Source organism: Idiotropiscis lumnitzeri, chromosome 2, assembly GCF_059441095.1.
Source record: "Idiotropiscis lumnitzeri isolate Australia: NSW breed Sydney's pygmy pipehorse chromosome 2, RoL_Ilum_1.0, whole genome shotgun sequence".
Classification (NCBI taxonomy): domain Eukaryota; kingdom Metazoa; phylum Chordata; class Actinopteri; order Syngnathiformes; family Syngnathidae; genus Idiotropiscis; species Idiotropiscis lumnitzeri.
The window spans coordinates 11,462,300-11,592,439 of NC_142392.1; the positions used below are offsets into that span (position 1 = coordinate 11,462,300).

General features: G+C 41.8%; 6 protein-coding genes, 1 long non-coding RNA gene and 2 pseudogenes across 7 annotated transcripts in view; 4 read left to right on the forward strand and 5 right to left on the reverse strand.

Annotated features, from left to right (window-relative positions):
* The window catches only part of LOC148341686 (uncharacterized), a 6,978-nt gene extending 2,494 nt beyond the window's left edge, over positions 1 to 4,484 (forward strand). The window contains exon 2 of the mRNA XM_088287919.1: positions 3,316 to 4,484. Within this exon, the coding sequence (XP_088144045.1) occupies positions 3,316 to 4,484 (1,169 nt within the window). The remainder of the gene's footprint in view (positions 1 to 3,315) is intronic.
* A 12,602-nt stretch (positions 4,485 to 17,086) lies between these two features.
* Positions 17,087 to 21,998, reverse strand: LOC148341687 (uncharacterized). Its single transcript, XM_088287333.1, has 2 exons — positions 21,588 to 21,998; positions 17,087 to 18,611 (listed from the first exon to the last, which is right to left on the reverse strand). Exons 1-2 carry the CDS (start codon positions 21,709 to 21,711, stop codon positions 17,302 to 17,304), a joined length of 1,434 nt encoding a protein of 477 aa, XP_088143459.1. The 5' UTR covers positions 21,712 to 21,998; the 3' UTR covers positions 17,087 to 17,301.
* Positions 21,999 to 26,495: 4,497 nt separating this feature from the next.
* On the forward strand, positions 26,496 to 29,572 carry LOC148341688 (uncharacterized; annotated as a pseudogene).
* Positions 29,573 to 41,402: 11,830 nt separating this feature from the next.
* Positions 41,403 to 44,070, reverse strand: LOC148341689 (uncharacterized; the record flags this gene model as incomplete). The annotated part of the gene is made up of 1 exon (XM_088287920.1): positions 41,403 to 44,070. A coding segment is annotated over one exon (1,899 nt), but the record flags the coding sequence as incomplete, so codon positions are not given.
* Positions 44,071 to 50,836: 6,766 nt separating this feature from the next.
* On the reverse strand, positions 50,837 to 53,521 carry LOC148341690 (uncharacterized). The gene is made up of 2 exons (XM_088287922.1): positions 53,480 to 53,521; positions 50,837 to 51,571 (listed from the first exon to the last, which is right to left on the reverse strand). The coding sequence occupies exons 1-2, from the start codon at positions 53,519 to 53,521 to the stop codon at positions 50,849 to 50,851; spliced, it is 765 nt and encodes a 254-aa protein (XP_088144048.1). The 3' UTR covers positions 50,837 to 50,848.
* Positions 53,522 to 55,179: 1,658 nt separating this feature from the next.
* On the forward strand, positions 55,180 to 60,700 carry LOC148341691 (uncharacterized). The gene is made up of 2 exons (XM_088287923.1): positions 55,180 to 55,197; positions 59,490 to 60,700. The coding sequence occupies exons 1-2, from the start codon at positions 55,180 to 55,182 to the stop codon at positions 60,690 to 60,692; spliced, it is 1,221 nt and encodes a 406-aa protein (XP_088144049.1). The 3' UTR covers positions 60,693 to 60,700.
* Positions 60,701 to 63,710: 3,010 nt separating this feature from the next.
* Positions 63,711 to 64,617, reverse strand: LOC148341692 (uncharacterized). Its single transcript, XR_015842153.1, has 2 exons — positions 64,436 to 64,617; positions 63,711 to 63,923 (listed from the first exon to the last, which is right to left on the reverse strand). It is a non-coding gene; the product is annotated as an uncharacterized LOC148341692 (long non-coding RNA).
* Positions 64,618 to 71,573: 6,956 nt separating this feature from the next.
* Positions 71,574 to 115,170, forward strand: LOC148341693 (uncharacterized). Its single transcript, XM_088287924.1, has 5 exons — positions 71,574 to 71,697; positions 73,375 to 74,658; positions 84,701 to 85,035; positions 85,309 to 85,436; positions 114,987 to 115,170. Exons 1-5 carry the CDS (start codon positions 71,574 to 71,576, stop codon positions 115,168 to 115,170), a joined length of 2,055 nt encoding a protein of 684 aa, XP_088144050.1.
* An 800-nt stretch (positions 115,171 to 115,970) lies between these two features.
* Positions 115,971 to 118,436, reverse strand: LOC148341694 (uncharacterized; annotated as a pseudogene).
* Between the last annotated feature and the right edge of the window lie 11,704 nt (positions 118,437 to 130,140).

A 130,140-nucleotide genomic window follows, 5' to 3' on the forward strand; every position in this document is an offset into this window, starting at 1 on the left:
GCGCCGCACCCTATCAGTGACATCAAGGACTGTGTTATGGCGGAGGAGGCTGAGGCTCACATCAACATGGTCACAGCCGCGCTTCCTGCTACTGACGCTATGCTGTCAGTCTTGAACAAAGTGTCACAATGTATGAACAATGGATGGTCAAAAGGGAACTGCCCTCAGTTTTACCCGATGAGAGCGGAGTTGTGCATGGCGGACGGCCTCCTGCTTAGGACGGACAGGATTGTAGTTCCACAAGCTATGCCCAAGGACATGCTTCAGCGTCTTCACAAAGGACACCTGGGAGTGGAGAAATGTAAGAGAAGAGCACGAGAAGCCATCTACTGGCCGGGCATTAACAAAGACATAGAAGAAATGATTCAAAAATGCCAAGTTTGCCAAAAACATCAACACAAACAGGTCAAAGAGCCAATACTGGTAGCTGACCTTCCCACAACTCCCTGGCAGAAGGTAGGCACTGATTTGTTTCATATAAGAGAACATTATCAGGTTCCCAAGCGTGAAAAAAATCCTGAGTGACATGGCAGGTGCTAAGTACTTCAAATTAGATCCATCGCATGGATTTTGGTATTCATAAATGTGTTTGGTTTGCTTTTGTGAATAAAGATTTTACAAAAAACGTATGAGTAAATATTTATCATCTCATCAATATTTGCACAACAGAGTACTGAGTTTCGAGATCCTCACTATAATAATTCTCAAAATTATATTTCTTATCAATTTAGCTTAGTTAAGGGATATTTTATTGACAATCTAACATCACTATACAAAGACAGAAAAAAAAATTGGTGGTGGGGGGCGCGAATCTTTTTCTTCTTGGTAGGGGAGGGCGTGAAATAATTGAGAAGCACTTCTAGTATATGCAGACATTATATTCAAACAATCTTGCAGCCCGAGTGAACCGCAGCATCCGTCAGAGAATCGTAAACGTCCCACTGCTGTTGCAGCGGCGGCTTCTCGGGGCATAGGCGGAAGTGACGCGAGAGATGACTCACCAATGTGGCGTGAATTTAGTTATTTTGTTACATTTTTTTAATCAACCGAAATAAAATATTATATAAAAAATATATATTAAAATAGAACAGCCAGGTGTAAAAAACAAACACAGAAGCAAAGAAATATATTTGAAAAATACGCGCTTAATAAAGCATGACGTCATAGCAAGCGCGCAGCTTGCGAAGGGCCTCGACCACATCCACCGACCCGTCCACACCGGAACAAAAAATCCCACCGCTAAATTCTTCTGATTTAGTGTGGAACTGACTGTAATTTTCTCAAAGCATGTCCAGTGCTACTCTAAAGGACTACGACATAATTCATTAAGTTTTTGTGTCCCGATAACCTCATCTTCGCGCGTTGATGCTTTTCGGCGTAGTTAGCTTAGCTTGTTAGCTAGCTAGCCGCTAACGAAAAGAGGCACATGACTCATCGCCAAGCAGAGATCGAGTGCGGATTTTTTGGAATTATCATTTGAAAATGTGTGCAAGAACGACACCCAAGTACAAAGAGGAACTTTGTGGAATAAAAGAAGAGAACGAGCAACGTCTTCAACTGTTGGGCGAAGGTTGCAACCAGCCTCGTGTTGTGCCACACAAAGCAGGTTTGTACACGTCTTACTCTCATTTGCTTTGTTTCGAACGACTTTCTTTCATCAGAAATATGCATCACAACATTAAGTTGTTTGGGGAAATGCGTTCAAGGTTATTGCCGTTTTATTTTTAAATATTGCCTTTTACTTGTCGGTTTGCTGAACATTTGTTTATGCCAAATGAAATCAGTGCAGAAAATAAATGCCAAAGAATAACCAATAGTGGGGGTAAACTCCATGTTTTCCCAGTATAAAATTTGAACTCGTTTAACATTTTACATTTTCTGTTTTTTATATCTTGTTCAAGCAATTCCTTACGGAAGGAATTCTGCCCGACTCTAAAAAATGTGCACACTGCGGCGAAAACATCAATGGCGGTTGATCAATTTTAGTGGATAAAACACAAAATATTAAGTTTTTAAAAAAAAAAAATCAAGTACGTATTGGTCTTATTTATTTATTTATTTATTAACTTTGTACTGGCTTCGTCGGGTGAGAGTCAATGAACCTCCGGTGGCTCTGCACTGTTTTGTGCATATGTGCGTAGTTTCACCCCATCCAAACATTTAAAATACATTTAATGCATCCATCCAGGGTTGCACGGATCTCATCAGTGATCAAGCGCATGCTGCAAGGAATGCATCTGCATCTTTGGCTTACTATGGGCTTAAAAAGGGAGAACGTCACAACCCCCTTTTCTACCAACAAGGCCAGGAACATTTAGTTCCTGGTCATAAAGTTCCTGTGGCCCAGGTGGTTTGCATCTCCCCCACAACTCAAAGTTCCTGGTAATTTATCCAAATGACAATGATGTGTTACTTTGTTACTCATTACTTACACTCTATGGCTGTTATACGTCATTGCAGTTACAAAATAATTCAGTGAACTCTAATAATATTATGGTGTATCTTAGTCTAATTTGAATATGTATTGGATAAGTTTAATATAAACAGTCATTATTCAAATATGTCAACATGAAAGTCAGAGTGAAAGTGTTGTTGCTTAATGCTTATGTGAAGGGATTTTGTCTCTTCAAACATAATTTTGTTTTAAATTTGATTTAGAAACAGAAATTTTATTTAAAAAAAGGAAAAAGGGGAATGTCGGAATGTACTAGCAGGATAAATGTCATTTTGGGTAAAAAAAACCAAACAAACGTAAATCATGCAATAAATAGCGACTCTGATGCCAGGGCCCCTTTAATTCTTTTTGGTATTCAGATTATAATGGAAGCAAAAAGTACCCACGATGAAACTATCTCTAAATGCAAAATGAAATACTTGTAAACATATTTCACTTGAAGGATTTCTTTTCTATCAATGACATTATGTTGCGATGGCCCCCAGTGGCCCCCATTAATAAGTTAGGGTCCCACAACAGGTGTTCCATCAGACGCACACAATAGCCTGTGTGTGCTAACTTCAGCTCGCTTCCAGAAACGTCTGTGACTAATTCAGGAATGAAATCGGGCATCAGCCGCAACGTGCTTCCTTTTTAAATGCTCGTTTATCACTGTTGTGCTGCTAAAAGGAGGTTTACATCGTCGGACGTAATTTTGTGAAATGCCCCCATAGTCCGGTCCAAGTTGGGGTCGCACGCATTGCTCCGTATGCGGCAGGCACAAGTCAAGGTAGCACAGTAGAAACAATATAAGACAAAGTCACCGCATGAGCTTTGACTTGACCAAACCAAATGTGCGTTTGTCTTTTTGTGTCCGACAGACGTCAGTGAATACGATCTCTGTTCTGTGAAAGAGGAGCCAGACTTGACTCACATCAAAAAGGAGGAGGAAGAGGAGGAGATCAACAAGTCACCAGTGAACGGTGTCCCAATCAAGACTGAAGATGAAAACAAAGATGAGAGTGAGGACAACAGAGGGGCGGAGCCTCCAAGCAGCATCTCAAGTAGTCACGTGACAGCAGAAGGTGATGAAGACCAATGGAGACCATCACAAGTACATAATGAGGACACATTATCAGATGCTCATCACGATGATGATACTTATGATGATGATGAAGATGATGATGATGATGGGCAAGCCAAAGGTGAAAGGGCATGTCACACTGACTCATTAACTTCAAAGTTGTCTTTAAAAGGGCACACAAAAACACACACTGGAGAAAAAACATTTTCCTGCTCAATTTGTGGCAAGAGTTTCTCTCAAAAGTCGCATTTAACAAACCACACAAGAACACACAGTGGAGAAAAACTTTTTTCTTGCTCAGTTTGCAGTAAATGCTTTTCTCAAAAGTCTTATTTAGTAAGGCACACAAGAACACACACTGGAGAAAAACCTTTTTCCTGCTCAGTTTGTGGCAGAAGCTTCTTTGATAAGTCAACTTTAACAAAACATAGAAGAACACACAGTGGTGAAAAACCTTTTTCCTGCTCAGTTTGTGGCAAAAGCTTCTCTCAAAAGGCACATTTAACAATCCACACAAGAACACACACTGGAGAAAAACCTTTTTCCTGCTCAGTTTGTGGCAAGAGTTTCTCTCATAAGATAAGTTTAACAAAACACACAACAACACACAGTGGTGAAAAACCTTTTTCCTGCTCAGTTTGTGGAAAATTCTTCTCAAGAAAGACATATTTAACAGAACACACAAGAACACACAGTGGTGAAAAACCTTTTACCTGCTCAGTTTGTGGCCAAAGCTTCCTGTATAAGTCAACTTTAACAAGGCACACAAGAACACACACTGGAGAAAAACCTTTTTCCTGCTCAGTTTGTGCCAAGAGGTTCTCTCAAAAGTCGCATTTACGAAGCCACACAAGAACACACAGTGGAGAAAAGCCATTCAGTTGCAGCGTTTGTGCTAAAAAATTCTTTTCTAAAAAGGGTGCTGCGAGACACAATTGTGCTAGTGACAAAAGCAGCGATCCTTGAAGCTTAAAAAAAAGACAACAAAAAACTGAAGGAACTGACTCTTTGTGGTAAGATGTAAATGTGATTTTGAATGAAATATGATAAATTTAGTTTTGCAAAGCTCTTTTATTGACACTAAGCCAATGTGATCATTGCCAGAAGAACCTTTGTGTCTGAGTGATGATGAGTTTTTTTTGTGTGTTTACTTCAAACATGTAAATAAAGTTAATTGCCTTTGCCTGGAACAACATTTGTTAACATTATTCTTTTCAGTTGTCTTTTTAATCGTACTTAATGGAAAAGGTGTGAGAAGAAACTGCTTATGAAATCGGTACCTTCCACAGTCATCAATAAAATCACTTGTTCCACTTGCTCAACTGGCCTTCATTCCGCAGTGTGAAAAGGTGAAAATCTGAACTAGAAGTTGAACTATAAAAAGAACAAGAAAGAGAAACGCAAATCGGCTCAGTTTCTCTCAAAGGTTTTGGTATGTCAGGAGTTGGCAACTTGATGGCGACTGGAGTCAGCGCTGGTTTTCTCGGTGTGTTTGGCTGGGTCGTATATGTATGGTCCATTGAACAAAACTCAAAGTCTTCAAATATCCCCTCACATACATTTAACATTTCACTTTCTGATTAAAAGAGATAGAAAATAGGCCTGAGCATTGTTTATGGTGGGGGCAATTCTCTCGCCAGGTCAGTGACCTTCCAGGGTATGAGAGTAATTTAAGGTGGTCACTAGTAGACGGCGTATCAACGGGGAGACGCATCTGCTCTCCCTCTGGGGGACTTTTGGAGGGAAATCCCAAAGACTAGCGTGATGGGAATGCATATGCAACAAGTCAAGTCAATTTTATTTGTATCGCCCTAAATCACAGACAGTCTCAAAGGGCTTTACATAACCACAATCGACATCCACTGATCTTAACCCCCAGGAGGGCAAGGAAAAACTCAAAATCCCATTAGGGGAAAGGTGAGAAACCTTGAGAAGGGACCACAGATGGGGGAATCCCCCTTCCAGGCTGCAATGGATGCCAACTGGGCAACATTTGACACATAAGATGATGCTATACAATGTTAGATGAGATAATGTGAGAGTCAATCAAAAGAAGTGCTGCAGGAAGATGACTTCAGTGGAGTGCGTCCTCATCCAGGGCCGTAATCTCCATGGCAGCATATCCGAGGATGAGCCTTCGATCTTGTACCGGTCAGTTGGTGTAAATTCAGAACAGCCACTTCCAGGTGAATCACCATCGCCTAATTCCTGTGAGAGTATGTAAATAGTTTGTGTATTTTTAATCATGTTTTTTTATACACTATTTGTATCAATGATAATTACACACACACTCACAGACACGCACATCATTGCTTCAGCACACATGCGCACAACTGGCACACCCACACGCTTGTATAAGTTTCACTTTCCATAAGTTTCGTTTTCCTTTGAATAAAAGTCCAAAGGGTTGGGCGAAGAAGTCAGTGAGAGTGCGGGAGAGTGAACTGGCAAGACGTCTACTTCATCTCCTGGCTTCTCCTCCCATCGCGATGGGGAAAAGACAAAACCTTCCCTGGTTATTCCTCTGGTTCTCAGCATTTAATTCAGTCTAATGAAGGCGTCAGGACCCTTTTAAACCTGACATTTATTGGTGCCGAAACCCGGGAGCCACACCCGGACGGGCGATCGTCGCTGGATATTTCGGGGGCCAACGAATCTGACGTCAGCGCTTCACCATTTGAAAGCGGGCCTCTGAGCTCCGGTGCGGCCGTCTGCCCGGATGTCGGTTCCCTGTCGGACCAGGCGGATCCGGAGGAAGCCAGGTATGGTTTTTCAAATTATTTTGTACCACCATTTTAAATTTTAAAACAATTCGTAAGGGGTGATTTATGTGAGGGAGTGAAAAAGCTGAGTAAGGAAGCACGCCGGCCGTTTTGCAGTAGTTCGGTCGAAAAGAAAATAAACTGGATCGTGCTCGTCTAAGGAGTTATAGAAAAATAATTGGGCCATAACTCATTGCGCTGAAGGGAAGCTGGACTTCTCGGGAGGCTGGATCTCCCTTACGGAGAGCACGGTAGCATTGATTGGCGGTTCTGCGGTCCGTCTGATAAGGAAGAAAGGAAGAAAAAAAAACTGATCGCGTTATTCAAGGAGTTACAAATAGTATTAGGCCGTAACTCGTTTAAACAGTGTTAAACATCTCAACTGAACATTACGGATAGCGCGGTAGTATCTATTAGAACGTCCTGCGGTACGTCTAAACCGGATCGTGTTGTTTAGGGAGTTACAAAAAGAAGAAATTAGGTCGTAACTCGTTCAAACCGACAGCACGGTAGAGTCTATTAGAAGTTCCTCGGTGTCGATAAATAGAAAGAGAAAAATAATCGCACTTGGAGGAGGTCTCCTCACAATTTCACATTGAAATTTAGGGAAAAATAAGGCATTATTTTTGGTGGTTTTTATTTTGAATTTCTTTGGCAAGCAGACTGCTCATTTTGACTGTGTGTGTGTGATCTTGGAGCTGCGCAGCTGTGTGTGTGTGGAGAAAGGAAAAAAGGAAAAAAAAGGTGGGGGTTTGAGTCAGTGAGAAAGAGCGTGCGTGTGGGGGCGTGCGTGTGGGGGCGTGCGTGGGTGTGTGAGCGTGTGTGCGTGTGGGTTAGAATTCCAGCATAAGAAAGCAAATTCAGAAGTGAAAAGAATTTGCAGAGAAAGAAAGTAAGCTGAAGAGAAAAAGAAAAAGGAAAAAAAAAAACCCGCACACACAACACCAGATGTGGAATGATCATTTTGCTGTATGCAAAGTGAGTGAATGGTGTGATTGGGGATTACAAATACCATTTGGTATTTTATCTTGTATAATGCAATAAGGGTTATAAACAGGAATAGTATTTGAGAATGACAGAGAAGGTTGTTGAAGAAGGTAAAGAAGAGGGAGGGGGTTGCAACTGCCCCCTGCATCCTGAATTACCCCCCACCACCCACATTATCAGGTAACGCCACATAGAATGAGAACTAGATCAGACAGAACTGCACCGATAAGACAAAAACCCCCAATAAAAGATAGAAAAACCAAAAAAGCGCTCACCTCAATGTGCTGCGTGTATAAGTGACAGTGTGCATTTGTGGCAGAGGCTGCATTGGCCCTATAGGGCTGCACATGCATAATTATGAGCGATATTAGTTGAATTAAAGGACTTATTATGGGCAAAAGATAAAGATGGATTGTGTTGCTGTTATTACTAACATGTTATTCTTGTTTGAAGTTGTTCAGTGTTGAGAACTGTGTGTGTCGTTTTGTGGGCCCGTGTATATGTGTGTGTGTCTGTCTGAGTGTCTGTCTGTGTGTCTAAATGTCAGGGAGAGTGATCAAAGTGGTTGGAATTATGCTAAAAGGATTGATGAAGTAGAGATAAAATGGAATCAAGGATTAGTAACCAGCGAAAGGCTACTTAGGAGTGATGAGATCTTATTGAGGAAAATAATTCAAAAATATACAAAAAGAAATCAATAAAGGGGAAAATACATATATTCCGATTTGAAAATAAAATAAAATAACTTTTATGACAAGATAGGCTTAACGAAAAAGAGAGAAAAATAGCCTGAAGTGCCTTTTTCCGAAAAAAAATTGAACCCAGATGCCTAAGACTGGTTGAGAAAGATGAGCAAAGATAAGGGGAGAAGGAAAAAGACTCCAATAAAGATTAGAATAGCAGGCATCTGAATAAGATTGAGAGGTTGATCAAAAGAACAGATGAGTTTCTAAATGAAGAGGTTCTCCTAAATTTACAAAAGATATTGGCTTTTGATTAAATGATTGAGCTGAAATAACCGTATTGGTAATGGATCACCAATTACCCTTTTTATGTGACACTGGTGCATGTAGGATTGCTTGTAATAATTAATTTTAAATGATAGGGCAAGTGAGAAAGGTGTCATAGTAAGATTTGTAAGTGGAAAACTGTTTAGAGTAGCAGAATTAGTTAGAATCATGATTTGAAAGAGAGAAATAGGTGTTATGAAATTTTAATAATTGGACGAAGCTTTTGAAAGTGAACATGAGGAATCTTTGCAAAAGCATAGGTGTTTTCTTGATTTTGAAAATTTTGATTCGAGACATTGGTAGGTTTTGAGTGGTTGTGGAAAAACTACAGTGAATTTGGAAATTAGGAGCAGACTGTGGAGAGGCTCCTGTGAGGAGGAGGAAGAGACAGAGTTTAGTGATTAAAGACTGTCATTTGAATGAGAGAAGGAGGATAGAAATTAGATTTTGCTTTTTGGTGAATTGAAGAAATAAATATTTTAGATTTCATATTCCAGTTGATGATGTTTATATTAAAGTAGGCCAGAGATGCAATGAAATGCAGAAATATAAATGATACAGGAAAAATTTGGCAAGGGCTATAATTTTCATTAAAGCAGAGAAGAAATTAGAAATTGCAAATAACATTGATGTGTACTTGTCCACTTTGAAGTAGAATTAACATGTTCATTTTGTGATAAGAAATTTGTGATTATGTGAAAAAGGAAAAAGAGAATTACAGGCTTTTCAGATAAAACAACCTAATTTAAATTGGCCAACTTGTAAAATGGAAAAGAAGATTTTAAATTATGCACAAAAAGCTTGAACGTGTTGAGCAGAAGGAAGAAAAAGAGAAAACATTTAAAAAAAAGAAGGAAGCAGAGAGTCTTGTGATAAACAATAACTTTTCAGGACGAAGAGAGAAGCAACAGAGGATCACATGGCGAAAGAAAAAAACCTAACATAAAAGTGTGTGTAGAAGGACTTCTACATCAACATGCGTTTTGCTTATTAAGCCGTGATACACTGACAATTGGACTTTAATATCAGAATCAATAAGCAAGGGCGAATTTAACCAAAAGTCAAAACTTTAAAAGGACGCATTGTCAGTGATAAGCGGGAAGAAAATTAGTAATAAAACTTTGCCAGACCACTTTTGTGTAAACACTTTCCTTGGGACTTTCATGACCTCCATTAAGTCCCTGACCTTTCATAGATAAAGTTGGAGCCCAAAGTCTCTCAGGGCTGTAATTTATGCGGCAGAAAAAGAGCCCAACAGGCTTGGGGTGAGTTTAAAACAACAGTATCATGGCCATAAAATGGGTTGTGTATGTTGGAACTTGTGGAGATACACTGCAAGATTGTATTTACAAAGCATCTTAATGCACTACCAAATTATTATTATAAGCCATTTGGGCAAACAGTGACTGCAAAAAATGGCTTCATGGACTTGTGTTGCTGCAGAAACACAGGAAAGTGAATCCATTTGCATATTAGTCACAACAATTTGGATTTCGTGGCAGAGAACCACTTAAGAGTGTGATCAAGAGCTTTCACTGCTGCTTTAAGGAATGAAAAAAATGACATTCCATCACACGACATTCACATTGCACGGCGATTTAATTGTAACATTACATTAATAAGGTGCGATGCATTTAAGCCCAGCGCCATTCTTTTTCCACGCACCATTTAGAAGGCGCCACACGACTGTGGAGCCGTCCAAATTTTCACCAAACCCATGACTTGACTTTTTGACATATTTTCCTCCCGACTGGAGGAGTTAAGACGTGTAGGACTTGAAGACCAGGTGCACCTTCCAGACTGATAAGAAAGTGTCTGAGAACCAAGGTTGTAGGAAGAAATCACGCTGACTTTTATGCGATGGGAGTATTAGTAGTGCGATACCAACAGATAACTTGTAAAAGAGAGAAATTGTTAGGATAAGCAGGAAGAGCGTAGGCGGTTGTGAGCTAATTAAAATTTGGAGTTTCCCATCTTGTATGAGCTGTATGGTTACAATGTGAACTCACAGTCAAGATAAAATGTTCTTGTGTTCTGTTGATTTTGGGCGAACGGGTGCTTTAAAAATCACAAAAGATAAAAGAAAAGTTGCGCATAAAGCACGTCTAAGTAAGTATTTGTAAATAAAAAAATTTTCTGAACAGAAAATGACACGATTACGATTGAATAAAGGCTGGAGCCAAGCCATAGCCTCAGAGTCAACATAGCACAAGAGGTTTCATGAAAGCACACACACACACACACACACACACCCCCCCCCCCCCCACACACACACACACACAGTAAATCAACTTGACAAGTTGATCTCAGGCCAGGGAAAAAGGCACCACTAATTGAACATGCATATTGGGTGGACAATGATGCAAACATTGAGTGACACACGAGCAGATAGTCGTGTGTCAACAGGGGGAAGTATGATATGAAATTGTTCCCACATACAGACTTTTCAACAAAAACAAAAAAAATTTTTTGGACACTGTTATTTGTTTGGGTTGCAATATTGTTTGACTATGATTGATATGTTTTCAAAATGGATCAAGCTGTTTCCAACAACACATGCTGATGCTAAAAACGATTGGGAAAAGTGTTGTGTAATCAAATTATCCTGACATTTGGAATTTCAAGAAGTGATTTGAAGTGAAAATGATGCATTTTGTGAATGATGTTGTAACAAGTGGGACAGTTGTTAAAAATGGACTCAAAGCGTCACTGTGCATACAGTCTGCAGGACTTGTGGAACGCACTAATGGAAAAAAAAAAAAAAGAGACAATGGCCAGACTGTGTTTCAATCACAGCAATGAGGACAATGCCAGCCGAAGGAAGGACACTATCCCCTATAGACTCTCAGGTTCATCAGAACCTCCAACAAAAAACACGTTTGACCGAAAAAGATGCAAAAGACGCAAATACTGGTCAAGTGTTTTTCTGATTCACAGAGAATTCACGTCCGTGTGGGAGAACAACTCTTCTTCAAGGTGTTGGAACGACTCCGTTGGGGGGAAGTGAATGCTGAGATGGCCCTCGCCAGATGATGGCGGTGACCCCGACGCTGCAAAGGTCGCGGGGCGTGGCAGCTGGATCCACCAGTTGCAGTACAAGCTTCACCGGTTTCCAGCTAAAGGCCTAGCAACGCGAATCCCTCCCCGAGTCACAATCTTGGACCACACGCACATCAGAACCACACCACCAGCCACAGATACGAATGTTGAAGCCACAGAATAAAAAGATTAGATATGGTTTGGAAATTAATGACGTACATCAAGAAATTTTTGCCCAGATTGGAGAACATAATTGCATTTAAAGTTTTAAAAATGAAACAATTATTGATGTTATGACCACTATGAAGAATTTGAAAGACACAATATATATCGGGATAATTATGGTTTTCATTTTTTGTTGTGTGTAGTCTGTTCATGTTGCATTATTTTTATGACAAAAATGATGATTAATTGCATGTTTGTTGCCCAAAAGTAACATTACAATCTGATTGATGTTGAGTATGACAAACTCGAAATGGACAATGACGAACTCGAACTGGACACTGAAACGTAAAATGAATATGGACTTGTCGCCCAAGCCCCACACGTGCCCACACATACACCACACGCGAAGATCCGGGAGGTAAAGACGGCTGTTCTCCTCCTACAGCGAGGCAAGGGGCCTGCATCGAGTCCCCCAGAGACAAGCTCTGCGTGGAGACAGTTTTGTTATTTTTCACTTGGCACATTGAAATGTATTTTTATATGTTTTATTCCCTGATGACTCATCTTAAAGCCGTATGGACATGATTTAAATCCGACAAACAGGGGGGAAATGTGAGAGTATGTAAATAGTTTGTGTATTTTTAATCATGTTTTTTATACACTATTTGTAACAATGATAATTACACACACACACACAGCCACGCACATCAGTGCTTCAGCATACATGCGCACAACTGCCACACCCACGCGCTTGTATAAGTTTCACTTTCCATAAGTTTCGTTTTTCCTTGAATAAAGTCCAGAGGGATGGGCGAAGAAGTCAGTGAGAGTGCGGGAGAGTGAACTGGCAAGACGTCTGCTTCACTTCCTGGCTTCTCCTCCCATCGCGATGGAGAAAAGACAAAACCTTCCCTGGTTATTCCTCTGGTTCTCTGCATTTAATTCAGTCTAATGAAGGCGTCAGGACCTTTTTAAACCTGACAGTCAAACAAAGATGAGACATGCCTTTTCACTTTTTAATCTCGAGGTGGCCGGCCTGGAAAGCTCTCAGTTCCATCCACTGCCGGAAGTGCTTACACAGGCGCAAATGCCAGTCACTACAGACGATATGGTAACATCTCAAGACCTCCTTAAATGGCCGTATTTGTCAGGTATACAGGTACCGTCCATTCAAGCCAAGGTTGACCTGTTGATCCGGATCAATGCACCCAAGCTATTGGAGCCATGGGAAGTTATTAATAGTCAAGATAATGGTCCGTATGATGTCAAAACTGCGCTCGGCTGGGTGGTTAATGGCCCATTGGATGGGAATAGTAGGATGGAAGCCTCTGTCGTATCTGTGAATAGAATTGGTGTCAGCAGGCTGGAGGAGCTGCTAATGAACCAGTATAATCATGATTTCTGCGAGAAGCACATGGAAAGCCAGGAAATGTCAAGAGAAGACCAGCAGTCTCTCAATATAATGGAAACATCTGCCAAGTTACAGGATGGAAAGTATACTATAAACTTACCTTTCAAGAAGAAAGATGTCTTCTTGCCAAACAATTTTGCTGTGGCCCAACAACGGTTACAAGAACAAGTACCTGATGATCAAAGAGACCTTGATTCAGGAAGAGTTTGGGATATTCCCCATCATGGTGTCCATCATCCCAGAAAGGGAACACTGCGTGTCGTGTCTGACTGCGGTGCCACGTTTAAAGGCTTGTCCCTGAATACGGAGCTGCTGCAAGGGCCCCTTCTCACAAGCACGTTGATGGGCGTCCTCATGAGGTTTAGACAACAGCCAACAGCCTTCATGGGAGACATTCAAGCTATGTTCCATCAAGTCTGTGTGCCAGAGGAGGATCGGGACTTTCTACGTTTTTTGTGGTGGCCTAATGGAGACACAACACAACAACCAGTGCCTTACAGAATGATGGTGCATTTATTTGGAGCCATCTCATCACCAAGTTGCGCAGCTTATGCTCTGAGAAGAATGGCTCAAGACAATCAGTCTAAGTGCCTACCGGTTGTTATAGAAGCTGTTCAACAGAACTTTTATGTTGATGATTGTATGAAGAGAACAGCCACTGTCACCGAAGCTATCCAGCTGATACAGGACCTCATTGGTCTCTGTCAACAAGGAGGCTTTGCTTTGGAAAAGTGGATTTGCAACAGTCATGTTGTTTTGCAAGCCATCTCTGAAGAATGGAGAGCCAAAGAGCTGAAGATGTTGGATTTGGACCATGACAAGCTTCTTGGAGAAAGAGCGCTTGGTCTTCAGTGGTGTGTGGAGACGGATGCTTTCGTCTTTGGATCGGAAATAAAGCATCGGGCTCTGACCAGACGTGGGATGCTATCAGTCAACAGTTCTGTTTACGACCCATTGGGTTTCCTGGCGCCAGTGGCCCTTCAGGCCAAAATAATGCAACAGGAGCTGTGTAGAAGGGGCGGTAGTTGGGATGATCCATTGCCACAAGACATTTTAAAGCGATGGAGAAGGTGGTTGGAGGACTTGGGCCAGCTAGCTACATTTAAAGTTGACCGGTGTATTAGACCAGCTGGGTTTGGAGCTGTAAAGCAGGCACAATTACATCATTTTTCTGACGCCAGCGAAGGAGGCTATGGAACTGTCACATATGTTCGTTTAGTGAGTGACGAAAACCAAATTCACATCTCTTTTCTCCTAGGTAGTGATTGGTCCAGCGACACTGAGGAGTCGATGCGCGCGCCGAGCTTCCAGGGCAAACCCCGTGTCGGTGCGCGTACCGCTTTAAGAAAGTCACGTGACCACTGCCGGAATCGTGTCGACACGGCGGTCGCGCGCCAAACTGTGTTCATAAGGAAGCGCTTCTGTCAACAGGATGGACGCTCAAAACAAGCATCGAGTTATTGGCGCATTACTTTGCGTTAAATATCCACAAGATGGAAGACGTCACTGTTGATGCGCACTCAGAGGTGCAGCGCTATATGTCAGCAGGACACGTTGCACGTACGGAAGACTCGCTCTTATACTGGAAGCCCATGGAGGCAACGTTCCCTCACCTATTTATATTCGCCACACAGGCGTTGTGCACACCGGCCTCTTCAGTGTCTTGTGAGAGGATCTTCTCAAAGGCGGGGGAAATTGCCTCAAAAAAAGAAATAGACTGAATAACAAAACGCTGGAGAAACTAATTTCTTTTGAATAAAAATCTTTAATTACAATGAGTCCATTGTCATTCACAACACTTTTACTTGGGCATTCAGACAGATGTTCTCTTAATTTATCAACTGCGTCTCGAATATCAAAGATTTTTTTTATGAAATTGCGTGTATGTAAAAATAATGTGAAAGCAAATGCCTAATCAGAATTAGAAATCGCTTTGTCATTGTACTCAAGTGTGCAACGAGATTAAAGAGCTCCCCTCTCCAGTGCAATACAACAATAATTCAGTTAAATATATAAATTAGACAAGAGAATAATTAGTGCGATGGAAAGTAATAAGAAATAGGATATATAAAAACACATCACGTCGCTAATCAATGGAATTGGATAAAATTAGTTTGACAGATCAGTGTCAGATGACCCTGTCAAATGTTTCCTGCAAGTCCACCAGGTGTCAGTATTCAGCAACACAGTGTCAACACAGTGTCAATACATTGTGTCACTGTGTCGAAACGATACAGGATGCCTCATCTACCCATCACTATTGGTTAGAGTCATTGTTAATGATAGCGATTGTCAATGGTATCATGGCAACTCTCTTTGAAATGTGGCGATTGCTTATGGTATTGAGGCAAGGTGAATTGCCATGGGCTGAGTCAGTGCGAGCTATTGCTATGCTAAAAGCAGCTGAGCTAGCGCCTTGTAAGGCGGTGCGCCCAGTGTGTGTTTCAAAGACAGAAATAGCACCTTCAACAGGTGTTGCGCCCTTTGAAGCAGCGCGTCCTATACTGCGAAAATATGGTAACTTAAAAATTAAAAGTAAAAAAATTACGATTAAGAATGTGCAAGCAAGAACTCAATCTGATCGAAATGTTGTGCTTTGACAAATGTTGATAAATAATATTTTCCAGGAGGTATTTATTTCTTTGTTGTTTATTCATTCAATTCTATACTTATTTCAATATTTGAGTATTATTTTTCTTTCAATATGTAGTATATTTTGTCTTTGAAGTGTGCGTCCTTGCTGCCTTCCGGAGAGGCAGCCGAGCAAGGCTGGATTGGTGATGGAAAAGAACTGGTTCGAAAAAGATTTTATTCTCGTCACATGCTGATGTCAAAAGAAGTCTCCCCAAAAACGTGCGAGCCCCCTCTCAGACATTCCCTTCTGATGGGGAATGCCCAAATAGGACATGAATATCTAATTTTCCTTTGTTACATATGCATTCCCATCACGCTAATCTTTGGGATTTCCCTCCAAAAGCTCCCCCAGAGGGGGAGCAGATGCGTCTCCCCTTTGATACGACCAGTCTACTCGTGACCACCTTAAATGACTTCCATACCCTGGAAGGTCACTGACCTGGCGAGAGAATTGCCCCCACCATAAACAATGCTCAGGCCTATTTTCTCTCAGGGCAGTATCTGGTTACATCGGAACTTCAGAACCAAGACTGGTCACTTCTGTGAGCTCCAGTCCTTTCATAGTTTCATAAAGAGAGTTACTTCCCATATCTATATTAGGCCATTTAAAAATATACGACTTTTTTTTAATTCATTTCAATGTATATTTAAGCTTGCTTAGGTAATAATACAATATTTATTCAATTATTTTAGTATGTAAAATTCTCAACAATTTAAACCTTTTTATTTCACACTTGAATATTTCTTAACATATTTGTTCTTTTGAATTTGGATGCAATTTAAATTATTCCATCCATCCAGCCATTTTCTGCCGCTCATCCCGGGTCGGGTTATTGAATTAATTTTTTAAGTATTTTTTATAATTCAATATTTATTTCAAGATCAGGACTCTTCTCAATTAGTTCAATATTTATGAAATGTTTCTATATTTATTATTAATTGAATTAAGTCTGTATGTGGTTTCCAATTTTAAATTTTAATATTTTCCTATTTCAATATATAAATAATCCAATGTATAAAAAATATAATACAGCATGAAAAAATATATTTGGTATATTTGACAAATTTATAGTTTTTTTTCCGAAGTGAGATTCAGCTTAGCAACAAACCCCAAACGCTTGATAGAGCTCAACCTAGAAAGTGTATTTTGCCAGTCAGAAATTTATTCAGAAAGCGAAATATTAAATGTATGTGAGGGGATATTTGAAGAGTTCGAGTTTTGTTCAACGGACCATACATATACGAGCCAGCCAAACACAGCGAGAAAACCAGCGCTGACTCCAGTTGCCATCAAGTTGCCAACTCCTGACATTCCAAAACCTTTGAGAGAAACTGAGACGATTTGCGTTTCTCCTTCTGGCTCTTTTTATCGTTCAACTTCTAGTTCAGTTTTTCACCTTTTCACAGCGTAATGAAGGCCAGTTGAGCAAGTGGAACAAGTGATTTTATTGATGATTGTGGAAGGCAGCGATTTCATAAGCACCGTTTCTTCTCACACCTTTTCCATTAAGTACGATTAAAAAGACAACTGAAAAGCATAACGTTAACAAATGTTGTTCCAGGCGAAGGCAATTAATTTCATATACATGTTGGATGAAACACAAAAAAAAAATCATCACTCAAACACGTTGCTTCTTCTGGCACTGATCCCATTGGCTTAATGTCAATAAAAGAGCTTTGCAAAATTAAATTTTTCATATTTCATTCAAAATCACATTTACATCTTACCACAACGAGTCAGTTCCTTCAGTTTTTTGTTGTATTTTTTTTAAGCTTCAAGGATCGCTGCTTTTCTCACCAGCACAATTGTGACTCTCCGCACCATGTTTAGTGAAGAATTCTTTAGCACAAACGCTGCAACTGAATGGCTTGTCTCCACTGTGTGTTCTTGTGTGGCTTCGTAAATGAGACCTTCGAGAGAAACTCTTGCCACAAACTGAGCAGGAAAAAGGTTTTTCACCACTGTGTGTTCTTGTGTGGATTTGTAAATTTGACTTTGTTGAGAAGTATCTTCCACAAACTGAGCAGGAAAAAGGTTTTTCTCCACTGTGTGTTCTTGTGTGGCTTCGTAAATGAGACCTTCGAGAGAAACTCTTGCCACAAACTGAGCAGGAAAAAGGTTTTTCACCACTGTGTGTTCTTGTGTGGATTTGTAAATTTGACTTTGTTGAGAAGTATCTTCCACAAACTGAGCAGGAAAAAGGTTTTTCTCCAGTGTGTGTTCTTCCATGTTTTGTTAAATTTGACTTTTGAGAGAAACTCTTGCCACAAACTGAGCAGGAAAAAGGTTTCTCACCACTGTGTGCTGTTGTGTGTTTTGTGAAACTTGCCTTATGAAAGAAACTTTTGCCACAAACTGAGCAGGAAAAAGGTTTTTCTCCACTGTGCGTTCTTGTGTGTTCTGTTAAACTCTTCTTATGAGAGAAGCATTTTCCACAAATTGAGCAGGAAAAAGGTTTTTCTCCACTGTGTGTTCTTGTGTGTTCTGTTAAATGTGACTTTTGAGAGAAGCATTTTCCACAAATTGAGCAGGAAAATGGTTTTTCTCCACTGTGTGTTCTTGTGTGGCTGGTTAAATGCGACTTTTGAGAGAAACGCTTGCCACAAACTGAGCATGAAAAAGGCTCCTCTCCACTGTGTGTTCTTGTGTGAATTGTGAACGTTGACTTATGCAGGAAGCTTTTGCCACAAACCGAGCAAGAAAATGTTTTTTCTCCACTGTGTGTTTTTGTGTGCGGTTTTAAAGACAACTTTGAAGTTAATGAGTCAGTGTGACATGCCCTTTCACCTTTGGCTTGCCCATCAGCATCATCATCATCATCATCAGGAGAGTGTGATAATGTGTCCTCATTATGTGCTTGTGATGGCCCCCAGTGGTCTTCATCACCTTCTGTTGTCACGTGATGACTTGAGCTGCTGCTTGGAGGCTCCGCCCCTCTGTTGTCCTCACTGTCATCCTTGTTTTCATCTTCAGTCTTTATCGGGAAAACGTTCAGTGGTGACTTGTTAATCCCCTCCTCCTCCTTTTTGATGTGAGTCCAGTCTGGCTCCTCTTTCACAGAACAGAGATCATTTTGTCTGACGTCTGCAGGACACAAAAAGACAAATTTGGTTTGGTCAAGTCAAAGGTCAGGCGGCGACTTTGTCTTATATTGTTTCTACCATGCTACCTTGACTTGTGCCCGCTGCACACGGAGCAATGCGTGCGACCCCAACTTGGACCGGACCATGGGGGCATTTCACAAAATTACGTCCGACGATGTAAACCTCCTTTTAGCAGCACAACAGTGATAAACGAGCATTTAAAAAGGAAGCACGTTGCGGCTGATGCCCGATTACATTTCTGACATAGTCACAGACGTTTCTGGAAGTGAGCTGAAGTTAGCACACACAGGCTATTGTGTGCGTCTGATGGAACACCTTTTGTGGGACCTTAACATGTTGATGCAGACCACTGGGGGCCATCGCAACATCATGTCATTGATAAGAGGAATCCTTCAAGCGAAATATGTTTTCAAGTATTTCATTTTGCATTTCTAGATAGTTTCATCGTGGGTACTTTTTGCTTCCATTATAATCTGGATCCCTAAAAGAATTAAAGGGGCCCTGGAATCAGAGTCCCTATTTATTGTATGATTTACGTTTGGGTTTTTTTTTACCCAAAATGACATTTATCCTGCGAGTAAGTTCCGACATTACCCTTTTATTTTTATAAAATTTCTGTTTCTAAATAAATTTTAAAACAAAATTACGTTTGAAGAGTAAAAGTTCTAACACATAAATTAAGCAACAACGCTTTCACTCTGACTTTCATGTTGACATATTTGAATAATGACTGTATATTTTAAAGTTATCCAATATGTATTAAAGAAGATACACCATAATATTTTAAGAGGTCACTGAATTATTTTGTACCTGCAATGATGCATAACAGCCAAAGGGTGTCAGTAATGAGTAACAAAGTAACACAACACCTCTCATGATTCCGTCATCATTGTCATTTGCAAAAATCACCAGGAACTATGAGATGCAGTCGAGATGCAAACCACCTGGGCCACAGGAACTTTATTACCAGGAACTAAATGTTCCTCGGCTTGTAGTTGGAAAAGGGGGTTGTGACGCTCTCCCTTTTTAAGCCCATAGTAAACCAAAGAGCAGGTCAGTGACTTCCAGCTTGAAACAGGGATCCATGTTGCGACTCGACCACAAGTCAGATGTGGATGCAAAATGCTTGACATGTCTCCGCTCCCGTCCCGATGTTGTCCATATCGGAAGTGCTGTTTGCGGCAAATATTTTCGTACCTCTTGTCGGCTGCTTTCATGAGGCGTTTAAATCCTGTCCGCTCTATTGTAACTAGAGGAGCTCTATCTTTAGCTATGTGCTCGGCTATCGCGTCCACCTCTGAGACGTTCTCTCGTATGGTGTCGCCTCCGTTATGGGCTGTTGTTACTTGTCCAACCTTGCTCCTCACTTTGAACTTTTAGCACAAGCTCCAAGTCAACAGCATGGTTGTGTTGTGGGTGGTGAAAAAGAAAAGGTTGGACGCGCTGTTTCTGTTGCTTACGACGCACTTTGTAGTTCATGTTTTTTTGCTTAAACATCGTCTTCATGGAACCCAAAACATTTCCAAACGACAGATGTCCACTTTATTTTCGGGACAAGCGCGACAGGAACAATTTCAACTAACGTTACTTCGTCCGCAGCCGTGTCAGCCGCTTCAGGATTTGAATCGCCAGCTACGAACGCGTCTTGTTTACATTCTTGTTCAGAAGGGAGGAGTCACGTGACTACACGCGCTGTAGCCGTCTTAAAGGGGCATGAGCATCGCCGCAGACAGAAAAGACTTCTTTTTCTTTTCTTTTTTTTAGACACCGAATTTACCGACATGGGCAAAATGATGCCGGTCATTCTAATAAATTTCGGTAACTGTAAATTTTCGGTTTATCGCCCAGCCCTAACACATAGTATTTTCATGACCCACACTCTCATTCAGAACAAACAGATTCAGTCTGCTCAGGTCAAACTGATGACACCCCAGATAGCACTTCATGGACAAATACAATAAAACACATTCTCCACATAGGCCATAGAAGATACAAACATATCAAGTTGGGGGAGGACGTCACAGGGATGCTATCTCTAATCTCGTTGCACACTTGAGTACAATGACAATAAAGGGATTTCTAATTTCTAATCAAGAAGACCCAAAAATATAATCTGATCTGGGAAAACATACACCACACAATCTGTACACTGACGAGATTACAGGGGAATGAGAGACGGAGAGACTGCCGCCTGCCTGAGAGGGTCAGCCTTGGACCTGGAACGTGGGCCGGGCCGGGGGAAGGAGCAAGGACGACCGATTCAACCTACATGACCCTTGACATAAAAAGCCTCCTATAAAATGTGAGGCTGGGCTGAGATCAGCGCGCTATTTTTCGATAGTACTCGTCTTGAGTACAGTTTCTCGTCAGATGAAGACAAAGCCGCCCATATATCTGTATTTGTACTATTTCCTGAATGCCAGAAATTGAAGAAACTAAATATTGGAACTCTATTCAGTTGTTGTTGAGTCTTTATTTGACCCTATTCTTCTTGAGTACAAAAAACGATCACGCATTGGAGTAACTTTGGCATTTAAGATTCATTTACAAAATGTTTCTCATTTTCTCGGTGGCTCAACTCCAACAGTGGATATAAAAGTACACTACATCTGTCAGCATAGTTTTGAAACTTGATGACATGACAAACTTAATTTCTTTAACAACATTTAAAAACCTGAATAAGTAAAATGTTAAATAATCAGTTCAAATTTTAAACTGGGAAAAAAAACACGGAGTTGACCCCCCACTAATGGTTTTTCTTTGGCATTTATTTTCTGCACTGATTTCATTTGGCATAAACAATTGTTCAGCAAACCGGCAAGTAAAAGGCAATATTTAAAAATAAAACGGCAATAACCGTGAACGATTTCCCCCAAAAACTTAATGTTGTTATGTATATTTTTAACGATAGAAAGTCGTTCTTTCCAAAGCAAATGAGAGTAAGACGGGTACAAACCTGCTTTGTGTAGCACAACAGGAGGCTGCTTGTTAACTTCGCCCAGCATTTGAAAATGTTGCTCGTTCTCTTCTTTTATTCCACAAAGTTCCTCTTTGTACTTGGGTGTCGTTCTAGCACACATTTTCAAATGATAATTCCAAAAAATCCGCACTTGATCTCTGCTTGGCGATGAGTCATGTGCCTCTTTTCGTTAGCGGCTAGCAAGCTAACAAGCTAAGCTAACTACGCCGAAAAGCATCAACGCGCGAAGATGAGTTATCGGGACACAAAGACTTAATTAATTATGTCGTAGTCCTTTAGAGTAGCACTGGACATTCTGTGAGAAATTTACAGTCAGTTCCACACTAAATCAGAAGAATTTAGCGGTGGACGGTTTTTGTTCCGGTGTGGACGGGTCGGTGGATGTGGTCGAGGTCCTTCGGAAGCTGCGCGCTTGCTTATGACGTCATGCTTTCAGCACGTGTTTTTCAAATATATTTCTTTGCCTCTGTGTATGTTTTTACCCCTGGCTGTTATATTTCAATATATATTCTATATAATATTTTATTTCGGTTGATAAAAAAAAAATAAAAATAAAATAACGCCACATTGGCGCGTAAGATCTGACGTCACTTCCGCCTTTGCCTCGAGAAGCCGCTGCTGCTCCAGCAGTGAGACGTTTAAGTTTCTCCTCCCGAACTTGCAACAATGCTGTGTTTCACTCGGGTTGCGAGATTGTATGAATATAATGTCTGCAAATACTAGCAGTGCTTCTCAATTATTTCACGCCCGCCCCTCCCAAGAAGAAAAAGATTCGCGCCCCCCCCCACCACCAATTTTTTTTCTGTCTTTGTAGATTGATGTTAGATTGTCAATAAAATATCCCTTAACTAAGCTAAATTGCTAAGAAATATAATTTTGAGAATTATTTTTTGTGAGGATCTCGAAACTCAGTACTCTGTTGTGCAAATATTGATGAGATGATAAATATTTACTAATACGTTTTTTTTTTTAAATCTTTATTCACAGAAGCAAACCAAACACATTTATGAATACCGAAATCCATGCGATGCATCTAATTTGAAGTACTTAGCACCTGCCATGTCACTCAGGATTTTTTCACGCTTGGGAATCTGATAATGTTCTCTTATATGAAAAAAATCAGTGCCTACCTTCTGCCAGGGAGTTGTGGGAAGGTCAGCTACTAATACGTACATAATATAGAAAAGACAAAAAGAAGAGCCAGGGGGATTTTAAACAAAAATTCTTTGTAAATAACAAAAAGCAACAGCTTTAGTATTTTACGATACGTTTTTTTAAAAATAATTTTATGGTTACTATACGTTTTTTTTAATGGTTACTGTAATGTTCCGTCTTCTATCTTAAGAAGTCACGCAGGCAACGTGATGCTGCAAGCTTGTGTCTCTTAATTTACTGATTTGCATTCTCGTCTATGTGCAGACACACTTGTTCGTCTGGTAACCAAAACACACATCGGGCAATACTGCCAACTAGTGGCCAATGATATAACTGCTATCATTACATCTCCCTTTCAAACGTTAAACAATGCCTAAGCTTTTTTTTCATTCTTATTATTTTTTATTATTATTATAATAATTTTGTTTTGTTATCAATTATTTTCACTTCTTAACAATATCTATCCATTTTTTATGACAACAAGCAGCTCTACAACAATTTTAGCAACAATCACACAACATTAAACATTTTCAATCAGCCTGTCCGGTTGTCGTCTAACTCTTGTTGATCTTCGAAGAGGTTCAGTAATCCCAGAAATTGCTGGTGGTTTTGGTCTGTGCTCCTTCGATGTATCCACCTGCTTTGCAGCCTCAGCCGTATCAGAAGATTTCTTACAGTCCTCGGGAACCTTCAGAAGACTCCTCCTGTTCCTCCTCACTCTTTGTCCATGCTTTGTTTCCACAATCTAAGATCTCGGTCCGGCTTCGCTGAGGACAGTCGCTTTTCTGTCCCAACAATGAGGTCTCTCGATCCTTAGTGCTCCTCTAAAGGACGTCGACATAATTCATTAAGTCTTTGTGTCCCGATAAACTCATCTTCGCGTGTTGATACTTTTCGGTGCAGTTAGCTTAGCTTGTTAGCTTAGCTTGTAAGCTAGGTAGCCGCTAACGAAAAGAGGCACATGACTCATCGCCAAGCAGAGATCAAGGGCGGATTTTTTGGAATTATCATTTGAAAATGTGTGAAAGAACGACACCCAAGTACAAAGAGGAACTTTGTGGAATAAAAGAAGAGAACGAACAACATCTTCAACTGCTGGACGAAGTTTGCAACCAGCCTCGTGTTGTGCTACACAAAGCAGGTTTGTACCCGTTTTACTCTCATTTGCTTTGTAAAGAACGACTTTCTGTCGTTAAAAATATGCATCACAATATTAAGTTGTTTGGGGAAATGCGTTCAAGGTTATTGCCGTTTTATTTTTAATTATTGCCTTTTACTTGTCGGTTTGCTAAACATTTGTTTATGCCAAATAAAATCAGTGCAGAAAATGTATGCCAAAGAATAACCAATAGTGGGGGGTGAACTCCGTGTTTTTTCCCAGTATAAAATTTGAACTGATTATTGAACATTTTCCATTTTCTGGTTTTTATATCTTGTTCAAGCAATTCCTTCTGGAAGGAATTCTGCCTGACTCTACAAAATGTGCACACTGTGGCGAAAACATCAATGACGGTCGATCAATTTTGGTGAATAAAACACAAAATATTAAGTTTTTGTTTTTTTTAAAGTCAAGTACGTATCAGTCTTTTTCATTTATTAACTTTGTACTGGCTTCGTCGGGTGAGAGTCAATGAACCTCCGGTGGATCTGCACTGTTTTGTGCACGTGTGCATAGTTTCACTTCATCCAAACATTTAAAATGCATTGAATGCATCCATCCAGGGTTGCATGGATCTCATCAGTGAACAAGCGCATGCGGCAAGTAATGCATCTGCATCTTTGGCTTACTATGGTCTCAAAAAGGCTGAAAGTCACAACCCCCTTTTCTACCTACAAGTCCAGGAACATTTTGTTCCCGGTAATAAAGTTCCTGCGCCCCCTGGTCAGCTCCTTAATGGACCCACTCCAGTTCGCATACCAGCCTGGCATCAGTGTGGATGATGCCATCATCTACCTGCTCCACACTTCATTCTCCCACCTGGAGAAGGCGGGGGGCACGGTGAGGATCATGTTCTTTGATTTCTCAAGTGCTTTCAACACCATACAGCCCGCCTTATTGGGAGACAAGCTGGAGGAAGGGTCAGAGCAGACTCTTCCTACTCAGGAGGTTGAGGTCCTTTGGCGTTCGGGGAACACTCCTCAGGAATTTCTATGACTCGGTGGTTTCCTCAGTCATCTTCTATGGAGTGGTCTCCTGGGCAGGAGGCATCTCGGGCCGGGACAAAAAGAGACTGGACAAACTAGTGAGGAGGGCCAGCTCTGTCCTGGGCTGCTCCCTGGACTCTGTGGACTCAGTGGGGGGCAGGAGGATGACGGCAAAACTATCATCAATGCTGGACAAACCAGCCCACCTACTCAATGACACTCTGAGAACACTTTACAGCTCCTTCAGTGACAGCCTTTTACACCCTCGCTGTACCAAAGAGAGATTTCGCCGCTCCTTCCTGCCGACTGCTGTCAGACTTTTTAACAAGAACATTCGGTCAGGCCTACAAACGGGAGGGCATTAGTGCAATTGTGCAGTCCTAGGATGCAATATTAACTACTACTGTACTTTCAGCCAAGGGTGTACTTAAATATTGACCAATGATGTATTTTGTTTACCATTACAGTATTCTTATTACTGTACTTCTATCTCTGCAGTATTTCTACCATTGCAGGATGTTCACTATTACAGTACTTTTATCCTTGCAGTACTTTTATAATTGCAGTATTCCTATCATTGCGGTACTTTTACTATCACAGTACTTTTATCATTGCAGTATTTTTCTATCATTGCAGTACTTTTACTATTACAGTACTTTTACCATTGCAGTATACTTTATCCTTGCAGTACTTTTATCATTGTAATATCTTTATCATTGCAGTATTTTCAATCATTCAGTAGTTTTTATCATTACAGTGTTTTCCCCCTCTGTATAATGAACAGGCATTAGGAGTGTTTCCTTACACTAGATACGTTTATACTGTGTATATTTGCATGCTTTTTATGAATGTCTGCTGCGAATGTTATACATTAACGGCTACATTACGCCGCCGACTCTGTGTGATCTATATCTTTGCTGCTGTAACACCTCAAATTTCCCCATTGTGGGACTAATAAAGGACAACTTATCTTATCTTATCTTTGTACTTGGGTGTCGTTCTTTCACACATTTTCAAACGCCAATCTCAACAAATCCGCACTTGATCTCTGCTTAGCGATAACTCGTGTGCTTCTTTTTGTTAGACGAGAAGAATGAACGGCGTTGTCGTTTTTTAATGTCGTGCTGAATGGATTTCCTGGGTGAAAACTGCAGTCTGTTCAGCACAAAAGTGGAAAAATAGGACACGCCCCGCTGTGATATGATTAGCTGCTGGCTGTGTGGAGCACTGTCATCAATTCATGCGCCCCCCTTCGCATCGCACCACGCCCCACTATTTGAGAATCACTGTCTTAGTTAGTTAAAAAAAGAATAGCTAAATTATAGTTGACGTGTTTATGGTTGTTCTGAAGGTTCGCATGTTTATAGAATCATCCCTTTGAGTTGTGATTAAGAAGGGGATATTTTCCGAACTAATGTTAATTGTGATGGCTTTATGATATACACAGTTATATGGTTAATAATTGTGCATCGTTTGACATTCTGCTGTATTTTTAATACTGTTTGCCTTTGATTGGTGTGGCGCATGTAATGGACAATGTGCTTATTTTGTCGGTTGCGGGATGTCGATGCGCAATCCCGATTGATGACGTGAGAGAATGTGCACTTGAAGAAAGGAGATTGCGCACTTGAGAAGAAAAGGGGAGTGTGCGAGTCGCGGAAGGAGTCAGTTGGAAGGACAGTAAAAACCCGGTTATCGCGGTTAATGGGGACCGAGACCACCCGCTGTTAGGATATGTCACCAATTTTGTGTATTCATAATCATGTTTTTATGCACTATTTGTATCAGTAATAATTGCACACACACACAGACACTCACATTATTGCTTCAGCACATGCACACACAGCCACTCATTGTTTTGGCACACACACACTTGCCTAAATTAAGTTTCGTTTTCCTGAGTTTCACTTTCCATAAGTTTCGTTTTCCTCTGAATAAAAGTCCAAAGGGTTGGGCGAAGAAGTCAGTGAGAGTGCGGGAGATTGAACTGGCAAGACGTATACTTCACCTCCTGGCTTCTCCTCCCATCCGCGATGGAGAAAAGACAAAACCTTCCCTGGTCATTCCTCTGGTTCTCTGTATTTTAATTCAGTCTAAGAAGGCGTCAGGACCTTTTTAAACCTGACACCCGTGAAAACTGAAAATCCGCGAAGTAGCGGCACACCTTCAAAAATGCTTAAAAATATATATATATACAGTGGAACCTCGGTTCTCGAACGACTCTGAGGTCGAACTAATTGGAGTTCGAACAAAAAAAATAGAGAAATTGTTGCTTCGCAGTTCGAACAAACATCGGAGTTCGAACGCCCGTATGACGCGTGAGTGCGTATGCAAGGGTGGGATGCTGAGCAGCCAATTGACCAATTGTTGTCACGTGCGGACGTGCTACGTGCTGGGAAGTGTTTTAGTCCCTAATCATGCCTCCTAAGAAGGTCAGTGCAAGCAACAAAGCTGCTACTAGCGAAAAAAGAAAAGTAGTGCGTACAACTATTGCATTTGATTCGGTGTTCGAACAAATCGGTTCTCGAACAGGGTTCTGGAACAGATTATGGTCGAGAACCGAGGTTCCACTGAATATATATCTCTTTGGCTTACGATGGGCTTAAAAAGGGAGAACGTCACAACCTCCTTTTCTACCAACAAGCCCAGGAATATTTAGTTCTATCTCTTAATGCAAAAAGAAATACTTGTAAACATATTTCGCTTGAAGGATTTCTATTCTATCAATGACATTATGTTGCGATGGCCCCCAGTGGTCCCCATCAATAAGTTAGGGTCCCACAACAGGTGTTCCATCAGACGCACACAAAAGCCTGTGTGTGCTAACTTCAGCTCGCTTCCAGAAACGTCTGTGACTATGTCAGGAATGAAATCGGGCATCAGCCGCAACGTGCTTCCTTTTTAAATGCTCGTTTATCACTGTTGTGCTGCTAAAGGGAGGTTTACATCGTAGGACGTAATTTTGTGAAATGCCCCCATGGTCCGGTCCAAGTTGGGGTCCACGCATTGCTCCGTATGCGGCAGGCACAAGTCAAGGTAGCACGGTAGAAACAATATAAGACAAAGTCGCTGCATGAGGTTTGACTTGACCAAACCAAATTTGTCTTTCTGTGTCCTGCAGACGTCAGTGAAAACGATCTCCTTTATGTAAAAGAGGAGCCAGACTTGACTCACATCAAAAAGGAGGAGGAGGAGGAGGAGATCAACAAGTCACCAGTGAACATTGTCTCTATAAAGACTGAAGATGAAAACAAGGATGAGAGTGAGGACAAGAGAGGGGCGGAGCCTACAAGCATCAGCTCAAGTCATCATGTGACAACAGAAGGTGATGAAGACCACTGGGGGCCATCACAAGTACATAATGAGGACACATTATCAGACGATCATGACGATGATGATGATGATGATGATGATGATGATGATGGGCAAGCCAAAGGTGAAAGGGCATGTCACACTGACTCATTCACTTCAAAGCTGTCTTTAAAAGGGCACGTAAGAACGCACAGTGGAGAAAAACCTTTTTCCTGCTCAGTTTGTGGTAAAAGCTTCCCTCAAAATTCAAGTTTAACAATCCACACAAGAACGCACACTGGAGAAAAACCTTTTTCCTGCTCAGTTTGTGGCAAAAGTTACTCTCGAAAGTCATATTTAATAATTCACACAAGAACACACACTGGAGAAAAAACATTTTCCTGCTTGGTTTGTGGTAAAAGCTTCTCTCAAAATTCAAGTTTAACAATCCACACAAGAACGCACAGTGGAGAAAAACCTTTTTCCTGCTCAGTTTGTGGAAAATGCTTCTCTCAAAATTCAAGTTTAACAATCCACACAAGAACGCACACTGGAGAAAAACCTTTTTCCTGCTCAGTTTGTGGAAAATGCTTCTCTCAAAATTCAAGTTTAACAATCCACACAAGAACGCACACTGGAGAAAAACCTTTTTCCTGCTCAGTTTGTGGCAAAAGTTACTCTCGAAAGTCATATTTAATAATTCACACAAGAACACACACTGGAGAAAAAACATTTTCCTGCTTGGTTTGTGGTAAAAGCTTCTCTCAAAATTCAAGTTTAACAATCCACACAAGAACGCACAGTGGAGAAAAACCTTTTTCCTGCTCAGTTTGTGGAAAATGCTTCTCTCAAAATTCAAGTTTAACAATCCACACAAGAACGCACACTGGAGAAAAACCTCTTTCCTGCTCAGTTTGTGGAAAATGCTTCTCTCATAAGGCAAATTTAACAATCCACACAAGAACACACACTGGAGAAAAAACATTTTCCTGCTTGGTTTGTGGTAAAAGCTTCTCTCAAAAGTTTGATTTAACAATCCACACAACACAGTGGAGAAAAACCTTTTTCCTGCTTAGTTTGTGGCAAAAGTTTCTCTGATAAGTCAAATTTCACAAAACACACAAGAACACATAGTGGAGAAAAACATTTTTCCTGCTCAGTTTGTGCCAAGAGGTTCTCTCAAAAGTCGTATTTACGAAACCACACAAGAACACACACTGGAGACAAGCCATTCAGTTGCAGCGTTTGTGCTAAAAAATTCTCCACTAAACAATATGCGGAGAGTCACAATTGTGCTGGTGAGAAAAGCAGCAATCCTTGAAGCTTAAAAAAAAAGAAAACAAATAACTGAAGGAACTGACTCTTTGTGGTAAGATGTAAATTTTGATTTTGAATAAAATATGATATATTGAATTTTGCAAAGCTTTTTTATTGACATTAAGCCAATGTGATCTGTGCCAGAAGAAGCAATGTGTCTGAGTGATCATGATTTGTTTTGTGTGTTTACATCAAACATGTAAAGGAAATTAATTGCCTTTGCCTGTAACAACATCTGTTAATATTATACTTTTCAGCTGTCTTTTTAATCGTACCTAATGGAAAAGGTGTGAGAAGAAACTGTGCTTATGAAATCGGTGCCTTCCACAATCATCAATAAAATCACTTGTTCCACTTGCTCAACTGGCCTTCATTACGTTGTGAAAAGGTGAAAAACAGATCTAGAAGTTGAACTATAAAAAGAACAAGAAAGAGAAACGCAAATCGTCTCAGTTTCTCTCAAAGGTTTTGGTATGTCAGGAGTTGGCAACTTGATGGCGACTGGAGTCAGCGCTGGTTTTCTCGCTGTGTTTGGCTGGCTCGTATATGTATGGTCCATTGAACAAAACTCAAACTCTTCAAATATTCCCTCACATACATTTAATACAGTGAACCCCCGCTACTTTGCGGTTCACCTTTCGCGGGTTCAGTGCTTCGAGGGTCTAAAAAATATTCGGGAGCATTGTAGTTTCGCCGAGCGGCACAAGGGGGCGCTGAAGCGGTTAGACGGCCGGCGTGCGCCGAAGAGGTGAGTGGACGAAGAGGAGAGTGGCCGAAGAAGAGCAGGTTCCCCCGGACACGATTGGTGGCGACGTACACGATCGGACACCGTGCGTGAGCTGCGAAGGAGACCCGCCGGCGTGTGTGGCTGTCAAGCCGAAGATAAACAACTTCCGCCCGGGCACTCGCGCGGCGACATTTGGCTTCGTTCGGGACCGTGCGTGAGCTCCGAAGGAGACCGGCCGGCGTGCGTGGTAGTTAAGCCGAATAGGAGCACCTTCCGCCCGGGCAACGGCGGAGAGCGAGGCTGTCAGTTATGAATGAATAAATGAATAAATGAAGAATGCCACCTTTCATTTCACTGTCATGATCCGTGCCTGTCATGCCGCGTGTGTTTTTGTTTTTTCAGCTGTGTGGGCGTTCCTCCAGCGATAGTCTCGCGCCATGCCATCAGCTGCTGCGAGATGCGCTGATTACACTGGCTATATTGTGATTATAATAAATATTGTAACGTTGTATAATAAATCAGGCCAATTTGTCCATCAGCGAACGCTTTTATTATTAAGCCAAAAACGGCTGCTGTTGGCCGCAACCACGCCGATCAGAGAGAGAGCAACACAACAACAACATAACGTTCACTCCCCTGCTGCCTTCACAGCCTCCACAGAAAAGAGGAAAACACAGAACCCTTGAACTATTTACAAAGTCGCTACACTATCTTTGTATCACCACCTTTTTTCCGTGTCTGCGTTTGGAGAGTCCTCTTCAATCCTCCAGTTCTGCTGGAGGATCATAACATTCACAGGGCACACCGGACGGCGTACCAGCAGGTAAAAGTCGAAGTAATTGAATAAATACAAAAATAATGGCCGGGGAATAAAAAAATAATAAGTTTTAATATTTGTTTTTTTGTTATAACATGAATTCGCTGGTCAGCTTAATACATATTTTTTAACATTATGCTTTTCAGTTGTCTTTTTAATCGTATTTAATGGAAAAGGTGTGAGAAGAAACTGTGCTTATGAAATCGGTGCCTTCCAGTCATCAATAAAATCACTTGTTCCATTTGCTCAACTGGCTTTCATTACGCAAGCATAAGTTTAAATGTTTTACTTTTTCCGGACATTGGCTTTCTATAAATTTCTAGTCCTTACACGTCAATTGTTGTTTCGGATCCTTTTTTTCTAGCTTTTTACTGTTTGATTTCCCCATGTTTCCCTTAACTGTTCTCCAATCCCTGAACAGGTTGACAATTACTCTGTTTTAGGTAATTCCCAAGCTTCTGCTTCCCAGACAGTTGTTAGTTAAATTTCCCGTTCCAAAATGAGGTTGCAAGCCTCCATGCACATGTTACACAGCTTGAAATGATGGGCCAACTCATCTGCCGTGCAACGTATTTATTTTTCTCCAATCAGCAGCACTTCTCCCTGTCAGGGCACAATAGTAACATTCAGAAATGTTCTTGAAGCGCAGCTTCTCTTGCGTCCTCACAAATTGACTGTTCTTCTGCTACCGTCACACCAAAACCATTTCTATTACAATTTCTGACAATTCTATGACAATGGTTTTATATCTTAGACCACATAACTTGCTGTATTATGTTAGCGAGGAAAACACAATATGCACGTTTAATAACAAAGACTATAACTCAATGAAATATAATTAAATTAAAGGGTTTTAGCTGTTGCTCTTACAATACTTTTTCACATACTGAACTGGTTTAATCTACTTTACTACAGTTGTCTTAAACATTGAGAACTTCAGGATGAACATTGTATATCTTTGTGATGAAACCTAAGAATTAATAGATTTCTAAAACATTAAATGTGGGCAATGGTTTCCAGCACTGGCTAATGGGTTAGTGCTAATAGAAGCCCACAACATGCACTTTGGAGCTTAGCTTGGCAAAACACTAAGATTAATACTGGCACCTCATGACACAACCTATCCTGTTTCACATTAACTTTGGCCACAACTTCAACTTCTAAACACCTCGCAACGTCAGTTACCAAATTACACATATCATGCTGTATTGTTTCGTCTCCCGCGATCGCGTCGCACAACGTATCCGCCATTGCAAACGTACGTCGTCACGAATCATATTCAAAAACTAATTTATATACACACATCTTCTATCTAACTAGACATCTACAACACCTGCAACGTTTGTGACCATTGTCTACTCCTGCTTATCCTTTTTAGCTTATTTACAATAGATTTTACCTGTCAGGGCACAATAGTAACATTCAGAAATGTTCTTGAAGCGTAGCTTCTCTTGCGTCATCACAAATTGACTGTTCTTCTGCTACGGTAGTCAGCGTCGGCTCTGATGAGCAAGGTCCTAGGCACCCTCTGCTGGCGAAGCTAATATTGCACCCTGATAAACATACAGAGACTAAAGTCCTCATGTTCTCATTGGAAAATGACATTCAGCCCAACGACAATAAAATTTCGGGGGGGGCAACCATTTCTATGTATCCATTTATCGCATAGCGCCACACACACTTATTCATTCACACTATTTTTCCCCCTATTTTTCCTTTATTTTCCCTCTTGACTTTTATTTTTCCCTTTTTTTCTTTTTCCCCTTATCTCTCTCTTTTCCCTTATTTCTCTTCCCCTTATTTTTCCCCCTTCAAACGCGCGTGGAGGATACACCCCTGTTATCCTCTATCAGTTTTATAGACTATCTCTGTCTCTTCACGTAACATTGACTAGTATTCTTACGGTTTTACACAGTTTTAAAGACTTACTCTGTCTATTCGTAGTGGAGTCCGCCCTCCAATATCCCCACGGAATTTTGTTGAATTTGTGGCGTGAGCCGTTCTTTAATGAAGTGCGCAACAGCCAGCAACATAACAGCAGCGTAGAGAAACCGGAAGTAAACAGAGTCTTCTTCGCGATACACAAAGTCACAGCATTAAGCAACAGCACCACCCATTGACAAATTACCGTACTACAACACTCCCACTTAATTTTACAATGGTATCTCAAGGTTTTAAACAATTTTACAGAGCTGTGCTCCCTTTTTCAAAAAATGTCAAGACAGGCAAACCAAAAGCACATTTCTCTTTTACAGTGAACTTCAGGAACTCTTTTTCACATTTCTTCAGGAACTCTTTTTTCACGTTTCACACATTTTAACCAATTCAACTGTCAGACACCAACATATATTTAGACTGGAAATAGTCCAATTTCCCTTCTAAGATTTTCAAATCTTTGTTTCGTAAGTGGCTTGGTCAATATATCCGCTTTCATGTCATTTGTTGGACAATATTTGATCTCAATTTGTCCATTCTGTACACATTCACGGATGTAGTGGTATCGAATGTCAATGTGTTTAGTTCTGGAGTGGTCCACAGGATTCTTTGCAATTGCGATTGCTCCTTGGTTGTCCTCCAAAATTCTTATGGACATATCCTTCATCCCAAGATCACTCAGTAATCGTCTCAACCAAACACCTTCTTGTGCAGCTTGACTCAGTGCGACATATTCAGCTTCAGCTGTTGAAAGTGCAACTGTCGCCTGTTTCTTGCTAAGCCAGCTCACGGCTCCTCCACTTCCTAGGAATATATTGCCTGTTGTTGAGCGGCGGTCATCTTGATCACCAGCCCAATCAGCATCAGAGAATCCAATCAAAGTATCTTTGTTTGACTGCTCATACTTGAGAGAAAGGTTTGCTGTCCCTTTCAAGTATCGGAATATCCTCTTCACAGCAGTCAGATGTGCAGCGTCTGGATTTGCGTTGAACTTTGACACAGTGCTCACTGCATGAGCTATGTCTGGTCGTGTGGCCATTGCAGCATACAGCAAACTTCCTACCATTGATTGATAGATTTGTTGATTTACTGGCTTACTGACACCATCGCTTTTCCTTAATTTGACATTGGCATCAGCAGGAGTTGCTACAGGGTTTGCATTGTCCATTCCATATCTCTTGAGTATAGCCTCGATATAATGCTTCTGACTAAGAAAGACACAGTTCTTATCTTTGTCTTGGACCACAGAGATGCCCAGTATGTAGGACAACTCACCCATGTCTTTCATCTTGTAGCGCTCACCGAGGGTCGTTTTCAGCAGGTTCATGTTCTCCTTTGACTGTGTTATCAGAATGAGATCATCCACATACACAGCAAGTATCTCAAGCTCTTCTCTTGATCTAACAAACACACATGAATCAGCTGTACTCTGTTTAAATCCTATTTCCGTCATGAACTCGGTGAAGGCTTTGCTCCAGCAGCGAGGTGACTGCTTCAGTCCATAAATTCATTTTTTCAACTTACATACCAAGTGTTCTTGCCCAGGTTTGACGTATCCCTCTGGTTGCTCCATGTAGATTTCTTCTTCTAAGTGTCCATTGAGGAATGCAGTTACAACGTCCATCTGGTGTACATGTAAATTGTTTTGGATAGCAAAGGACAGTAACGTACGAATTGAGTTGAATCGTACCACTGGTGAAAAGGTTTCATAATAGTCAGTACCAAACAACTGTGAGTAACCTTTGGCGACAAGTCGACACTTGTATCGCTCCAGTTGTCCATCACTAAGATACTTGACTTTGAAAACCCATCTTGATCCGACTGCATTTCTTTCCTTTGGTAAATCCACCAGGTCCCACGTTTCATTTTCCAACAGCGACTCATATTCCAAATCAGCTGCCTCCTGCCATTCCTTTGCATTTGGACTCATCATTGCTTCTTTCATCGTGACTGGTTCCGTCACACAGCATATTTTGGCATGATGATCAACAATAACTGTATCAGCAAACTCATCATATCCATATCTCTTTGGAGCTTTTTTCAGTCGGTCACTTGTTCTAACAGGTGTATCAACAATGACCTCTTGTGTTTCACTCTCATCTTCTTCCATGCTGATTTCAGTCTCTGAGCAGGTTACTTCCACTTGTTCTTTCCAATCAAAGTTGGATTCGTTGAAGATGACATCACGACGAATCAGAATCCTTTTTCGTTCTTCATCGTACATACGGTAGCCCTTTGCATTGTTTGCATATCCCACAAAACGAAGTTTTACAGCCTTTTTGTCCAGTTTGCGTCTATCTTCGTCAGGAATATGTGCATAAGCAATACAGCCAAAAACCCTTATGTGTCTCATGTCAGGTTATATTCCATACCATCTCTTGTAGGGTGTTTCTTGCTTCAAGACAGATGTGGGCAGCCTGTTCTGAATGTAAGCTGCCGTGGCTACAGCCTCTGCCCAGTACATCTTTGGTAACTTTGCATGAGATAGCATGCTTCTAGCAGCTTCAACTAGTGTCCTATTTTTTCTTTCTGCAACACCGTTTTGCTGCGGTGAGTGAGGAACAGTCATTTCATGATGGATGCCTTGATCCTTCAAATATTCTTGAAACTCCTTTGATGTGTACTCACCACCATTGTCAGTTCTCAGTCTTGTGATATTTTGCCCACATTCATTCGAGAATGTTTTCTCAAATTCCTTAAATTTGTAAAGAACTTCATTCTTCTGTTTCATGAAGTATACCTTGCAGCATCTCGAGTAGTCATCAATGAATGTCACAAAATATTTTGCTCCACCAATAGATTCAGTCTGCATGGGACCACAGACATCACTGTGAATGAGCTGCATTCTGCGTTTGGACCGTATTCCTCCAATCGACTTGTATGGCCGTTTGGACAGTTTGCCTTCCACACATCCTTCACAGAATGGAATCTCTGTTTCTGCAGAAAAGTCCACCCCTTTTACTAGATCCTTCAGTTCCTTCAGCTTGGTGGTGTGTCCCAGGCGCTGGTGCCACAGACTAGCTGCGAGTGATGCACCGTGACAGGCGGGTGAATTTCCTTCAACATCCAGCTGATAAAGTCCATCAGCTCTTTGAGTTCCTATTCCATGGAGGATTCCATTTTTTCCACGAATGTAGCAGTGAAATTTCCTGAACTGTACTGTATTTCCCTTTTTGGTAGCAGCTCCCACTGAGAAAAGATTTCCAGATAGCTAAGGAACATACAGAACATCATACATTGTAATCCGTTTTGAATCCCTGTGTTTGAAAGTCATTTCCAAACAGACATTTCCTATTCCAAGGGCATCAACCACCCTGCCGTCACCTAGTTTTACAGTCTGTGCCTTTAAGAACTGGTGGTATTCTTGAAGTATATCTTTATGACATGTCATGTGCTTTGATGCTCCTGAATCAATCAACCATTCACCTTGTTGCGATTTGTCAGTTGAATGTACTTCTTTTGTGACAAAAGCACCTTCTGTTGCATCTTCTTCATCTTCACACATCATGCTTTTAGCTTTGTGAGTTTTCTGCTTATCTTTGCGTTTCCAGCTTGGACAATCACGCTTGATATGACCTTCTTTCCCACATTTGTAACACCTCCACTTGCTCCGTCCTTCTGCTCCCACTGCATTCGAGCTATCCTGCACAGTTGCTTGAAATTGTGTGGACATGGCTGATGCACCACCTGTTACAGCACTAGCATTAACTCGTTTTTGCTCCTCATTTATCAATGCTTGCTGAACAAACTGCAGTGTCAGATTGTCAATCTTTGTTTCTAGTGCAGTGACAATTGTGGCATAACTTGGTGGCAAGCTTCCCAAAAGTGTTACAATTTGGTCTTCCTCTTCAATTACAGCTCCTATTGCTGATAGCTGATCAGTAAGCTCCTTCATTTGTTTTGAATGCTGAGTCAAACGTTCTCCTTCCTTCATTTCACATCGGAAATATGTTTTCTTCAAAAACAGTTTATTTGCCAAGGTATCTCTCTCAAAATGGCCTTTCAGCGTAGTCCACGCCTCTTTGGGATTCTGACAACTTGTTATCAAATACAACTGGGTTGTACTCACATTCAGTGCTATCATGGAGAATGCCTTCTCACTCCGTTTAGTGAATTCAGCCTGTTCGTGGGCGTTAGCATCGGCGGCTAGCGTGTCTGTCTCTGTTAGCATGCCCCACAGTCCTTTAGCCTTTAGCAAGTGCTCCATCTGAAACTTCCACGTTGCCCAATTCTCCGGTCCGCTCAGCTTGTCAATAAACAGCTTCTCATCCATCGTGAAATCCCACGGTACTGTTTATCTCTTACAAATAATTCGAGTAAGCAGCCTTTTTAGCGCCGTTCTGGGCCCATAACCTGTTGAATTTGTGGCGTGAGCCGTTCTTTATTGAAGTGCGCAACAGCCAGCAACATAACAGCAGCGCAGAGAAACCGGAAGTAAACAGTCTTCTTCGCGATACACAAAGTCACAGCATTAAGCAACAGCACCACCCATTGACAAATTACCGTACTACAACAGTAGGTTCATCCACACCGCTATCTGCAGTACAAAGATACCATAATTAAATATTATATAGCGATATAGTTAGTTAATAGTTGCATTGTTTACCTGATGAGAGCTCTGCAATGTTATTAGAAACCTGATCAGGTGCAGCGATGGTTGTCACCCTTCTCGGTGTGATGTCCATGACCACGCGGCGTCTTGTTCTGAGCGTCTTCATTTTTAGAGTAGGTCTGGCTCTTCAGCCGGAAAAATTGGTTTGTCTGTGCAGAGCGTGACTTGGGCTTTGGCTGTATTGAGACTGGGGTCGGGATATGATAGTAGGGGATGTGCTTATTTTTGACAGAAGCGTGATTCTGGGGGGCGGGCGGTGTTGTTTATGCTTACACACACGACCACAACTTGGTGGTCGTCTGTCTGTCCAACTATAGATAAGAAATACGTGAAAACATGTCGAAGCTTGTTGCAAAGATGACTTGGGGATGTCTACAGACAAGATGATGTTCCTCCTTGAAAGGAAAAATAATTGGTAAAACGACCTTAATGATATCTTAGCTTAGCTGCTATTTCTTAACCTAAACGCATGTTGTTTCTTAGCTGTATTCTATTTTCTTAACCTAAATGTATATTGTTTCTTAACCTAACTACATACTATTTCTTAGCTGTACGCTGTTTCTTAGCAGCATGCTATTTATTATATATATATATATATATATATATATATATATATATATATATATATATATATATATATATATGCTATTTATTATATATATATATATATATATATTTATATATATATTTATACTATAATATATATCTATAATAATATATAATATTCTAATATCTAATATTTCTTTGCTTACCTGTATAAACTACAAACATGGGGGTTGCCTAGCTGTGTGCTATATTCTTAACCTAGCTGTATTCTATTTCTTAACCAGGCTGGTTGCTATTTTACTCAGCGTATGGACTACAAAAAAGGACTACAAACATGGGGGCTGCCGGCAGTAGGAAGGCTGTGACGTACAGGGAAATAGGAGGGTGCGAGGGGCGGGAGCGGTGGAGACATCACCCTTCATTTTTCTCGTCCGTAGCGGGATAAATGACGGCGTTTGACTGTCCAAATGTAGCCAACAAATACATGTCCAGACATGCAAACATGACTAGGCAGATTTTACAAAAAAGGCAAGGGGTCTGACGACCGGATGTCGACAGTTGCCTGCCACTCACTATCTTTTGAAACACCTTGAGGCTGCTGCAGGCTTGGAGGGTGTCTATGGCCGGCGTCTTGCCCGGACAACCCCCCAAGCCTGCACAATACCATGTTTAAACTTATGTCGCTGGGAATATGTCCAGACATGTTTGCAAAAAGGGCAAATATCAACCGAATAAACATATCATTCAAAGGTAATAACAACGCCTGCTCTTCTCAACTCATATTATTTCACTCGTTTAATTTAATTTTATACATCTACATTATTTAATCAGATATAGCTCATTTCATTGGATGCTTTATATACTTCAGATATTAAAATATGGATGACCTATATCCACCGAATAAACATCTTATTCAAAGGTAAAAACAACGCCTGCTCTTTTCAACTCATATTATTTCACTCGTTTAATTTAATTTTATTTATTTAAATAGAACATTGCATTGGATGCTTTATATACTTCAGATATTAAAATATGAATAACATAAGTACAGTTTGGGTTGGGGACGCACGCACGCAGGGAACACATTGTTTTTAACATAAGAAGCATACAGTTTGGGAGGGGGGCTTGGCCCACACACACACACACACACACACACACAACGTCATCACAATGACAATAAGCGTAATTCTGTAGGCGGGGCCCACTTCGACAAAAGCGTAATTCTGTAGGCGTGGTATTAAACCTTCAAGGGCAGGGAATATGTAAATATTTTTAAATAGGTGGCTGGAGATTGGATAGTTTTAACACAGGGGGCGGGGATAGCGGCCATTTTGGACAAAAGCGTAATTCTGTAGGCGGGGACAAAGAGACAAAAGCGTAATTCTGTAGGCGGGGTTATGACGTCATCAAAATTTAAAAAAGCGTAATTCTATTATCTCTGTGGGTCCTTGCTGCCTTCCGGAGAGGCAGCCGAGCAAGGCTGGATTGGTGATGGAAAAGAACTGGTTCGAAAAAGATTTTTTCTCGTCACATGCTGATATCAAAAGAAGTCTCCCCAAAATCGTGCGAGCCCCCTCTCAGACATTCCCTTCTTATAGGGAATGCCCAAATTGGATATGAATATCTAATTTTCCCTTGTTGCATATGCATTCCCATCACGCTAGTCTTTGGGATTTCCCTCCAAAAGTCCCCCAGAGGGAGAGCAGATGCGTCTCCCCTTTGATACGACCAGTCTACTCGTGACCACCTTAAATTACTTCCATACCCTGGAAGGTCACTGAGCTGGCGAGAGAATTGCCCCCACCATAAACAATGCTCAGGCCTATTTTGTCTCAGGGCAGTATCTGGTTACATCGGAACTTCAGAACCAAGACTGGTCACTTCTGTGAGCTCCAGTCCCTTCATAGTTTCATAAAGAGAATTACTTCCCATATCTATAGGCCATTTAAAAATACACGACTTTTTTTTTCATTTATTTCAATTTATATTTAAGCTTGCTTATGTAATACAATATTTATTCAATTATTTTAATATGTAAAATTATCAACAATTTAAACCTTTTTATTTCACACTTGAATATTTCTTAACATATTTGTTCTTTTGAATATGTGTGCAATTTAAATTTAAATAAATCCATCCAGCCATTTTCTGCCGCTCATCCAGGGTCGGGTTATTGAATTAATTTTTTAGTATTTTTTATAATTCAATATTTATTTCAAGATCAGGACTCTTCTCAATGAGTTCAATATTTATAAAATGTTTCTATATTTGTGATTAAATGAATTAAGTCTGTATGTGGTTTCCAATTTTACATTTTAATATTTTCCTATTTCACTATATAAATACAGTGGAACCTCGGTTCTCGACCATAATCCGTTCCTGAACCCTGTTCGAAAAGCGAATTGTTCGAACACCGAAACCATTCCTTTGCTGCTTGCACTGACTTTCTTTGGAGGCATGATTAGAGGCTAAAACACTTCGTACACCTTTATAAAACGCGAGAGCAAAACGCAGCACGTCCGCACGCGACAACAGTTGGTCACAAAGAGAGCAAGAGAGCGATCTTCACCCGTACGCCGCTCAGCATCCCACCCTCGCGTACGCACTCACGCGTCATACCGACGTTCGAACTCCGATGTTTGTTCGAACTGCGAAGCAAGAATTTCTCTATTTTTTTGTTCGGACTCCAATTTGTTTGAACTCAGAGTCGTTCGTAATCCAATGTATAAAAATATAATAAAGCATGAAAAAAAATATTTGGTATATTTGACAAAATGATAGTTTTTTTCCGAAGTGAAATTTTGCTTAGCAACAAACCGCTTGATAGACCTCAACCTAGAAAGAAGAAATGTATTCAGAAAGCGTAATATTAAATGTATGTGAGGGGATATTTGAAGAGTTTGAGTTTTGTTCAATGGACCATACATATACAAGCCAGCCAAACACAGCGAGAAAACCAGCGCTGACTCCAGTCGCCATCAAGTTGCCAACTCCTGACATACCAAAACCTTTCAGAGAAACTGAGACTATTCACGCTTCTCTTTCTTGTTATTTTTCGAGTTCAACTTCTAGTTCAGTTTTTCACCTTTTCACAGCGTAATGAAGGCCAGTTGAGCAAGTGATTTTATTGATGATTGTGGAAAGCAGCGATTTCATAAGCACCGTTTCTTCTCACACCTTTTCCATTAAGTACGATTAAAAAGACAACTGAAAAGCATAACGTTAACAAATGTTATTCCAGGCAAAGGCAATTAATTTTATTTACATGTTTGATGTTGTTAGAATAATATTTGGAGGTTATTATACATTTGCCATGACGCAACTTTATTTCAATACATGGTGCACATATCATGTTGCAAATTAGTGTAGTGGACTATGCTTGAGTGTTTACAGTCAGAGTGGAGGTACAGGAGGAAACCTTTACTGCAGAGAGGTGTCTGCAATTGGCAGGGCGGTGGCACTTCTTCAGAAGTGAGGATGAAGTAAACAACGTCGTGATGAGTCCTGATAAAGAAGTTGGCCTCAAAGTCTGAAGCAAGCAACATCGTGCTAGGTCCTGATAAGAGATGCTGACGTCAAAGTCAGCTGCGACCCACGACGGCACGCTCATGATAAACCGGACTAAACCAGCTTTTGAGAAGACGAACTGTACCACCCTTGAATGTAATCTGATTTCTCGAAGTTATAAAAGGGAATGTATGAAAAACATCGAGGAACAGAAGGGAGATGAAGTTGCCAAATAAACTTTGTTAACCTTTCTGTCTCCACTTGGGCTGCGTGTCTCTCCTTTCAGCTATGAACCCTATATGTCAAATTGGCGAACCTGACAGATGTAAACACCAAAACAAATGATCATCACTCAGACACATTGGTTCTTCTGGCACTGATCACATTGGCTAAATGTTCATAAAAAAGCTTTGCAAAATTGAATTTATCACATTTTATTCAAAATCACATTTACATCTTACCACAAAGAGTCAGTTCCATCAGTTTTTTGTTTTATTTTTTTTAAGCTTCAAGGATCGCTGCTATTCTCACCAGCACAATTGTGACTCTCAGCACCCTGTTTAGTGGAGAATTTTTTAGCACAAACGCTGCAACTGAATGGCTTGTCTCCACTGTGCGTTCTTATGTGGATTCGTAAATTTGACTTTACAGAGAAGCTTTTGCCACAAACTGAGCAGGAAAAGGGTTTTTCTCCACTGTGTGTTCTTGAGTGGATCCGTAAATGCAACTTTCGAGAGAAACTCTTGCCACAAATTGAGCAGAAAAAAGGGTTTTCTCCACTATGTGTTCTTGTGTGACTTGTTAAATGTGCCTTTTGAGAGAATCCTTTGCCACAAATTGAGCAGGAAAAAGCGTTTTCTCCACTATGTGTTCTTGTGTGCCTTGTTAAATGTGCATTTTGAGAGAATCCTTTGCCACAAACTGAGCAGGAAAAGGGTTTTTCTCCACTATGTGTTGCTGTGTGTTTTATTAAATTAAACTTTCTCGAGAAGCATTTTCCACAAACTGAGCAGGAAAACGGTTTTTCACCACTGTGTGTTCTTGTGTGATATGATAAAGTTGACTTTACAGAAAAGCTTATGCCACAAACTGAGCAGGAACATGGTTTTTCTCCACTGTGTGTTCTTGTGTGGATTGTTAAATGCAACTTTCGAGAGAAACTCTTGCCACAAATTGAGCAGGAAAAAGGGTTTTCTCCACTGAGTGTTCTTGTGTGCCTTGTTAAATGTGCATTTTGAGAGAATCCTTTGCCACAAACTGAGCAGGAAAAGGGTTTTTCTCCACTATGTGTTGTTGAGTGACTTGTTAACGTTGCATTTTGAGAGATTTTGCCACAAACTGAGCAAGAAAAAGGCTTTTCTCCACTGTGTGTTCTTGTGTGGATTGTTAAATGTGACTTTCGAGAGAAACTCTTGCCACAAACTGAGCAGGAAAGGGGTTTTTCTCCACTATGTGTTGTTGTGTGTTTTATTAAATTAAACTTTTTCGAGAAGCATTTTCCACAAACTGAGCAGGAAAAGGGTTTTTCTCCACTGTGTGTTCTTGTGTGGATTGTTAAATGCGACTTTTGAGAGAAACTCTTGCCACAAATTGAGCAAGAATAAGGCTTTTCTCCACTGTGTGTTCTTGTGTGGCTTGTTAAATTTGCCTTATGAGAGAAGCATTTTCCACAAACTGAACAGGAAAAGGGTTTTTCTCCATTGTGTGTTCTTGTGTGGATTGTTAAATGCGACTTTTGAGAGAAACTCTTGCCACAAATTGAACAAGAAAAAGGCTTTTCTCCACTGTGTGTTCTTGTGTGTTCTGTTAAATGTGACTTTTGAGAGAAACTTTTTCCGCAAACTGAGCAGGAAAAATGTTTTCCTCCACTGTGTATTGTTGTGTGTTTTATTAAATATGACTTTAAAAAAAAGCTTTTGCCACAAACTGAGCAGGAAAAAGGCTTCTCTTCGCTGTGTGTTCTTGCGTGCCTTGTTAATTGTGACTTTCGAGAGAAGCTTTTGCGACAAAATGAGCATGAAAATGTTTTTTCTCCACTGTGTGTTCTTGTGTGCCCTTTTAAAGACAGCTTTGAAGTTAATGAGTCAGTGTGACATGCCCTTTCACCTTTAGCTTGCCCATCATCATTGTCATGAGTGTCTGATAATGTGTCCTCATTATGTGCTTGTGATGGCCCCCAGTGGTCTTCATCACCTTCTGTTGTCACGTGATGACTTGAACTGCTGTTTGTAGGCTCCGCCCCTCTGTTGTCCTCACTCTCATCCTTGTTTTCAACTTCAGTCTTTATAGGGACAACGTTCAGTGGTGACTTGTTGATCTGCTCCTCCTCCTCCTCCTTTTTGATGTGAGTCAAGTCTGGCTCATCTTTCACAGAACGGAGATCGTTTTCACTGACATCTGTAGGACACAGAAAGACAAACACACATTTGGTTTGGTCAAGTCAAACCTCAGGCGGCGACTTTGTCTTATTTTCTACCGTGCTACCTTGACTTGTGCCTGCCGCATACGGAGCAATGCGTGCGACCCCGATTTGGACCGGACCATGGGGACATTTCACAAAATTACGTCCTACGATGTAAACCTCCCTTTAGCAGCACAGCTGTGATAAACGAGCATTTAAAAAGGAAGCATGTTGTGGCTGATGCCCGATTTCATTCCTGACATAGTCACAGACGTTTCTGGAATATGTATTCAAATTCAACTATGACACCATAATATTTTAAGAGTTCACTGAATTATTTTGGAACTGCAATGATGCTTAACAGCCATAGGGTGTCAGTAATGAGTAACAAAGTAACACAACATTGTCATTTGCATAAATTACCAGGAACTATGAATTGCGGGGGAGATGCAAACCACCTGGGCCACAGGAACTTTATGACCGGGAACTAAATGTTCCTGGCCTTGTTGGTAGAAAAGGGGGTTGTGACGTTCTCCCTTTTTAAGCCCATTGTAAGCCAAAGATGCAGATGCATTTCTTGCAGCATGGGCTTGTTCACCGATGAGATCCGTGCAACCCTGGGTGGATGCATTCAATGTATTTTAAATGTTTGGATGAGGTGAAACTATGCAAACGTGCACAAAACAGTGCAGGGCCACCCGAGGTTCTTTGACTCTCACCCGACCAAGACAGTACAAGGTTCATAAATAAAAAAAGACCGATACGTACATATTTTGTGTTTTATTCACTAAAATTGATCAACTGCCATTGATGTTTTCGCCGCAGTGTGCACATTGTTTAGAGTCAGGCAGAATTCTTTCCGTAAGGAATTGCTTCAACAAGATATAAAAACCAGAAAATGTAAAATGTTAAATAATCAGTTCAAATTTGATACTGGGAAAAACATTTTAGTGAGTTTACCCCCCACTAATGGTTTTTCTTTGGCATTTATTTCCTGCACTGATTTCATTTGGCATCAACAAATGTTCAGCAGACCTGCAAGTAAAAGGCAATATTTAAAAATAAAACGGCAATAACCTTGAACGCATTTCCACAAACAAATTAATGTTGTGACGCATATTCCGAACGATAGAAAGTCGTTCTTTACAAAGCAAATGAGAGTAAAACGTGTACAAACCTGCTTTGTGTAGCACAACACGAGGCTGCTCGCAACCTTCGCCCAGAAGTTGAAGATGTTGCTCGTTCTCTTCTTTTATTCCACAAAGTTCCTCTTTGTTCTTGGGTGTTGTTCTTTCACACATTTTCAAATGATAATTCCAAAAAATCCGCCCTTGATCTCTGCTTGGCGATGAGTCATGTGCCTCTTTTCGTTAGCGGCTAGCTAGCTAACAAGCTAAGCTAACTACGCCGAAAAGCATCAACGCGCGAAGATGAGGTTATCGGCACACAAAGACTTAATGAATTATGTCGTGGTACTTTAGAGTAGCACTGGACATCCTATGAGAAAATTACAGTCAGTTCCACACTAAATGAGAAGAATTTAGCGGTGGACTGTTTTTGTTCCGGTGTGGACGGGTCGGTGGATGTGGTCGAGGTCCTTCGGAAGCTGCGCGGTTGCTAATGACGTCATGCTTTAAGCACGTATTTTTCAAATATATTTCTTTGCCTCTGTGTTTGTTTTTACCCCTGGCTGTTCTATTTCAATATATATTTTATATAATATTTTAAATCGGTTGATAAAAAAAAAAACTAAATTAACGCCACATTGGCGAGTCGGCTCCTACGTCACTTCCGCCGATGCCTCGAGAAGCCGCTGCTGCAACAGCAGTGGGACGTTTACGTTTCTCCTACCGAACGAAGCAACAATGCTGTGGTTCACTCGGGCTGCAAGATTGTATGAATATGATGTCTGCATATACTAGCAGTGCCTCTCAGTTATTTCACGCCCGCCCCTTCCAAGAAGAAAAAGATTCGCTCCCCACCACCACCAATTTTTTTCTGTCTTTGTATATTGATGTTAGATTGTCAATAAAATATCCATAAACTAAGCTAAATTGATAAGAAATATAATTTTGAGAACTATTATTGTGAGGATCTCGAAACTCGGTACTCTGTTTTGCAAATATTGATGAGATGATAAATATTTACTCATAGTTTTTGGATAACTTTATTGACATTTGCAAACCAAACACAGTTATTAATACGTACATAATATAGAAAAGACAAAAAGAAGAGACAGGGGGATTTTAAACAAAAATTCTTTGTAAATAACATAAAGCAACAGCTTTAGTATGTTTACGATACGTTTTTTTAAAAAACAATTTTATGGTTACTATACGTTTTTTTTTAATGGTTACTGTAATGTTCCGTCTTCTATCTTAAGAAGTCACGCAGGTCCAGTGATGCTGCAAGCTTGTGTCTCTTTATTTATTGACTTGCATTCTCGTCTATGTGCGTACACACGAGTTCGTCTGGTGACCACACACACATCAGGCAATACTGCTAACTAGTGACTAATGATATAACGGCTATCATTACATCTCCCTTTCAAACGTTAATCAATGCCTATGCCTTTTTTTTAATAAAGCTTTTTTATTTTATAATTATTATTATAATAATTTTGTTTTGTTCGCAATTATTTTCACTTCTTTTCAATATCTACCCATTTTTTTCTGACAACAAGCAGCTCTACAACAATTTTAGCAACAATAACACAACATTAAACATTTTCAATCAGCCTGTCCGGTTGTCGTCTAACTCTTGTTGATCTTCGCAGAGGTTCAGTCATCCCAGAAGTTGCTGGTGGTTTTGGTCTGTGCTCCTTCGATGTATCCACCTGCTTTGCAGCCTCAGCCTTATCAGAAGATTTCTTACAGTTCCCGGGAACCTTCAGCAAACTCCTCCTGTTCCTCCTCACTCTTTGTCCATCCTTTGTTTCCACAATGTAAGATCTCGGTTCGGCTTCGCTGAGGACAGTCGCTTTTCTGTCCCAACAATTAGGTCCCTCAATCCTTACAGTGTCTTTCTCAGAAAGAGGTTCCAGATGTTTTGTAGCTCTGTCATATGCAATTTTCTGTTTGAGTTTGAGCATTCTCTTATTTTCAAACCAAATGTTGTTGTCATGTCCTTGTGGTATTTGTGGAAGCGTGGTGCGAAGCTTACGGCACATGAGTAGGTCAGCAGGCGAAGAAGCTCCACACTACAGAGGTGCAGCTCTGTAACTCAATAGGGCAAGGTAAGGATCAGATGCATCATCCTTGGCCTTCCTTAGCAGTCTCTTGATGATTTGCACTCCCTTCTCAGCCTGGCCATTTGCCTGTCGGTATAAAGGGCTTGAAGTGATGATGTGAGCCTCAGCCTCCTCCGCCGTAACGCAGTCCTTGATGTCACTGTTAGGGTGCGGCACTCGGGATAACGCATCAGCAAGCACAATGTATTTTTCAGGCGTGTATATTAGCTCAAAATCATAGCGCTGCAATGTCATCATCATGCGTTGAATTCTGGGCGTCATGTCATTGAGATTTTTCTTCCTAATTGAAATCAGTGGCTTATGATCAGTCTCTGCTATGAATGTGGGCAGTCCATAAACATACGTGTGAAATTTGCCAAATCCAAACACTAGACCCAGTGACTCCTTTTCGATCTGAGCAGAGCGTTTTTCAGTCTCTGACATTGACCTGGATGCATCGGCTACAGGTTGCCATGTGTCTCTCGCCTTTTGCAGCCGTACGGCACCTAGCCCATCTTTCGACGCATCCGTGGAAATTTTGGTTGGTTTTGATGGATCAAAGGAGGCAAGGACTGGCTCAGCTGTCACAGTTCTCTTTAGATCTTGCCATTCTTCGTCATGTTTTGTTGTCCACTCAAAGACTATGTTGTGATGCAGCAGCAAACTTAGGGACTTTGACTTGAAGAGAGGTTTGGAATGAACTTGCCCCGGAAGTTTATCATCCCCATTTGCTCGCAGAAGTCCTTTTTTCTCAGTTGGAACTGGCATGTCCAGTATTGCTTGCACTTTGGTTCTGCCTGGCACCACTCCATCTGCCGTGAGCTTGTCTCCCAAGAATGTCAATTCTGTAACTCCAAACAGACATTTCTCTCGTTTTAGTTTAAGTCCATTCATTTTAACTCTTTGTAGCAGTTCCTCAAGTCTTTCATTGTGTTCTTGTTCCGTGTTTCCCCAGACAACCAAATCATCAATGTACACACGGGTTCCTTCCAGACCTTCTATGATTGACTCCATAGCTCTGTGAAAGATCTCAGGCGCAGACTTTATGCCAAATGGCAGTCTCAGAAAACAGAAACGCCCAAATGGTGTGTTGAAGGTGGTGTACCTGCTGCTTTCAGTGTCCAGCTTCAGCTGCCAAAATCCATGCGATGCTTCTAATTTGCTGAAGAATTTAGCACCTGCCATGTCACTCAGGATTTCTTCACGCTTGGGAATCTGATAATGTTCTCTTTTAATGTTTTTATTCAGATCTTTGGGGTCGAGGCAAACACGTAACTCTGGGAAGTTCCTCTTTTTAACACACGTGACGGAATTTACCCAGTCGGTGGGTTCTTCCACTTTCTCTATGACTCCGATCGGTGTCATTCTGCTCAGTTCCTTTTTTAATCTCTCTTTGAGAGGGGCTGGAACTCTTCTCGGGGCATGTACTACAGGTTTAGCATCTTCCTTGAGATGTATTTTATAAGTGTAAGGTAGCGTCCCTTGTCCTTTGAAGACAGAAAAGTATTTGTTCACTATACTCTTACTACCTTCACTCTTCAACACTTTGTTGTTCTTATTGACATCCTTGCTGTTGATTTGGTAAATTCTTTTTACCAGTCCAAGCTCTTCAGACGCCTAGTCTCCAAGGATTGACTCCAGTCCACTTAGCACAATTTTGAACGTTAATTTGTGTTGTCTTCCCTTTGCTGTCACTTTTAGCCTACAACATCCCTTTGTTTTGATTGGCTGATTGTTGTAGGTTTTCAATTTCACAGCCTTGTTAGACGGTTGCGATAGCCAATCAGATCACGAGTTGGTTACAGTGAGCCTTCTCGCTGGCCTTATGCTGAGGGTGATGAACGCGTTTTGTGATTGGATACTCACTCGTGAGGGGGCAGCGCAATGCCGAATCAACACACTCGAAAGTCGTAATTGGCGGCCGTTCGAAAATCTAAAATATATTCTTGCTTTTTTTTAACCACAATGGCCGAAGGAGGGAAAAGTGTGGATTTAATTGCAGATACACTTGCAAGGACATTTTCAAGTCGGACCTTTCAAGAGAAGCTATATCGTCCAACACTCACTCAGTGGTGCGTAAGTGTGTTTCTGGATATTATTTGTCCAGCCGTGGTGTCATAAATGATGGTATTTTGATGGGGATTCATTCTAGTAGAACAAAGTAGGACTTCACTGAAGGCACCTTAAATTACTTCCATACCCTGGAAGGTCACTGACCTGGCGAGAGAATTGCCCCCACCATAAACAATGCTCAGGCCTATTTTCTCTCAGGGCAGTATCTGGTTACATCGGAACTTCAGAACCAAGACTGGTCACTTCTGTGAGCTCCAGTCCCTTCATAGTTTCATAAAGAGAGTTACTTCCCATATCTATATTAGGCCATTTAAAAAAAACATGAATTTTTTAAAAATGTATTTCAATGTATATTTAAGCTTGCTGATGTAATACTACAATATTTATTCAATTATTATAATATGCAACATTATATCAATATTAATTTAAACTTTTTCATTTCACTCTTGAATATTTCTTAACATATTTGTTCATTTGAATATGTATGCAATTTAAATTATTCCATCCATCCAGCCATTTTCTGCCGCTCATCCGGGGTCGGGTTATTGAATTAATTTAATACATAAGTATTTTTTATATTTCAATATTTATTTCAATACTGGGACTCTTCTCAATGAGTTCAATATTTATAAAATGTTTCGATATTTCTTCTTAATTGAATTAAGTCTGTATGTGGTTTCCAATTTTAATATTTCCCTATTTAATTATATAACTAATCCAAAGTATAAAAAATATAATATAGCATGAAAAAAGTATTTAGTATATTTGACAAAATTATAGTTTTTCCGAAGTGAGATTCTGTTTAGCAACAAACCCCACACACTTAATAGAGCTCAACCTAGAAAGTGATTTTAGCTCGTCAGAAATTTATTCAGAAAGCGAAATATTAAATATATCTGAGGGGATATTTGAAGAGTTTGAATTTTGTTCAATGGACCATACATATACGAACCAGCCAAACACAGTGAGAAAACCAGCGCTGACTCCAGTCGCCATCAAGTTGCCAACTCCTGACATACCAAAACCTTTGAGAGAAACTGAGACTATTCGCGTTTCTCCTTCTGGCTCTTTTTATCGTTCAACTTCTAGATCAGTTTTTCACCTTTTCACACAGCGTAATGAAGGCCAGTTGAGCAAGTGGAACAAGTGATTTTATTGATGATTGTGGAAGGCACCGATTTCATAAGCACCGTTTCTTCTCACACCTTTCCCATTAAGTACGTTTAAAAAGAAAACTGAAAAGCATAATGTTCACAAATGTTGTTCCATGCAAAGGCAATTAATTTTATTTACATGTTTGATGTAAACACACAAAAAAATCATCACACAAACACATTGATAATTCTGGCTCTGACCCCATTGGCTTAGTGCCAATAAAAGAGCTTTGCAAAATAAAATTTTTCAGATTTTATTCAAAATCTAAATTTACATCTTACCACAAAGAGTCAGTTCCTTCATTTTTTTGTTGTCTTTTTTTAAGCTTCAAGGATCGCTGCTTTTGTCACCAGCACAATTGTGTCTCGCAGCACCCTTTTTAGAAAAGAATTTTTTTGCACAAACGCTGCAACTGAATGGCTTGTCTCCACTGTGTGCTCTTGTGTGGCGTCGTAAATGCGACTTTTGAGAGAAACTCTTGCCACAAATTGAGCAGAAAAAAGGTTTTTCACCAGTGTGTGTTCTTGTGTGTTTTGTGAAACTTGCCTTATGAGAGAAGCTTTTGCCACATACTGAGCAAGAAAAAGGGTTTTCTCCAGTGTGTGTTCTTGTGTGACAAGTTAAATTTGACTTTACAGAGAAGCGTCTACCACAAACTGAGCAGGGAAAAGGGTTTTCTCCAGTGTGCTTTCTTGTGTGGCTTGTTAAACTTGACTTTTGTGAGAAGCATTTTCCACAAACTGAGCAAGAAAAAGGTTTTTCTCCACTGTGTGTTCTTGTGTGTTCTGTTAAACTTGACTTTTGAGAGAAGCATTTTCCACAAACTGAGCAAGAAAAAGGTTTTTCTCCACTGTGCGTTCTTGTGTGCCTTACTAAATGAGACTTCCGAGAGAAGCTTTTGCCACAAACTGAGCAAGAAAAAGGTTTTTCTCCACTGTGCGTTCCTGTGTGCCTTACTAAATGAGACTTCCGAGAGAAGCTTTTGCCGCAAACTGAGCAAGAAAAAGGTTTTTCTCCACTGTGCATTCTTGTGTGGATTGTTAAATCAAACTTTTGATAGAAGCTTTTGCCACATACTGAGCAGGTAAAAGATGTTTCTCCACTGTGTGTTCTTGTGTGGATTGTTAAATGAAACTTTCGAGAGAAGCTTTTGCCACAAACCGAGCAAGAAAAAGGTTTTTCACCACTGTGAGTTTTTCCGTGCCCTTTTAAAGACAGCTTTGAAGTGAATGAGTCAGTGTGACATGCCCTTTCACCTTTGGCTTGCCCATCATCATCATCATCATCATCGTCATGAGCGTCTGATAATGTGTCCTTATTATGTACTTGTGATGGCCCCCAGTGGTCTTCATCACCTTCTGTTATCACGTGATGACTTGAGCTGCTGCTTGTAGGCTCCGCCCCTTTGTTGTCGTCACTCTCATCCTTGTTTTCATCTTCAGTCTTGATAGGGAGAACGTTCACTGGTGACTTGTTGATCTCCTCCTCCTCCTTCTTTTTGATGTGAGTCAAGTCTGGCTCCTCTTTCACAGAAAGGAAATCGTTTTCACTGACGTCTGCAGGACACAATAAGACAAATTTGGTTTGGTCAAGTCAAAGCTCAGGCAACAACTTTGTCTTATTTTCTACCGTGCTACCTTGACTTGTGCCTGCCGCATACGGAGCAATGCGTGGTCCCCAACTTGGACCGGACCATGGGGGCATTTCACAAAATTACGTCCTACGATGTAAACCTCCCTTTCGCAGCACAACTGTGCTCAACGAGCATTTAAAAAGGAAGCACGTTGCAGCTGATGCCCGATTTCATTCCTGACATAGTCACAGACGTTTCTGGAATATGTATTATAATTCAACTAAGATACACCATAATATTTTAAGAGTTCACTGAATTATTTTGGAACTGCAATGATGCTTAACAGCCATAGGGTGTCAGTAATGAGTAATAAAGGAACACAAGACCTCCCACTGATACATCATCATTGACATTTGCATAAATTATCAAGAACTTTGACTTGTGGGGGAGATGCAAACCACCTGGGCCACAGGAACTTTATTACCAGGAAATAAATGTTCCTGGCCTTGTTGGTAGAAAAGGGGGTTGTGGCATACTCCCTTTTTAAGCCCATAGTAAGACAAAGATGCAGATGGATTCCTTGCAGCATGCGCTTGTTCACTGATAAGATCCGTGCAACCTTGGGTGGATGCATTCAATGTATTTTAATTGTTTGGATGAGGTGAAACTATGCACACGTGCACAGAACAGTGCAGGGCCACCCGAGGTTCATTGACCGAGCCAGTAAAAAGTTAATAAATAAATAATACCAATACGTACTTGATTTTTTTAAAAAAAACTTAATATTTTGTGTTTTATTCACTAAAATTGATCAACCGCCATTTACCTTTTCGCGGCAGTGTGCACATTTTTAGTAAGAAATTGCTTGAACAAAATATAAAAACCATAAAATGTAAAATGTTAAATAATCAGTTCAAATTTTATACTGGGAAAAACATGGAGTTCACCCCCCACTATTGGTTATTCTTTGGCAAACGTTTTCCGCACTGATTTCATTTGGCATCAACAAATGTTCAGCAACCCGGCAAGTAAAAGGCAATATTTAAAAAAAAAAAACGGCAATAACCTTGAACGATTTCCCCAAACAACTTAATGTTGTGATGCATATTTTTAAAGATAGAAAGTCGTTCTTTACAAAGCAAATGAGAGTAAAACGTGTACAAACCTGCTTCGTTTTCTTCTTTTATTCCACAAAGTTCCTCTTTGTCCTTGGGTGTCGTTCTTTCGCACATTTTCAAATAATAATTCCAAAAAATCCGCACTTGATCTCTGCTTGGCGATGAGTCATGTGCCTCATTTCGTTAGCGGCTAGCTAGCTAACAAGATAAGCTAACTACGCCGAAAAGCATCAACGCGCGAAGATGAGGTTATCGGGACACAAAGACTTGATGAATTATATCGTAGTCCTTTAGAGTAGCACTGGACATTCTGTGATAAATTTACATTCAGTTATACACTAAATCAGAAGAGTTTAGCGGTGGGTGTTTTTGTTTCGGTGTGGACGGGTCGGTGGATGTGGTCGAGGCCCTTTTTTTTTTTTTGAACAAACTTTATTGAACATTTTGAATAGACAGTACAACAGTATCACAAGTTCACTTCAGGTATTAAACTAACATATACATTTCCTACGTATCACCTTTCCCTTTTTGGGGAGACTTCTTTTGACATCAGCATGTGACAAAAATAACCAAAATGGCTGTGTCAGAGAATTTTTTTCCATCACCAATTCTGCCATGCTCAGCGACCTGTCCGGAGGGAAGCTGAGCCAGACCCACACATCAACAACAAAATATACCAAATTTTTGGCGTCACAAACAGGATTCTTGCTCCATTGATGGTCTCAAGGGTGCTGGGGCGCAGGCGTTCAACAGCCGGCCGGCTGAACTTTAGGTGAGATGCTTTTACTCACAATGGGTGTTGTGCGCCTGTGTCCAAGCGGTCGGGGCTTTTGGGGTCGTTAAAGAGAGCTTGTGCGTGTGGGTCTGCTGGCTGATTGGTCATGGAAAATGTCCCTGTGTTAGTTTCAATTATTGTTTAAACAAGAGGCCTCTATAATGATTAAGACATTAAAAGATGTCAAAGTAACCGCACTGTGAAAGAACATACGAAAATTTATTAAAAAATAAATAAATAAATGAAAAAAAATAATGATAGGAACTATGTAAATGGGGACTAGCGCGGGAGAAATGTGCAGAGGATAAAGAAAAGAAAGGTCTAGTGGTTAAAGAGATGAGAAATAAGAAGTGTAAAACTATAGCTATAGACAACATAGTCGTGAATAAGCTCAGTTTGAGCACAGACCCTGGCCATGGTGTAAATTTTAGCAGGAAAATTATGAGCTGATAACAGAAATAATGAAGAGAAGCACACTTCCACGTATCGTACTGGGCACTTTGTGGCATGGAACACAGTAAGGATCGAGGCGTACCGTTGTGTGGAGGGCCTGGGGCTGAGCCGACAGTTTCGCTGGTACGTAGCAAGAGATACGCTGTTCAGATACGTACCCTATGATTACTCGTGTTCTGGTCGGATAATTCTGTCAGGGTCTTGCCAGCGAAACGCTGGGAAGAAGGTGGCAGGACTCTCCAAACGCGGACACAGGAAAATCAGTTTAACAAAGAGTGTTTATTGATTCACAATAGTGGAAGTCCAATCATCAATTAAGGCAAATATATCTATCTTAGCATTACATCCGTCGATAAATCAGGAGAAAACACAAAGCGCTGGCGGAGAAAAGCTAACACCAGGAAGGAGATAAACGACGGAACGAAAAGCGCTTGCACCGGCAAGGAAAAGGAAAAACGATCAACATAAATAGCTTGCCAAAAGGGCAAGAGGGAAAACCAATTGGAGAAAACGAGGAACAAAAAGAGACCGAGCAATAGCTGGCAAAACGTGGAACACAGAGATCGCAAGAGCAAAAATGCATGAACATGAGAACAATCGATACCAGGGTCATGAACGTGAGCAGTGCAGGAAAATTATCCGACGCCGGGCAGTCAGTGTAGGTGGCTTAAATAGTGTGTGTAATTAGTCAGTGGATGGATGTCAGGTGCGGCGCCGGTGGGCTGGTCTCCCACTCGTGATGACGCGGGCGGAGTCGGTTGTCGGAGGAGATGCCTCTGCTCAGCTGAGAAACATAAACAAAAGTGCACATGGCAGGGAGGTGACGAAAACAACAACAAAACAGGCGTGACCGGCACGGGTCACGACAACTGGGGGAAGCAGTTAATCCAGCAGCCGACGCATGCAGCTCCCATTGCGTCTGCTCTTTCCATTTCCGCTGCTCCTAGGCCAGGTTCTGGTGACGCAGTGCCCACAGCAGGCTTGTTGTCCGCACCTGCCGGTCAACAAGGTCACGTAACAGAAGTAGGGGTGGTTATAGACATGGGTTGTGAGTGGGACGTGCTCTTGCTGTGGGGTCACTGGGTGATGAGCGGTCCAAACCGAGCCACTTCCTGAAATGTGCCATTCTGTGGTCCAGCGCCATGCCTGTCACAAAGAGCTCCTCTAGCACGGGGCGCCATCGCTACCCCCTCCTCCGACAACGCTTCTATGGCTTCCAAATGCACACTTGACGCCTCAACCCGATTGGGAACCCATTCCACGATAGGGGTGCCCGCGGAGCCTCCGCATTCAAGGACTCGCAGGTCTTGGCATTCCGTTGACGACTGATGGACAACAGTTTTTGATGGTGGAACAAGATATTCCACACTTTGCAAGCTTCTTCTGCATATCCCAGTGAGCAACAACACTGTCACGCTTGTGGGACTCTTGAGATTGGCTGAGTCACTGCCATGGACCGAACCCGCACCTGTGAAACAAACACTGGAATTCGAGTGGGACTGAATTTCCAGTTGGACTGAATTTGACTGTGCACATCCGCCGGGGGAAGCATATGTTGTCCTCCGTTCCAGTCGACTGGGCAGCTCTGAGACCAGGGTGGTGCTTCAGCACCCATTACGAATTCCTCTGTTATGGAACATTTTCCGAATTTCTCGGCACTGTGGTAGACAATGAATGGGCCACTCTGAAGCGAAAGCTCTGTTTCCGTCTCTGCCAGAGGGGTCGTGGACCCGGGGTCTCACTGACGTTGTGCTCTGCTCCACCGCGTCTCCAATTTGTTTTTGCTATATCTGCGCCTTCCCCATTTGACAGAGTTAATGCCGGCACAGCTTGGGGGCGAAGGAGGGCATTCTGGCGATGATGGCTGGGATGAGGACTGCACCAGTCTTGGTGCCCTCCACATCCTGGAATGGACTCTTTCCTGTGGAAAATGGATTTCATTGGCCTCTCTGGTGCTCAATATTTGTGTGGAGTGTGTCTGCTTGTTGTATTTCAGGTGAAGTGTAGATGGAGTTGGATGCAGACTGGAATCTCACTTGGAGCAAGCGACGAGGAGGACTCCTATGAGGGTCATAAGATGTGGACGTGATCATCTGAAACAATACTGTTAGCAAGAGCTCGTCGGTGACGAGGGCTTGGCAGCTCTCGAGTGACACGATGTCATCGGATTCTCTTGCTGGAGCGTGGCCTCAACTATGTTTTTGCATATCATTTGACTCGTATTTGTATTTTGTGTGTTTGTTTCTTGTCCTATCATGCCTTTATCACGCTGTGGATTTATTCTGTTCTGTAACGGTGTTCCATCATCCTACTTGCCTTGTGGAAGCAGGTTCACGAGAAAAGTTCAGCGAAGCTTTGATTCCTCCATATGGACTAAACTGGAAAGTGTTACTGCCGGTTTGCTTAAAGATCTAACATTGCGGGGGGAACTCCTTCGTGACCGAGGTGGTTGATTTGGGATTTTTTGGAATTATTGCTGGATTTATGTGTGGTCCTGCAGGAGGTGTGAGTGACACCAGGGAGCAATTTGGCCATACACTTAGTTTTCCTAGTTAAACTACCCTTATGTAGCATGCCTTGAACATGATTTAGGTTTTAGTCAATTAGGTTTCCCAAATTTTAGGCAATGGATTCATATAAAAGGTTGGAATGGGATTTTTGGTGACATGCTGGTGTCGTTTTTGCTTTATCAGGACAAGATTGCCTCGAGGGGGGGGAAATATGTAGTGTATTTTTTTATTCACTCTTATGAACATTTTAGTAATTCTCTTTAACTATGAGGGGATTGGAGACTAAAGAAGTGACCAGTTTTGGTTTTGAAATTCCAATGTGAATGAGATAGTGTCCAGGAGGACAAAAGGCTTGACCAGCTCTAGGTGTGGAGCACTCGAGGTGATAGAAGCAGTCAAGATGGCACCGGAAGGCCACTTCAAAGAGCAACCACATCTGCTCTCGCCGTAGGGAGCTTTGGGGGAAAAATCAAAGACTAGTACAATGAGAATGCATATGCAACAAGGTAAAGTTAGACATTCATGTCCAGTTTGGCCATTCCCGATAAGAAGGAAAGTGAGGGGACACCCTTTCCCTTTTCTCTTTTTTGGGGAGACTTCTTTTGACATCAGCATGTGACGAGAATAAAATCTCTTTCAAACCAAAATGGCTGTGTCAGAGAGGTTCTTACCATCACCAATTCTGTCATGCCCAGCGACCTGTGCGGAGGGAAGCTGAGCCAGACCCACACATCAACCACACAGGTTAATAGAAGGTCACAAAAACATGGACTTCTTAAACAGGAAAACGTGAGTTCAGTGGTAACAGGGTTGTGTCTATGCTGGCAGTTTAGCAGGAAGTCACGAAAACAGATGCACGTCTTGAACCGTGTTTGACAGGAAACCGTTTAGCTCGCATTTAACAGAAGTGTGACCCAAACATTGTGTTGTAAGCTGAAACCGTTCGAACAACAGGAAGCGTGTGGACGGGTGTGATAAAGTCAGTGTTCATGTTTTTCCATTCTTTATGGGTTGTCATATACAAATTTGCTTTGCTGTGCTTCAATAAAACGCCGCACAGGAGCGGGAAAGCTTTTCTCTTTGCCGGACTGCTCCTCGCAAGTGACAAAGACAATCTTGGTTGGGTGATTTATTTGTGCAGGCGTGTCTCGTTTTTGAAAACTTCTTTGACAAATCTTGTTCCTTCTGGAATGATTCAATCTGACTCTAAAAACTGTACACACTGGGGCAAAATGATCAATGGCGGTTGATGAATTTTCGTGGATATAACACAAAGGATTACGTTTTTTAAAAAATCAAGTACGTGTTGGTCTTATTTATGAAAATTTTACTGGCTCGGTCAATGAACCTCGGGTGGCCCTGCACAGTTTTGTGCACATGTGCATAGTTTCACCTCATCCAAACATTTAAAATACATTTAATGCATCCATCCAGGGTTGCACGGATCTCATCAGTGAACAAGCGCATGCTGCAAGGAATGCATCTGCATCTTTGGCTTACTATGGGTTTAAAAAGGGAGAATGTCACAACCCCCTGTTCTACCAGGGCCCCTTTAATTCTTTCAGGTATCCAAATTATAATGGAACCAAAAAGTACCCACGATGAAACTACAGTGGAACCTCGGTTCTCGACCATAATCCGTTCCAGAACCCTGTTCGAAAAGCGAATTGTTCGAACACCGAAACCATTCCTTTGCTGCTTGCACTGACTTTCTTTGGAGGCATGATTAGGGGCTAAAACACTTCGTACACCTATATAAAACGCGAGAGCAAAACGCAGCACGTCCGCACGCGACAACAGTTGGTCACGAAGAGAGAGAGAGAGCGATCTACACCCGTACGCCGTTCAGCATCCCACCCTCGCGTGCGCACTCACGCGTCGTACCGGCGTTCGAACTCCGAGGTTTGTTCGAACTGCGAAGCAAGAATTTCTCTTTTTTTTGTTGGACCTCAGAGTCGTTCGAGAACCGAGGTTCCACTGTATCTCTGAATGCAAAATGAAAAACTTGAAGGATTCCTATTCTATCAATGACATTATGTTGCGATGGCCCCCAGTGGCCCCCATCAATAAGTTAGGGTCCCACAACAGGTGTTCCATCAGACGCACACAATAGCCTGTGTGTGCTAACTTCAGCTCGCTTCCAGAAACGTCTGTGACGATGTCCGGAATGAAATTGGGCATCAGCCGCAACGTGCTTCCTTTTTAAATGCGCGTTTATCACCGTTGTGCTGCGAAAGGGAGGTTTACATCGTAGGACGGAATTTTGTGAAGTGTCCCCATGGTCTGGTCCAAGTTGGGGTCGCATGCATTGCTCCGTGTGCGGCAGGCACAAGGCAAGGTAGTACGGTAGAAACAATATTAGACAAAGTCACCGCTTGAGGTTTGACTTGACCAAACCAAATTTGTCTATTTGTGTCCTACAGACGTCAGTGAAAACGATCTCCGTTCTGTGAAAGAGGAGCCAGACTTGACTCACATCAAAAAGGAGGAGGAGGAGGAGGAGATCAACAAGTCACCAGTGAACGTTCTCCCTATAAAGACTGAAGATGAAAACAAGGATGTGAGTGAGGACAACAGAGGGGCGGAGCCTACAAGCAGCAGCTCAAGTCATCACGTGACAACAGAAGGTGATGAAGACCACTGGGGGCCATCACAAGCCCATAATGAGGACACATTATCAGACGCTCATGACGATGATGATGATGATGACGATGATGGGCAAGCCATAGGTGAAAGGGCACGTCACACTGACTCATTAACTTCAAAGTTGTCTTTAAAACCGCACACAAGAACACACAGTGGAGAAAAAACATTTTCATGCTCATTTTGTCGCAAAAGCTTCTCACAAAAGGCACAATTTATAAGGCACACAAGAACACACAGTGGAGAGAAGCCTTTTTCATGCTCGGTTTGTGGCAAAAGCTTTTCTTTAAAGTCATATTTAATAAAACACACAACAATACACAGTGGAGAAAAACATTTTTCCTGCTCAGTTTGCGGAAAAAGTTTCTCTCAAAAGTCACATTTAACAGAACACACAAGAACACACAGTGGAGAGAAGCCTTTTTCCTGCTCAGTTTGTGGCAAAAGCTTTTCTTTTAAGTCATATTTAAGAAAACACACAACAATACACAGTGGAGAAAACCCTTTTTCCTGCTCAGTTTGTGGAAAACACTTCTCCATAAACTCAAGTTTAACAGAACACTCAAGAACACACAGTGGAGAAAAACCTTTTTTCTGCTCAATTTGTAGGAAAAGTTTCTCTCAAAAGTCACGATTAACAGAACATACAAGAACACACAGTGGTGAAAAACCTTTTTCCTGCTCAATTTGTGGAAAGAATTTCTATCGTAAGTCGCATTTAATAAAACACACAACCATCCATAGTGGAGAAAAACCTTTTTCTTGCTCAGTTTGTGGCAAAATCTTCTCTCAAAAGTCTAATTTAACAATCCACACAAGAAAACACAGTGGAGAAAAACCTTTTTCTTGCTCAGTTTGTGGCAAAAGCTTCTCTCAAAAGTCTAATTTAACAATCCACTTAAGAACACACAGTGGAGAAAAGCCTTTTTCCTGCTCAGTTTGTGGAAAGAGTTTCTATCGTAAGTCGCTTTTAACGAACCACACAAGAACACACAGTGGAGAAAAGCCATTCAGTTGCAGCGTTTGTGCTAAAAAATTCTTCACTAAACAGGGTGCTGAGAGTCACAATTGTGCTGGTGAGAATTGCAGCAATCCTTGAAGCTTAAAAAAAAAAAAAAAAAAAAAAACGGAAGGAATTGACTCTTTGTGGTAAGATGTAAATGTGATTTTGAATAAAATATGATAAATTTAATTTTGAAAAGCTTTTTTTATTGACATTAAGCCAATGTGATCAGTGCCAGAATAACCATTGTCTCTGAGTGATGATGAGTTGTTTTGTTTTTATATCAAACATTATCAATGAAATTAATTACCTTTTCCTGGAACAACATTTGTTAACGTTATGCTTTTCAGTTGTCTTTTTAATCGTACTTAATGGAAAAGGTGTGAGAAGAAACTGTGCTTATGAAATCGTTGCCTTCCACAATCATCAATAAAATCACTTGTTCCACTTGCTCAACTGGCCTTCATTACGCTGTGTGAAAAGGTGAAAAACTGAACAAGAAGTTGAACTCTAAAAAGAACCAGAAAGAGAAACGCAAATCGTCTCAGTTTCTCTCAAAGGTTTTGGAATGTCAGGAGTTGGCAACTTGATGGCGACTGGAGTCAGCGTTTATTTGTCACCACGGAGGAGATGATCCGCATCACGCAGTTCATTGCTGCTGCTGTCTTAATTGAACCCCGGAGGTTACCTGCCAGCATCCCTGAATTTCACCGGCGGATCTTCAGCTATCCCACGTCTGACCCCAGATTGTTGTGGAATTTTCAGCAGTTAGGGAAGATCAATGAGATAGTCTGGAAAATAAATTGTCTTTTGGGTCAGTCTGCTGAGTGATCTCAATGGGTGCGTGGGAAGATACTGATGCACACAGGAAGATGAAGATTTATTTGACAGGAACTGTGTAATCTTAAAACAAAAATATATTTTTTCTGCGTTGAGCCCACTTATCAGTCAAGGTCGTGTTGTTTTGGCTTCACAAAGAATCCTCTCGTACAAGAAGCGAAAGGCACTTTCTTCAAAAGCAAGTGGCCACAATAAATAACAAAAACCTTACTTGCAAAATAATTGTCCATAATATTAAGATTGAACAAAATAGTGACACAAATATTGAAAAAGTAAACAATGTCACGATTAAACATTGAATACTAAATTATTACTAAAACAGTTCAATGAATCTTGAAATAAATAATGAATCACCGTAGTTTAATGAATACTGAAACGAATAATGAAATATTTAAGTTAGTTAAGTTATAAACACTGAAATCATTTTTTAAGACTCTAACATTTAGAGAATAAAACAGTGATGTATTTTAATTTAAAATTCGCAACCACGTCGCTGGCGACAAACCCTGTAAAAAGGCAAATATGTTGACATAAAGTTTCACTTTATCATGTCAACTGTTAATAATAGAGAAATACATTTGGAATACTGTCCAACCAACAACATGGTGTCAGATGTGAAAACAAAACCAGCAACAAAAGTAAAATTCAATACATCTCTCAAGTTCATATTTGGGAACTAAAATGTTTGTTCATGTGCATACGGTTCAAATCGCACGTTTTTCCAATGTTTAGAAGAAGATAACGATGATTTGCATCGCAAATGGTGACATCTGTCTGTGAGTTGGTGACAGTGCTCCACAAAGCCAGCTCTCTCTCTCTCTTGTAGTTCCGTAGCCGATTCGGCCTTAGAATCCATGAGGTTTCGAATAGAGGAAATCAAAATACGCGTTGACGGGCTGCGTCCCAGATTTCACGAGCACTGTTGTGGGGTAGCTTAAAGATGATCCGCTGACCCCCTGGTGCTTTTTTCCCTTGAATCCGTCCGCTCAGACTTAGGTTCTCGACTTCACCTTTCCTAATTGAATGGCCAAGGAACTTTGTCTGTCTGTTTTGGATTACCCGGATGAGCTCACGATTTCGTCCGACCCGTTGTAAGACTGACTCGTTGGTTTCATGAGTGGTGTATGACACACGTAGCATTCGACGGTACATCCACATTTCAGCAGCTTCTAGATTCTTTGTTGTCTTGGCGTTTAATGTCCAAGACTCGCACCCGTAGAGCAGGATTGACCAGATGAAACATCGTAGAAGTCGGTTCTTAAGATCAAGTGTGAGTTTGCGGTCTGTGAACAAGCTTCTCATTCGGTTGAAACCGTCCTTCGCCAGCGAAATTCTACGTCTAATTTCTTTTTCACAACGGCCATCATGGTTGATGACGGAGCCTAAGTAGTTGAAGCTTCGCACCTGTTCGATCTCTGAGGCCTGACATTGGAGTCTGCAAATGGGCTCTGGTTCACTCTTGGAGATGGTCATGCACTTGGTCTTTTTCTCGTTGGTTTCGAGTCCAAAACGTAGGCTTTCCTCACGTAGTGCGTCAAGGAGCTTCTGGAGCCCCTCTTCCGAATCTGCCATGAGGACGGTGTCGTCAGCGTAACGTATGTTGTTAAGCCTTCGACCACCACACAGAATCCCTATACGTATATACAGTGTATATTCGCATAGGTTTGCTTTTTCTGAATGTCTGCTGCTGTTATACATTAACGGCTACATTACGCCGCCGCCTCTGTGTGATCTATACCTTTGCTGCTGTAACACTGCAAATTTCCCCATTGTGGGAATATGAAAGGACATCTTTATCTTTATCTTTAAAAACCTTGTGTTGGTGCTTCTTAAATAATTTTCCACACGAGTAAGATTGAACAAAATGGTGAAACAAAAATTTTAAAAGTAAATTTTGTAACAATTAAACATTGAATACTAAATTATTCCTAAAACAGTTCACTAAATCTTATAATTAATAGTGAATTATTGTAGTTTAATGAATACTAAAACGAATAATGAAACAAAGTACTTAAATACCGAAATCATTTTCGAACACAATAACAGTTAAGTCATAGAACAGTGACATATTTTAATTTAAAATTCGCAATCACAACCTGGTGAAAAACCCTGTAAAAAGGCAAATATGTTGACATAAAGTATCACTTTATCATGTCAACTGTTAATAAAAGTGTTGGAGAGCCTAGGGGGTGGACTGTATAGGTGATTTGGTTCAATGGGGGTATGCTCTTTTCACCCCTGGGTGTCGGTCAGAACACAAGGATGAGTCCAAGATGTAGGTTGGCAGCTTTAATAGTGTATCTTCACATAACATGTAACAGCACAGGCAACAGGCGGACAAAACATAGGCACAGATGGGAATGAGGTGATGGGCTCAGGCATGCAGGATGCATGTGAGCTTGTGGCAGTGAGCTCATGAAGCAATGAGCGGGTGGCAGACAGTGAGCACGAGTGTGCCAAGCAGTGGTCACGTGTATGTGTGTGGTTCTGTAACAAAAGAAACATCACATAAATATATAGCTCAACTCAACAAACAGCAGCTATAAACTGTATTTGCATGCGCAATTACATAAGCTCAAATGAAATATCAACTGCATCAAACAGTTGCCAACTACGGCCGTGGACGGCGCACAATGGCGGCGGCCATAGGGATTGCGTACTACCTAGGTTATAGCAGACGTACTACCTAGGTTGCAGCAGACCTGACGCACCTAGGTGTATAAACTATATAAAACTATACAAAGGAGCGCGCTTTAGTGGAGTACAACCTCCTTGTATATAACTAGCACACCGCGGGGAACATTTAGGCATTCACACACCGAGCGAAAGGCACATATTCAATGACGCGGCGAACTTCAAAGGCAGCTCGGCGACGGCGCATGGCAAGAAACATGGCGGCGGCGCACAACGACATACAGACTAGACGGGAGTAGACATGACGATGCACAGCGGCGCGATGAATGAACGCTGTAAACAAATAAATACACCGATGTACTCACTTGCGGTCAGGAACGCACACAGACACTGAGGCATCGAACACGTCACATACTAGTGGTGGTCGGCTGACAATTGCTGCGCTACAGGCATTTGCCAGTAACCTGTATGCGGGCGCTTCTCGTGAGAGCTCGGCACCGACGCGACTCCAGTCATTCAACAAGCACACAAACAATGACGACACTCAACTTCGGAACCTTTCTAACAAAAAGGGAAATGCATTTGGAATACTATCCAACCAACAACATGGTGTCAGATATATAAACAAAACCAGCAACAAAAGTAAAATTCAATACATCTCTCAAGTTCATATTTGGGAACAAAAATGTTTGTTCATGTGCATCTTAGGTTTTTCTCTATGTTTAGAAGAAGATAACAATGATTTGCATCGCAAATGGCGACATCTGTCGGTGAATTGGTGACAGTGCGCCACACAGCCAGCAGCCAATCATATCACAGCGGGGTGTGTCCTGTTCTTCCGCTCTCGTGACGAACAGGAAATCCTTTCTGTGCGACTTTGAAGAACGTCGCTCTTTCATTCGTCTCGTCAAACAAAGAGAAGCACACGAGTTATCGCCAAGCAAAGATCAAGTGCGGATTTTTTGGAATTATCATTTGAAAATGTGTGCAAGAACGACACCCAAGTACAAAGAGGAACTTTGGGGAATAAAAGAAGAGAACGAGCAACATCTTCAACTGCTGGACGAAGTTTGCAACCAGCCTCGTGTTGTGCCACTCAAAGCAGGTTTGTACACGTTTTACTCTCATTTGCTTTGTCAAGAACGACTTTCTATCGTTAGAAATGTGCATCACAACATTAAGTTGTTTGGGGAAATCGTTCAAGGTTATTGGCGTTTTATTTTTTAATCTTGCCTTTTATTTGCAGGTCTGCTGAACATTTGTTGATGCCAAATAAAATCAGTGCAGGAAATAAATGCCAAAGAAAAAACAATAGTGGGGGGTGAACTCCATGTTTTTTCCAGTATAAAATTTGAACTGATTATTTAACATTTTACATTTTCTGGTTTTTATATCTTGTTAAAGCAATTCCTTACGGAAGGAATTCTGCCTGACTCTAAAAAATGTGCACACTGCGGCAAAAACATCAATGGCGGATGATCAATTTTAGTGGATAAAACACAAAATATTAAGTTATTTTAAAAAATCAAGTACGTATTGGTCTTATTTATTTATTAACTTTGTACTGCCTCGGTCAATGAACCTCGTGTGGCCCTGCACTGTTTTGTGCACGTGTGCGTAGTTTCACCCCATCCAAACATTTAAAATACATTAAATGCATCCATCCAAGGTTGCACGGATCTCATCAGTGAACAAGCCCATGCTGCAAGAAATGCATCTGCATCTTTGGCTTACTGTGGTGTTAGAATAATATTAAGAGGTTATTATACATTTGCCGTGATGCAGCTTATTTTAATATGTAGTGCATAAAACATGTTGCAGTTTAATAGAGTGAACTATGCTTGAGTGTTTACAGTTTGAGTGTGGCAGGGCGGTGGCACTTCTTCAGAAGTGCCGATGAAGTAAACAACACCGTGATGAGCCCTGATAAGAAGAAGTTGGCCCCAAAGTCTGACGCAAACAGCATCGTGCTGGGTCCTGATAGAAGATGTTGACGACAAAGTCCGCTGCGACCCATGGCGGCACGCCAATGATAAACCGGACGAAACCAGCTTTTGAGAAGACGAACTGTACCACCCTTGAGTGTAATCTGATTTCTTAAAGTGTAATCTGATTTCCCGATGTTATAAAAGGGAATGTGTGAAAAGCATCGGGGAACAGAGGGGAGATAAAGTTGTCAAATAAACTTTGTTAACCTTTCTGTAGCCACTTGGGCTGCATCTCTCTCTCCTTCCAGCTATGAACCCTATATGTCAAATTGGCGAACCTGACATATGGGCTTAAAAAGGGAGACCGCCACAACCCCCTTTTCGACCAACAAGCCCAGGAACATTTAAAGATAAAGATGAAGATGTCCTTTATTAGTCCCACAATGGGGAAATTTGAAGTGTTACAGCAGCAAAGATATAGATCACACAGAGTCGGCGGCGTAATGTAGCCGTTAATGTATAACATTAGCAGCAGACATTCATAAAAAGCATGCAAATATACACAGTATAAACGTATCTAAGTGTAAGGAAACACTCCTAATGTTTGTCCATTATACGGAGGGGGAAACGCTGTAATGATAAAAACTACTGAATGATTGAAAATACTGCAATCATAAAAATATTGCAATGATAAAAGTACTGTAATGGTAAGAGTACTGAAATGATAGAAAAGTACTGCATGATAGAAAATACTGCAATGGTAAAAGTACTGTAATCGTAAAAGTACTGCAACAATAGAAAAATACTGCAATGATAAAAGTACTGCAATGATAAAAGTACTGTAATAGTGAACATCCTGCAGTGGTAGAAATACTACAGTGATAGAAGTATTGTAATAAGAATACTGTAATGGTAAACAAAATACATCATTGGTCAATATTTAAGTACACCCTTGGCTGAAAGTACAGTAGTAGTTAATATTGCATCCAAGGACTGCACAATTGCACTAATGCCCTCCCGTTTGTAGGCCTGACCCAATGTTCTTGTTAAAAAGTCTGACAGCAGTTGGCAGGAAGGAGCGGCGAAATCTCTCTTTGGTACAGCGAGGGTGTAAAAGTCTGTCACTGAAGGAGCTGTAAAGTGTTCTCAGAGTGTCATTGAATGGGTGGGCTGGTTTGTCCAGCATTGATGACAGTTTTGCCGTCATCCTTCTGCCCCCCACTGAGTCCACAGAGTCCAGGGAGCAGCCCAGGACAGAGCTGGCCCTCCTCACCAGTTTGTCCAGTCTCTTTTTGTCTCGGCCCGAGATGCCTCCTGCCCAGGAGACCACTCCATAGAAGATGACTGATGAAACCACCGAGTCATAGAAGTTCCTGAGGAGTGTTCCCCGAACGCCAAAGGACCTCAGCCGCCTGAGTAGGAAGAGTCTGCTCTGACCCTTCATATAGAGAGCGTCTGTGTTGTCGCTCCAGTCCAGTTTATTGTTCAGATGAACACCCAGGTACTTGTAAGTTGAGACCCTCTCAACGTCTGTTCCCTGGATATTCACTGGTGCAGGTGGAGAGTGCCGACGCTTGCGGAAATCCACCACCAGCTCTTTGGATTTCCCAGCGTTGATTTGGAGGCGGTTCTGCTGACACCAGTCCACGAACCCCTGCGTAACCCCTCTGTACTCCCGATCGTCATCGTCAGTGATGAGGCCGACAATCGCAGAGACATCAGAGAACTTCTGCAGGTGACAGGTTGTGGAATTGTATTTGTAGTCCGAGGTGTAGAGGGTGAACAGGAAGGGAGCCAGCACAGTTCCCTGCGGCGCTCCCGTGCTGCAGAGGAGCACGTCAGACACACAGTCCTGTGTTCTCACGTACTGTGGCCGGTTTGTGAGGTAGTTGTGAATCCATGTGATGAGGTGGTGGGCCACTCCCGCCTGCTCCAGCTTGTCTCCCAATAAGGCGGGCTGGATGGTGTTGAAAGCACTTGAGAAATCAAAGAACATGATCCTCACCGTGCCCCCCGCCTTCTCCAGGTGGAAGAGTGAAGTGTGGAGCAGGTAGATGATGGCATCATCCACACTGATGCCAGGCTGGTATGCAAACTGGAGTGGGTCCATTGAGGAGCTGACCAGGGGGCGCAGATGGACGAGGACCAGTCTCTCCAGGGTCTTCATCAGATGAGACGTCAGGGCCACTGGTCTGAAGTTGTTGAGCTCCTTCGGATGGGGTGTCTTTGGAACCAGAACCAGGCAGGATGTTTTCCACAGCTGGGGGACTCTGCCCAGCTTCAAGCTCAGGTTGAACATGTGCTGGACGATTCCACACAGCTGGTCTCCGCAGGATTTGAGGAGCTGGGAGCTGATCCCATCTGGGCCTGCCGCCTTCCTCGCCTTCATCTTCCTCAGCTGGTTCTTCACCTGAGATGTTGTGAGGAACAAGGCTGAGCAGGAGGAAGTGGTGGTTGTCTGATGAGGCTGGGAACTGGAGCCTGTGGAGAGAGAGAGGGGCGAGAGAGGGGGAGAGAGGGTCTTGTTCGCAGTGGCAGGAGGGGTGGGTGGGGGCTGCATCAGGGAAGCCTGAGCGGGGTCAGACATTTGATCAAACCTATTGAAAAATAGGTTCAACTCATTTGCCCACTGAAGCCCCCCCCCCTTCTGGGTCTTACCTGCTTGTCCGTGGCCTGAGATGGTCTTCAGGCCCCTCCAGACATCCCTGGCATTGTTCCGCTGCAGTTGTTCTTCCATCCGCATCCTGTAGGACTTTTTCCCCTCACGGATCCTCCTTCTCAGCTGACGCTGCACTCTCTTCAGCTCGTCCTTGTCGCCTGAAACAAAAGCCCTCTTTTTCTCCTTCAGGACAGCTTTAATGTCCGGTGTGATCCAGGGTTTGTTGTTGGAGAAACATCTTACAGTCCTGGTGGGAATGGTGTTCTCCATGCAGAAGTTAATATAGTCTGTAACTGTGTCTGTTAGACCATTAATGTCCTCACCGTGAGCTTCGCTGAATACCTCCCACACAGTTGTGTTGAAACAGTCCTTCAAGGCCTCCTCGGCTTCTCTGGACCATCGCTGAACTGTGCGTGTCACAGCTGGCTGCCTGCGGACGAGAGGTTTGTACACAGGCAGGAGAGCAACCAAGTTGTGGTCAGCTTTGCCCAGCGGGGGGAGGGGCAGTGACGTGTACGCCTCCTTGGTGTTGGCATAGAAGAGGTCCAATATTTTATTGTCTCTGGTTTGGCATGTTACATATTGTGTGAATGAAGGCAGAGAGGAGGAAGGAGAAGCATGATTGAAGTCCCCAGAGATAAGGAACAAGGCATTTGGGTGCTGTGTTTGTAGCCTGCTCACAGCTGCATTCAGTACATCACAGGCTGTCTCACCGTTAGCAGAGGGAGGCACGTACGCCGCCACCGCGATCACATGACTGAACTCTCGCGGTAAATAGACCGGACGCATGCTAACAGCTATCATCTCAATGTCCCGACTGCAAAGTTGATCCTTAACAGTTATATGCCCAGGGTTACACCATCTATCATTAACAAACACAGCCAGCCCTCCCCCTTTTCTCTTACCGCTCTCCAGTGTCCTGTCCGCGCGTAGTATTTGAAAGCCGTCCAATTCCACGACGGCGTCCGGCGTTAGCTCTGTTAGCCACGACTCCGTGAACACCAGCAAGCTAGCCTCCCGGACAATCCTCTCGTGCCGGGTTAGCGCTGTTAGCTCGTCCATTTTGTTGGGGAGGGATCGAACATTCCCCATAATAACGGACGGGAGGACGGGGTGATATCGTCTCCTCCTTGCCTGGCGTTTAGCCCCCGCACGACATCCCCGTCTCTTCCTCCTCAGCTCGCGGGGAATATCGGGTCTCGCTCCGGGAGCCCACGCGGGGTTAGCACGGAGTGCTAACAGCTGATCTCTTGTGTACACGATCGATCCGTAGCTCCGAGTTTCGTCTCCGGACACGATCGCGCAAAAAACAGCCCCCAACAGTAGTAAAACCACCGCAAGTTGGATGTCCATTGCTGAGGTGAGGTAAAAATAAAATAAAAAGGGTAAAGGGAAAAAACACACGAAAAAGGCTCAATAGTGAGCCACGCTGCTGTAAACAGGCAGCCACTCGCGCGGCGCCGGAACCGCTTTACGCTTTACACCTGCCATCTACCACGAGTGCACAAATAATAAAAGTTTGAAAACCGTTTTCCCTAGATTCGGCATTCCAAGTGAGATAGTGAGTGACAATGGTCCCCAGTTTACAAGTGCTGAATTCCAGCAGTTCTCTAAACAGCTCGGCTTCTAACACTACACGTCCAGCCCTCATCATCCAATAGGAAATGGACATGCAGAAAGAGCAGTGCAGACAGCTAAGAGGATCCTGAAGCAGGAGGACCCTGTCATGGCTCTCATGTGTCATCGAGCTACTCCCTGTTCCACGACAGGCTACAGCCCAGCTGAGCTGTGGATGGGGAGAAAAAATAGAACGACACTTCCAACGCTGGAGGAGAACCTCAAACCTAAGTGGCCCAGCAGGGCAGATGTGGAGGAGACAGATAAGAAGGAAAAGGCTAAACAGACTCACTACTTCAACCGTCGCCATGGAGCCAGAACTTTGCCTTCTTTACGTCCAGGTGACCAAGTGTTTTCCAAATTGGATCACGAGAAGTCATGGTGTTTGCCAGCTGCGGTTTCATGAGAGAGTACAACACCTAGGTCCTTCATCATCCGGACGCCACAAGGAGCAGAACTGAGGCGGAACCGCCGTCACCTCAAACCTGGGCCAGTTCCCCAGTCAGTCCCAGCGGCATCCAAAGACTACAAGCCGACGGACGTCCATCCTGTCAACACCGGCAGAGACGACACCGGTTCTGTATGCCGGAGCGAGTCGACATCCTCGACTTCCCCACCTACTCAGGTGGTGACCCGTTCTGGGCGGGTGTGCAAACCAGTCGACAGGCTTGACCTGTGAGAATGAGACTCATGGTCTTTGGGGAGAAAAGGAAAAGGAAAAAAAATGGGAAAAATGGAAAAAGAAAAAAATTCTCATGCTGTTGGGATTTGTTTGATTGATGCATATTTCAGGTTAACTTGATTTCTGAGAGGCATCTTTACTTTTTTGCATTTTGCAGCCCAGTTGGGGAAAATGTGTGCTTGTTTGATGTTATTGAAAATAACACAAAAGAGGGGAGATGTCATGTAATGGTGCTAAATTTGTCTTTGCGACTGTGTTGCACCTTTACGGTAACTGAGTGTCACAATTGTCTCGCAGGGGTCTCGCGAGATTGTTCATGCAAGTGGGGAGTTGTTGGAGTGGTCTCGCGATTAAAACGTGTTACAAGACAAGAGCCTCGTTGCCATCATTTACAATGACAGTGCTCCACGCAGCCAGGAGCCAATCATATCACAGCGGGGTGTGTCCTATTCTTCCGCATGAGTGCGGAGCAGACTGCGGTTTTCTCGAAGGAAATCCTTTCAATGCAACTTTGAAAAACGACGCCATCTTTCATTCGTCTCGTCGAACAAAGAGAAGCACACGAGTTATCCCCAAGCAGAGATCAAGTGCGGATTTGTTGGGATTGGCGTTTGAAAATGTGTGAAAAAACGACACCCAAGTACAAAGAGGAACTTTGTGGAATAAAAGAAGAGAACGAGCAACATCTTCAACTGCTGGACGAAGTTAACAACCAGCCTCGTGTTGTGCTACACAAAGCAGGTTTGTACACGTTTTACTCTCATTTGCTTTGTAAAGAACGACTTTCTATCGTTAAAAATATGCATCACAATATTAGGTTGTTTGGGGAAATCGTTCAAGGTTATTGCCGTTTTATTTTTTAATAATGGGGGGGGGGCTAGCAGAGAGAGGGTGCACAGAGCTGAAGGAAGCAGGACGGCTCTCTGTCTCACTCTCCCGGTCGACCGGTAAAAATGAACAACAATGCCTGCTTTTTCCCTGCGGTCAGTCACCTTTATCTGGTGCAGTAAGCTATTTCAGTCAGCAGCAAATTAAGCTCTCCCAAAGGCCTCAGGGCATTTCAACCTGACACCTCATGTTTCAAAACGATGCTTACAGGTTAATAAAAGGTCACAAAAACATGGACCTCTTAAACAGGAAAACGTGAGTTCAGTGGTAACAGAAGTGTCTATGCTGGCAGATTAACAAGAAGCCACAAAAACAGATGCACGTCTTGAACTGTGTTTGACAGGAAACCGTTTAGTTTGCATTTAACAGAAGTGTGACCCAAACATGTCTTGTAAGCTGAAACCGATCGAACAACAGGAAGAGTGTGGACGGGTGTGATAAAGTCAAAGTGTTCATGTTTTTCCATTCTTTATGAGTTTGCATATTCAAATTACTTTGCTGTGCTTCAATAAAACGCCGCACAGGAGCGGGAACGCTTTTCTCTTTGGCGGACTGCTCCTCGCAAGTGACAAAGACAATCTTGGCTGGGTGATTCATTTGTGCAGGCTTGTCTCGTTTTTGCAAAAACTCTGTCTGACATATCTTGTTCAAGCAATTCCTTACGGAAGGAATTCTGCCTGACTCTAAAAAATGTGCACACTGGGGCAAAAACATCAATGGGGGTTGATCAATTTTTGTGAAAAAAAAACAAAATATGAAGTTTTTAAAAAAAAATCAAGTCCGTATTGGTCTTATTTATTTATGAACGTTGTACTGGCTTGGTCGGGCGAGAATCAAAGAACCTCGGGTGGCCCTGCACTGTTTTGTGCACGTGTGCATCGTTTCACCTCATCCAAACATTTAAAATACATTGAATGCATCCATCCAGGGTTGCTTGGATCTCATCATTGAACAAGCACATGCTGCAAGGAATGCATCTGCATCTTTGGCTTACGCTGAAATTAAAAAGGGAGAACGTCAGACCCCCCTTTTCTACCAACAAGCCCAGGAGCATTTAGTTATATCTCTTAATGCAAAATGAAATACTTGTAAACATATTTTACTTGAAGGATTTCTATTCTATCAGTGACATTATGTCGCGATGGCCCCCAGTGGTCTGCATCAATAAGTTAGGGTCCCACAACAGGTGTTCCATCACACCCACACAATAGCCTGTGTGTGCTAACTTCAGCTCGCTTCCAGAAACGTCTGTGACTATGTCAGGAATGAAATCGGGCATCAGCCGCAACGTGCTTCCTTTTTAGATGCTCGTTTATCACTGTTGTGCTGCTAGAAAATGGAGGTTTACATCGTAGGACGTAATTTTGTGAAATGCCCCCATGGTCTGGTCCAAATCGGGGTCGCACACATTGCTCCGTGTGCGGCAGGAACAAGTCAAGGTAGCACAGTGGAAACATTATAAGACAAAGTCGCCGCATGGGCTTTGACTTGACCAAACAAAATGTGGATTTGTCTTTTTGTGTCCTGCAGACGCCAGTGAAAACGATCTCCGTTCTGTGAAAGAGGAGCCAGACTTGACTCACATCAAAAAGGAGGAGGAGGAGATCAACAAGTCACCAGTGAACATTCTCCCTATAAAGACTGAAGATAAAAAAAAGGATGAGAATGAGGACAAAAGAGGGGCGGAGCCTAGAAGCAGCAGCTCAAGTCATCACGTGACGACAGAAGTTGATGAAGACCACTGGGGGCCATCACAAGTACATAATGAGGACACATTATCAGACGCTCATGACGATGATGATGATGATGATGGGCAAGCCAAAGGTGAAAGGGCATGTCACACTGACTCATTATCTTCAAAGTTGTCTTTAAAAGGGCACAGAAAAACACACAGTGGTGAAAAACCTTTTTCTTGCTCAGTTTGTGGGAAATGCTTCTCTCGAAAGTTTGATTTAACAATCCACACAAGAATGCACAGTGGAGAAAAACCTTTTTCTTGCTCAGTATGTGACAAAAGCTTCTCTCAAAAGTTTCATTTAACAATCCACACAAGAACGCACAGTGTAGAAAAACCATTTTCTTGCTCAGTTTGTGGCAAAAGCTTCTCTCAAAAGTTTCATTTAACAATCCACACAAGAATGCACAGTGGAGAAAAACCTTTTTCTTGCTCAGTATGTGACAAAAGCTTCTCTCGAAAGTCTTATTTAGTAAGGCACACAAGAACGCACAGTGGAGAAAAACCTTTTTCTTGCTCAGTGTGTGCCAAAAGCTTCTCTCAAAAGTTTCATTTAACAATCCACACAAGAATGCACAGTGGAGAAAAACCTTTTTCTTGCTCAGTTTGTGGCAAGAGTTTCTCTCAAAAGTCGCATTTAACAACCCACACAAGAACACACAGTGGAGAAAAACCCTTTTCCTGCTTAGTTTGTGGAAAATGCTTCTCTCAAAAGGCAAGGTTAATAGCACACACAAGAACACACAGTGGTGAAAAACCTTTTTCCTGCTCAGTTTGTGGTAGACGCTTCTCCGCAAAGTCAAATTTAACTTGTCACACAAAAACACACACTGGAGAAAAACCTTTTTCTTGCTCAGTTTGTGGTAAAAGCTTCTCTCAAAATTCAAGTTTAACATATCACACAAGAACGCACAGTGGAGAAAAACCTTTTTCCTGCTCATTTTGTGCCAGGAGTTTCTCTCTAAAGTCGCATTTACGAAACCACACAAGAACACACAATGGAGAAAAGCCATTTAGTTGCAGCGTTTGCGCAAAAAAATTCTTCACTAAACGTCGCGCTGAGAGACACGATTGTGCTGGTGAAAATTGCAGCGATCCTTGAAGCTTAAAAAAAGACAACAAAAAACTGAAGGAACTGACTCTTTGTGGTAAGATGTAAATGTGATTTTGAATAAAATATGCTTTTTTATTGACATTTAGCCAATGTGATCAGTGTCAGAAGAACCATTGTGTCTGAGTGATGATGATTTTTTTTGTGTGTTTACATCAAACATTTAAATGAAATTAATTGTCTTCGCCTGGAACAACATTTGTTAATATTATACTTTTCAGTTGTCTTTTTAATCGTACTTAATGGAAAAGGTGTGAGAAGAAACGGTGCTTATGAAATCGGTGCCTTCCACAATCATCAATAAAATCACTTGTTCCACTTGCTCAACTGGCCTTCATTACGCTGTGTGAAAAGGTGAAAAACTGATCGAGAAGTTGAACGATAAAAAGAGCCAGAAGGAGAAACGCGAATAGTCTCAGTTTCTCTCAAAGGTTTTGATTTGTCAGGAGTTGGCAACTTGATGGCGACTGGAGTCAGCGCTGGTTTTCTCGCTGTGTTTGGCTGGTTCGTATATGTATGGTCCATTGAACAAAACTCAAACTCTTCAAATATCCCCTCACATACATTTAATATTTCACTTTCTGAATAAATTTCTGACTGTCCAAATACACTTTCTAGGTTGAGCTCTATCAAGCGTTTGGGGTTTGTTGCTAAGCAGAATCTCACTTTGGAAAAACTCATTTTGTCAAATCTACCAAATATTTTTTTTCATGCTATATTATATTTTTTATACATTGAATTATTTATATCATGAAATAGGGAAATATTAAAATTGGCACCCACTTACAGACCTAATTTAATTAATAAGAAATATGGAAACATTTTATGAATATTGAACACATTGAGAAGAGTTAATTTTGAAATAAATATTGAAATATAAAAAATACTTAAGTATTAAATGAATTCAACAACCCGACCCCGGATGAGCGGCCGGAAATGCCTGGAGGGATGGAATAATTTAAATTGCATACACATTCAAATGAACAAATATGTTAAGAAATAATCAAGAGTGAAATAAAATGGTTTAAATTAATATTGATATAATTTCACATATTAAAATAATTGAATAAATATTGTAGTATTACATCAGCAAGCTTAAATATACATTGAAATATATTTTTTTTAAAAAGTAGTGTATTTTTAAATGGCCTAATTTAGATATGGGAAGTAATTCTCTTTATGAAACTATGAAGGGACTGGAGCTCACAGAAGTGACCAGTCTTGGTTCTGAAGTTCCGATGTAACCAGATACTGCCCTGAGAGAAAATAGGCCTGAGCATTGTTTATGGTGGGGGCAATTCTCTCGCCAGGTCAGTGACCTTCCAGGGTATGGAAGTAATTTAAGGTGGTCACGAGTAGACTGGTCGTATCAACGGGGAGACGCATCTGCTCTCCCTCTGGGGGACTTTTGGAGGGAAATCCCGAAGACGAGCGGGATGGGAATGCATATGTAACAAAGGAAAATTAGATATTCATGTCCTATTTGGGCATTCCTTGTAAGAAGGTAATGTCTGAGAGGGGGCTCGCACGTGTGCGGAGCGCACACGCACACGTTTTTGGGGAGACTTCTTTTGACATCAGCATGTGATGAGAATCAAATCTTTCTTCTTTCTTTCGTTCTTTTCCATCACCAATCCAGCCTTGCTCGGCTGCCTCTCCGGAAGGCAGCAAGGACCCACACTTCAAAGACAAAATATACTACATATTGAAAGAAAAACAATACTCAAATATTGAAATAAGTATAGAATTGAATGAATAAACAACAAAGAAATAAATACCTCCTGGAAAATATCATTATTTTCAACATTTGTCAACATTTTTCTTTCTTGCACATTCTTAAACAATCGTAATTTTTTTTTTTTTACTTTTACTTTTTAAGTTACTTCAGTGCATTTCACACCTGTGCCTTCAGTGAAGTCCTACTTTGTCCTACTTGAATAAATACCCATCAAAATACCATCATTTATGACACCACGGCTGGACAAATAATATCCAGAAACACACTTACGCACCACTGAGTGAGTGTTGGACGATATAGCTTCTCTTGAAAGGTCCGACTTGAAAATGTCCTTGCATGTGTATCTGCAATTAGATCCATGCTTTTGCCTCCTTTGGCCATTGTGGTTTAAAAAAAGCAAGAATATATTTTAGATTTTCGAACGGCCGCCAATTACAACTTTTGAGTGTGTTGATTCAGCATAGCGCCGCCCCCTCACGAATGAGTATCCAATCACAAAACGCGTTCATCACCCTCAGCATAAGGCCAGCGAGAAGGCTCACTGTAACCAACTTGTGATCTAACAAATATGAAAGCTCATTGACTTTGACAGAAGAGATGCTCGCACAATTGCATCTTAAGGCCTCGGAACGCATAATGCGCGCTCCTCGTATTGTGAAACCTGCCCGGCAACACGAGCTAGCGGAATTCCGATTGGATTCAAAACCCTCACCTAAAAATACAGCGCTCAGCTATAATATGACATCAATGCAACGATTATGATTTTTTTTTTTTTATTGATTATGTTTGGCCAGCAGAGAAGGCCTTGAAGGCCCACCACTGAGTTACTGGATGGCCTAAATGAAACTTTACTTTCATCAATAGAGTGAAAGTTATGCTTTAATGTAGGCGTAATGTATTTAATAGTGAAGGATTGTATTACGATTACTGCCATTATTTTAAACACTTATGGGACAGAAGGTTAATTATTTAATTTAGCAGGTTCATATTTACTGAATATGTTCAACATTGATTAAACAAAAAGCATTTATCAAATGAAAGTAGAAGTACAGTGCATAGATAAGATTGACTGGGATTGTAGTCATGGCGTTTACTGATGCATTCATATGCTAAATTTATATGACTTTGTTTAATTGTAAGACCACAAACTTGCACACATAGTATTTTCATGACCCACACTCTCATTCAGAACATACAGATTCAGTCTGCTCAAGTCAAACTGATGACAAACCAGATAGCACTTCATGGACAAATACGACAAAACACATTCTCCACATAGGCCATAGAAGATACAAACATATCAAGTTGGACCGGGGAGGACGTCACAGGGACGCGATCAAGAACACCCAAAAACATAATTTGATCTGGGAAAACATACACCACACAATCTGAACACTGACAAGATTACAGGGGAATGTGAGCAGGAGAGACGGAGAGACTGCCTGAGAAGGTCAGCCTTGGACGTGGAACGTGGACCGGGGGAGGGAGCAAGGACGACCGATTCAACCTACATGACCCTTGACAAAGAAAACCTCCTATAATATGTGAGGCTGGGCTGAGATCAGCGCAACATTTTTCGATTGGGCCCGTCCTAGTACAGTTTCTCGTCAGATTAAGAAAAAGCAGCCCAGATATTATTTCCTGAACTCCAGAAATCGAAGAAACTAAAATATCGCAACCCTAATCAGCTGTTGTTGAGTCTTTATTTGACCCTTTTCAAAAAACGAACACGCATTGGAGTAAGTTTGACTTTTAAGATTCATTTACTAAATGTTTCTCATTTTCTCGGTGGCTCAACTCCAACAGTTTTGGTGACCCCGACGTGATTTTCTCAAGGAGGGAGTCCTTGCGGCTTGTTCTTCACACTCTACAATATTCCAGGCATGGACAATCAGAACAAAGGTAGGGGAGAGCCTGTTTATTCAAAGTCTCCTGATTTGTTATACAGTGGAACCTCGGTTCTCGAACGACTCTGAGGTCGAACTAATCGGAGTTCGAACAAAAAAATAGAGAAATTCTTGCTTCGCAGTTCGAACAAACCTCGGAGTTCGAACGCCGGTATGAGTGCGTATGCGAGGGTGGGATGCTGAGCGGCGTACGGGTGTAGATCGCTCTCTTGCTCTCTTCGTGACCAACTGTTGTCGCGTGCGGACGTGCTGCGTTTTGCTCTCGCGTTTTATATAGGTGTACGAAGTGTTTTAGGCCCTAATCATGCCTCCAAAGAAAGTCAGTGCAAGCAGAAAAGGAATGGTTTCGGTGTTCGAACAATTCGCTTTTCGAACAGGGTTCAGGAACGGATTATAGTCGAGAACCGAGGTTCCACTGTATTGTAGAGTGGAAAGATGTGGCCGATTATTAGACCGTTAAATTTTGTTCGTGTTTCTGGATATATTGTTTCTGGACTTCAGGAATGGTTGCATGCTTTGTATAGAATGTAGATTGCGCATGGATTACTCGTAATATTGGAAGCGTACGCAGGTGAAATAAGGAGGGGGCTCCTGTTGTCGGCCGGCAACAGAAATTAGCACCCGGAGTCAAAAAGGGGGACTCCTGCTCCGGCAGTCGAAGAAGGGGATGCACAGCTGATTAGCAGAACGTGTGCACGGCGATCCCAATAAAGTGACGCTCAGTATAGTTAGTATAGTATAGTATATAAGTGGACTGAGGCTGGGAAAGATTGGATCTTTCGGACCGCCATTATCTGTCGCTGCAGAGGCATACACGGTGGAGGGAAGTGCACAGCTGATGAGCTGATGGTCGCACTGCAACCGCAGTCACGGTATACGTGGTTGACCGAGGCGTGGAGCGTTCCGGTTGCTGGAATATAGAATAGATTTCAAGGTTTTCAAATATTGTTGGCAGTTTCTTGCTTTCGGGGTGTTCCAATGTGGTTCACTTGCTCAGTTCTGTGTTTGTGCTGTTGTCTGTGTGTTAATTGTGACGTTGTTGTGTAATTGTCTAACTGCCTATACGTTGTGTGTGTCCCGTGGCAATTTGTGGCCCTTGCTGTGCTGTGTTCTACTGGGTTGTTGTGTCTCATGTTTATAATTCCCGGGTCTATGTCTTATGATGCTCAATTGGTTTAATGTTAGGGTGTGTAGGAGAAAGTAGAGTGTTAATGTCTGGTGAGTGATGATAAAAAGGAGAGAGTGGGGTTTGCGTCCCACACTCACAACAAAACATGCTTAAAGTAACGTGTGGTGCATACAATATATCGTGTGAAAGTTCAAGCGATCGTGTGAGTGAATGCAACCCTGAAGCAGAACAGGGGGAAACATAACGGTGATAAAATAAAACTGCCTGATTGGTTGGAGTGAATAAATAATGAAGTTGTGGATATTTTGGTAGTCCAGAGAGGAGAATCCAAAACACGGAAAAATCTGTGATAGGATGGACCTTTCTCCGATGAGAGTTCCACACTGCTTGAGTCGTAGTTGATTAAAAATGGGGAAATGGTGGGAGTGTAAAATTATGATTGGTATAAACATTTCAGGGGATGATTTGCAATTAAATTAGGATTGGCGATGAAATTACTTGAGATAAAAAGTATATGAAACCGAAACACAAAGGCTTCATTGAGCATGTGTCTTGCGGACGTACAAAATGTGACCATTGGAAACTCTGAGTTGATTAGGAAATTGAAAGAAAAAAGTCAAAGCAAGCAGGGTGAAGAGTGTGGGGAAAGTGGTGGGAGCAGTTGGATGAGCAGGGGGAGTTGCAGATATGAGGTTGGAAAGATGGGGGTCGAGTGGCCGATGGACGGTAGCTGTTTGTGAGGGTTGGAGATGGGGAGGCGTGGCTGGGGTGCGGACAATATATATAAGATATATAATCATACGCAATACCGACAAAGTGCCACGAAAGACGCTGGTGGAAAAACTGACACCAGGGGAATAACGACGGGAACGAAAAAGGCTTGCAAAAGGCAAGGAACAAAATGAACAAAAATCGCTTACCGCAGAAGGGCAAGGAAAACCAATTGAGCTCAACCGAGAAGATCAATAAATGAAAACGGAAACACAAACAATGAACGGGAACAAGGTACACGGAATGCAATAACAAGGTGTCTAGAATTCACAACTTGGGACATGAGCATGAGCAAGAGGAATATTCAGACGCTGAGTAGTCAGCGTGGAGTGTTTAAATAGTGCAGTAATCAATGACTTGACGAGTGACAGGTGCGTGGCTGGTGGGCGCATCTTTCCAGCCATGACGACATGAACAGGAACAAGCGCTGGAAGGAAACGCCCCCACTCCAGCTGGGCAAACACAAAACAAAAACATGACAGGACAACTTTTAAGGGACAAGACAGCATTCCAGAAATACCAGAATGCTAACATCCGCATCTATGAGCTGTTTGACGTCACAGGTGCAGGATCGTCAGCTACGTCCAGGAGGAACAGGAGAAACGATTTCACGGAGACTGAATGGGAAAATCCACAAACGCACAGTGGTAAACTTTGGCATACGCTGGCTAAATTGAGGCAAAATTAAGGTTCTGCCAGCACAAATCTCAGTGTAATAAAGGCGGACGCGCCGAGGGAGGGGTCTCTGTGTGGAATTGGAAAGTATCTTTTTGGTGAATGAAAGTGTGACAGAAAAAGTGTTTGTATGTCTAAGTGGTTTGAGTGAATGTTTAAGGGACGGGCCTCAGGAAAGAAACCTGATTGAGGGCACCGGCAAGCCCTAACAGCACGTAGGATGCAATGGGCGGACAGGCCTGATCAACCTGAATCCCTATTGCACTCCCAAGTACTGATTTTCAAATTGTTATTGGAGACAGATTGGACTAATCAAATTCAAGCATCAAGTGAATGATGTCAGGAACTGTCCTTACTTGAGGCCGAGGCCAGACCTACAGAGCAGCATGATGTTGCTGTGTCTTTCAGGTGGGGAGCGGAGGAGACAGGCCTGGTCTATGTGGCCAGGGCGAGACGTGAATGGAGTGAGACTTCCGGCAGTGACCCGTCCAATAATGTCGTCATTCCGCAGCTGTTCCAGTTGGCCGTCCTCAGGGCGTGTCCTTCTGGTTACGGACATCATGTGAAACAGTCCATCAATGAAAAAATGCTAATCAGTCTCAGGAGAACACATTTTTTTTTTACATCATTTTGCACGACATCAGAAAAGGAAAATGTGGGATTGGATTAAGGAGTGTTACTAAAAATTGTTGTACTTGCATGTTTAGGAGGCCAAGAGAGATAAAAAAAAGGGGGGGGGGCAGCTAATGCATGCAGCTCCCTTTGCACCTGCGCCTTCCGCTTCTGCTGCTCCTAGGCAAGGTTCGGGTGACGCGGCACCACAGCAGACTGGCTGTCCGTACCCGGCCGGTCAACGAGGTCGGGATTGCGGTCACAGAGGTAGGGGTGGTTATAGACGGGGGTTGTGAGTGGTGTGTGCTCTTGCACTGGGTGATGAACTGTCCATACCGAGCCACTTTCTGGAATGTGCCATCCTCTGGTCCGGTGCCATTCCTGTCGCCCAGAGCTCAACCAGCGCAGGGGGCGCCACCGTTACCCACTCCCAACGCACTCTTCACACCAACCCGCTGGTACCCCATTCCATGACAGGGGGCCGCGGAGCATATGTGGTGCTCTCTTCCATTCCACTGGCTGAACTGAAACATCTGAGGGCAGCTCTGAAACCTGGTTCTCCATCCTCCCGCGGTGGGTATGCCCAGTTCCTGATCCAACCTCCACCCATTCACCAATTGACCCAGTACCTTGTACACTGTACATATGATCGCACACATGATTTGGTTTATCAAAATGCATTCATCCAAATTTAGTCAGGAGTTCATCTTGCATTAGGATTATATGTGTGTTATGTCTACCGGCGTTGCCTCGCATGCGTGCCTTGTCCCTGAGCAGCAGAAATGGTATGAATTGTTTACTTTCGCTGAGCCACAAATCACATTGACTATTGATGCGCGTCTTCATACTAAAGATCTAGGCCCCATGGTAAAGCGGTGTGTAGAGGCGGTTGGCTGGGTTCAGATGTCTATTACGAATGTTGAATACGCTGCGTCACTAACAGGGTATCATACTTCAGCACCCACTACAAATTCTTCGGTTTTGGGAACGTGACTTAATTTCAAAATTTCACGAAACGGGTCACTCGGGAGAGGTAGCTTTGTGTGCGTCTCTGCCGGATGGGTTGTGGACACGGGGCCCGACTGATTTTGGGCTCTGCTCCACAGCTCCCCCAATTGTTTTACTGTCTCTACACCCTCGCCCAGTTGACAGAATCAGAGTTGGCACAGCCTGGAGGTGGAGGGAGGCATTCGGGAGACAATAGGAGGTGAAGACTGCAGCGGTTCTTGGAGCTGTCTACGTCTTGGAGAGCACCTATTCTTCCCGTAAAAAATGGTTTAATTTGGTATCTGCGTAATTCTAGTTTGGGATTTTTATTTATTTATTTATTTTTTTTAATCATAAATGGTTACTATTTCATTTGGTTTGCTTTGAAGATTTGCCAAAAAACGGTCAAAATTGGAGCATTAGCTCAGGGCTTAATTTATAATCTCTAAACAGTTAGATATTTGAACTCGGTGAACTACATTTTCTTTAATTCAGGAATAATTTGCCCATCTTGCAAAGCCAAATTCTAACATTGTGCCATATTAGCTGGATATCATTCGGACATTATTGCGAACCAACACTGCTGGATTGTGGTGATTATCGGCACAACGAAATGTATACGTTGGAAAATTGTTTCTCGGGGCAATGCCTGTGAGGATGCCACTGTCTAGATCAGGGGTGCTCATTAAGTCGATCGCGATCTACCGGTCGATTGCGGAGGTGGTACTGGTCGATCGCGGCGTGACAATAAAAAAATATCATCCTAGCATCAATGCCGTCACTTGATTAATATACAAGGCAGCCATTCAGATGACAACTGAATGTTGCCATTCTGTTGACCAATCAAATCAAACAACGGCTCTAAGTGCAGCAGAACTTACAATGTCAGCCTATCATCCATCCCCGTTACTTGATTGACATACAGGACAACCAGTCAGATAACAACTGAATTTTGACCTTTAGGTCACCGCTCATGCGTAAACAACGACGCAAAGTGCTAAGCTAGTCGGCGAATTGTGTCAGATTTTAAGCCCTCGCTAAAGTTTATGGTCACTAAAATGAGTGAAGGAGCTGGACCAAGTAAAAAGGCAAAAGCATATCAATTCCATACAGAATGGGAGGTGGACTTTTTTTTCACAATGTCATTTTCGAAGTGCGTTTGCCTCATATGCCATTCTATCATCGCAGTACCAAAGAAGGGAAATGTGGAGCGGCATTTTCGGACTGTTCAAGAAAGATACGAAAACGACTTCCCGCCGAAAAGCGAGCTAAGAAAGAGAAAGGTGAATGAACTAAAATCCCAGTTGACAAGACAGCAGTCATTTTTTACACAACATACTTCAAAAGCGAAGGCGGCCACCGAAGCATCGTTCCGGGTGTGTCACGCCATTGTTAAAAGCAAGAAGTCCTTCCAAGACGGAGAGATGGTAAAAGAGGCATTCGTTGAAGCAGCTGACTCATTGTTCTGACTCATTGTTCCGGGACTTTAAAAATAAGGCAGAGATATTATCTTCAATCAAAGCTCTGCAGTTGTCAAGACATACAGTTACACGTCGCTGTGATGCCATGGCCGAGGATTTAACCCAGCAAATGTGGACGGACATCAGAAATTGTGAATTTTTCTCACTGCAGTTGGACGAATCTACGGATGTGAGTGACACAGCCCAGATGTGCGTTTTCATTCGCATGGTGTGAAGTGATATCACTGCAAAAGAGGAGCTATGAACAGTACTTCCCATGAAAGAACAGACGCGAGGAGAGGACATATTTCAGACGTTTAAAAACTTTATCGAGAAAACTGAGCTCCCAATGTACAAATTGGTGTCTATCACCTCAGATGGAGCACCTGCAATGGTTGGGCGTGTGAATGGATTTATTGCCAAGTGCAGGCAGGATGATGCGTTCCCAGACTTCTTGAATTACCATTGCATTATCCACCAACAAGCGCTATGCGCTAAAATGCTTAACATGAAAGAGATCATGGATGTGGCAACGAAGATCGCATGTTCTATTCGAGCCAGATCTCTTCAAAGACGGTTATTCCGTGCACATCTGGAGAAGGCTGACTGCGACCACTCTGAGTTGTTGCTACATACTGACGTGAGATGGCTTAGTCGTGGGAAATTCCTCAAAAGATTTCGAGAGCTCTGTCCGGAGATTAAGGAGTTTTTCCGTGTATCTGGACATGCAGAATACAAGCAGCTAAATGACGGCCAGTGGCTGTTAGACTTGGCATTTTTAACCGATCTGACAAACTTGTTGAATGACCTTAATCTTGAGCTGCAAGGAAAAGACAAAACAGTGACCAATATGATCAGCTCAGTTCACGCTTTCAAACGAAAGATGCAACATTTCTCCACAAAGCTGCAGCACCATGATTTGGCAAATTTCCAGAACCTGGCGTCAGAGTTGGAGACGCAAGGGAAGGCCTGTGAGCAACTTGACAGTGCACGCTACACGGAGCAGATCACCGGTTGTCTGTCAGAATTTAACAAACGCTTTCAAGACTTTTCTTTGCTCGAGCCAGTCGCTACATTCATGTGCTATCCTTTTCAGGAAGATGTTGAGGTTGATTCACTCGCATCAAACATTGCATCACTGTTTCACATGAACTCTTCTGGAGTGGAAAATGAGATTTTGACTCTACAAACCGACATTGAACTGAAGTCGAGAGCTCATGGACAGTTCTGGAACTTACTCACGGAGGAAAAGTACCCTAACATGAGGAAATGTGCTATCTCTTTGACTGCATTATTCGGCTCCACTTATTTATGTGAGTCAGCCTTTTCTTACATGAAGATCATTAAGTCCAAATACCGTTCCACCATGACTGATGAACATTTGGAAGTGTGTTTGAGGCTGGCTATCAGCAGCTACTGTCCGGACTATGCATCCCTGGCTGATTCAATTCAGTGCAAGTCATCAAAGTAAACTCAGTTAATTTAAAAAAATGTTAATAGCTAATTATGTGTGTCTTGCAATATTGGCTCATTTGGTTATGTAAGGTACATCAACATACATTGTACGTACAAATAATCCTTAATACATTTGAAAATAAATCGATGTTTTGCATTTTTGTAGTGGGTAGATCATTTTGACTCGGTCATTTTGAAAGTAGCTCGCATGCTGAAAAAGTGTGAGCACCCCTGGTCTAGATTATATTCAAAGAAAGCTTTTACAACAGTCTGGGAATTGAAATAGATATAGATATAAAATTTGGTGGGTCTACGTTAATTACAATATCTTATTCAAGTGACTGATACAAGCTTCACAAACAAGTTAAAAAAGGTGATTGAGTGCAATTAATGACGGTAGTGTTGCGATTATTTAGTTAAGAAATTTAATTGCGGGACGGCACTAATTAATTTGTTACTTTTTGTTGGCTCATATAACTTTGATTGGGATCAACCCCACTAGAGGGTGGGGTTGACAGGGGGGGGTCATAGTATATTTCTTGCCGCATGCATTTTTTGTGGCCACAGGTTGCGTTTTCATTTTCATGGTAAAATATTTTTCGGCGGGGATTAAAGGATTGTATTACGATTACTGGCATTATTTTAAACACATACGGGACAGAATGTTGATTATCAAAGTTAGCAGGTTCATATTTACTGAATATTTTAAACATTGATGAAACAAGAAGCATTTATCAAATGGAACTAGAAGCACGGGTCACAAGAATAACTGGGATTGTAGTCCTGATGTTTTCTGATTTATTATATTTTTCTCATATGCTAAATTTATAGTACTTAGTTTAAATGTGTGAACTTTATTGAAATTCTCAGTAGTGAGAACAAATTTGCACACATAGCATTTCCATGACTTGCATTCACAGCACTTCATGATCTAATACGACGCTCATTCTCCACATTGGCTGTAGAGATGCAAACATACCAAATTTGGCACTAGAGGTGTCACATAGACGCTATTGCAAAAAATACATTCCGAAAGACATAACAATTGGAGATCGGACCACATGAACACGCATGCATACACACAGGCACGTACTTACACCTGCACATACACGTGCACATACACACGTACACATGCACACCGAGACAGAGAGACTGCCAGCCGGAGAAGGCCAGCCTTGGCGTGCCAGTCTTGGGGACCAGACGGGAATCAACTTATCCAGACGATGACTAACCTGGGGAGGACCTTCCCTTGGACGTGGACCCGTGCCGTGGGAGGGAGCGAGGACGACCGATTCAACCAATTCAACCTACATTACCCTTGACATAAAAAACTCCTATAAAAACTGAAGCTGGGCTGAAAGATGGTGCGCATTTTTCGACTGTGCTCGCCCGAGTGCAGTTTTCTCGTGAGATTAAGAAAAAGCCGCCCAGATATCCGTCTTTGTACTATTTCCTAAACTCCAGAAATGGAAGAAACTAAATATCGGAACTCTAATCAGTTGTTGAGTCTTCATTTGACCCTTTTTTTCTTGAGTACAAAAAACGAACATGCATTGGCGTAAGTTTGGCTTTTAAAGGTTGATTTACTAACTACTTCTCATTTCCACGGTGACCCAACCCAACAGTAACTGTAATGATAGCAGTTATATCATTAGTCACTAGTTGGCAGTATTGCCTGATGTGTGTTTGGTTACCAGACGAACAAGTGTGTCTGCACATAGACGAGAATGCAAGTCAGTAAATAAAGAGACACAAGCTTGCAGCATCACGTTACCTGCGTGACTTCTTAAGATAGAAGACAGAATATTACATGGTACCAGGTCGCGGGTCAAGAAAAGGACTGACGCGAGATGGACTCCGTAAGGCCACCAGAAGCGCTGAAAATGACGGGAAATGTGGACGTGAGTTGGCGGGCTTTCAAGCAACAATTCCTGCTCTACCTTGCCGCCGTGGGAGTCGGAAACAGAGCGGACGAAAGAAAAATAGCCCTTTTGCGAACCAATGCCGGAGCCGAGGCCATCGAGGTATTCAACACCTTTGTTTATGATGAACCCGAAGATAAAGACAAGTTTGAAAAGGTCCTGTGGATTTAATTGCAGATACACTTGCAAGGACATTTTCAAGTCGGACCTTTCAAGAGAAGCTATATCGTCCAACACTCACTCAGTGGTGCGTAAGTGTGTTTCTGGATATTATTTGTCCAGCCGTGGTGTCATAAATGATGGTATTTTGATGGGGATTCATTCACGTAGGACAAAGTAGGACTTCACTGAAGGCGCAGGTGTGAAATACACTGAAGTAACTTCAAAAGTAAAAGTAAAAAAATTATGATTGCTTAAGAATGTGCAAGAAAGAAAAATGTTGACAAATGTTGATAAATAATGATATTTTCCAGGAGGTATTTATTTCTTTGTTGTTTATTCATTCAATTCTATACTTATTTCAATATTTGAGTATTATTTTTCTTTCAATATGTCGTATATTTTGTCTTCCGGAGAGGTTGGATTGGTGATGGAAAAGAACGAAAGAAAGAAGAAAGATTTTATTCTCGTCACATGCTGATGTCAAAAGAAGTCTCCCCAAAATCATGCGCGTGTGTGAGCCCCCTCTCAGACATTCCCTCCTTTTGGGGAAGGCCCAAATGGGACATGAATATCTAATTTTCCCTTGTTGCATATGCATTCCCATCCCGCTTGTCTTCGGGATTTCCCTCCAAAAGTCCCCCTGAGGGAGAGCAGATGCGTCTCCCCTTTGATACGACCAGTCTACTCGTGACCACCTTAAATTACTCTCATACCCTGGAAGGTCACTGACCTGGCGAGAGAATTGCCCCCACCATAAACAATGCTCAGGCCTATTTTCTCTCAGGGCAGTATCTGGTTACATCGGAACTTCAGAACCAAGACTGGTCACTTCTGTGAGCTCCAGTCCCTTCATAGTTTCATAAAGAGATTTACTTCCCATATCTAAATTAGGCCATTTAAAAATACACAACTTTTGTTTTTATTTATTTCAATGTATATTTAAGCTTTCTTATGTAATGATACAATATTTATTCAATTAATTTAATGTAAAATTATATCAATATTAATTTAAACCTTTTTATTTCACTCTTGAATATTTCTTAACATATTTGTTCATTTGAATATGTATGCAATTTAAATTATTCCATCCATCCAGGCATTTTCTGCCGCTCATCCGGGGTTGGGTTATTGAATTAATTAAATACATAAGTATTTTTTACATTTCAATATTTATTTCAAGATTAGGACTCTTCTCAATGAGCTCAATATTTATAAAATGTTTCCATATTTCTTATTAATTGAATTAGGTCTGTATGTGGTTGCCAATTTTAATATTTCCCTATTTCATTATAAAAATAATCCAATATATAAAAAATATAATAGAGCATGAACAAAAATATTTAGTATATTTGACAAAATTATACGTTTTTTCCGAAGTGAGATTCTGCTTAGCAACAAGCCCCAAACGCTTGATAGAGCTCAACCTGGAAAGAGGTTTTAGCTAGTCAGAAATTTATTCAGAAAGCGAAATATTAAATGTATCTGAGGGGATATTTGAAGAGTTTGAGTTTTGTTCAATGGACCATTCATATACGAGCCAGCCAAACACAGCGAGAAAACCAGCGCTGACTCCAGTCGCCATCAAGTTGCCAACTCCTGACATACCAAAACCTTTGAGAGAAACGGGGACTATTCGCGTTTCTCTTTCTGGTACTTTTTATAGTTCAACTTCTAGTTCTGTTTTTCACCTTTTCACACAGTGTAATGAAGGCCAGTTGAGCAAGTGGAACAAGTGATTTTATTGATGATTGTGGAAGGCAACGATTTCATAAGCACCGTTTCTCCTCACACCGTTTCCATTAGGTGCAATTAAAAAGACAACTGAAAAGCATAATGTTAACAAATGTTATTCCAGGCAAAGGCAATTTATTTTATTGACATGTTTGATGTAAACACCAAAACAAATCATCATCACTCAGACACATTGCTTCTTCTGGCACAGATCACATTGGCTTTATGTCAATAAAAAAGCTTTGCAAAATTCAATAGATCATATTTTATTCAAAATCAAAATTTACATCTTACCACAAAGAGTCAGTTCCTTGAGTTTTTTGTTGTCTTTTTTTTTAAGCTTCAAGGATCGCTGCTTTTCTCACCAGCACAATTGTGTCTCTCAGCACTACGTTTAGTGAAGAATTCTTTAGCGAAAACGCTGCAACTGAATGGCTTGTCTCCACTGTGTGTTCTTGAGTGGCTTTGTAAACTTGACTTTACAGAGAAGCTTTTGCCACAAACTGAGCAGGAAAAAGGTTTTTCTCCACTGTGCGTTCTTGTGTGATATGTTAAACTTGAATTTTGAGAGAAGCTTTTACCACAAACTGAGCATGAAAAAGGTTTTTCTCCAGTGTGCGTTCTTGTGTGGATTCTTAAACTTGAATTTTGAGAGAAGCTTTTACCACAAACTGAGCAGGAAAAAGGTTTTTCTCCACTGTGCGTTCTTATGTGCCCTTTTAAAGACAGCTTTGAAGTGAATGAGTCAGTGTGACATGCCCTTTCACCTTTGGCTTGCCCATCATCATCATCATCATCATTGTCATGAGCGTCTGATAATGTGTCCTCATTATGTACTTGTGATGGCCCCCAGTGGTCTTCATCACCTTCTGTTGTCACATGATGACTTGAGCTGATGCTTGTAGGCTCCGCCCCTCTCTTGTCCTCACTCTCATCCTTGTTTTCATCTTCAGTCTTTATAGAGACAAAGTTCACGGGTGACTTGTTGATCTCCTCCTCCTCCTCCTCCTTTTTAATGTGAGTCAAGTCTGGCTCCTCTTTCACAGAACGGAGATCGTTTTCACTGATGTCTGTAGGACACAAAAAGACAAATTTGGTTTGGTCAAATCAAAGGTCAGGCGGCGACTTTGTTTTATATTGTTTCTACCGTGCTACCTTGACTTGTGCCTGCTGCACACGGAGCAATGCGTGCGACCCCGATTTGGACCGGACCATGGGGGCATTTCACAAAATTACGTCCGACGATGTAAACCTCCCTTTCTTAGCAGCACAACGGTGATAAACGAGCATTTAAAAAGGAAGCACGTTGCGGCTGATGCCCGATTTCATTGCTGACATAGTCACAGACGTTTCTGGAAGCGAGCTGAAGTTAGCACACACAGGCTTTTGTTTGCGTCTGATTGGACACCTGTTGTGGGACCCTAACTTATTGATGGGGACCACTGGGGGCCATCACAACATTATGTCATTGATAGAGTAGAAATCCTTCAAGCAAAATATGTTTACAAGTATTTCTTTTTGCATTAAGAGACAGAACTAAATATTCCTGGGCTTGTTGGTAGAAAAGGGGGTTGTGACGTTCTCCCTTTTTAAGCCCATCGTAAGCCAAAGAGATATATATTCAGTGGAACCTCGGTTCTCGACCATAATCTGTTCCAGAACCCTGTTCGAGAACCGATTTGTTCGAACACCGAATCAAATGCAATAGTTGTACGCACTACTTTTCTTTTTTCGCTAGTAGCAGCTTTGTTGCTTGCACTGACCTTCTTAGGAGGCATGATTAGGGGCTAAAACACTTCCCAGCACGTAGCACGCGACAACAATTGGTCAATTGGCTGCTCAGCATCCCACCCTCGCGTACGCACTCACGCGTCATACCGGCGTTCGAACTCCGATGTTTGTTCGAACTGCGAAGCAACAATTTCTCTATTTTTTTTGTTCGAACTCCAATTAGTTCGACCTCAGAGTCGTTCGAGAACCGAGGTTCCACTGTATATATATATTTTTTTAAGCATTTTTTAAGGTGTGCCGCTACTTCGCGGATTTTCAGTTTTCGCGGGTGGTCTCGGTCCCCATTCACCGCGATAACCGGGTTTTTACTGTCCTTCCAACTGACTCCTTCCGCGACTCGCACACTCCCCTTCTCTTCTGGTCAAGTGCGCAATCTCCCTTCTTCAAGTGCATACTCTCTCACGTCATCAATCGGGATTGCGCGAGACATCCCGCGACCGACAAAATAAGCAAACGATGCACAATTATTAACCATATAACTGTGTATATCATAAAGCCATTACAATTAACATTAGTTCAGAAAATATCCCCTTCTGAATCACAACTCAAAGGGATGATTCAATAAACATGCGAACTTTCAGAACACCCATGAACACGTCAACTATAATTTAGCTCTTCTTTTTTAACTAACTAATACAGTGATTCTCAAATAGTGGGGCGCGGTGCGATGCTGAAGGGGTTGCGTGAATTGGGTTGTCCTATTTTTCCGCTTTTGTGCTGAACAGACTGCAGTTTTCACCCAGGAAATCCGTTCAGCACGACATTAAAAAACGACAACGCCGTTCATTCTTCTCGTCTAACAAAAAGAAGCACACGAGTTATCGCCAAGCAAAGACCAAGTGCGGATTTGTTGAGATTGGCGTTTGAAAATGTGTGAAAGAACGACACCCAAGTACAAAGATAAGATAAGATAAGTTGTCCTTTATTAGTCCCACAATGGGGAAATTTGAGGTGTTACAGGAGTAAAGATATAGATCACACAGAGTCGGCGGCGTAATGTAGCCGTTAATGTATAACATTAGCAGCAGACATTCATAAAAACGCATGCAAATATACACAGTATAAACGTATCTAGTGTAAGGAAACACTCCTAATGCCTGTCCATTATACAGAGGGGGAAAACACTGTAATGATAAAAACTACTGAATGATTGGAAATACTGCAATGATAAAAATATTGCAATGATAAAAGTACTGTAATGGTAAAAGTACTGCAATGATAGAAGAATACTGCAATGATAAAAGTGATAAAAGTATTGTAATAGTAAAAGTACCGCAATGATAGAAAAATACTGCAATGATAAAAGTACTGCAAGGATAAAAGTACTGTAATGGTAAAAGTACTGTAATAGTAAAAGTACTGTAATGGTAAAAGTACTGCAATGATAAAGTATACTGTAATGGTAAAAGTACTGTAATAGTAAAAGTACTGCAATGGTAAAAGTACTGCAATGATAAAGTATACTGTAATGGTAAAAGTACTGTAATAGTAAAAGTACTGCAATGATAGAAGAATACTGCAATGATAAAAGTGATAAAAGTATTGTGATAGTAAAAGTACCGCAATGATAGAAAAATACTGCAATGATAAAAATATTGCAATGATAAAAGTACTGTAATGGTAAAAGTACTGTAATAGTAAAAGTACTGTAATGGTAAAAGTACTGCAATGATAAAGTATACTGTAATGGTAAAAGTACTGTAATAGTAAAAGTACTGCAATGGTAAAAGTACTGCAATGATAAAGTATACTGTAATGGTAAAAGTACTGTAATAGTAAAAGTACTGCAATGATAGAAGAATACTGCAATGATAAAAGTGATAAAAGTATTGTAATAGTAAAAGTACCGCAATGATAGAAAAATACTGCAATGATAAAAGTACTGTAATGGTAAAAGTACTGTAATAGTAAAAGTACTGTAATGGTAAAAGTACTGCAATGGTAAAAGTACTGCAATGATAAAGTATACTGTAATGGTAAAAGTACTGTAATAGTAAAAGTACTGCAATGATAGAAGAATACTGCAATGATAAAAGTGATAAAAGTATTGTAATAGTAAAAGTACCGCAATGATAGAAAAATACTGCAATGATAAAAGTACTGCAAGGATAAAAGTACTGTAATAGTGAACATCCTGCAGTGGTAGAAATACTGCAGAGATAGAAGTACAGTAATAAGAATACTGTAAAGGTAAACAAAATACATCATTGGTCAATATTTAAGTACACCCTTGGCTGAAAGTACAGTAGTAGTGTATATTGCATCCTAGGACTGCACAATTGCACTAATGCCCGCCCGTTTGTAGGCCTGACCCAATGTTCTTGTTAAAAAGCCTGACAGCAGTCGGCAGGAAGGAGCGGCGAAATCTCTCTTTGGTACAGCGAGGGTGTAAAAGTCTATCACTGAAGGAGCTGTGGAGTGTTCTCAGAGTGTCATTGAGTGGGTGGGCTAGGTTGTCCAGCATTGATTACAGTTTTGCCGTCATCCTCCTGCCCGCCACTGAGTCCACAGAGTCCAGGGAGCAGCCCAGGACAGAGCTGGCCCTCCTCACTAGTTTGTCCAGTCTTTTTTTGTCCCGGCCCGAGATGCCTCCTGCCCAGGAGACCACTCCATAGAAGATGACTGAGGAAACCACCGAGTCATAGAAGTTCCTGAGGAGTGTTCCCCGAACGCCAAAGGACCTCAGCCTCCTGAGTTGGAAGAGTCTGCTCTGACCCTTCCTCCAGCTTGTCTCCCAATAAGGCGGGCTGTATGGTGTTGAAAGCACTTGAGAAATCAAAGAACATGATCCTCACCGTGCCCCCCGCCTTCTCCAGGTGGGAGAATGAAGTGTGGAGCAGGTAGATGATGGCATCATCCACACTGATGCCAGGCTGGTATGCGAACTGGAGTGGGTCCATTAAGGAGCTGACCAGGGGGCGCAGGAACTTTATTACCGGGAACAAAATGTTCCTGGCCTTGTTGGTAGAAAAGGGGGTTGTGGCGTACTCCCTTTTAAGCCCATAGTAAGCCAAAGATGCAGATGCATTCCTTGCAGCATGCGCTTGTTCACTGATGAGATCCGTGCAACCCTGGATGGATGCATTAAATGTATTTTAAATGTTTGGATGAAGTGAAACTATGCACACGTGCACAAAACAGTGCAGAGCCACCCGAGGTTCATTGACTCTCATACGACCAAGCCAGTACAAAGTTCATAAATGAAAAAGACCGATACGTACTTGACTTTAAAAAAAAAAAAAAAACTTAATATTTTGTGTTTTATTCACCAAAATTGATCGACCGTCATTGATGTTTTCGCCACAGTGTGCACATTTTGTAGAGTCAGGCAGAATTCCTTCCGGAAGGAATTGCTTGAACAAGATATAAAAACCAGAAAATGTAAAATGTTAAATCAGTTCAAATTTTATACTGGGAAAAAACACGGAGTTCACCCCCCACTATTGGTTATTCTTTGGCATACATTTTCTGCACTGATTTTATTTGGCATAAACAAATGTTTAGCAAACCGACAAGTAAAAGGCAATAATTAAAAATAAAACGGCAATAACCTTGAACGCATTTCCCCAAACAACTTAATATTGTGATGCATATTTTTAACGACAGAAAGTCGTTCTTTACAAAGCAAATGAGAGTAAAACGTGTACAAACCTGCTTTGAGTGGCACAACACGAGGCTGGTTGCAAACTTCGTCCAGCAGTTGAAGATGTTGCTCGTTCTCTTCTTTTATTCCACAAAGTTCCTCTTTGTACTTGGGTGTCGTTCTTTCACACATATTCAAATGATAATTCCCAAAAATCCGCACTTGATCTCTGCTTGGCGATGAGTCATGTGCCTCTTTTTGTTAGCGGCTAGCTAGCTTACAAGCTAAGCTAACAAGCTAAGCTAACTGCACCGAAAAGTATCAACACGCGAAGATGAGTTGATCGGGACACAAAGACTTAATGAATTATGTCGACGTCCTTTAGAGGAGCACTAAGGATCGAGAGACCTCATTGTTGGGACAGAAAAGCGACTGTCCTCAGCGAAGCCGGACCGAGATCTTACATTGTGGAAACAAAGCATGGACAAAGAGTGAGGAGGAACAGGAGGAGTCTTCTGAAGGTTCCCGGGAACTGTAAGAAATCTTCTGATACGGCTGAGGCTGCAAAGCAGGTGGATACATCGAAGGAGCACAGACCAAAACCACCAGCAATTTCTGGGATTACTGAACCTCTTCGAAGATCAACAAGAGTTAGACGACAACCGGACAGGCTGATTGAAAATGTTTAATGTTGTGTGATTGTTGCTAAAATTGTTGTAGAGCTGCTTGTTGTCATAAAAAATGGATAGATATTGTTAAGAAGTGAAAATAATTGATAACAAAACAAAATTATTATAATAATAATAAAAAATAATAAGAATGAAAAAAAAAGCTTAGGCATTGTTTAACGTTTGAAAGGGAGATGTAATGATAGCAGTTATATCATTGGCCACTAGTTGGCAGTATTGCCCGATGTGTGTTTTGGTTACCAGACGAACAAGTGTGTCTGCACATAGACGAGAATGCAAGTCAGTAAATTAAGAGACACAAGCTTGCAGCATCACGTTGCCTGCGTGACTTCTGAAGATAGAAGACGGAACATTACAGTAATCATTTAAAAAAAACGTATAGTAACCATAAAATTATTTTAAAAAAACGTATCGCAAACATACTAAAGCTGTTGCTTTTTGTTATTTACAAAGAATTTTTGTTTAAAATTCCCCTGGCTCTTCTTTTTGTGTTTTCTATATTATGTACGTATTAGTAGCTTCCCACAACTCCCTGGCAGAAGGTAGGCACTGATTTTTTTCATATAAGAGAACATTATCAGATTCCCAAGCGTGAAAAAATCCTGAGTGACATGGCAGGTGCTAAGTACTTCAAATTAGATGCATCGCATGGATTTCGGTATTCATAAATGTGTTTGGTTTGCTTCTGTGAATAAAGATTTAAAAAAAAAAAGTATTAGTAAATATTTATCATCTCATCAATATTTGCACAACAGAGTACTGAGTTTCGAGATCCTCACAAAAAATAATTCTCAAAATTATATTTCTTAGCAATTTAGCTTAGTTAAGGGATATTTTATTGACAATCTAACATCAATCTACAAAGACAGAAAAAAAATTGGTGGTGGGGGGGGCGCGAATCTTTTTCTTCTTGGGAGGGGCGGGCGTGAAATAATTGAGAAGCACTGCTAGTATTTGCAGACATTATATTCATACAATCTCGCAGCCCGAGTGAAACACAGCTTTGTTGCAAGTTCGGGAGGAGAAACTTAAACGTCTCACTGCTGGAGCAGCAGCGGCTTCTCGAGGCAAAGGCGGAAGTGACGTCAGATCTTACGCGCCAATGTGGCGTTATTTTAGTTTTTTTTTTTTTTATCAACCGAAATAAAATATTATATAGAATATATATTGAAATATAACAGCCAGGGGTAAAAACATACACAGAGGCAAATAAATATATTTGAAAAACACGTGCTGAAAGCATGACGTCATAAGCAAGCGCGCAGCTTCCGAAGGACCTCGACCACATCCACCGACCCGTCCACACCGGAACAAAAACCGTCCACCGCTAAATTCTTCTGATTTAGTGTGGAACTGACTGTAAATTTCTCACAGAATGTCCAGTGCTACTCTAAAGGACTACGACATAATTAATTAAGTCTTTGTGTCCCGATAACTCATCTTCGCGCGTTGATGCTCTTCGGCGTAGTTAGCTTAGCTTGTTAGCTTGCTAGCCGCTAACGAAAAGAGGCACATGACTCATCGCCAAGCAGAGATCAAGTGCGGATTTTTTGGAATTATCATTTGGAAATGTGTGCTAGAACGACACCCAAGTACAAAGAGGAACTTTGTGGAATAAAAGAAGAGAACGAGCAACATTTTCAACTGCTGGGCGAAGTTAACAAGCAGCCTCCTGTTGTGCTACACAAAGCAGGTTTGTACCCGTCTTACTCTCATTTGCTTTGGAAAGAACGACTTTCTATCGTTAGAAATATGCATCACAACATTAAGTTTTTGGGGGAAATCGTTCACGGTTATTGCCGTTTTATTTTTAAATATTGCCTTTTACTTGCCGGTTTGCTGAACATTTGTTTTTGCCAAATGAAATCAGTGCAGAAAATAAATGCCAAAGAATAACCATTAGTGGGGGGTCAACTCCGTGTTTTTTTTTCCCAGTTTAAAATTTGAACTGATTATTTAACATTTTACTTATTCAGGTTTTTAAATGTTGTTAAAGAAATTAAGTTTGTCATGTCATCATGTTTCAAAACTATGCTGCCAGATGTAGTGTATGTTTATATCCACTGTTGGAGTTGAGCCACCGAGAAAATGAGAAACATTTTGTAAATGAATCTTAAATGCCAAAGTTACTCCAATGCGTGATCGTTTTTTGTACTCAAGAAGAATAGGGTCAAATAAAGACTCAACAACAACTGAATAGAGTTCCAATATTTAGTTTCTTCAATTTCTGGCGTTCAGGAAATAGTACAAATACAGATATCTGGGCGGCTTTTTCTTAATCTGACGAGAAACTGTACTCAGACGAGTACAATCGAAAAATGTCGCGATGATCTCCTCCCAGCCTCACATTTTCTAGGTTTCCTATGTCAAGGGTCATGTAGGTTGAATCGGTCGTCCTTGCTCCTTCCCCCGTCCACCTTCCACGTCCAAGGCTGACCTTCTCAGGCAGGCGGCAGTCTCTCCGTCTCTCCTGCTCACATTCCTCTGTAATCACGTCAGTGTACAGATTGTGTGGTGTATCTTTTCCCAGATCAAATTGTTATGTTTTTGGTGTTCTTGATAGCGTCCCTGTGACGTCCTCCCCGGATATGTTTGTATCTTCTATGGCCTATGTGGAGAATGTGTTTCATTGTATTTGTCCATGAAGTGCTATCTGGTTTGTCATCAGTTTGACCTGAGCAGACTGAATCTGTTTGTTCTGAATGAGAGTGTGGGTCATGAAAATACTATGTGTGCAAGTTTGAGGTCTTGCATTTAAACTAAGTCATATTAATTTAGCATATGAATGCATCAGTAAACACCATGACTACAATCCCAGTCAATCTCATCTATGCACTGTACTTCTACTTTCATTTGAGAAATGCTTTTTGTTCAATCAATGTTTAACATGTTCAGTAAATATGAACCTGCTAAATTAAATAATTGACCTTCTGTCCCGTAAGTGTTTAAAATAATGCCAGCAATCGTAATACAATCCTTCAATATTCATGTCCGGTGTGGCCACTCCCTATAAGAAGGGAAGGCCGGAGAGAGGGGACACCTTTCCCTTTTTGCTTTTTGGGGAGACTTCTTTTGACATCAACATGTGACGAGAATAAAATCTCTTTCTAACCAAAATGACTGTGTCAGAGAATTTTTTTCCATCACCAATTCTGCCATGCTCCGCCACCTGTCCGGAGGGAAGCTGAGCCAGACCCACACATCAACAACAAAATATACCACCGTTTTGGCATTTTGCTCCATTGAGGGTCTCAGGGTGCTGGGGCGCAGGCGTTCAACAGCAGGCCGGCTGAACTTCAGGTGAGATGCTTTTACTAACAATGGGTGTTGTGCGCCTGTGTCCAAGCGGTCGGGGCTTTTGGGGTCGTTAAAGAAAGCTTGTGCGTGTGGGTCTGCTGGCTGATTGGTCATGGAAAATGTCCCTGTGTTAGTTTCAATTATTGTTTAAACAAGAGGCCTCTATAAATGATTAAAAAAATTATGATGGGAACTCGGTAAATGGGGACGAGTGTGGGAGAAATGTGCAGAAGATAAAGAAAAGAAAGGTCTAGTGGTTAAAGAGATGAGAAATAAGAAGTGTAAAACTATAGCTATAGACAACATAGTCGTGAATAAGCTCAGTTTGAGCACAGACCCTGGCCAGGGTGTAAATTTTAGCAGGAAAATTATGTGCTGAAAATAGAAAAAATGAAGAGAAGCGCGCGTCCACGTATCGTATTGGACACTTTGTGGCATGGAACACAGCAAGGATCGAGGCGTACCGTTGTGTGGAGGGCCCGACGGTTTCGCTGGTACGTAGCAAGAGTAATGCATTAATTCTGGGCCGGTTCAACTCCGCTGTTCAGATACGTACCCTGTGATTACTCGTGTTCTGGTAAAGGCCACACAAAATCAAAAACCTGGCTACCATCTACTGTGGGACCAAGAAGTCAGGCAGCCCCCACGCAGGAGAAAAGGGGTGATAGTTATAAACCAGTGCCAGTCCCTCCTTTGTAGGAAGAAATGCCCCTTCTAAAACCCAAATGTTATTGCATTAATATTCCGTTTTATCAGTTCAACTAACGCGTGTGCATCTTAGTGTGCATTGAAAGATGCAGCATAAAAAATAAGTTTAAAAATTTGGATCATAACTAAAGCAAAATTAGAATGAGAAAGATAATTGGCTACATAATCATTGGGGTGAAATTAATCTTCATTGCAAGAAGCGGTGATTTAATGCATGTTCCATGGAATCTGATTTGTCAACACGGAAAAACCCTGAGTGATGAAAACGTGAACTTATGGTTAAGGAACAGGTCTCTTTGACGGCAAAAGTCTGACTATGGTAAACAATTGATAATTAGACCTCAATGAAGTGATTGTGCAGTTGAAAAAGTTCATATATTGACTGTGCAAAGCTAAAGTGAGAAACTAGGATTAACTATTTGGCAAACACTAGAACGTATTCAGTCTCGAGGAAGACTGAACGCAGTAAAATTGCAATAAGAACAACAAACCAGCCCAGAGTGTGACAATGTCCTGGAAACAAAAGTTTGGGATTACCCCTGAGGGTGAAATTCCTCTCTGAACTCCTCCTTTTTACCCCCGGCAGCAACTCATGAAACAGGGAAACTGATAAGAGATACAATTTTGTTGAAACGGAACATGCAAGGTTAAAGGTGATGCAAAATGAAAAAAAAACATCTAATGTTCCATACTTCAGTTTGGCGACGGATGGACTACGGTAATTCAATTAATGGAACGACATTTTGAGATGGAAATGACAGGAATATGATGAATTATCATGTTATGAGGGGACTTTTGAGATACAGTAAATTGATATAAATTAAATTACAAATTTTTAGTCTGCGGATAATCCACTTCAAAGAATACTGACTCATTGGTTGAGGAAAACGGGGTTATATTAGTTCAGTGGTTCTCAATTATTTCCTGTCACGCCCCCCCTACCAAGAAGAAAATACATTTGCGCCCCCCCACCACAATTTTTTTTTACATTTCGTACTCATGTACATGTTCTTTGTATATTAATGTTGGATTGTCAATAAAATATCGCTTAACAAAGATAAATTGATTAAAAAAATATCATTTTGAGAACGACTATTGTGAGGATCTCGAAACTCAGCACTCTGTGGTGCGAATATTGATGGGATGATAAATATTTACTATACGTTTTTGTTTATTTTTTTAAAACTTTATTAACATGAACAAACCAGTTATTAATACATAGATAAGATAGAAAAGACAAAAAGAGCCAGGGGGATTTCAAACAAAAATTCTATATAAATAACATAAAGCAACAGTTTTAATATGTTGACTACACATTTTTTTTTTTATGTTTACAATCCGTTTGACGTCGAACCGCTTCGTTGTGATGACGTCAGCCATTTCCGTGTTCCAGCCTGAGAGCGTCTGCTAAATTGCTCACGTAGCCATCGTCTTATTTTGTTTGGATACGTAATGGTTGCAATACAACATTTCTGTTCATAGCTGCTGGCTCTCCGCCCAAACGCAGTTCAAGTCAGATTTCTTTTCAAAGTCGAGCGTCCATCGAGCAATTCATTTTAGCGATTAGCGCGCTTAGCGCCTCCTTGCTCGCTCTGCTGCGGCGCAAGATAGCTTGGCGCGGGTAATTTAAGGAGCGGCGAAAGAAATCACTTCCGGGTCAACGAGCGATGGGGCGACGCTTTTTTTTTTTTTAATCAGTACTGCATGAACTCGGGGCACAAACAGCTTTGACAAGCTCAAACTTGTTGTCTGAGATCGCCTTTTTTGGTCCCAAAACCATGCAAATCATGTTCCCCAGAGTCCCACTCGCCTCCCTCAGCATCGCACCGCGCCCCACTATTTGAGAATCACTGTATTAGTTAGTTAAAAAAGAATAGCTAAATTATAGTTGACGTGTTCATGGGGATTGAATATGAATCATAAACAGAAGACAAAACCAATTGGCATTGGCATTTGTAAAATATGATGAGGGATTAAGTTTGTGAGCTCTTATGGGAGACGGGGCGAGACGCGAATGGATTGAAGCTTCCGCCAGTGACACGTCCAATAGTGTCACCACCACACAGCTGTGCCGGGTGGCCGTCCTCGAGGACGTGCGCCTCCCAGTTACTGACATCAAGCAAAACAGTCCGTCAATGAGAAACTGCTAATCAGTATGAGTAGAACCCCCGTTTCTGCATCGATGAAAGAAAATATTGGATTGGATGAAGAAAAAGAATTGTTACAGTTGCGGGTTCAGGGGGCCAAGAGTGCTAATTCACCCGGAAAAGAAAAAAGAATATGGGGGGAGGGAAAAAATTAAATAAAACAAGGGGAAGCAGTTGATGCAGCAGCCGACGCATGCAGCTCCCATTGCGTCTGCTCTTTCCGTTTCCGCTGCTCCTGGGCCAGGTTCTGGTGACGCAGCGCCACAGCAGGCTTGTTGTCCGCACCGGCCGGTCAACAAGGTCACGTAACAGAAGTAGGGGTGGTGGGTGGTTATAGACATGGGTTGTGAGTGGGACGTGCTTTTGCTGTGGGGTCACTGGGTGATGAGTGGTCCAAACCGAGCCACTTCCTGAAATGTGCCATCCTGTGGTCCAGCGCCACGCCAGTCACAAAGAGCTCCACTAGCACGGGGGCGCCATCGCTACCCCCTCCTCCGACAACGCTTCGATGGCTTCCAAACGCACACTTGACTCCTCAACCAGATTGGTACCCCCATTCCACAATAGGGGTGCCCGCGGAGCCTCAGCATTCAAGGACCGGCAGGTCTTGGCATTCCGATGACGATTGATGGACAACAGTTTTTGATGGTGGAACAAGATATTCCACGCTTTGCAAGCTTCTTCTCCATATCCCAGTGAGCAACAACACCGTCACGCGTGTGGGACTCTTGAGATTGGCCGAGTCACTGCCGTGGACCGAACCCGCACCTGTGAAACAAACACTGGAATTCGAGTGGGACTGAATTTGACTGTGCACACCCGGCGGGGAAGCATATGTTGTCCTCCGTTCCAGTAGACTGGGCAGCTCTGAGACCAGGGTCTCCATCCTCCCGCAGCTGGTACGTCCTGTTCCTGCTCTGGTTTGCCCAGTGAAGCCGCCTCCACCCCTTCAAACCACCAATTGGTCCTTTGCATTGAACACTGAGTTATGATGATTTGGTTTGTCAGGATGCATTCACCCAATTCCGAGGGTCAGAAGTGCATCTTGCATTAGGATTATGTATTTGTGATGTCTACCGGTGCTGCCCCGCATGTGTGCCTTGCCCCAGAGCAGAGGAAACTGTTTGAATTGTCTCTGTTTGCTGAGCCACAAATCACATTAACTATCGGTGCGCATCATCATACTAAAGATTTCGGCCCATTGGTGAAGACTTTTGGCAGAATTAATTTTAGATGTAGAATACTCCGTCACTAGCAGGGTGTGGTGTTTCAGCACCCAATCCGAATTCCTCTGTTATGAAACATTTTCTGAATTTCTCGACAGTATGGTAGACAGTGAATGGGTCACTCTGAAGCGAAAGCTCTGTTTGCGTCTCTGCCAGAGGGGTTGTGGACCCGGGGTCTGACTGATGTTGTGCTCTGCTCCACAGCTTCTCCAATTTGTTTTTGCTATATCTGCAAAAGTTTTTATATTATCGCGAAAGAAATTAAGTTTGTCATGTCATCATGTTTCAAAACTATGCTTACGGGTTAATAGAAGGTCACAAAAACATGGACCTCTTAAACAGGAAAACGTTAGTTCAGTGGTAAAAGAGTTGTGTCTATGCTGGCAGTTGAGCAGGAAGCCACAAAAACATGCACGTCTTGAACCGTGTTTGACAGGAAACCATTTAGCTCGCATTTAACAAAAGTGTGACCCAAACATGTCTTGTAAGCTGAAACCGTTCGAACAACAGGAAGAGTGTGGACGGGTGTGATGAAGTCAAAGTGTTCATGTTTTTCCATTCTTTATGAGTTTGCATCTACAAATTGCTTTGCTGTGCTTCAATAAAACGCCGCACAGGAGCGGGAACGCTTTTCTCTTTGCCGGACTGCTCCTCCTCAATCTTGGCTGGGTGATTCATTTGTGCAGGCTTGTCTCGTTTTTTTACAATAACTTCTCTGACATATCTTGTTCAAGCAATTCCTTCTGGAATGATTCAAACTGACTCTAAAAACTCTGCACACTACGGCAAAAATATCAATGGCGGTTGATAAATTTTAGTGGATAAAACACAAAGGGTTAAGTTTTTTTTTAAAAATCAAGTACGTATTAGTCTTATTTATGAACTTTGTACTGGCTTACAATGGTCTTAAAAAGGGAACACGTCACAACCCCCTTTTCTACCAACAAGCCCAGGAACATTTAGTTCTATCTCGAAATGCAAAATGAAATACTTGTAAACATATTTCACTTGAAGGATTTCTTTTCTATCAATGACATTATGTTGCGATGGCCCCCAGTGGCCCCCATTAATAAGTTAGGGTCCCACAACAGGTGTTCCATCAGACGCACACAATAGCCTGTGTGTGCTAACTTCAGCTCGCTTCCATAAACGTCTGTGACTATGTCAGGAATTAAATCGGGCATCAGCCTAAAGGATAATGTAAATGGCAGTCAATTTAAAACTGAACAAAGGTTAGACGGCTCGGAGCCACTTTTGTGATCCTGGCATGGAAGTCCATTGTTTCAGAGGGGTCTCGTTCACACCTCCTGTGGTGCAGCTGTGATCTAATCTTCCTGCATTCCTCTCCTGAATGTCTGGTCATTAGCATGGTCTAAACTTCAGTTACACTTAAAGGATTTCATACTTTTGACTATTAAAGGAATATAAGAGTTTGAGCTTAACATAGTTCATTAGATGTTGGTGCATCCAATGTATGAAAATGTGATATTGTAAAATGCTGAGAGTGTGACTGGTGGCGAGAAACTGGTTGCGGGGGTTGTGCAAGAATGGAATGTTTTAGAAACCGAAGGTGCTGAGCGAGACGAGATGACTCCGGGAAGGAGCGGCCATCGGGGGAATCGCACGCAGGAGGAGCCACGGGATTCGGCGGGAGGAGAAAGACCAATGAGAGCGAGCTAAAGTTAACTGCAATACACATAGCCAATAGAATCATGCCAGGATGCCTTTGTCTGTGCCATTTTGCATGTTGTATAGTATGAATCAGGACTGGGCAACTCGGGGGTAGAACACATTCGCTGGTGGTATGAGAGGTGTAGAGCTGTATTGAGAGGGACCCAAACTCAAGTTGTAGATTTGTGTGTTAGGAATAAATCCACTCGTGTGTGAAAATGCCGGCTTCCTGATACCTTTCTATTGCAGAACGAGCGCGCATATTGTTGGATGTGTGAGAGTTGGGTAAGGTCGCAAATTGGAGTCAAATTACTTATTTGAGTTTACATTGGGTTAAAGTTAAATTCTAACATTGATATAAAGATAAATTCCAACAATTTATGGTGACGCCGACGGGATGCATGAGAGGTAATAGAAGTCTGGGACTTCAAAGAGAGTCTGGGACTCTAAGAAAAGAAAAGAAGCCTGGGGCTTCAAGAGCCTGGGGCTCAAAGGAAGCCTGGGGCTTCAGGAAAAACCACAAGAGTCTGAGACTCGGGCCTGGGGCCCACGTCCACACCAGGTGACGACCTGATAAAGATTAAAGGATAAAGGAGCCACACTTCTGACCGGCCTTCCTCTTGGGCCCACAGTGACATAAGGTAAGCAGATCCTTTTCAAATTCTGCATATTGGCAACGCTAAATTATAAGAGGAAGGCGGAGTGGAACGGCGTTAAAATGTATAAATAAATAAGTGTAAAAGTGTGGACGATAGTAGTGTAAAATCTGGGATTTACCTACTAGAATAGTTTGGAACTATTCGTGGTTAAAATACGGTATAAAATCTGGGATTTACGTATCGGGACACGGTTTAAAATCTGGGATTTACGTGTCTGTGTGGAAGCTGTGTGAATGTGAAGGCTAAAATTGTTCTGCGTAAGAAGTGGTTGGGACACACACGAGTGGATTTCAGGATGTTGAAGGAGAGGAAGTGTTATAGTGGTCTCGGGTCCTGGGTGTGGCAAGGAGATTAAGGATAAATTCATAAAAATGAAACATAAAAAAGAGAAGAAAAACATGAAGTAGGGATGAAATAAGAAAAGAGAAAGAAAGAAAGCTAGAGAAAAGAGAAGAAATTGTGTCAGTGTAGCGATTGGAAGTTCAATAAGAAAAGAAAAGGAATGTGAAAAAGATGCAGAATGTGTAGAAAAGAGAAAGGAACAATTAATGTTCCATGGAAAGGAGGATGGTGAAACAGGCAGTATTGAGAATGACAGAGTTTGGTGATTGAAGAAGGTGTGACTTGAACAAATGAAAAGGATAAGAATTTGGGTCTGCTGTAAGGAGGAATTGAAGAAATAAATATTTTATGTTTCATACTTTAGTTGATGGTCTTTCTATTAAGGTAACTGTAATTAGTAACTGGAATGAAATGCACAGATGGAAATGACACAAAGAAAAAAGATTGGTGTTATGAAATCATAATTGAATGAAGCTTTTGAGAGCATGTGAAACCTTTGCAAGAGCATAGGTGGTTCCTGTCTTTGTAGTTTGTGATTTGATACCTTGATTGGTTGAGTGGCTTTGGTAAGGCTACAGTGAATTTGGAAAATTAAAGGAAAAAAAATAAGAGTGAGAAAGATTTTAAAGAAGGCAATGAGTATAGGTGTAATCGTAAAATCATGAGTGTGCTCTAACAAAGAGTTAACAGCTCTTTGAAGTTAGATGCCCGTTCCAAAGTAGGGGGAGGAAGTCAGAGAAGGAGGATGAAGTGATTGAAAAAGTGGAAGAAAAGACGGAATGTCTGAGAGGCATTTATCCACAGTTGCCAGACTCGCAACAGTATGTGTTTGAGCCGCCGCCCGATCCGACGGCGCCATTAATGGGGGGGGAGCAGAATGGTTTGAGATGCAAAAGATATAACGATTCACGGATGGCACCAGCGACCATACAATTGATCGAACAGGCTGTGAATAATGAGAGAGAGGGTGCGCGGAGAACAGCAGGGGAGTGTGGAGACGCCCGTGCTGGCCCCGGGGGGGGGAAGCACCAGCAGGAACATGTAAACATTTCAGACACAAGAGGAAAAACAGGCATCAATGGCAGTCGTTAACTGATTGAAAAGGAAGATATGCCTTTTGGTGCTCTCGTAAGAAGGTCACAGTCCTTTTGTTTCAGAGGTGTGTCGCGGCACCCCCCTCGATGTTGCAGACGTTGATCTAATCTTCAGGCATCTGCCTCTCATTGAGGTGTGGAGCAGTTTTTTTTACAGTGCTAGTGTAGTATGGTACGGGATAAAATATATGTATTCAACCTAACAATAAATACAAATTAGCAGGGAATTAGAACACAAGTTAAACACTGAAACATGCAGGGGATGCCTGAGGAACAGCAGGGCGGCGACAATCTTATTAAAATTTAAATTTTAAGCAAAGGGATTATGGTTTTGGGATAAGTTTTAAGTGAAGTATTCTATGAACATGTTGAAAGAAAATCTTTGGAAAGGGGAATATCTAGCCATTGGAGATTGGTTTACCAAATTTAAAGTTGGACTAAATAGTTTTGTAGATGATTTATTAACTGATGTGTATTAAATGTGACAAAGGTGGAAGACAGATGTTTTTGTTTGACTGTACGACGCGAACGCTGACATGACAATTTTAGAGGATATGACATCATTCCATAAATACCAGACTGCTAACATTCGCATCTATGAGCTGTTTGATGTCACAGGTGCAGTTTCGTCAGCTGCGTCCAGGAGAGGAGAAACAACTTCACGGGGAGTGAATGGGAAAATCCAGAGACCCACAGTTGTAAATTTTGGCATACGCTGGCTAAATTAAGGCAAAATTATGGATCTGCCAGCACAAATCTCAGTGAAATCAAGGCGGACGCGCCAAGGGAGGGGTCTCTGTGTGGAATTGGAAAGTATCGTTTGGTGAATGACAGTGTGAAAGAAAAGTGTTTGTATGCATATGTGGTTTGAGTGAATGTTGTAGGGACGGGCCTCAGGACAGAAAATTGTTTGAGGTCACCGGCAAGCCCTTACAGTACTTAGGATGCGATGGGTGGACAGGCCTGATCAACCTGAATCCCTATTGCACTCCCGAGTATTGATTTTGAAATTGTTTTTGGAGATAGATTGGAGTAATTAAATTCAAGCATCAAGTGAATGATTGATTGACGTTATTACACAAAATTTATGCAAAACTGAAAGTTTTGGAAGGAAGATAATTTACCCCTTCTCATTCTCACTGGCAAGTGCCACTCGTCCAGTTCTGTCCACAGGTTTGAGGTGACATGTGACCAGTGTGACCAGAAGGCCAGAGACTGCTTCAAATAGCGCCTCACCACTACCATCCCAGAGGTTCTCCTCAACAAGGAGGGAGATATAAGACATATTCACATTGGATGCGCGACTAGATAACACACACCCAGTCCAGGATAGGGCAAAATTTTCTTGGATTGTTTAGACTTTTCCATATAATACAGCACCACAGCAGTGATACTTGAAGTTAATGTCGAATTAGTGGCACTGTTTTTATGGAAAATTACTCACTTAACGCAAGGGTAAGTTGTTGTAGAGGAGATATTTCAGACAAAAATGACCCTGGAGTGGTCTCAAGCACGTGTCTCATGTTGGATGTATGAATGTTATTCTGATATTTTCATTGTAACGTAGTTCAATGTATTTAGGACTAAGACATTGTAAAACACTGTTTGGAAGAACTTATAGAATACCTCAAATTTAAGAACAAATGGGAAATAGAGGTTGAAGCAACTTTAGTTGACCATATGTGAAAAGTGTTAGGAAAACAAAAGACAGGCGCAAATTTAGAGTGACAAGGATCTTTCTGTCTCCCAGCAGGGGCACAAAATGGGTGAAGCCAGGATACTGGGTGCTTGTAGGAAGTTTGAAGATAAGACATTTGTAATTACCCAAGGGGGAAGGAGGCGTTAGTAACAGCTCTCACAGCTGTAAAGATAGCAGAAAGGTCAACATTGGTTTATTCGACATGTTGTAAAGAGGTCACACGTTGTAAAGAGGTCACGTTGGTTGAAATCTCCTACAAAGGAGACACCAGACTAAGAGGTTTATACAGAGTTACAGGCGGGACAAAATTTATTTCAGAGGAACCATCCTCACTTGAGGCCGAGGCCAGATCTGCTGACCAGCATGATGGTCACCAGCTAAATGGGGACACCTCAGGTGAGATTGGCTGTGCCGTGCATCAGATATTTCTGGCCCGTTGGGGTCGATGTTGCTGTGTCTTTCAGGTGGGGAAAAGGGAGACAGGCCTGGTCTATGTGGCCAGGGCGAGACATGAATGGAGTGAGACTTCCGGCAGTGACCCATCCAATAATGTCGACATTACACAGCTGTTCCAGTTGGCCGTCCACAAGGGCGTGCACCTTCCAGTGGCAGACATCAGGCGAAATAGTCCATGAATGAAATAATGCTAATCGGCCTAAGTAGAACACATTTTGTACCTAATTTTGCACGACATCAGAAAAGGAATATATGGGATTGGATTAAGGAGCGTGACTAAAATTGTTGTACTTGCAGGTTTAGAAGGCCAAGAGAGATAAGAAAAAAGGAGGCAGCTGCTCCTTCCACTTCTGCTGCTTCTGGGCAAGGTTCGGGTGACGCAGCGCCACAGCAGACTGGCTGCTGTCCATGGCAGGCCAGTCAACGAGGTTGGGATTGCAGTCACAGAGGTACGGGTGGTTACTGACGGGGGTTGTGAGTGGGGTGTGCACTTGCTGCGGGGTGTGGGGTCACTGGGTGATGAGCTGTCCATGCCGAGCCACTTTCTGGAATGTGCCATCCTCCGGTGCCATATCTGTCACAAAGAGCTCCACCAGCGCAGGGGGCGCCACCGTTACCCACTCCCAACGCACTTGACACAAACCCGCTCGTACCCCATTCCATGACAGGGGGCAGCGGAGCTTCAGCATTCGAGGACTAGCAGGTCCTAGCAGTCCGGGGACGGTGGATGGACAAGTTTTCGATGGTGCTGGATATTGGGGCGAGCTATGAGCTCCTTCCGCAACCCCCACTGAGCCATGTGGACTCTCAAGAGTGCCTGAGTCACTGCCATTGACTGAACGAACACTGGAATTCGAGTGGCATTCCCGGATGGGACTGAACTTGACTGTGCACATCCGTTGGAGGGAGCATATGTCGTGCTCTCTTCCTTCCCAGTGGCTAAACTGAACTGAAACATTTGAGGGCAGCTCTGAAACCTGGTTCCCATCCTCCCGCGGTGGGTATTCCCTGTTCTTGCTCTGGTCTGAGTGGTTTAGCAACCACCACCCTTTCAATTCACCAATTGACATATCACATTGTACATGTGATCACAAACATGATTTGGTTTATCAAAAATGCACTCATCCAAATTTAGTCATGAGTGCATCTTGCGTTAGAATTATATATTTGTTATGTCTACTGGCGTTGCCTCGCACGCGTGCCTTGTCCCTGAGCAGCGGAAATGGTATGAATTGTTTACTTTCGCCGAGCCACAAATCGCATTGAATATTGATGAGCGTCATCATACTAGAGATCTAGACCCCATAGTTGTTGCACAATCGGGAGATCATATATCAGCACCGACTACAAATTCTTTGGTTTTGGGAACATTACTAAATTTCAAAATTTCCAGGGAAGGGTCGCTCGGAAATGGTAGTTCTGTGTGTGTCTCTGCTAGAGGTGTTGTGGACCCAGGGCCCGACTGAGTTGGGGCTCGGCTCCACAGCTCCGCGATGTTTTTACTGTCTCTACCCCCTCCCCCAGTTGACAGAATCAGTGTGGGCACAGCCTGTAGGTGGATTGAGCCAATCATGAGACAATAGGAGGTGAAGACTGCAGCGGTCTTGGAGCTGTCTATGTCTTGTAGGGCACCTTTTCTTCCCGTAAAAAAAAAAAAAAATAAATAAAAAATAGAGGTTTAATTCGGTATCTGCGTTATTATAGTTTTGGGATTTTTTATTTTAAGCATAAATGGTTACTATTTCATTTGTGTTGCTTTAAAATTTGTCAATTAACAGTCAAAATTGGAGCGTTAGCTCGAGGCTTAATTTGTAATCTCGGAACACAGTTAGATATTTGAACTCAGTGAACTCAGCATCACTGGAGTCGGACATCGCTCCGTACATCAACCTCCGGGTGCTTTCCCGGAGGTGGACTCGATCTCGCTGATAAGGACAGTTTAGAGTTCTGGCTAGAACCTGACACGCCATCCAATTGGGAACTACGGGACAGAAGTGGTACCATAACTCACAGTTGCGCCCGGCCCCTGTATTTGTGCCCGCCATGGTTGAGCTTAGAGGTTGACCGCCCGGACGGGCAGGTCAAGAGAGGGAATGTGTAGATGGCATGAATTGGATCAAAGTCAGACACTTTCGAGTCTGAACAAAGACGATGACGATGCAAATGTTTAACTTATTGACTATTTTACCTGCTGGCGTGTGCTTTGTGTGGACGATGTTTGCGTTTGAACATAGGATGCGGGATGACAGAAGTGATGGAGCGAAAGGAGCATGTAATGGAATGGTATGGTATGGAGCAGAGCGAGATGATGGTAAGACGCTGACACAGACACAACAACTACTGCTAAATCTGAAATGTAAACAACCGACACAGGTGAACACTTGGGTACAATTTTAATTGGACACACCCATGGAATGATGTGGGAATAAAAAAGAAAGAGCCTATTTTTGACACCCAAGTTGCAAAACAAAAGTTCACCTGCCTAAAAGTTAAATGGGACTGGTCCTGGGATTGGAAATCTCCAGGAGTCATGGTGTAATGAAAATGTGTCTTTGCCAGTAGGAATCCCTCTCGCTCGTGATGATGTTTGGCTATGGTGTGGAGAGAAAGTGCTGTACGATAGGCTTCCCACCAATGCCTCAGGTAAGTGCGCCCTGGTAACGCTGATCATGCCAGTTAGTGTGACAGCCTTAGATCTGGCCAAAATGGAGTGGGAAGGTGTTGGACAATGGGGAAGAATCCCCTTCCTTAACAGGAAGAGAAGGGACATGCAAGAATGGTTGAATGCAGGAGATCCCACGTATATAGATGCAATTGGAGTTCCAAGAGGGATCCCTGACGAGTATAAATTGGTGGATCAAATTGCGGCAGGATGGGAGAGCCTTTTCCTGTTCGTTACAGTAAACAAAAATGTGGACCGGATTAATTATGCCCACTATAATGTCCAACGATTGGCGAATTTTACCACCTCAGCACTCCAGGCAGTGCATGAGCAATTGGCTGCCACGTCTCTTATGGCATTCCAGAACAGAATAAGCTTAGATATGTTGTTAGCCGAAAGAGGAGGGGTGTGTGGTATTTTGGGGATCAGTGTTGTACTCTGATTCCCAACAATACATCTCCTGACGGTCGCCTTACCAAGGCATTGGAGGGTCTGCGCACGCTAAGTAACAAAATGAAGGAGCACTCAGGTGTGGACACCAGTTGGTATTCTGACTGGTTCAACATCTTTGGTAAATATAAAAGCCTGATTGCATCAGTACTGATTTCTATCGCTGTGTTTGCCGCTATTATGGTGTTATGCGGATGTTGCTGTATTCCATGTATCAGATCATTAACTGTTAAGACAATAGAACGCACGTTGGGGCCACTCCCTCCTGGGGGTCAGTACATGATGATCCCTCAAAAGGACCCCCAGGAGGCGGAGGTAGCGTGGCCCTCCGGGAGTCCAGGATGTGAGTATGGAAAGATGGCCTCGGGGACCTGAGGCCATAAGGAGGGAAGGAAATTTTCTACTGATTCTTATTCTTTTACTAATTGTTTGATGTGTTTTAGTTTTATGGCAAGTGATGTCGAGCTCGTGTGCAGCAATGAAACAAGGTGTTCTAGTGATGACCTCAGATGTCTGAGGTCATGAGAGGGATTAAAGGATAATGTAAATGGCAGTCAATTTAAAACTGAACAAAGGTTAGACGGCTCGGAGCCACTTTTGTGATCCTGGCATGGAAGTCCATTGTTTCAGAGGGGTCTCGTTCACACCTCCTGTGGTGCAGCTGTGATCTAATCTTCCTGCATTCCTCTCCTGAATGTCTGGTCATTAGCATGGTCTAAACTTCAGTTACACTTAAAGGATTTCATACTTTTGACTATTAAAGGAATATAAGAGTTTGAGCTTAACATAGTTCATTAGATGTTGGTGCATCCAATGTATGAAAATGTGATATTGTAAAATGCTGAGAGTGTGACTGGTGGCGAGAAACTGGTTGCGGGGGTTGTGCAAGAATGGAATGTTTTAGAAACCGAAGGTGCTGAGCGAGACGAGATGACTCCGGGAAGGAGCGGCCATCGGGGGAATCGCACGCAGGAGGAGCCACGGGATTCGGCGGGAGGAGAAAGACCAATGAGAGCGAGCTAAAGTTAACTGCAATACACATAGCCAATAGAATCATGCCAGGATGCCTTTGTCTGTGCCATTTTGCATGTTGTATAGTATGAATCAGGACTGGGCAACTCGGGGGTAGAACACATTCGCTGGTGGTATGAGAGGTGTAGAGCTGTATTGAGAGGGACCCAAACTCAAGTTGTAGATTTGTGTGTTAGGAATAAATCCACTCGTGTGTGAAAATGCCGGCTTCCTGATACCTTTCTATTGCAGAACGAGCGCGCATATTGTTGGATGTGTGAGAGTTGGGTAAGGTCGCAAATTGGAGTCAGATTACTTATTTGAGTTTACATTGGGTTAAAGTTAAATTCTAACATTGATATAAAGATAAATTCCAACAGAGCACAGAAAGGTTTAAAGGGAAGTCTCTGCTTTGAAGCTTGCCCCACAGAGTAATACAATTGCACTTGGTAACAAATAAGTTTCCGCAAAGTCGGTCAGCCAGGATGAAATAGTTAAAGACAGAGAGTTTCCAGAGTTAACAAGTATCATTAAGCGTTCACTGTATCGCGTACCATCGCTATTTAGAATTTATTGTCATTGTGCCCGCAGGTGGTCAAAAGTAAAGACGGCTGCCGCCAGCACAAACGGCCCCAAAACCTGAAAATAATATTGAAGAGAGATAGAAAAAGAAATCTGCCAATATGGAAATGCACTGGTGCCGGACTACGAGTCCATCATAAAACAGAAGCATTATTCGGTAAATAAATTAAGGTTGAATGATTTAGAAAAATAACATAAATTATGCTGCTTTATATTTTGATGTAAAATCTTAAGAGCTCCTTTCAGAGCGCATTCTCGCATTTAGTACGAGGGATTGTGTACATTATTTAAGAAATGAGACATTAAGTGATAAAGACTGCGTAAACATCATTTAAGAAATAATAAAAGCCTTGTTCTTCTGAACTGTCAGTAAAACACCGGACTTAATAGCTCTCGGGTGGTGCTTTATGTTTAGTGGAAAACACCAAAATTTGTTTAATACCATTTATGCTTGCATACTCTTACGCTGATATATTGTGTTTTCAGTAAGTCGATGTCAGATGCACAGAATGGAATGGTGTTTATCTACTTCTTTGAAAAGGTAAATATTTTACGAATCCGATAAGAAATGTAGCAATTTTTGTAATGTTAGCAAAGTCGAGTAAGTTTTGCTGCAGATATGACTTGACACCGATTTGACAGTCTTTTTCATCCTTAATTTACTTTTCTTTTTTTTTAAATCTGACTTGATGATTTATTATCCTGACAAAATTCTGACTAATAGCTACTGTTAACATCTTTGGCAGCGAGACTTCAGCAAACTATTAAAACAATAACAATAATATGCTTATTCTCTTCCTTTGTTTTTTGTTTCTTTTGTAGGAGACATGACTGTGATATATTAACAAAAAAGATGGCAGGAATTTGTTCATATTCATTTTTTTTGTCTTGGCGTGTTTAATTTTTTTTCAAAAGGAAAACAGGCAACATAAAAGATAGCCGCATTTTCGCAAATAAACCTCATTCTCATTTTCTGTATTTTGATTATTTGAAAAATATCTCTCGGGTTGTTGGGTGCGTGTCTTGAATTTCACAATGTATTATTTACCAGTGATGCACGATAATATTACCATTGTTTTTAACACGCTGGCCATCGATCATGTGGTATTGGCATTAATTTCACAGTTTGCGCCGTGACTTTTGACCGTAGGTCAGTCAAATGGTCCAGGCTGACTTTCTAGACACTGAGCATGAACTGTAAAATAGTCCCACTTTTTCCATGCATTGTAAATGATTCACTTTGTGACTATAGTAACATGGCAGAAAATAGTCAGAAATGTTTATCATTGTTTTCCAAAGTAAATGCCGGTGTTTGCCCGTCTTATTCTGAGTCACAAATCAGAGAAAATTAACTTTCAAAAGGCTGAAATCAGGACTTGGGCAATTTGAATTTTAAGTAGTGTCTCTCAACGATTAACCGATTATCAAAATACTTAACATTTGATTCCAGATTAATTATAGCGGTCACTGAAGGTGTAGTGGTACACTCGACTCGACCGAGTTGTGTTTTTTACACTTCACCTGTGCAAACCAGAACACTAAGAGCAGAGTTGTTGAACTTACATGTCCGTAGTTGAGGAACCCTTGTTTAATGGCAATTTGTTCTGCTTCCTCCCGACCTCCTGGTATGTGGACAGCTCATGTGATGGTGTAGACCCTCTGACCCGTTGTTGGTTGCAGCCCCGAAACCAGCAAGATCAACAGGGATTATAAAATCAACTCCACCAGTGTGAGCTTTCGGTTGCTCGCAGAGGGAGATGGTGGGCCCGCAGCCATGGGGTCTCCAGAAGCAGCACAGTTTACGAGTACTGCCCCTTTCCGCCAGGCTAGGACTGCCCGCGGTACTTGCCAGTGTATGGAGTGACAAAGACAGGAAAGGTCACAGCTTACCTGATGGAAAACACAGGGGGAAGGTGGAAGAATAAATACAAGAGTGCATAGTTACAAGTTTGAAAAGTAGCACGCAATAAAACGGTCGTCATCAGGCAAGAAAAGGTGCAACAATTGAATGATTAGGCTATCATTAATGTCATGTCATTATCCACACCGCTTATCCTGTACAGGGTCGCGGGAGGGTGCTGGAGCCTATCCCAGCTGACTACGGGCGAAAAGCGCACAACACCCTAAGCTGGTTGCCAGCCAGTCACAGGACGGACATAGACACCGGCTCTGAGTGGAAACTGAACCCACGCTGCCCACACAGCACACAACTCGGTCGAGTCTATCCATTACTCACAAATAATTACAGTGGAACCTCGGTTCTCGAACGACTCTGAGTTCGAACAAATCGGAGTCCGAACAAAAAAATAGAGAAATTCTTGCTTCGCAGTTCGAACAAACATCGGAGTTCGAACGCCGGTATGACGCGTGAGTGCGTACGCGAGGGTGGGATGCTGAGCGGCGTACGGGTGTAGATCGCTCTCTTGCTCTCTTCGTGACCAACTGTTGTCGCGTGCGGACGTGCTGCGTTTTGCTCTCGCGTTTTATATAGGTGTACGAAGTGTTTTATCCCCTAATCATGCCTCCAAAGAAAGTCAGTGCAAGCAGTAAAGGAATGGTTTCGGTGTTCGAACAATTAGCTTTTCGAACAGGGTTCTGGAACGGATTATGGTCGAGAACCGAGGTTCCACTGTATATTGAAATTAGAGGACACTGCAGGGAATGTCATGGCCATCTTGACATCAATTGCGACAGAGAGCCTGAACTCGACGGTCCAATGATGCTCAACTGTTTACATCAAGAACATTGATGACTCTCATTACACTGGCAGCTCAAAGCGATTCCTGTCTGGGCAGTTGCATGTGAAGATAGCCAAGGAACTTGTTGAGGGCAGGATGGAACCACATGTATGGCGGGCATCGCAGGGAACAACACTAATGGACTTCGGAGATCCTGAGCCAAGCCACCTCCCAAATTTGGCCACCCTGCGCAAGGCAAAACAAGAGAGAAATGATTTGGCATTAGGTGATAAAAATCCAATTTTGTCGTTGCAGCTGTTAAAGTACAGTACACCTCACAGTGGGAGCATCAAAGCCATTGGACTTGACAAATTCTTCTGTCATTACTGGAGTCAAACACAAATGCATGTGTACAAGACATTGTCAAAAAAACCTCATCCAACTGTATGCTTTGATGCTAAGCATGATGTTAGCGCTATCACAGGGTGGCTAAAAGAATGGATCCATGCAGGTGCACCGGTCCCAAAAGAAGCTGTAAGTGATTTCTCTCTCGCAATTCTTGGATCTCTGGTCAAAGCTTTTACCCCACATCCTGATTTGAAGAGCTACATTAATGAGTGCTTTAAAGTCTTGCTGGGGAATCAGCATGCAAACCTGCCGCCATGCTTTGTCAGGGTAGATGTTGCACATTGCATCAAAATGATCTGCCAATGGGACTGCCTGAAAAATAAAAGACATCGTGTTAAAGAGTTTATGTGAGATCATTAGCACAACTACTCAAGTCACAATGTGTGGAACATTCAACAGAACTTCTACGTGCCATCACTATTGTGGCACTGAGTGAGTCCGAAGGTAATGACAGTTCTGCAACCCCTCTCCCATCAGAAAAGTGGAAGAAATACCTAAAAGCTCAAATTGCACAAGAAGACTGTATCAGCATGCCAGACACAGAGGTTCAGGCACAGGAACCCGTCGAGGCGCATCAACAGATCCACACTAATGCTCGACAGTGGGTGACTGAATTATGCGAGGAGAGCAGGTCACTTGCCATGGCTGAGGGAGACAGAGATAACATCCACTTCCTCCCTGAGATTATTCCCCACATCATCAGACTGGGAAGTTACTTACCACTCTGGACAGGAGTAATGGTCCCTCTCTTCCGAAGCACCACCATCACTGCAAGTTCGGCAGCTGTTGAAACAGAGTTTAAAAACATAAAAAATGGGCTTTTCAAGCATGAAAGCCTTCCCATTCGTGTCGACCGGTTTGTTGCCCGTCATCTTGCCTTCATTGAGGGAAATATGCGGATTTCTGCTGCAAAACAAAAAAGAGAAAAGGCTGATGTAGGTGATGGGTGATGCTACGACTGTCTTAAGACCTGACGATGTCTCTACTTCCCAGAGTGGGGGAAAAAATGTAAAAAATTATGCTGACCTTGGTGATGAATCTGATGCTGCTGCAAACAATCTTCAAATTACCGAAGTTGAGAACTGGAGAGGCTTAGAAGTTCCACCCAAAAAAGGAAGATGAGTTCATATCTCTCTCCTTGTCCTGAGTGGCTGCATGTGGATTCATCCGTGGAACGTAAAAAAGTCAAGGTGCAATTGTTGAAAAATGGAAACCAACAACAGCCTGTTAAACTTTCCAAATTGAAAGTCGCTGTGCTCAACATTTGTGCATTTGATGCCGTGTTTCAGTCTTTCTTGCTCTTATTGTGACAGCTTTTCATTTGAAAAGGCTGTAAGCAGCAAGACCTGTGACAATCCATTCCTCCACTTGGTAAAAACCATCGCAACACGAGTTGTGACACAACACGTGTATTCCAAGAGGGCAGAACTCCTGAAAGAAATATTCAAGCCTGTCCACCTAACCTCTGGTGCTCTCCAAATAGATGCACAATGCCACATCTCGACAGTGATTGAGAGAGCTATGAGGAATCTTCCAAGTGTATACTTGAAAAAACAATGTTCCTCACCGTACTGCAGCCTAAGCACTCAAGTAATAAGGGAAGTTCCGCTTGTGTGTACCAACATTGCTGTCCTGCAGACCTGTGGCATGACTCATCTTCAGACTGCTGCTGAAGAAGGACTGAGCCTTCCTGACTCTACTTGCCTCCGACCAATCCAAAATGCATCTCAGTGTCCATCTACATTTAAAAAGCAAGACAACAGTACAGGAAAGGCTCTGTGTTCGGCGAATGTTTCCCACAGCTACAGTCTTGGAGAATGTTTGTGGATTGACACCGACCTTGGTACGAGTTGGACAGAATTTGCCCTGCTTGAAATTCCCTCTAGTCTGGTGCTGCAAGAGAATATGTTTACTTTGAGAGCAGTCATAGGATTTCAAAGAGGTTTGACCCAGGATTCTCTTGGACATTATGTGGCATACTGCAGGAGGGCTGCTTTTGCCTGGGAGATGTACAATGACCTGGAAAGTGGAGTGAAAGCAGCATCAGAAAGGACAAAGTTCTTCCCACATGCTTTGTTCTTCACAAAGCAGTGATTGCTTAATTGTTGCAATGTAAATAGTTTGGTGTTTTTTTTTTTTTTTACACAAAGCTATAGTTTCAACCCAAACTTTCTCTACAGGCTCTCATCAATTACACATGGACTGTTTTTATATTAATTCAGTTGTTCTCAAATGAGGGAATGCTACATCGAGGGGTGTGTTTATGTTGTTTTTATTTCAAAATAGTTCAACGGATGTTTCGGCCTCACGTCTGCTATAATTTAAGAAATAATCACATAGCTTTAATGACTACTGAAAAAATAAACACGTGAGCGGCAGAACAACATATTAAAAGAAATAAGATCGAATTTAAAGTAATTTACAGCAGTGAAAACAGGAAGATTTTAAGATTATTGCATGCTAGCAAAAAAAAGCTACAACAGTGAGTGTGACATGTTTACCTGAAGTTCGTCCGGCAACAGTTGCTTTCCAGGATCATGAAGAATGTAAAATGCGCAGAAACATGCAAAACATCGGTTCATTCCAGGAACTAGTTTATAACCTGGAATTAATAACAAATACGAGTGATTCAAGTGATTAGCTGAACGCGGTAGCGCGATACCTAGCTCCTTGTTCGACAGCATCCAAAACAAAATAGACTGACGCCGGAGCGTTAGTGTTTGTGACATCACCGCGTGAATTAAAACGTGTAATATCTATCGAACCGGAGCAACACAAACGAAACTTTTAACAGCACAAACGAATGGCACCATTCCCGACTCATTTGGATGAAAGTGGGGGGCTGGGTGACGTCACCACTCGAAATAAAAAAGTGTAATATCTCTGGAACCGAAGCTGCACAAACGGAAATTTTAACAGCACAAACGAGCACAGATGCACTATTAACTATTTCACCCTATTTTTGCAAGAAATGTAGGGCCAACTTCACGCTGATGGACTAGGCGCGCGCCGTTGACCAGTACGGTTTGATAGACTGGATCGTGCTAGTCTAAGGAGTTATATCAATGGAATTAGGCCATAACTCATTGAGAAACTGGGTTTCTCTGGAAACTGTGTTTCCCCTGCGGATAGCACGGAAGTGTAAATTAAGGGTTCTGCGGTCCCTCTAAAACCGAATCGTGTTATTCAAGGAGTTATATAAATGCTATTAGGTCGTAACTCGTTTAGAAACATGTTTTCTCGGTGCGTAAAACTGTCTCGTGTCCGAGATCTTACATAGTGGAAACAAAGGATGGACAAAGAGTGAGGGGGAACTGGAGGAGTCTTCTGAAGGTTCCCGAGGACTAGTGATGGGTCCAGCGACACTGAGGCGACGATGCGTGCGCCGAGCTTCCAGGGAAAACCCGTGTCGGTGAGCGTACTGCTTTAAGAAAGTCACGTGACCACTACCGGAACCGTGTCGACACAGCGGTCGCACACCAAACTGTGTTTATAAGGAAGCGCATCTGTCAACAGGATGCACGCTCAAAACAAGCATCGAGTTATTGGCGCGTTACTCTGCGTTAAATATCCGCAAGATGGAAGACGTCACTGGTAAACGCAAGTTTTCTGCCTTGTGCGCACTCAGAGGTGCAGCGCTATATGTCAGCAGGAAACGTTGCACGTACGGAAGACCCGCTCTTATACTGGAAGTCCATGGAGGCAACGTTCCCTCACCTATTTATAGTAGCCACACAGGCGTTGTGCACACCGGCCTCTTCAGTGCCTTGTTGGGAGGATCTTCTCAAAGGCGGGGGAAATTGCCTAAAAAAAAAGATATAAATAGACTGAAAAACAAAACGCTGGAGAAACTATTTTTTTTAATAAAAATCTTTAATTACAATGAGCCCATTGTCATTCACAACACTTTTACTTAGGCATTCAGACAGATGTTCACTTAATTTATCAACTGCGTCTCGAATATCAACGATTTTTTTTATGAAAGTATGTATATGTAAAAATAATGTGAATGCAAATGCCTAATCAATGGAATTGGATAAAATTAGTTTGACAGATCAGAGTCTGATGACCCTGTCAATTTTTTCCTGCAAGTCCACCAGGTGTCAGTACTCAGCAACACAGTGTCAACACAGTGTCAATACAGTGTGTCACTGTGTCAAAACGATACAGGATGCCTCATCTACCCATCACTACCGAGGACTGCAAGAAATCTTCTGATAAGGCTGAGGCTGCAAAGCAGGCGGATACATCGAAGGAGCACAGACCAAAACCACCAGCAATTTCTGGGATTACTGAACCTCTTCGAAGATCAACAAGAGTTAGACGACAACCGGACAGGCTGATTGAAAATGTTTAATGTTGTGTTATTGTTGCTAAAATGGTTGTAGAGCTGCTTGTTGTCATAAAAAAATGGGTAGATATTGATCACAAGTGAAAATAATTGATAATAAAACAAAATTGTTTAACGTTTGAAAGGGAGATGTAATGATAGCAGTTATATCATTAGTCACTAGTTGGCAGTATTGCCTGACGTGTGTTTGGTTACCAGACGAACTCGTGTGTACACACATAGACGAGAATGCAAGTCAATAACTAAAGAGACACAAGCTTGCAGCATCACTGGACCTGCGTGACTTCTTAAGATAGAAGACAAAACTTTACAGTAACCATTGAAAAAACGGATAGTCACCATAATTTTCTTTTTTTTTAAAAAACGTATCGTAAACATACTAAAGCTGTTGCTTTATGTTATTTACAAAGAATTTTTGTTTAAAATCCCCCTGGCTCTTCTTTTTGTCTTTTCTATATTATGTATGAATTAATAACTGTGTTTGGTTGTTAATGTTAATAAAGGTTTACACAAATAAAATTGACTTGACTTGACTTGACTTTTTTTTTTTTTTTACAAAAATCGTATGAGTAAATATTTATCATCTCATCAATATTTGCACCATAGAGTACTGAGTTTTGAGATCCTTACGATAATAGTTCTCAAAATTATATTTCTTGTCAATTTAGCTTAGTTAAGGGATATTTTAATGACAATCTAACATCAATTTACAAAGACAGAAAACAAATTGGTGGTGGGGAGGCGCGAATCATTTACTTCTTGGTAGGGGCGGGCGTGAAATAATTGAGAAGCACTACTAGTATATGCAGACATTATATTCATACAATCTTGCAGCCCGAGTGAACCACAGCATTGTTGCAAGTTCGGTAGGAGAAACTTGAACGTCCCACTGCAGTTCCAGCAGCGGCTGCTCGGGGCATAGGCGGAAGTGACGTAAAAGCTGACTCGCCAATGGGGTGTTAATTTAGTTTTTTTTTTTATCAACCGAATTAAAATATTATATAAAATATATATTAAAATAGAACAGCCAGGGTTAAAAAACAAACGCAGAGGCAAAGAAATATATTTGAAAAATACGTGCTTAAAGCATGACGTCATTAGAAAGCGCGCAGCTTCCGAAGGACCTCGACCACAAGCACCGACCCGTCCACACCGAAATAAAAACAAACACCGCTAAATTCTTCTGATTTAGTGTGGAACTGGCTGTAATTTTCTCACAGGATTTCCAGTGCTACTCTAAAGGACTACGACATAATTCATTAAGTCTTTGTGTCCGATAACCTCATCTTCGCGCGTTGATGCTTTTCGGTGTAGTTAGCTTAGCTTGTTAGCTAGCTAGCCGCTAACGACTCATCGCCAAGCAGAGATCAAGTGCAGATTTTTTGGACTTATCATTTGAAAATGTGTGAAAGAACGACACCCAAGTACAAAGAGGAACTTTGTGGAATAAAAGAAGAGAACGAGCAACATCTTCAACTGCTGGACGAAGTTTGCAACCAGCCTCGTGTTGTGCCACTCAAAGCAGGTTTGTACACGTTTTACTCTCATTTGCTTTGTAAAGAACGACATTGCATGCATCACAACATTAAGTTGTTTGGGGAATTGCGTTCAATGTTATTGCCGTTTTAGTTTTAAATATTGCTTGTCGGTTTGCTAAACATTTGTTTATGCCAAATAAAATCAGTGCAGAAAATAAATGCCAAAGAATAACCAATAGTGGGGGGTGAACTCCATGTTTTCCCAGTATAAAATTTGAACTGATTATTTTACATTTTCAATTTTCTGGTTTTTATATCTTGTTTAAGCAATTCCTTACGGAAGGAATTCTGCCTAACTTACAAAATGTGCACACTGCGGCGAAAACATCAATGGCGGTTGATCAATTTTAGTGGATAAAACACAAAATATGAAGTTTTTTTTTTTAAATCAAGTACGTATTGGTCTTATTTATTTATGAACTTTGTACTGGCTTGGTCGGGTGAGAGTCAATGAACCTCGGGTGGCCCTGCACAGTTTTGTGCACGTGTGCATAGTTTCACCTCATCCAAACATTTAAAATACATTGAATGCATCCATCCAAGGTTGCACGGATCTCATCGGTGATCAAGCGCATGCTGCATCTTTGGCTTACTATGAGCTTAAAAAGGGATACCGTCACAACCCCCTTTTCTACCAACAAGCCCAGGAACATTTAGTTCCTGATAATAAAAGTTCCTGTGGCCCAGGTGGTTTGCATCTCCCCCGCAACTCATAGTTCCCGGTAATTTATGCAAATGAAAATGATGACGGAACAATGGGAGGTGTTGTGTTACTTTGTTACTCATTACTGACACCCTATGGCTGTTATACATCATTGCGGTTACAAAATAATTCAGTGAACTCTAATAATATTATGGTGTATCTTAGTCTAATTTTAATACATATTGGATAACTTTAAAATATACAGTCATTATTCAAATATGTCAACATGAAAGTGTTGTTGCTTAATTTATGTGTAGGGATTTTGATTCTTCACACGTAATTTTGTTTTAAAATTTATTTAGAAACAGAAATTTTATTTTTAAAAAAAATCAAAAGGGGAATGTTGGAACGTACTAGCAGGCTAAATGTCATTTTGGGAAAAAACAAAAAAACAAACATAAATCATGCAATAAATAGCGACTATGATGCCAGGGCCCCTTTAATTCTTTGAGGCATACAGATTAGAATGGAAGCAAAAAGTACCCACGATGAAACTATCTCTAAATGCAAAATGAAAAATTTGTAAACATATTTCACTTGAAGGATTTCTATTCTATTAATGACATAATGTTGCGATGGCCCCCATCAATGTTAGGGTCCCACAACAGGTGTTCCATCAGACGCACACAATAGCCTGTGTGTGCTAACTTCAGCTCGCTTCCAGAAACGTCTGTGACTATGTCAGGAATTTAATCGGGCATCAGCCGCAACGTGCTTCCTTTTTAAATGCTCGTTTATCACTGCTGTGCTGCTCGGAAAGGGAGGTTTACATCGTAGGACGTAATTTTGTGAAATGCCCCCATGGTCTGGTCCAAATCGGGGTCACACGCATTGCATGCATCACAACATTAATGCGGCAGGTACAAGTCAAGGTAGCACGGTAGAAACAATATAAGACAAAGTCGACGCACGAGGTTTGACTTGACCAAACCAAATGTATGTTTGTCTTTTTGTGTCCGACAGAGGTCAGTGAAAACTATCTCCGTTTTGTGAAAGAGGAGCCAGACTTGACTCACATCAAAAAGGAGGAGGAGGAGGAGGAGGCGATCTACAAGTCACCAGTGAACGTTGTCCCTATAAAGACTGAAGATGTAATCAAGGATGAGAGTGAGGACAAGAGAGGGGCGGAGCCTCCAAGCAGCAGTTCAAGTCATCACGTGACAACAGAAGGTGATGAAGACCACTGGGGGCCATCACAAGCACATAATGAGGACACATTATCAGACGCTCATGACGATGATGATGATGATGATGGGCAAGCCAAAGGTGAAAGGGCATGTCACACTGACTCATTAACTTCAAAGCTGTCTTTAAAACCGCACGCAAGAACACACAGTGGAGAAAAACAGTTTTCTTGCTCGGTTTGTTGCAAAAGCTTCCTGCATAAGTCAATGTTAACAATCCACACAAGAACACACAGTGGAGATAAACCTTTTTCATGCTCAGTTTGTGGAAAATGCTACTCCCAAAAGGGAAATTTAACAGAACACACAAGAACACACACTGGAGAAAAACCTTTTTCCTGCTCAGTTTGTGGCAAAAGCTTCTCTGGAAAGTCTAATTTAAGAAAACACACAACAACACATAGTGGAGAAAAACCTTTTTCTTGCTCAGTTTGTGGTAAATGCTTTTCTCTAAAGTCACGATTAACAGAACATACAAAAACACACACTGCAGAACCTCTTTCTTGCTTAGTTTGTGGTAAAAGCTTCTCCCAAAAGCCTCATTTAACAAGCCACACAAGAACACACAGTGGGGAAAAATCTTTTTACTGCTCAGTTTGTGGCAGAAGCTTCTCTCATAAGTCAACTTTAACAAAACATAGAAGAACTCACAGTGGAGAAAAACCGTTTTCCTGCTCAGTTTGTGGAAAATGCTTCTCTGCAAAGTCAACGTTAACAAGCCACACAAGAACACACAGTGGAGAAAAACCTTTTTCCTGCTCAGTTTGTGGAAAATGCTTCTCTGAAAAGTCTAATTTAATTAAACACACAACAACACATAGTGGAGACAAGCCATTCAGTTGCAGCGTTTGTGCTAAGAAATTTGCCACTAAACGGCATGCTGAGAGACACTATTGTGATGGCGAGAATATAGGGCTGGGCGATATGATCTAAAATCAATATTGCGATAAATTGAGCAATTTTACCTCGGTAATGATCGATGCACGATAAATTCCCCCTGAGGACCAAAATCAAAATAAATGCAGGAAGTGCATATTAACTGTTTTTTGTATTGACCAACTGGTACACATTACTTTCAATGAAAAATAAAAGTACAAAAATCATTTGTATAAACATTCCAAATAGCTTGCTTTGCATGATTTGAACAATGTCACAAAGAACAGGAGAAAAAGGGTACCTCCTCTTTTTCTGCAAATAGATTGTGCCGAGATGCTGTAATGCCATTTGCAAAGGCCTAGATTTGTGTAAAGGTATCTTGCAAACAATATAAATAATGACATGTGCAAAGGAGCTAGTCGCCTGTAAACAAAATGCTAAATAGAATGGAAAAAAATGTCAATGGAATGCCAGTGCCAAATAAACAAGTGTGCTTCATCAGGAAAATGCCGTCTCGAGTACGCTGGTGCGCGGTCGCCACTTGTCGTCTTTGTAATGCTCATTCAGGCTCAAACAGGGATCCATGTTGCGACCCGACCATAAGTCGGATGTGGATGCAAAATGCGTGACATGTCTGCGCTCCCGTCCTGATGTTGTCCATATCGGCAAGTGCTGTTTGCGGCAAAATATTTTCGTACCTCTCGTCGGCTACTTTCATGAGGCGTTTAAATCCTGTGCGCTCCATTGTAACAAGAGGAGCTCTATCTTTAGCTATGTGCTAGGCTATCGCGTCCACCACCGAGACATTCTCTCGAATGGTGTCGCCTCCGTTATGGGCTGTTGTCACTTGTCCTACCCTTGCTCCTCACTTTGAACTTTTAGCACAAGCTCCAAGTCAACAGCATGGTTGTGTTGTGGGTGGTGAAAAAGAAAAGGTTAGACGCGCTGTTTTGGTGCTTACGACGCACTTTGTAGTTCGTGTTCTTTTGCTTAAACATCGTCTTTATAGAACCCAAAACATTTCCTAACGACAGATGTCGAATTTCTTTTCGGGACAAGCGCGACAGGAACAACTTCAACTAACGTTACTTCGTCTTCAGCCGTGTCAGCTGCTTCCAGATTTGAATCGACAGCTACGACCGCGTCGTCAGTTTTCTTTCTTGTTCAGCTGGGTGGAGTCACGTGACTACAATCGCTCAAGCCGTCTTACAGGGGCATGAACATAGCTGCAGACTAAAAGGACTTCTTTTTTTTTTAAACACAGAATTAACCGACATGGGCAAAATGATTTTATGAAATTTCGATCACGGTAAATTTTCGGTTTATTGCCCAGCCCTACGAGAATAGCAGTGATCCTTGAAGCTTAAAAAGACAAAAAAAAAACCTGAAGGAACTGACTCTTCGTGGTAAGATGTAAATGTGATTTAGAAAATATGATATATTGAATTTTCAAAACTCTTTTATTGACACAAGGCAAATGTGATGAGTGCATTGTGTCTGAGTGATGATGATTTTTTTTGTGTTTACATCAAACATTTAAATGAAATTAATTGCCTTTGACTGGAACAACATTTGTTAACATTATGCTTTTCAGTTGTCTTTTTAATCGTACCTAATGGAAAAGGTGTGAGAAGAAACGGTGCTTATGAAATCGGTAACTTCCACAATCATCAATAAAATCACTTGTTCCACTTGCTCAACTGGCCTTCATTACGCTGTGTGAAAAGGTGAAAAACTGAACTAGAAGTTGAACTGTAAAAAGAACCAGAAAGAGAAACGCAAATCGTCTCAGTTTCTCTCAAAGGTTTTGGAATGTCAGGAGTTGGCAACTTGATGGCGACTGGAGTCAGCGTTTATTTGTCACCACGGACGAGATGATTCGCATCACGCTGTTCGTTGCTGCTGCTGTCTTAATTGAACCCTGGAGGTCACCTGCCAGCATCCCTGAATTTCACCGGCGGATATTCAGCTATCCCACGTCTGATCCCAGATTGTTGTGGAATTTTCAGCGGTAAGGGAAGATCAATGAGATAGTCTGGAAAATAAATTGTCTTTTGGGTCAGTCTGCAGAGTGATCTCAGTGGGAGAAGTGCGTGGGAAGATACTGATGCACACAGGAAGATGAAGATTTATTTGACAGTAACTGTGTAATCTTAAAACAAAAAGATATTTTTTCTGCGTTGAGCCTACTTATCAGTCAAGGTCGTGTTGTTTTGGCTTCACAAAGAATCCTCTCGTACAAGAAGCGAAAGGCACTTTCTTCAAAAGCAGGTGGCCACAATAAATAACAAAAACCTTACTTGCAAAATAATTTTCCATAATATTAAGATTGAACAAAATAGTGACACAAATATTGAAAAAGTAAATACAGTCACGATTAATCATTGAATACTAAATTATTACTAAAACAGTTCAATGAATCTTGAAATAAATAATGAATCACTGTAGTTTAATGAATACTGAAACGAATAATGAAATATTTAAGTTAGTTAAGTTATAAACACTGAAATAATTTTTTAAGACTCTAACATTTAGAGAATAAAACAGTGATGTATTTTAATTTAAAATTCGCAACCACGTCGCTGGCGAAAAACCCTGTAAAAAGGCAAATATGTTGACATAAAGTATCACTTTATCATGTCAACTGTTAATAATAGGGAAATACATTTGGAATACTATCCAACCAACAACATGGTGTCAGATGTGAAAACAAAACCAGCAACAAAAGTAAAATTCAATACATCTCTCAAGTTCATATTTGGGAATTAAAACGTTTGTTCATGTGCATCTTAGGTTTTTCTCTGTTTAGAAGAAGATAACAATGATTTGCATCGCAAATGGCGACATCTGTCGGTGAGTTGGTGACAGTGCTCCACACAGCCAGCAGCCAATCATATCACAGCGGGGTGTGTCCTGTTCTTCCGCTTTCGTGACGAACAGACTGCCATTTTCTCGAAGGAAAAAAACGACGCCATCTTTCATTCGTCTCGTCGAACAAAGAGAAGCTCACGAGTTATCGCCAAGCAAAGACCAAGTGCGGATTTGTTGAGATTGGCGTTTGAAAATGTGTGAAAGAACGACACCCAAGTACAAAGAGAAATTTTGTGGAATAAAAGAAGAGAACGAGCAACATCTTCAACTGCTGGGCGAAGTTTGCAAGCAGCCTCGTGTTGTGCTACACAAAGCAGGTTTGTACACGTTTTACTCTCATTTGCTTGGTAAAGAACGACTTTCCATCGTTAAAAATATGCATCACAACATTAAGTTGTTTGGGGAAATGTGTTCAAGGTTATTGCCGTTTTTTTTTTAAATGTTGCATTTTACTTGCCAGTTTGCTGAACATTTGTTTATGCCAAATGAAATCAGTGCAGAAAATAAATGCCAAAGAAAAAACATTAGTGGGGGGTAAACTCCGTGTTTTTTCCCTAGTATAAAATTTGAACTGATTTATTTAACATTTTACATATTCCGGTTTTTAAATGGTGTGAAAGAAATTAAGTTTGTCATGTCATCATGTTTCAAAACTATGCTGACAGATGTAGTGTATTTTTATATCCACTGTTGGAGTTGAGCCACCGAGAAAATGAGAAACATTTAGTAAATGAATCTTCAAAGCCAAACTTACTCCATAGCGTGTTCGTTTTTTGTACTCAAGAAGAAAAGGGCCAAATAAAGACTCAACAACAGCTGATTAGGGTTGCGATATTTTAGTTTCTTCGATTTCTGGAGTTCAGGGAATAGTACAAAGACAGATATCTGGGCGGCTTTTTCTTAATCTGACGAGAAACTGACGAGAACAATCGAAAAATGTTACGCTGATCTCAGCCCAGCCTCACATTTTATAGGTTTTCTATGTCAAGGGTCATGTAGGTTGAATCGGTCGTCCTTGCTCCCTCCCCCGTCCACGTCCAAGGCTGACCTTCTCAGGCAGGCGGCAGTCTCTCCGTCTCTCCTGCTCACATTCCCCTGTAATCTCGTCAGTGTACAGATTGTGTGGTGTATGTTTTCCCAGATCAAATTGTTATGTTTTTGGTGTGACGTCCTTCAACTTGATATGTTTGTATCTTCTATGGCCTATGTGGAGAATGTGTTTTGTCGTATTTGTCCATGAAGTGCGATCTGGTTTGTCATCAGTTTGACCTGAGCAGACTGAATCTGTTCTGAATGAGAGTGTGGGTCATGAAAATACTATGTGTGCAAGTTTGAGATCTTACATTTAAACTAAGTCATATCAATTTAGCATATGAATGCATCAGTAAACACCATGACTACAATCCCAGTCAATCTTATCGATGCACTGTACTTCTACATTCATTTGATAAATGATTTTTGTTTATCAATGTCGAACATATTCAGTAAATATGAACCTGCTCAATTAAATAATTGACCTTCTGTCCCGTAAGTGTTTAAAATAATGCCAGCAATCGTAATACAATACCTTCAATATTCATGTCCGGTGTGGCCATTCCCTATAAGAAGGGAAGGCCGGAGAGAGGGGACACCTTTCCCTTTTTGCTTTTTGGGGAGACTTCTTTTGACATCAGCATGGGACGAGAATAAAATCTCTTTCCAACCAAAATGGCTGTGTCAGAGAATTTTTTTCCATCACCAATTCTGTCATGCTCGGCGACCTGTCGGGAGGGAAACTGAGCTAGACCCACACATCAACAACAAAATATACCACATTTTTGGCATTTTGCTCCATTGAGGGCCTCAGGGTGCTGGGGCGCAGGCGTTCAACAGCTGGACGGCTGAACTTTAGGTGAGATGCTTTTACTCACAATGGGTGTTGTGCGCCTGTGTCCAAGCGGTCGCGGCTTTTGGGGTCGTTAAAGAAAGCTTGTGCGTGTGGGTCTGCTGGCTGATTGGTCATGGAAAATGTCCCTGTGTTAGTTTCAATTATTGTTTAAACAAGAGGCCTCTATAATGATTGATTAAGACATTAAAAGATGTCAAAGTAACCGCACTTTGAAAGAACATTATAAAAAGTATAAAAAAAAAAAATACATTTAAAAATTGATGATAGGAACTAAGTAAATGGGGAGAAATGTGCAGAAGATAAAGAAAAGAAAGGTCTAGTGGTTAAAGAGATGAGA

What these genes read in the sequence shown, in the direction of transcription:
- LOC148341687 (XM_088287333.1), bottom strand. Translation starts at nt 21,711, where the DNA reads ATGTGTGCTAGAACGACACCCAAGTACAAAGAGGAACTTTGTGGAATA. An exon ending in TGTTGTGCTACACAAAGCAG is followed by an intron (nt 18,612 to 21,587) that starts GTTTGTACCCGT and finishes TGTGTCCTGCAG; the next exon opens with ACGTCAGACAAAATGATCTC.
- LOC148341693 (XM_088287924.1), top strand. Translation starts at nt 71,574, where the DNA reads ATGTGTGAAAAAACGACACCCAAGTACAAAGAGGAACTTTGTGGAATA. An exon ending in TGTTGTGCTACACAAAGCAG is followed by an intron (nt 71,698 to 73,374) that starts GTTTGTACACGT and finishes TGTGTCCTGCAG; the next exon opens with ACGCCAGTGAAAACGATCTC. An exon ending in ATTCAGTGCAAGTCATCAAA is followed by an intron (nt 85,437 to 114,986) that starts GTAAACTCAGTT and finishes TGTTGGTTGCAG; the next exon opens with CCCCGAAACCAGCAAGATCA.
- LOC148341690 (XM_088287922.1), bottom strand. Translation starts at nt 53,521, where the DNA reads ATGTCCAGTGCTACTCTAAAGGACTACGATATAATTCATCAA. An exon ending in ACTACGATATAATTCATCAA is followed by an intron (nt 51,572 to 53,479) that starts GTCTTTGTGTCC and finishes TTCTATCAAAAG; the next exon opens with TTTGATTTAACAATCCACAC.